The sequence below is a fragment of the Mus musculus genome, chromosome 7 (assembly GCF_000001635.26).
Source record: "Mus musculus strain C57BL/6J chromosome 7, GRCm38.p6 C57BL/6J".
Classification (NCBI taxonomy): Eukaryota; Metazoa; Chordata; class Mammalia; order Rodentia; family Muridae; genus Mus; species Mus musculus.
The window spans coordinates 92,856,283-92,978,471 of NC_000073.6; the positions used below are offsets into that span (position 1 = coordinate 92,856,283).

At 41.3% G+C, this 122,189-nt stretch overlaps 2 protein-coding genes and 1 long non-coding RNA gene across 6 annotated transcripts; 2 read left to right on the forward strand and 1 right to left on the reverse strand.

Annotated features, from left to right (window-relative positions):
* Positions 1 to 1,242: 1,242 nt before the first annotated feature.
* Ddias (DNA damage-induced apoptosis suppressor) lies at positions 1,243 to 18,635 on the reverse strand. 4 transcript variants are annotated; one of them, XM_030243024.1, is made up of 8 exons: positions 18,541 to 18,635; positions 17,859 to 18,447; positions 16,480 to 16,562; positions 11,830 to 11,916; positions 10,289 to 10,417; positions 6,043 to 6,204; positions 5,118 to 5,235; positions 1,243 to 4,030 (listed from the first exon to the last, which is right to left on the reverse strand). In XM_030243024.1, the coding sequence occupies exons 5-8, from the start codon at positions 10,399 to 10,401 to the stop codon at positions 1,724 to 1,726; spliced, it is 2,700 nt and encodes an 899-aa protein (XP_030098884.1). In that variant the 5' UTR covers positions 10,402 to 10,417; positions 11,830 to 11,916; positions 16,480 to 16,562; positions 17,859 to 18,447; positions 18,541 to 18,635; the 3' UTR covers positions 1,243 to 1,723. The 4 variants fall into 4 exon arrangements, with proteins under 4 accessions (XP_030098884.1, NP_001074464.1, NP_001355634.1 ...); NM_001080995.2 differs by lacking the exon at positions 18,541 to 18,635 and having other exon boundaries at positions 1,244 to 4,030; positions 11,830 to 11,908; positions 17,859 to 17,965; NM_001368705.1 differs by lacking the exon at positions 18,541 to 18,635 and having other exon boundaries at positions 1,244 to 4,030; positions 17,859 to 17,965.
* A 335-nt stretch (positions 18,636 to 18,970) lies between these two features.
* On the forward strand, positions 18,971 to 78,299 carry Prcp (prolylcarboxypeptidase (angiotensinase C)). Its single transcript, NM_028243.3, has 9 exons — positions 18,971 to 19,218; positions 44,877 to 45,017; positions 48,829 to 48,930; positions 53,853 to 54,034; positions 61,387 to 61,544; positions 62,720 to 62,889; positions 71,398 to 71,562; positions 72,323 to 72,510; positions 76,690 to 78,299. The coding sequence occupies exons 1-9, from the start codon at positions 19,057 to 19,059 to the stop codon at positions 76,895 to 76,897; spliced, it is 1,476 nt and encodes a 491-aa protein (NP_082519.1). The 5' UTR covers positions 18,971 to 19,056; the 3' UTR covers positions 76,898 to 78,299.
* Positions 21,106 to 33,712, forward strand: Gm40448. Its single transcript, XR_869796.3, has 2 exons — positions 21,106 to 30,520; positions 30,571 to 33,712. It is a non-coding gene; the product is annotated as a predicted gene, 40448 (long non-coding RNA).
* Positions 78,300 to 122,189: the final 43,890 nt, after the last annotated feature.

Sequence of the window (122,189 nt, forward strand, 5' to 3'; positions counted from 1 at the left end):
TTGTGGTACATGCGTGTGTGTGCAAAGGCTAGAAAAGGGCTGTGTGGTTACGGGAGCTGCAGGAAACCTGGCTTGTTATGTGGGTGATGAGATCTGAATTCTAATGCTCATAATTGTAGCACCAGTGATATTAGCCACGGTCATGTCTCTCCAGGGCCTTGAGTTTCACCAAAGACTGTTAGATGAGTTTTAGCTTTGAATTTGTATAGAATTTCCAACCATCTCTGAAATGATCCTAAAAATACCTGTCAGTTTATACTACACATTTATGCAAAGCAGCATTCTCATCATTAACAATTCTAAGATCAGAATATTAATTGTGAAAAACACTGAAAATGCTTAGTACTGTAGTAAAAATTAGGTTTTAATCTTCATGTAAAAGACATACATTTGTACCACTGCACTTCCTGTATAGTACTGACAGGCTGGTATCTGTCTTATCCATCAGACCCAAACACTTTAGGATTAATTACCTTTTAGCTAGCCTTATGTTACAACCTAAGCCTAGCAGTTGTGACCCCCACCCCCCACCCCCTTTTCTAAGACAGGTTTCTCTGTGTAGCTCTGGCTGTCCTGGATCTTGCTCTGTAAAACCAGGCTGCCCTTGAACTCAGAGATCCACCTGTGTCTGCCTCCTGAGTGCTGGGATTAAAGCCTCAAACCACCCCCACCCCACCCCCCACCCCACCCCCCGTGGCTGAGCGGCTATGTTCTTACTTAAAGGTATTTTGGTTTATGTGGAAGCCCATGCTCCATGCTCCTGAGGACTGTAAAGGACAGGAAGCTGCTTCTGTAGTGGCAGCAATGACTGCAGACTCAGTTGAGGAGGAGGAACATAAGGAGGCTTGGGTGAAAAACCACCCCATCCACCTACCCAAAAAACAGTAGCAGCTTAGACAGGAAACCATGGAAGAGTTCTCTTAAAAACTGTGATAAAGACGCTGAAGAGGAGCTCTCCGCAACTGAGGGCTTCTGACAGGGGTGTGAGCGGGGAAAGACCACGTTTGCCTTAAGTGGAAGATGACTGGGAGTGTAGACCATGCTTCAGTGACTATATAGGCAACACAAACTGGACTTGTATCTTTTTTTTCCTTCTTTTTTTGGGGGGAAAGGCCGGGGGCTGGGGGGGAAGGTGTTAGGTCACAAAGGTAGCAGGCAGACCTGAAAGGACTGGAAAGTGAGTGTGATCTGGGTATAAGGTGTGAAATTTTCAAATAGTAAAAAATTATAACAAAAAAGATATTTTGGATTATAAAGACTTTACTTCTGGATGTCTATATTTTAACAAATACTTTTAAATACAAAATCAACATATTTATACAGTCAATGTAAAGAGAAGTGCTCAGTTATCTTAATCACAGTATTCTGGAGAAAAAAAGAAAGCCATGGTGGAAACCTTGAAAGATCCAACAGCATTCAGTACAGTCCACTCCTATTAACGACTTCCTGTAAGTCTTCAAAACATAAAGACTGCTCTCTGTATCAGTGAAAGCAAACATTTCCAAACAGATCTGCCATCACTTAAAATTTCTGGGAACTGGGTTCATGTGACTTTATATGAAAATACCTTCAGTTACTAAGTGCTTTTTGTATCAGACACTAAAAGTATTATTCTGAAAAGCCATCCCCAACTGGGCTTTTCCTATTTTCAGCCTCATCATTTATAGTCATGCTTTGAGCACTTTTGGTTTTGCAACTATAGGTATAGTCTTTAACTTCTTAATTAAATGTTGGTTTTATGTGTGACTTTTATCAGTTTCTTCCTTGGTAACTCTTTTGGGTCAGGGGAATAATGGAGATCAAGGCATTTTCTTAAACCCATGACTCTGAATCCAAGAATATCTGAAATAAATACTTTCTTGGTGGTAGGGGGGACCCATTCATCCACATCATTTTCAAGGCTCTCAGCAGCAGGGCAGTGGTTGAAAACATTTGCTTGTGTCAAACTAGACACAAAAGGACTTTCGGGTTTCTGCCGAAATGCTTTTACATTCTTTGAGCAGGCTGAGGTGGCTTCATACTGGCCAGTTAGAGGAGAATTTTTTCTGTTTTTATAATTAGCATTAGGATTTGAATATATGGAAGGCAGTATTTTGGAAGCACCATTTAAGCCATGAATTCTTTGGTGGAAGCCTGCAACTGGAGTTGACTGTGAACATGGAACAAAGTCTTGGCTTTCTTCAAAATCACATTCTGAGTCTGACTGAGACCTTGGTCTTGAATACCTTGAGGGTGATATGCTTTGCAAGGATAATTTTTGTGAAGGCTGGCCACGGTTCTCATTTATAGGATAATTTTCTGTGCAAGGTACTTCCAGTGGTAACAAGTTATCCTGTGGTATTTTGGTAATTTCTGTTCCAATGTCCTTATCGTTAGCAATATAATCAAAAAGATCAGCAGAAGCATTGTAACTACCTTCATGATCACCAGAAGAACTTGGTGTTAAGTTATTATTGCTAGGCCTGCAAGGCATCTCTTTCGATGTATTTATACTTTCTGGGCTACTGCAAAGGGTCTCTAAAGGATATGTGAGTTTTCTGCATATTGTGAAATTGTCATCTTCCTTTTTTGGCCATCTATGCTTATTTTCTAATTTGTGAAGATCAGAAGCATCGCTGTATTTTTTAGAACAGTTTTGTATTGCCAATTTTCCTTTTGTTCCTGAATGTAATTTTTGTCCACATCCAGTAAAATATCTGCTCCTGAGATCAGAACAGTCACTTATTGAGGTACTGGGCCTGCATGAAATTTCATTCTTTTGTTGCAAGACCCCACTAGTCCTCTTTTGGGTAATGAAGGCTTCCCTATCTTTTGAAGATGTAAACAGTGCTGATGAGCAAGTATCTGGTAGAAAATCCTCAGAGATATCACTTCTACTACCGGCTATGGAGACAGCCGCTTCTGTCTTGTCTGCTTTCGATTCTTTCTGAATGTGAGGACTTGCATTAGACTTACAGTTGGAAAAGAGGGCCTCTTTCCCAGAGTCTTCTTTCATCATTGCTTGTGATGATCTTAAGCTGAAAGATGATGTATTTAAGGGTCTAGTATTTTTCCATGGAGTCAGTGATAATCTGCTGTAGTTTTTGTGACATTTATCAATGCTTTTATCCATACCCTGTTTTCTGTTCTTAGCATCTATCTCAGTTACAGCAACCTCACTTTCAACAACTGCTAGAAACTTGTTCAGACTTTCAGAGAGTGGTAGATCATCCCAAATCAAGGAGTCAGAGTTCTGGGAAGGATTCGCTGTTTCTTCGGGTTTCAGTGATGACAATGAAAATGCAGAAGACCTCTGTTGAAGGATGGGGGTAGTATTTACTTCATAATGCTGGTAACATGCGATATCATACTGGGAATAATCATCTTTTCCTGCTTTACTATAGCATTCTAAATTATGTTCCTCGAAGGGTTCTTGCATTTGTGAAGGGAAAAAATGAGAGTCAGACAATCTACTTTCATGGCAACTGTTGCAAACTGGACTCGGTAAGCCTAATTCTTCACCCAACTTTCCTGTTGTATTATTCTTGTCCATACAAGAATGAAGGCTCCATAAACTCTGAAGGGAATCATGGCAGTTCTTAGAACTAGTGACCTCGGAAACGGAGATGCAGTGTCTGTTTTGGTTAGGAGTACCACTGGCCATGATTTGTTTTGATGCTGGAAAGTCATCACTAGATGTTACTTGTGAGTCAGAAGAAGTCAGTTCAAGAGATGGCTCCCAGAATCTGAAAAAATCCTCTCCGACACTAGACTCTGAAAACCAGGATGTATTCCCAGAGCCCTGTATGTTGTTAAGATCACTGTCTGAGTCATCTGAAGTGAGTGACTGGCTGCTATGTTCCTGGGAGCCACAGTGAGGTTTCTTGTGTAAAAGCGGATGCAAATAGGCAATGACTGTAAATCCTTTAACATGTGGGCTAGGCAGAATAATCTGGGAAGCTACAAGTGTCCTGACTTCTCCTCTGAGCTTACAGCAAGGCTGCTGAAAGTTACTGGAATCTGAATCATGTCCACATACATCTCCAAAATTCTATAAAAGAAGCAAATGAATTTAAATGAAAACAAAGTAACTTTCTCTTAGCTCAAGGAGGAAATGGGAATTTAAAGATTAAGAAAGAGTAGCATATATCAAAACTATGAACTTAGGCAGAGACTTCAAATCCTTCTTTCAAAGTTACTAGGAACATTGGGGTCCTAGATATGTTTCCTAACTCCTCCATACCTTATTTGTCTCATTTATGAAATAAAGATTATTTGATTAACAATAATACAATCACACAAAACTTAGCAAACAGTAGTCATTCTGTTATAAATGATGGTACTAGTATATTTGTAAAAGAAAGCACAGAAAAGGGGAACTAAATTATGTAATATTTCAACAAAGTAAAGTTCCTTAGCTCTTGGTTTATCTTTGTCTTTGGGTTTTCCTTAGTGCTCATTTGGTAGTGCTATATTTACACCCCGTTTAGAGTATAATCTAATTTCCACTTGAACTTTTTAGTTTAGATCAGTTTGTTACTACTCCTTCAGAGTTAGTACATTTTAAAACTTTCTAATGTTATGTATTTAATTTAAGAACATTCTTCTGAATTTATTCTTTTTGACAGGCCCTTATTATGTAGCCCCGACTGGCCTAGAATTTGCTCTGTGGATTAGGCTGGCCTTGAACTTAGATCCAACCAGCTTTGCCTCCGGAGTGCTGGGAGTAAAAATGTGCATCACCACAGCAGGCTTTAATCTATTTTTAATGTTTTTAAACAACTTCAGATATTCACCTTTAAGGTTGTTTCTATCCTTTTATAGAAGACACAGATATTAGATAATTTGTATAGAATTTAGAGTAAAATAAAGTAATAATCTAAAATGAAATATCTAATAGTTTTTCTAATTCATAATAAATTCCCCCTTTTAAAGCTCTGAAAGCACTGAATTAAACTTCTTTGGCTTTTGAAATAGGGAGTTATAACCTGTAATGTTTAAATAGATCACATGTAAACTATTTTTACAGTTTTAAGTGCTTCTATAGGCTTTACTCTCTATGTAACATCTAAAAACAACGTAGGAAATTACAATCATTTCAGTACATAGGACATTCAAAAGAAAGATGCTTCAATTACCGTTACTCCAAATACAAAGCTTTGTCCAACAAAACACTTTTCTACTGCTGTGGTCAGTAGGCTCTGAGTTCTACCACTGTCCAGGGTTTCTAGGTTTTTAATAGAATCTTCAAGGTACCTTTGAAAGAAAATAAAGTGGTAAGCTTTGAAATTTTACCTTGCAGTAAAATCAGAAGACACCGCTATTTTCAAATATGTCATGAACCTTGTTAGTTACATGCAGAGAAAAAAAATAAAAGTATGACCATTGCAATTTGTTCCTACCAGGTTCCTGCAGCACAAAGGGAGAAAAATATTTAAGCCTCCTAAACCCAGTGCATCAAATGTGAACAGATGCCTGCAAAGTCTGGGGAGGAAGCTTAGTGTGGACGAGCACATGGGAAGTTTGCCTTTAGTCCCCCACGACCCCCCAAAGTAGATGCTTACTTATTTAATCTTCAGAGCCCACAATTATACTAAGGGAAAGTAAAAGCAACTGTGGTGGGAGTGGTCTTTGTGGTCCTTCCGCTGTCCCTTTCCTGCAGTTTGCCCTAATGTCCTAATGTCCAATGATATGAGCGAACAGTTCTTCTGGAAAATGAGCAGGTGAAGAGGGAAGAAGGTTGACAGTGAGAAACTATTTCAGTTGTCTGGATTCTTCAAGTGTCAAGGCTGTGATGAGGTCACACTAAGGGATGAATCTGCAGTGTCCCACCTGGATGAGAGTGTTTCATGTTTGAATTGCAGAATAGTTACTTCCAACTTAAAACGTGATTATATATTTTTGATTAAACTTTCTTTCCCAGTAGATATCTTTTAAGGAAACTGATGGCCTGAGATAAAGGGTTTCTTTTTAGTAAATGACAAATACCCTCAATACTTGTATTTTACTATTAGCATGATGGACAAGCAGTCAGGTTAAAAAAACACTTTTAAAGATTCTTACCTGTGTAAACCAGTGGCCGTAAGTCCAAAAAATGTATCTAAGCAGCTCCCAAATACAGTAATGAAAAATAGTTTGCTGGATTCTGCCACTTTCAAGGACAGTTTGTATCTGTAATTGGTACTTCCAGTGTCACCAGAAGAGCCACATTTGGGACAAGTAAACCTAGACAGTGGGAGAGAAAGCATAGAGTTGTCCAAATTTACAACAGTTTGTAAAAATATTCCTAGTTAAGTTCAATTCGTCAATTCTTTATAACTAACACTCTTCTTTCTCCCTCCTGAGATAGGGCGTTGTTTGCCATGCACGAAACCCACTATTACGGAGCCAGGGTCAGCTTGGAACTCTTGAGGTCCTTCACCCGCTCCCCCCAGGAGGATGGGGTACAGTCACGCACTACTAGACCTAGGTTAATGAACTTATTTACAGACTTACGTAATACCCAACTGGAAGAAACATACCAAACTGCTAAGAAGCGATGGGAAACAGTATAACAGAAGAATAACCTTGAAATAGTTGAACACCAAGAATTGATTTATATTTTTCTTAAAGTCGTGAAAAGAATTAAGTTTTGAAAAGATTTATTTTGCACTATGTGCATGTGCCTGTACCTGTATTGGGCATGTGAATACAGGTGCCCCTTGAAAGCAGAGGTATCAGATGTCCTGGGGCCAGAGTTATGACCTCTCCAACTCCCAAAAGTTACTCTAATTAATCAGGATATGTTAAGAATATTGGATGATAAAAAACTAGACTTCAAAAGCATATAATAAAACTTGTTTTCAAGATAACATCCAATTATAGCCAAAGGGTAGTTTAAAATACACATCAGGTGTAAATCTAATTTTTATACTGCTTGGTCTTGGAATCGTTACTAATGTCTAAAATCTTGAGGACCTTGCATGTAAAATCCAATACAGAGGTAAGTCAAAAATAGACAAAAAATTAAGTGAACACTAATGTGTTTGTCTCCCTCTTATTGCTGTAATTATTATAACTTCTACTTATTTGTATGCTAGGCTTCTTCACCACTGAGCTATAGGCCTAGGTGGTATTTTCCTACTTTAGTTTGCAACATCTTATAATTGTTACCTTTATTTTTTATGTTCTAGAACACTGGCCCTTTAAACACATGGTAATTGGAGTTATGAGGTGTACCCCCAGCTCTATTGTCTGGCCCACAGCTCTGCCTGCCTTCTTGAGGACTGCCAGGCCGCAGAAACATCTTCCTTGCCAATCCTATGGCTGTGGATGCTGTCCCCTGAGCTCTATCCTCCTGCCATCAGCTTTGCCTGCCTCCCAGGAGTATTGCTGGCAAGAGGAACATCTAGTCAACACCAGGGACAACCAGATGGCTAATGACCATTCGAAAAACACAAGCCAGGGCAATGTGGCACCACCAGAGCCCAGCTTTCTTACTACAAACCCTGGATATCCATACAGAGCCAAAACACAAGAAAATGACTTAAATCCAATCTTATAAAGATGATAGAGGCCTTTAAAGAGGAAATGAATAAATCCCTTAAAGAAATACAAGAAAATACAATCACACAGGTTAAGCAATGAATGAAACTGTCCAAGACCTGAAAATGGTAATGGTAGCAATAAAGAAAACACAAACTGAGGGAATCCTAGAGATGGAAAACCTAGGGAAGAGAACTACAGACACAACCCTCACCAATCGAACACAAGAGATCGAAGAGAATCTCAGGCATAGAATATTCAATTGAGGAAATTAATACATCAGCCAAAGAAAATGTTAAATCTAAAAATTTCATGACACAAAACATCCAAGAAATCTGAGATACTAGGAAAGATCACATGTAAAGAGAACAGGACCAGAAGAAGACTCGAGTTCCAAGGCTCAGAAAATATTTGTAACATAATCATATAATATTCCCAACCTAAAGAAAAATGCCTAGAATCAGACAAGAAGCTTACAGAACATCAAATAGATTGGACCAGAGAAAACACTTCTCCTGCCACATAGCAATTCAAACACTAACTGTACAAACAAAGAAAGATATTAAAAGCTGCAAGGGGAAAAAGCCAAGTAATACATAAAGGCAGACCCATCAGAATTACACCTGATTTCCCAACAGAGACTCTAAAAGCCAGAGGGCTTGGGCAGATGTCTTCAAGCCTCTAAGAGACCACAGATGTCAGCCTAGATTACTATACCCAAAAAATCTTTTAAACAATATCTATCCACAAATCCAGCCATACGAAGATACTAGAAGGAAATCTCTAGCCTAATGACACCTAAGAAAACAGAGGAAATAAATAACTCTATACCAGCAAAACCACACACCATCATTCTGCTGCATACAAGAAACACACCTCAGATAGACATTACCTCAGAGTAAAAGGCTGGGAAAAGGTTTTCCAAGCAAATGGACCTATCAAGCAAACTGGAGTGACCATTCTAATATGTAATAAAATAGTCTTTCAACCAAAATTAATCAAAAGAGATAGAAAAAGACACTTCATACTCAAAGGAAAAACTTCATACTCATCCACCAAGATGATGTCTGAATTTTGAACATCTATAACCCAAGGGCAAGGGCATCCACATTTGTAAAAGAAACATTACTAAAGGTTAAATCACACATGGAATCTCACACCTTAATAGTGAAAGACTTCAACATTCTACTTTTATCAATGGGCAGGTTATCCAGACAGAAAATAAACAGAAAAATGATACTCTAGCTCACTTGGAATATAGCAAGGTTTAAAGAATATTTTACATCTGCATATTACATCTATGTTACTGATATTACACAAATGTTCTGTGTATGTTATGTATATTAACCTCCCTGATCCAAATAAAAATTCCAAGAGGTAGATATTTTTGGTCCAGTTTTAGGTTCAAATTATGTAAGTGATTTGGGCATGCTTACATAGCTATACCTGAGATGGTTGTGGCTATGATGGCCAATGTTTATATTCTCCCTACTTGAGATGCTTAGATAGAAGGACTGCTACAAGTCTGAGGTTACCTTGGGATATACGGTGTCAGGCCAACCTAGGTCACTGAGTAAGACCTTATCTTACTTAATCTCTCACCATCCAAACAAAAGGGGTCAGGGGTCATATCAAACTCAAGCATTCTGGCTCCACTGAATAATGTTACCCATCATGACTTACTAAAAGAGGAAAAGTATACTTTTAAAAGATTTTCAGCAAAAATGGGTGCCATTTTAGAAGTCCTCATATATGTCATGTATTGTACTAGATTTCTGTATGTTTTTTCTATATAGTTATTCCATACTGTAGATATTATTATTCAACCTTACAAATATGTAATTATACTCACAGAATCTATAGCTCTTGCCCAGTGTCATACCATTAGTAGATGTTAGCAACTTAACTTTACTCTTATACAGCATGAACTCAAGACTTCCATAGTGTTTTTAAGAAAGGCTCCTGACTACTCCCTATGCCCCATTCAATTCTATCTGGACAAATAAATGACTAGTGAAAATTAATAGCTCACTACTTTTATTTAAATATTATTAGGCATTACTACCATCTTAATCTTATGTCCAGACACAAAGTTAACAAAGAACTCCAAACCTAACTTTTCACTTTTACTCTACAAAGATAGGTGGTATATATATGTTTTGTGTGTGTGTGTATTTGGCTCTCAATTGTATTTGGCTACAATGATTTTATCACGGTACAACAGATTACTAGAATTTGAACATATCTGATGTAAAATTCTGAATTTCAGAGTACTTGCAAAAGTTTCAGGAGCACTGACATGACTTAAAACGCTGTAGGCTTTGAAACCAGGGTTACCATACCAGAGCTGCAAATTCCAGAACAGCCTGAAATGCAGACAACCATTCACTAATGAACAAACATACATTCATTCTGCAGCATTTTTATTTCACGTTTAGATCTGGGATATTCAATAACCAACAAAGTCTATGCAAATATTCTTAAATCTCAAAGTTCTGGAGTTTGAAACATGTCTGGTTCCAAGCATTTTGTATATGTACTAATAAGCACGGTGACAGTGACTAAGTTTATACACACACACACACACACACACACACACACACACACACAAATACTCTTAAAACTTTCCTCTAGAAATTAAATTACTCCTCAATTCTATTCTAAGACTAACAGAAGACCCAACCTTGAAATTTTCCAAGAGAATCTGATATTCTGGTCTGGAGAATTTAGTGTGCATTTGCTCTGAGTCACAGAAAGTGTCTACTTAAACAATTTGTACTTTTACCTTTTGGACTCAAGGATTATCTTAGAGAAGCACCTTTGACATGATGGATATATAAAATTCCAATTCTGGACAGCAAGTACTGAGGCAAAAAGGAATTTCCGTCTTTTATTCATGTGTCTATACTTTGTCCTACAAGAGAAAACAAGCATGAGGTTCAATGCAAATGTTAAATCACACATGACTAGCATTCTCCCACGCCTCCTAGTGGACATTTTTAGTGTTTAAAAGATCATCAACTTCTCCTAACCTACAGCTGGAAGTTCATATTTCTGAATATAATTCTTATGAAAAGCAATCAGTCAATATTATCTTTTGTTTTGTTATCAGTGAAGGCAGTGTCAGAATACTGGCTTTTCTTTTCTGTACTGGGGATTAAATCAGGACACACACATGGTAATCAAGTACTGAAAAACCGAATGTTTATTTCTGAGCAACCAGTCTGTTCTAGTAATTTAGTAGAGAAATCACTTAGCTTGTTCCCATCCTTTTACAAAAGATACAGAAGTTGTGGTTACAATTTTAATGGGAAGGATTTTCCATGAACCAATTTCTTTCTTCCTCCCCGCTGTGATTTTGGGAGTTCTCCAAATTTTTTGTCCAGGTTGGCCTTGAACTCATGGGATCCTGAGGAGCTTAAAGTATTTGGGACAGTAACTGAAAACTGCTTTAGTAGATTTCACTGAGTAGAGTTTTACAGTTTGAAGAGAGAAAGAAGACATTTAGCAAATAAGAACGCTACCTAGTCTAAGAGGTCAGGGTGTTTTCTGTTGTTTTTGTTTGTTTTACAATCCTTGTTTATATAAGCATGTCAAAGATATAAAAGCAATACTCTTTATAATTTCATTTTTAATTCTTTAAATTGTACATTGACTTACCATTTTCCCCTCAACGATTAACTTATACACAGCATAAAATAAATGCTTTCAAAAAGAAGTTTATGTTTTTTCAGAGAGTTATATCAATTTGGAAAAATGTCTGATCTGTTTCTGAGACTGGAATCAGTAAATTCGGACAGAGTAAAATTCAGTTAGGCATAGCTTTTCAAGGATCATTAACAGAAATGTGTTAGCTGTAAAAGATTTCTACAAATCCCGTGTCAACACATACAGCAGAAGCCTGCCTGGTCATGTCTTAGTAGAGACAGTTGAGGCCCCGGGGAGTGTGAAGGGGTGGGGACATCCTCTTGGATTGGGGGCTGGGGTGGGTGGTGGGGGAGTAGGTGGGAATGGGATGAGGAACTGTGGGAGGGTGGACCAGGAAGGAGGTAACAACTGAAGTGAAAAAAAAAATTCCTGTGTCAAGACATAGTATTTCCACGAAAATAAGATTTTTCCCATCGCTTTTTCTAGTGATGTCTGGCTAGGTATATAAGCTACACTTAAGGGTAGATCCCATACCCAGCAATAGATAGTTAACACAACATGAAGTCAGTATTTTTGTCTCATATTGGTTTGTAAACCCTACACTAGAAGTCATAACATATAAACAAAGGGCCTCTGTACCCCTGTATATGCTTTCTTAGCCTCTGAGTTCACATGTACCTTGTGACTTGACCTTGTTGATTAGTCCTCCATCCCCTCTGCCTCTCACATTCTTTCTGCTTCCTCTTCCACCAGGTTCCTTGAGCCCTGCGGGGAGGGATTTGATGGCAACATCTGGCTGAGTATGGCTGAGTGTTCCTAGGTTTCTCATTCCCTGCATACCTATCTGGCTGTGGGGTTCTCTTCCCATCAGATACAGGAGGAAGCTTCTCTGGGGATAGTTGAACAAGGTACTGATCAGACAGTAGCAGAATGGCAACAGGAGTCATTTACTAGCTGTTGTTATTATCATTATTTAGAACAGTAGTATTTGGTTTTAGCCTAGGCCTCTGGGCTTGTTTGTTTTCTAAAGAGAGAAAAAGGTATGTTGGATGGGTGGAGAACACGGAAAAATCTGGGAGATGGAGGAGGGGAAACCATGATCAGACTACACTGTAAGAAAAAAAGTTTTCAATTAAAAAAAGTTCCCATCAAGGCTTAAAAATGAAAACTTGTTAATAGATATAAGTTAAACATATAGACCACCTATCTATATTCAGAAAGGGAGTATAGAAAACGCTAATCCAAGGCTCACGCCTTTAATCCCAACACTTGGGAGGCAGAGGCAGGCGAATTTCTGAGTTCGAGGCCAGCTTGGTTTATGCAGAGAAAGCCTGTCTTGGAAAAAAAAAAAGAAAGAAAGAAAACCCTAATCCTTTATTATTGTTTTGAGACCTTAGGTATACATGATTAAGTTACAAAGTTTTGCCAAACACATCCATATATTCTTAGACTTGCTTGCCACCTAGGAAAATGAAGTAGTTTAAAATATAATTTATAAGGAAAAGGGGTCCACCAAAAACCCATCATTCGTGCTAACAGCTCAGATTCAAGTCTTGTCTTGGCAACCATGTTGATGAGACTTCATGGAGGAAGCCTCTGATAGTTCAGCCATGTGGGTGCTAGGAACTGAACATGCATCCTCAGGAAAAGCAGTCAGCGCTCTAAACCACTGAGCCATTTCTCCAGACCCCTTTTCTCATTTGATTGCCTTTCCTTGGTATTTATGTCCTAGTAATTTACGGGAGCACAGGAAGGGATTGCTTCTTGCTTCTGCCTTACTAAATGCTTCACATTTGTTTGCTCCTTTCCACCGATTCCATATTTCTAATGTATAGCTCAGAACTGTCGATCCCAGCACTAGGGTTGCACACACGCATACAGCCATGCCCAGATTTTACTTAGCTGCTGTAGCTCTGCAGGTCCTCAGGCCTATACAACAAGCAGTGATACCCACTGAGCTGTCTCCCACGCCCACTAGGTTAGGTTGAACATTGTCATTATATTGTGGGCCAATATTTAGGGGGTTCAATACAGAATTCTATATTCTATGTGGACATCCAAAATTACTCTTGATGCACTGTGGGTTGTACCACCTCTTGGCAGGTAGGCCTCTGCTGTTTAAGAAAAGTAGCTGAGCACCAGGGAATGCGGGCACACAGCTTTAATCCAGGCTCTTGGGAGGTAGAGGCAGGTGGATCTCAGTGAGTTCATGACCAGCCTGGTCTACAGAGCAAGTTCTATGAATACTAGGGCTACAAAGAAAAACCTTGTCTTCAAACCAGAGGAAAGAACACAATACCACCACCACCACCACCACCACCACCACCACCACACACACACACACACACACACACACACACACACACCCCAAAATAAGGAAAAGAGAAGTATGAGTCTGAAGCCAAATAGTAAGCAGTGTTCCTCCATAGTCTCTATTTTAGTTCCTGCTTCTAGGTTCCTGCCTTAGCCTCCCTCTGTAATGAACAAGCCAAATAAACCTTTTCCTCTCCTCATCAAAAGATTATTTATAAATTTTATTACATAGATACTTAAGATGGGTTGATTTATAATTTAACTGAGACGCTGTGTTGTACATATGTTTTCCCTTCAAGTACTAGGGACTGAACCCTGGACCTCATCCTTACTAGGCAAGCATTTTACCACTGAGCTACAGTTTCAACCTTTTGAGATGTCTTCTAAGTTTCCCAAGGCTGGGCTGGAATTTGTGACCCTCCTAACTCAGCTTCCAAGTAGGTGGAATTACAGATCTGATTATATATATATATATCACCAATACAAGAAAAACTTAATATAAGCATGGTATTTTGGAATTAATTTTTAAATTAATAATAGCAATAACGAATTGCTACATTTTAAGATTGGTTGTTGTCTTTTATTTAAGGGTTTATTGCCCTCTAGTGGTTCAAGTCTGTATGTTAAAAAACAAAACAAAACACTGTAACTTACAGGTAAGTTACTTAAGAACCGAAATGAAAGAGGTCAGTTTATTATTTTTAATTGGTGTTTTACCTGGCTAACCTACATGGTAAAAAGACACTTCGTTCATTGAATGAAGGACAATAATATAGTAATCAGTCAGGAGTTTGTTCTTCTCTGTCTAATCATGCTTCCTTCATGATAAATGTAATATATATACATACATACACACACACACACACACACACACATATATACACACACACACTCACACATATATATATACACACACACATATACACACACTCAGATACATACACACATGGAATGGAGTGATTGTGTGTTTGACAGCTAAAAGTACCAGATCTGAGTAAGTACTAAAATTGGGAAAACATTATAGACCTGAGAACAACTTCACATTTGGCCTGCCTTGTAATTTTTGATTCTTTTTGTTTTGTTGGGAAGGATGATGGTATAGTATTATTGGCCAACAAAACGTGTTCCAACTTGATAAGCTCAATATATCTACATACTGTAATATATTACAGAGCTGCTAAATGGCAACTGTCGCTGTATATGAGTCAATGACAGGAAGACACAGTTCTGTCCTAGTCACTAGATTTATGTTCTAGTATAAGAGCTGACGTAACTGTAAACAGAAAGGTACTTAGTGATGGGCTATAGGGTCAATCAATGAATAAGTAGAGCATCATCTTCTCTCTGTCATTGAGGGCATTGAGGCAGGAAAGAAAGGAAAAACTGTGGGGACATGAGAAGGTGAAGAAGCCCCTCACCTTGGGATCTAGTTTGCCTTTTTTACTGAGTTCAGAAACTCCAAAGCAACTGATAAACCTAAGTTGACTATGTAAATATATGTTCTACAGACTTACTTCGAGCTAGGATTTTAGAGTTTTATCACGATTGCACCTTTTTTACACCCCCAAATCTAAGCAGTGCACCTCATAAGACCACCTTACAGTTGGAATTACAAAAGCCTCATAAATTACTTCCTTGGGCTAATGTAAATCAGCCACAGGGTCATGCAGAGCAAGACGCTGTAAACAGATCTCAACATCTCACGAAGCCCACACCATGTCTTGGAATTGTAGTTCTTTCCTTTTCCTAGATGACTCTATCTAAATACTTAGTAATCAACTTTGCTCAGTCTTTTCTTGAGGCATAGTCAAGGATCAGGGCTACCTGATGGAGGTCCCTAAGAAAGAGCTCTCAGGCTGCTGGGGGATATGCACGAAAGGCAGAAACAACATTGACAGCAGAGGGGAAATATTGTAGAACACTCCTGTTGAAACGTTAACTAGGAAAGCGTTGGCACACACAACAGCTTTTCCATGTTTGGTATCATTTCTGGGGTATTTCTGACAGACATGGAGAAGGGAGCATTTGAGGTAAAACAATAACAGACAAGCCAGGAAGTTAGTTGTGGTTCAGGCTGATAACGTGTTCTAGTCATCAATGTGTATCTATGAAACAATGCAAAGACTTCCATAATGTCACTTCTTACAGGAGAGTCAACTGTATTTAGAAGTCTCACAAATTCAAAGTTTAATAAGTAACAAAAATTGAATCCTGTTAAGTCCTTCTTGTCACAAAATCCTCTCAATTTTAGTAAGTCATACTATTTCTAACTAGCCATATGGCCAGATACCTAAAACTCTCCCTCCACACGCCATGTCATATCCAACATTTTTATCCCCCCATCCCCTCCCTTTTTTGAGATATCATCTTTCTATATAAAGTTCTGACTATCTTAGAACTCACTGTATGGGATGGTCTTGAACTCAGAGATCCACCTGCCTCTGCTTCCTGCCCAGCTTACTCCTTTTTAATATTTATTCTTCTAGAATTTCATACAATATATTTTATATTTCCCCCTCCCCATCTTCCTATGCACCCAACTTCCAGTTCTTTCTCAAAAATAAAAAAAAACAAAGCTGGAAATAGTGGTCTAAGCCTTTAATTCCACACTCAGGAGGCAGAGGCAGGATGATCTCTGTGAGTTTGAGGCCAGCCAAGGATACATAAAGAGACCCTGTCTCAAAAACCACACCAAAGCAACCCCATGGTGGCTAGATAACTGGGACTCCTCCCTCCCCTCCCTCCCTTTCCTAGCCAAGTCACAGTCACCAATTTAGTATCAACTCTTTACAGGGCACTTTCCTGATCCATGGCGATTTCTAGACCCATCTTTTTAAAGGTAAGATTTTCCTCTGTTGCCCTTAGGTCTCTTTGAATCTCAGGCTGGCTTCAAACTAGAGATTCTCATGACTTGGCCTCCCGAGTGCTAAGCTTATTCATACAGGTCTCCATACTCAACTTTGCTATTCGGTTTAATCCTATCCAAAAAAAAGGGGGTGGGGGTGGGGTACTTACCCTAGGACAGCAGTCTCTATTGTTAGTTGAAGTCATCCAAAACCTGGCCCTTCTTGGCATAATGGAGGCACTTAAAATTTTATCTGAGGAGCGAATAAAAAAATGACAGAGTGCTCAGTGATCCCATTTTTTGCAAGGTCAAGAAGCCAGCCTTGACATACCTATAAATCTAGCAATTGGGAAATAGAGGATGATAGAGGGAGTTCAAGGTCAGTTTTGGGTATAGAATCCTGTTATCTTGGAGCCGGGTGTGGTGGCACTCACCTTTAATCCCAGAACTCAGGAGGCAGAGGCAGGCAGATTTCTGAGTTCGAGGCCAGCCTGGTCTACAAAGTGAGTTCCAAGAGAGCCAGGGCTATACAGAAAAACCCTGTCTCAAAAAACAACAACAACAACAACAACAACAAAAAACCAAAACAAACAAAACAAAAAAACAACAAAAAAAAATCCTGTTATCTTAACTCACACACATAAAACATAAAGCAAAACAAACCAGAACGGCTTTACAAACTAAGCAATTACTAACGAGTCAGAACATGCCTTAGGTGTGGTGGGATAAAAAGAAGTTTGGGAGGTTGAGAGGGTGGTGCTTTTGAGGAACACACAAGGTAATCTGGGGTTCGGGATAATTCAGTATGTCATGAACAGAGTGTGTGTGTGATATCCTGGGTTTCACCTCCCACACTGAGAGGGTATATGTGTGTGTGTGTGTGTGTGTGTGTGGGGGGTATGACAGGGTCTAGAACTGAAGTTAGAGAGGCAAGCAAGGCCAAAGAGCTTTTAACCTAAGTTACAGATTTTGAACTTAAAAATATCGGGACAAACAGAAGCTTCTAAAACAAGTGGTGAGTATCTAGGTAAAGAATTTTTCACCCATCTGCCTGGTCTTGGAGGCTACTACTGTCACTGCATGCAGCTGTCACAGGTTAGATTATGGTAGTGGCAGTGTTCAGTGGGGAGTTGGATTTGGATCTCAGGTGTGGGTTCGTGAGAGCAGGGAAAATAGAAACCTTTCAATTTCTGGACTGCGTACATTACTCAGTAAAATACTTTCTCTGGGCAGTCAAAGTCATCTGAAAAAAATAAAACAAACCATCTTTGCCAGCACCTAGCACAGTAACCTGCTGACATAGTTTTATGCCCCCGTTGAAAGTCGAGCCCTTTCCTTTCTGGGTTTTTGGGGATCCGCAGCAACAGTAAAGTGCTGATAAACCTTCGCCAAGGAACATGAAAAGTATTGACTTTCCCGTTTAACCTCGTAGCCGGCGTTTACGGCCAGAAGTCCTGAAATCAATCCATACGGAGTGCAAGGTTACAGCGCCTCGTCAGGAGTCTCTCCACCTAGAGCCCCCCAAGAACTCCTTTTTTCAGCGTCTCACCTGAGGCAAAGGACACAGACAAGCCCGGGCAACCGCTCCGCCCTCCGGCCGCTCGGTCCGCCGCTCTCCAAACGCCAGCAATCGAATCTCCCGCGTCCTCTTCCGCCGGAAGGACCGTCTTGACGGACTTTCAGGAGAGCCAATCAGAAAACGCCCTGCAGGGCGTGTCCCCACCCCACCACCCACCCCCGGGCAAGCGACCCTTCTTGTAAAGCTAGGGGTAGCTGTGGGTTTCGAGGGTCGTTCTTCATCGACTGGTGGAGCGGTAGTTCTCTCGGCGAAGTGCGAGGGAAGCCGGGAAGGCTCGAGGCGTGGGAAGGAGTGGCTTCAGACGGACGCCGAGGGCGTGGGAGCGGATGAAAGTTGGCGCCGCGGGCTGGACAGGAGGGGGCGCTGTTGTAGAGGGAGTCGCCATCGCGGAGCATGGATGGATTACCGAGGCTTAGAGAAGGCTTAGTCTGCGCGCAACACCCAGCGGCCACAGGAGGGACGGGTCGTGCGGGCAATGCGGACGATGGGGGTGACCCGAGAACTGAACACCGGTGGGGCTGCTTAGGCGGGAACAACAGAGGCGAAGAGCCCGAACGGCCTACAAGGAAGGGGGCAGAGCGATCTGTGAACCTCGCTCCATTTCCTGCTACTTGAGGGGCCCAGCATCGAGTCCCTGTACTTGTTTCCTCACCTAAGTAGAGGGGAGAGTCCAACTCCGTCTGGAAGGTTGCTGTTCTGGTTGAGTGTGGGTCACGTGTGTGCCGTCATGCCTGGTGACAATAGACTCACTCTCCCTCCCTCCTCCTCCCGCCCCGTGCCATTATAAGGGATTTGCGGAGAGCTGGGGTGTTACGTGGGACTGAGGTTGCGGGGACAGTGTGATGGTGGCAATAAAGGCGGGGATATGGCATAACCTAGGGTAGCGATAGGGCTTGGGGAGCCATAGATAAGGATGGGGCAAAACCCTGCGTAGTAAAGGCCGACGTAGAGTGTGACCTCAGTGGAGGTGGGCGGGGAGAAGGAGGATGGCGAGTGGCAAGTGTGGAGGCAACGCCTTTGGGGCCAGGAGCTGCCTGGTTTTAGGTTTCCCGGGGGAGGAGCTGGTCTGCAGCGGGCGGAGCTACGAGCTGGGCCCGGCTTAGTCTTTGCGCTTCTGCTGGTGGCTCTCTTTCTTTAGTCGCCCACACTGTGGCTGCCATCCCCAGCCATGGGCTGCCGGGCTCTCCTGCTCCTGTCTTTCCTATTACTCGGGGCCGCCACAACCATCCCGCCTAGGCTAAAGACCCTCGGCAGCCCGCATTTGTCAGCCAGTCCCACACCCGACCCTGCTGTAGCCCGTAAATACTCAGTTCTTTACTTCGAACAGAAGGTAAGCAGAGGCTGGGGAGTAAGGGTTCTAGGTCCCACGTCCCAACCGCCCGCCCATACCTTGCTTGGCTGTTGGAGCACCGCCGCCCACTCCAAAATTCAGACTCTGATACTTAGGACTTGACTTGGTTTTAGTTCACATTTTCTGGAGGGTGGTCTTAAGCCTTAATTATTCGAGTGTTTCCCAACAGAGACCATGAGAAATTTATCCCTCCAGTTCTGGAGGTCCAGGATACATATTTTTAACTCTTCATTTTAGGAAATGCCTCAATCTAAACTCTTTGTTTACCTTGGCCAAAACCAGATTATGGAGACTAACCTTTGACCCCATACCTCTCACCTCAAATTCTTAGGTATGGAGGCTAACCTTCACCTTTAGGTCTCTCAACACAAATTCAGATGTACCCATTACATAAGAATGTATCGCTTCACTAAACTGCTTCTCTCAGCTGAAATGTTACCTTTAGAGGCTAAAAGGTCTGTATCCCCATCTGAAGTGAGTGCAAGGATCAGGTCTCTCTGGTCTTGAACTTGAGTTCACAGTTTTAAGACAGGCTTCTCCAATGCCTTTGTATTTGGTGGCAGCATGAGACCATAGGTCATTACCCTATAGGTCTGAATGAAAAGTACCTGTGTCCTCTGAAATGACAAGGCTATATAATTCTATAGTTCTAGGAGTCTCTGAGGCCTGAATGCACAAGGCACTGGGATTAGAAAGAGTACAGTCGTCTGATCTTGGCTTTAGAAGTCACATCAGGATTCTGGCCTCACTCTGTGATCTTGGACAAGTTACAGTTAGTTTCTGAGCCAAGTTTCTTGGCTTACTGCAGAAGGTTGCAGTGATGACTAACTGAAGCAGCTAAGAACCATAAGCCCTAGCAGAGTAGCTGCCCTGAATAGAAGGTTACCGATGGAGGCATGCTTATTGATGGGACGTTTGACTAGGTAGGAATTTGGGAAAGAGGGAAGACATGGGGTTGTAGAACAATTTAGTTTTGAAGTAAAAAAAAAAAAAAAAAGACCTAGAAATTTAAGTTTGGGTTTCAAAAAAAAAAGAAAAACGAAAAGAAAAGAAAGGAAGAAAGCAAGCAAACATTTTAATTTAGCTGAGGTAGCAGAAGTCTTTCTGGAACGGCCCCTTTAATTTCTACAGCGGCTTATTTGTAAGTTGAGAAGTTGGAGGCAGGACCATGGAGTTTTATGCTTTCCCTAGGAAAACCTTTCTGTGGAGCGAGCTATGGCTGTCTAGCTGAAGTGAAGGCTGTGTTAAGAACTCTAGGACTTCCTCTTTTCTGTAGCTCTGCTCTCCGCCCACACTGTAAAACAAAGCCGAACTCATGGCTTTTTCCTATGGAACGACTCTTAATCCTTGTACTGAAACCTCTTTTACACACATATAATTCTTCATAGCATCCAGTTATTAGCAGTAAAGTTAGAGGGGGAAGCTTTAGTACATACGGTCTCTAAAAATCTCCCTGGGAATACTGCTTCCAGAGAATGCAGGGGTAAAGGGTGGAATGATGCTAATTTATTTTCCTCTCTCCTCCCCCCCCCCCCCGCCGTGTGTGTGTGTGTGTGTGTGTGTGTGTGTGTGTGTGTGTGTGTGTTACTCACCAGTGCACATATGAAGGACAGGAGGATGTGAGGTGCCCTGTGCTATCACTCTCTGCCTTATTCCCTTGAATGAGAGACTGGAGAATGTTCTTATTGAACCTGGAAGCCTGGCCTTCACCCATGGCAAGTGTGGGGTTACAGGCAAGTGTGGAGCCATGACTGACTTTTCGTGTGGGTGCTAAGGTCTGAACTCGGGTTCTTAGGTTTGCATGACAGGTGCATTTCCCTCCCGGCCAATTTTCTTTTTCTTTCTTTCTTTCTTTCTTTCTTTCTTTCTTTCTTTTTTTTTTTTTTTTTTTTTTTGTATAGAATAGAGTTTATTTAGGGGTTTATTTATTTATTTATTAAAGGTGTGTGCCACCACCCTCAGCTTACAGAAACTCTGCTAAAGGCAAACATTTCATTGGGGCTGGCTTACAGTTTCAGAGGTTTAGTCCATTATCATCATGGCAGGAAGTATGACAGCCTGCAGGCAGACATGGTGCTGGAGGAGCCAAGAGTTCTACATCTTGATCAACAGGCAGCAGGAGACTATAAGTAGTTGGAGCATATATAACCTCAAAGCCCACCTCCACTGCCACACTTTCTTGAACAAGGCCACACCTCCAATAAGACCATATCTTATTATCTTATATAGTAGTGCCACTCCCTGTGGGCCAAGCATTTATACACATGAGTATATGGGGGCCATACCTGTTCAAATCATCACAGGTAGTATATTTGATTTTACTCAGCAAAACTTTATACTCTAGGATTGTACTGAGTTTATACTTTTAGACATTTTTACTGACATGTTTTATTAATGTGGTGCTGGGAATTAAACCCAGGGCTTTGTGTGTATTAGGCAAGCATCAACTGTGCTATATCTCCATCCTATTTGTATGTTTTTGTGTGTATTTATGTGGTATATGTATATATTTGTGTGGGTATCTGCATGTGTATACGGTTACATATATATGCATATATGTGTGGATAGAGAGTTTCTTCCTTAATTGCTTCTCAAGTAACTTTTTGAGATAGGAGGTCACACTGAATTTAGGCTAGCTGGCCAATGAGTTCTAGAGATTTTCCTGTCTCTGCGTGCTCAGGCCTAGGATTATAGACAAAGGGCATGCCCAGTATTTTAGAGAGTGTGCATATGAGGGAGATTCAGAACTCAGGCTCTTTACTGACTACACCATCTTCTAGGTCCTCACACATTCTTAATGAAAGTTTATTCTTAAATATATAACACAGCTCCAAGACAACATATCATCCCAGCCATAGGTGGCAAGAGGTGCAATTTGCCTTAGCAAGCAAGGCAGATGTTTAAATAGGAAGAGAACCAAGGGTCACCACAACCCCAAGCACAAGGAACAGCTTTGCTTTGCCAGCTTTCTTAATTCTACCTGTGTGCAGAGGGCTCTCTCCAACCTTTGCTTCTATCTCCCCGAGTTTCTTATCTCTTCTCGTTTCAGCTTGAATACGTCATCTGTTTAGTTGTCTGCATTATGCCTCTTTTGGAAACTGCTGGTCATTCGCACCCAGCTATTCCTCTTAACTTCTGCTCCGTGTTTCTGTTACTCTTTGTCTTGTTCCAGTGTGGACCTCATGGCTGTCAGCTCCTGCAGGCCTCCCTTCCCGCAGCTTCTCAGTTAGTTGTGGGTGAGCACAACAGTGGGCTGGGCAATTTGATGTATGTAGATCCTTTCAGTTCTGCTTTCGGTTCCTGTTTGGTGTTCCCCTTCCCAACTTTTGCCCCTGTGGCCTGTTGTCTACTAAAATGCAGCTGTAAGAAGCTGCTTGGAAGAAGACACTGATAACAATCTTTCCCTTCTTCCTTGTACTCCTCTTTCTCTATCACTGGCTTCTGCTGGTGACCTTCCCCTTAGGCCTGGAGTAAAACTCCTGTTGTATGTGTTTGATGAATAGAAACGTTTCTGGCAGGAGTCTTGGAGATCATGGAACTGGACTCTTAGGCATGCTGGATTGACTGTGATCTACGTTATAGAGGGTGGCTGATAATTAAGAACAGAGGTTCTAGAGAGACAGACTGGGTTGAGAATTAACTTTGTAACTAAATACAAATTAACTTCAGAATTTTAGCTGTTAGCACATTTTGTGCTTTATGAGATCTAGACACAAGACATTTCAGTAGGTATTCTAGATTCAGTCCTTCTTACAAATTAGTAAATTTGTGACATGATCTTGGCCAGTTGCTTAATCTCTCAATTATCCTGTACTAACATTTAGAATAACGTTGGCCATGCTCATCTCTGACTCACCTTTAATTCTTTTGTCACTAGAGCCTCTAGTCTGTAGTCCTCTGCAGGGGAGCAGCAGTGTGGCACAGGTTTGGGGTTTTACCATTGCACCACTTGTCCTTGGTGAGTTGATCCTGTGCAGTATTTCCGTCTTGACTTTGAACAAGATATAAGCAAAGTACATTCCAACTCAACAGTTGTCATTTCTACCACTGCATAGCTGTGGCTTTAGTTTATAGGCAGATTAGAGAGGAAAGAGTATCAGTAAGGAAGAGACCTGGTGCTATGTCTTAATTATCTTCACTTCTAATGCCTTACACAGTGCCATTACATGGTAGGTAGGGTTTTACTTCCCCTATACCCCTGACTCAGATGGAGTCTGCTGCACATCATGTACTGGCTTAGAATTTGAGATCCTCCTCCCTCAGACTCCTCTGCCAAGAGAGTGGAGTTTGGTTCTCAGCATCCATGTCAAGTTGCTCATAACTGCCTATGATGCCAGATCCAGGATGATCTGATACCTCTGGCTTACCTACACAGAGACACACACATACATAATTGCACATAAAGATAGTTCTACATCAATAATTTTTATTATTTATTTAGAAGATATATGTATGAAAGTGAATTGTAAAAATATTTTTGTTATGGCTCACAATATTTAAAAGTCCAGAACCCTTTTTTTTTTCCCCGATACAGGACTTCTCTGCATAGCACTGGCTGTCCTGGAACTCACTCTGTAGACCAGGCTGGCTTCGAGCTCAAGAAGTCTGCCTGCCTCTGCCTCCCAAGTGCTGGGATTAGAGGCATAGGCCACCACTGCTCAGCTGTATCTTTCTTTTTGACAGTGCTTTATCCATGCTAGGCAAGTGCTTAGTCTTTCATATCTAATTGAATATATTGCAACTCTTTCTTGAAATGTGGGTTTTAACTGAAGTTATAGAAATTGGCCTGATCAAGCTATTAAAGGATAATAATTGTGTCACTTTTTAATCTGTTGACTCAATATCTCTGGTCTTTCCTTGATATTATGATACCTATATGTTGTGGGTAGTAGTAAGAATCCCTGGTGAATGTGTTTATTTTCCACATTATTATTTAGCCTTTATAACAATCTTGTAAGATTGTTGCTCATTTTAGAAGTGAGACTATTGGGATTTAGAAAGATCAAAGGAAGACACATCTTGTTTATTCTATTTGTAAAATAACTAGTTTTTCAAGCTGAAACTGTAACTAATTTGTGGTGTACTTGTAAAGTGGGGTCTTGTTACTCTTAGAAATTATGGTCTTGAAGCACATATGATGGTGTAGGAAAATGCTCACGCATCAATGATAAAGGAAAACAGAGAAGTGAGTGCATTAATACATTTCCCGCTGCTCCAACCAAGCGTCTGAAGGTGAGGACTTTATAAATAACAGGACAGTGTTGAGTGTGACAGCTTAGGTAGCAGCAGGGCATTTCCGGTGGCTGTATCATATCACTGCTACATCTAATACAGGGACATATTATCTGATATGACAGGAAGCCAGAGAACACAGAGGAGGCAGCTCATTCTTTTACAACAAGTCTTAGGAAAACTCATTTCCTGAGTTAATTTCTTAGAGGAGAGTGACTCCAAATGACCTACTTAGCTCCCACTAGGCTCCACCTCTCACAGGTTTCACCACTTCCTAACATCTTTGCTCATGACCAAACTCTCAGCACGTGAATCTGTGGAGAGGACAAACTACATCCAAACCACTGCAAATATGTATTTAAGTTCATCTATTTATTGGCTGCTTGTTTTATTCTATGCACTATTCTGGTGACTAGGGGAAAGACTTTCTCTATAGTATTCTGGTGGAGGGGTGATCAAGTACAAACTCAAGAGATAGGTGTGTGTCTGGTGAGAACCATTCTAAGGCCAGTGTGGCTCGGGTACATGTGTCAGGAAAGGAGAGGTAGGGCACAAGTTAGTAAGGTAGAAAAAGGGGACAGATTACATGGGGACCTTGACTACTATAAAGAATAGTCTTCATTAAGAATTAGGTGAGAAGCCTTTTGAATATTAACAGCAGAAGAGTGGCATGTTCTGACTGATGTTTTAACAAATGTGATCTGGCTATTGTGATATGAATGGGCTGGGGAGGAGAACCAGCTGGAGCAGGAAGAGTAGGTTACTGCAAATAATAATTATAAATCAGATTACAGTGTTGGCTTGAATTAGTAGCATAATAGTGGAAGCATACTAAATGCTCAAGTTCAGGAATTTTTTGAAGATATAGTTTAGAAGCATAATTGATGACTTAGATGTGGGGTAAAAGGTAAATGGAAGTTGAGGATGGGTTCATGGTTTCTTGACCTGACAGATGAAATTGTCATGGACTAAGACGGGAAAGGCTTTGGGAGGAGTACATTTGGCCATGGGAGGAGATAAAGAACTTGTTCCTAGATGTGTTACTTGAGTCAGAAGTTCAGCAGAGGTAGAGCAGGAGGCATAGTTGAAGCTGTTTTAGGATGCCGATAAGCTGTGACGTCAAGGCTGGGAAAGCACAACAGAGGAGCTAGTGAAGATGTTTCCTTATAGATGGATGGACGTTCTTCTTGGCTGAGGCTGGTGAAGCATGTGTGCATTTTCTGTTACTCTGGAGGCAGAGGTAGGAGGATCACATGATCCTAGGCCAGCCCAGACAGCCAGGTGAGACATGGCCATTGAAACAACACTTCAAGGGTATGATTACAGCCATTGGCCACAGGATTTAAGCTGTGTAAGCAGGCGAGTGAGGCTAAGTGCAGTTAAGGGCAGTAGTGAGGCTGAAGGACTTAGGGACTCATGACAGAAGTAGTGAAGAGTGATGGCTGAAGAAAGCGGGAGTGCTTGACACTCACTGCAAGGCTTGTGTGACCAGGGATGACAAGATCGAGGATTTGAAGAAGTGGAAGATGGAACAAGACACTTAAGAACAATTCCACCTGTGTCATGTGGGGTGGTAGTAAGCAAGGGGGTGAACTACCATGGAAGAGGAGCCAGGACCTGGGTCACTGGTGACTGCACAAGGCAGCTGGCAGCGTTGTTTAGCTTGAGGGTGACATTTTAAGGCAGGAATTGAGGAGGAAGAATAGAGACTTAGAAGCAAGGAGTATACTCACCTCAACTGAGAGAAACAGAATCTGGGCATGTCTGAAAGGAAGTTAAAGTCACAGAAATCAGGCCAGAGTCGGCATTGGCTCTGACCCTTTGATCTCTCCCCATGTGTCTGCTTTTAGTCCCTTCTGGCTGTAGCGGGAAGACATTCGTACACTCACTTCCATGGTTCCCCCACAATTGCTTTTAAGCTGTTCTCAAATCCCTTCTTAGGTGGTCTCTTTGAACCCTTCCCTGCCTGTCTCCATTTGCTCCTTCCCAAGTCCATGCCTCTTTCCTCCCAGCCCCAAATAATTCCAATAGTAACCAATAGACGTCATCCGAGTTAGTACTGTGTGCCAGGCAGTGCTCCAAGCACTCTATGCGTATTAACTTATTGATTCTCAAAGTGATCCTAGCTGTGACATCTTGGTACTCAGGCCTCTAACTTATTCATGGGGAAACTGAACGGCAGAGTGTTACCTAGCTTAATCCCCCTTCCAGTCTGCCGCCTGATATTTCCCTGTTAAATTTCTTGTAGGTCTTACTCAGAACTAGTCTCATCTGGTTAGGTAATTTAGTCTGACATTCTCTCTGCAGGCCAATTATTACAAAACATTTAGTACATAAGTAGATATCACTCGTGGCTTTGGAGACCACAGATTGACTTCTCCTGCAGAGCTTATTTTCTACTTGGGCAATAAAAATATAACAAGCCAATAAATATTAAGATTACAGCTGAGGGACCGGAGCAGTGGCTCGGTGGTTAAGAGCCCCAGCACCCACATGGTTGCTCACAACCATCCAACCTCCAGTCTCAGGGGTCCAATGCCCTCTTCTAGCCTCCAAAGGTACTTCACACATGTGATGCACCGACATACATGAAGGCAGAAACACCTATACACACAAAATAATAATAACAAAAAAGATTGTAATAGTTATCTTGAAAGAAATAGTTAGGGGTGGTTGGGTGTGAGGCACGTGTGGATATGGAGTACAGCAGTTGGCAAAGCTAAGTACAACAGGGTTCTGTGTGCCTGTGTGTGAGGACAGCTTCTCTGAGGAAAGGACGTTGGATCTGAGCAGAAAGAAGACCTTAATGCCTGAGGTGTCCATTACTTTGGGCTCTTCTTTTTCTTGTGCTCTTTGTGCCTACAGTGCTTGAGTTGATTCCACCTTTAGTCTATTCTTTTCGTTTGTGTATCCCTCTTGTTGTAGTTCCATTGATGTGGCATCCTAACTTCTGGAAGAGGAGAGCAGTTGGTTGTTCCTGAAGATCCCTCTCTATTGTTCTTCTGTGGGCCTCATTAATTATGTAAATTAAGCCACTTTCAGGCTCAGAATGTGCCCTGACTCCTTCTGCAGAGCCTGTGTTGGTGACTAATGCCTATAATCCCAGCACTTGGGAGACTGAGGCTGGAGGGTTGTGAGTTCAAGTCAGCTTGGCCTGCAGAGTGAGACCCTGTGTTAGACCAATGGAGGGGTGGGGAGAACAGAATCCTGTAGCACAGGGTTTCACTCTGTGGCTGCAGCCCACTGTTAGGTTTCTAATCTGTTCTCCACACATGTTCGCTCCTTTCCTGGCTCTGTTCCGCAGCCCACATTGTTCCCTTCAGTTGGCTCTCTGTTAGCCTTTCCTGCCTTTATCATTCTCATCCATTCATCCATGTCTTAAGCTCTTTAGAAGACTCTGCCACAGCCAGGAGTCATTCAATATCTGGAGAGTATGGCTGGCCAGCTCTTTATACTTTTATGGTGGCAGGAATCTTTTTCCTTCCTTGTGTTATGGTATTTGTTTTGTATCCTTCTAGTCATGCCCCACCCCCTATCTTCTTTAGACATGTTCTCAGTAGATAGTACAGGCTAGCTTCAAACTGATCCATTTGTGTCTATATCCAAAGTGCGTGGATCACAGATATGTGCCACCATATCTGACTTCTTACTCGTTTAAAAAAAAAAAAAAAAAAAAAAACTAAACCATTGTCTTGAAAACATCCATGTTGTCCCATGGCATGCTGAGTATTAGTGTTCTTAGGATGCTGTCTTCACTGTTCTTCTTAATCTGTTTCATTTGCCTTCCCTGTTGTCCACTTCAACAGATATCAAAATAAGGAAGAGCTGCGTGTGTGGGGGACGGTGATAGTTATATAAGTTTATGTCCCAAGGGTCTGCCTCTTCCTCATGAGCACGCGAGAGCTCTTTTCATTCTGTTCATTTCAATAGTCTGCAAGCTGCAGCGAGAATTTTATTTTGATCCTTCTTCCAGCTTGCCTACAAAGAGATTCAGAAGGTAACAACTGAGATCTAGACTTTTCTTTGCTATATAGATGGTAGCTGTAGAAAGGGTAATCAAATGAAAACATTAGGGAAAATGTGGGCTGAGAAGATACCTCACGCAGTTAAGTGCTTGCCTTGGAAGTATGAGGACCAGAGTTTAATGAGTTCGGCGGCCTACATTTGTCATCTCCAGACCTGGGAAGGTGGAGGGGGCGGATCCCTTGCACTTGCTGGCTAGCTAGCCTTGCCTGGTTGCCGAACTCCAGGCCAGTGAAAGACCTTGTCTCAAACCAAGCTTGCATAGGATTTGAGGAGTTACATCTGGCTTCTACACGTGGGTGCACATGCATGTGTACATATACACACAATAAAAGGAAAAAAAGTCTTTTTAAAGGTCACTGTTGGTTGTAAGGGGTTGTAAACATGGGTTCCAGGAACCAAATTCCAGTCCTCATGTTTCCAAGGCAAGCACTTAACTGACTTGGGGTTAAGGGTGGGGCAAGAGCATGTGTGTGTGTGTGTTTAAAGAAAGTATTTGTGTGGTGGTTAATTGCCTCCCAATAAAACTTACTAGAGAGTTTAGAGAGTTAAAGGAAACATTTTGTTTTTTCATTTACAAACCAAGTCTAATTATCTATAGATCTTCATTTGCCCTGGCATGCATTACTAACTCAGGTTGCTGTGCAGTGCTACCATTGGTGAGAAGTTAGTTGTCTCCGGTTGTCCACGCCTCTGCCCAGCCCAAGACGCTCTTCCTGATCACATTTTATAGGCTGACACTTCACTTAGGTAAAACCAGGTTGTTAATGCCAGATTCTCTGGGGGCTTTCTCTGAACCGTGCTGCAATCTGGAGATGAGAAGAAAAACTTTCCTTTTGCTTTCTGAAGGTCATGTGCACGGATTGAATAGGAGAACATAGACTCACATGACTGTTAACATGCGCAGTTGCACAAGGAAATGTCACAGCAGTACGGCCTCTGATGATTCAATATGGTTCAGGTGCTTATTCTGAAAGGGTAAGAGAGAATGGAGACAATTTTGAAGGCTCCTAATTCTGGAGACAGAAATTAGTTTGTAAAATTAATCTCTTTGAATTGGAAAGGAGCCTATGGGACAGACATCATCATGTGGCAAAATTCATTCCTCAGCCCTCCTTTTGTTACAAATAATGAGACTTGACTGGGGCTTTGAAGTATGAAACAGTGGTGGAGGTTCCGTCCAGGCACAAGGTCTTTCATGTATTCAAGTCTACCTTAGAATTTCTTCCCACTATATTATAGAAAATTTGTGGTTTTGAGAGGAAGACAGTGCTCTTAAAATTTATCACTACGTTTGAATTAATATATTATTGATTCATATTTCTTCTCCAGCCATGTGGTGTGGTGTGTGTGTGTGTGTGTGTGTGTGTGTGTTTGTGTGTTTGAGCCTTGATTCAAGTGTCACTTTAGGAAAGTTTTCCATGAAAGTCCACATATGATAACAAAAAAGCATGCTATATTTCTCTAAGCACCACAAGTTTGGGCAATGACATTGTGATTTAATAACCCAATTTAAATAAGGAGCTAGAAGCCCTAATGGCTCTGACTCACCAGACAGGAAAGTAAGGAAGTACTAGTTATTGTTTGTCAATTTCTTTTCCTTTGCAGTTTGAAGCAGGGTCATGCTGCAGACACTGTCCTTTTCAACACTCGGAAGCCTCTGCCACTTCCTGCCACTGGGCACTTCTTCCCGTTAAGGGGCAGGTCCTGGGACACAGTATGGAAACGCAGGGTGACAGCTCTCTTATCCTTGGTGCTGATGGGCCTCCTATCCCTTGACCATTGTTTTTCCCGGATAATGAGATATTCAGGCTAAGAGGAGACTTCTGTCTGCCTGTGTTTGTGCTCTAATCGTTCAGGTAGGGCATGACCACTCTTTATAAGGCAAGAGTTCCTGTGAATTGAACCTCTTTTCTCATTGGACTGCACCTACCTCCATCTTGGTTGTCTGTGGCCCTGGAAGGTCTGCTCTAGTACAGTGGCTCAGCTTTCCTCTCACACGCCTCACAAGTGCAGGCAGCTCTAGGTGACAATGAGCTTTCCTCTCACACGCCTCACGAGTGCAGGCGGCTCTAGGTGACAATGAGCTTTCCTCTCACACGCCTCACAAGTGCAGGCGGCTCTAAGTGACAGTGAGCTTTCCATGGCTTGACTTGAAGTTCTAAATCATCTGACCTTGGCCCTCTAAGATGTCTCGTCTCTTTATCTCTGCTCAGCTCATGGAGAGCTGAGATATTATTACATGACTTTTAATCACACGCACACACACACACACAGATATATACTCCTTAATATATAATACATAAGACCTTGATGAAAATTGGCTTTGCCTTTTCAGGTTGAGCACCTTAACACTAAATGCTTATATTCCTTAGTGTCCTTCCCAGATATAAGTATTGCAGATTAGGAAAGATTATAGCAAAGATTAGTGTTCTGGCACTGCCTTCTATCCCTGCTCTACTATTTTTCATGTCTCTTAGGATTGGGTGATTTCATCATCTTCACATACATTCCCCAAATCGCGTCAACTGGAACCTTTCGGTTTATATAACTTTCTCCTAGTTTATAGCAACCTCATCAGCTCTATCCCTTCCTTTGTTCTAGTGCTGCCCAGTCAGTTTAGGACCTTACTGCATTCTAGGCGGGTGCTGTACCACTGAGCCACACCCCAGCCCCAGTCCATGCTGCTTCTTTACATTACTCGGGGTTACTGCCTGTTCTGTGTTATTCCAGGTTACAGTATCAGTTACTTTCATTCTCTCTGTTCTTTCAGCCCCAGACCTGCTACTTTTCTCTTCTAGTCCAGCCTTACTGGACCCTGCTTCAATCCTAATCCTCCTACAAGACTTTCTCCAACTGATCCCACCTGGTGTAAGAGCTATCCTTCCGCACAGTGCCCTGGAATTTACCATCTGTGGCATCCATTTTGTTAGATGTACTCTAATTTGTGAGACCACCCAAACTATACTTATTTCTTGGAATGTGATTTGACAGGTTCTTTATTGTTCTTTATAGAGAGCTATCCTCTTAGGGAGGTAATGGCTCAGGCTATTTTGACTTTCTATTAAGATAAAAATAATTTGAAAATCTGTGGGTTGGTTGCTTAGTGTTTAAAAACTCCTATGACCCACTAGATTGATTTTATAGTCCACTGATGGATCATAGCCTCCATTTTATAAAACACTGTCTAGCTGATACAAAGATTAATGCTTCTCGTGATGGAAACATAAAGGCTGGGTACAAATCTACTACAGGGTAAGCATAAGGTATTGGAAAAGAGACGTGTGAGCCTGGGAATTCAGAGGAGGCAAAATTCTACGGCGAAAACAACTTCCTTCCTTGAAGATGGTTCTGATTGAGGAAGAGACTTCCATATTTATCTTTTAAACAAGATCCACAAAGAAAATGAGGGGAGCCTCAGAAGCAAAAAGAGCCCTTCACTCTAGAGTCTGGATGAGCTTTCTCACCAGTGTTTTGTTGCAACTAACAAAGTTCATTGACAATAATTTTATAAAAGGATTTTAAATAAGGATATTAAGGTGTAAGTGGGAAGATGGTGACAGAGAGGGGAGAAGAAGATGGGATTGAGGGAGGCTTAGCCAAAGCTAAGATGCATGAAAAGCCAAAAGCAATCCTGATACCTGCTAGGTTCATTTAAAACTCAAAAAGTTGGAATTGAGGTATCCTGGGCAAGTGGATAATGCTTCTGCCAGATGCCACATTTCCTACGTGAAAAGCCCAGTGTCAAGAGTGGATTGTGTCTAGGAGTTGGTCAGGATGGCCCTTAAACTTTCAAAACATTGTAGGTAAATGTTGGTTGCACACCACGACTAGATTATATGACCCTGTAGCTGAAGAAGCCACATGTTCTGGTTACAGCCATAGAAAAAAACAAACTGGAAGTAGACGGAGGCTTCCTTCCTGCTAGCTCCCCTTCCTTGGGTCAGAGGTGCCATACAGGCTTGGGTGGATGGTCATCCGCAGGCTTTCGTAGCTGTGGACCCTGTGTACAGAGCTACCAGTTGGCCAGACCCATTAGTCCAGTAGTAGTTTGTTATGGGAGAAATCAACCTTTTTGATGGGGTTTCTTCCAAAGGAGAGAATCCATATCAGATTCTGTAAACCTCATGAAAAGCCCTTGGCTAGGGAGGTCGTATTCCCTAGCGGGGAAACTGCCCATGCTGTTTTGCTACATGGACATGATACACCTGTCAAATTACATCCTAAATAATTATGTTCATGCTTGTAGAATAATGCTGCCATCAGCTTTGCTCAGAGAAACGTCTTTCTGCAGTGGACAGCAATAACTGCAGAGTCTCATAATGCATCAAAGGGTTGAGAGTAAGTGTTTGTTGAATGCTTAGCCATAAATGAGATATCTATATTGCCTTCTCCTAGGCTCAGGGAAAATTGCAGAAGACAGGGTAAAGAGAATGTAAGCCTGAGGAAGGACTGGAGTCTTTTGGGCATGACATAGCAATTGGACTTCTGAACTCACAGAAACTGTTGATTACCTGCACAAGGCACAAGATGGCGGTCCATCTATTGCCTTTCATGGGGGAGCTTGAAGCTCATGAGACCCCCACCCTACTGAGGATCTGTAAGTAGTAATGGCTTGGAGAGGAAGGAGAAATGTAGTCTTTAGTGGTGTAGTTACAGATAAGGTGCCCATGTTCTTATAAGCAGCCCTAGTGGAAAACTGGATCATTACAAAGAAAATGGGTAAAGCACTTGTCACACAAACATGAAGATGTCAGTTTGAATTTCTCAACCTTACATACAGCTAAGTATGGTAATGCCTCTGTAGTCCCAGTGCATCTGTGGAGTCATAGGAGGTGGAAAGAGGAAAATCCCTGCAGAACTCAAGACCAGCAGCTAAGTCCACACGATGTTGAAAAACAGAGGCCCTATCTCAAGATGGAATGTGATGATTACCACCCACAGTTGCTGGTTGATTTCTGTATGAGCTGTGGTATGTACATGCCCCTCTTCAGAGATGTGACATCAAAGTAGAAGGGGATCAGTGGGAGTAAGAATGCAGTGGGAGCGATAACAGGTGAATATGATGCAGTGCATCATGTACTATATAAAAATCGTATGTATAGCTATTGGTAAGAACACAAGACTCTTTGAAAACCCACACCCTTCTTGGCTTTTCTCTTTTAATGTAAATTTCAGATACAACTTTTTTTTAAAAATAAACTCCAACCTTACTTCACACTGACTCTTTCTAAAATTACTTTCTATGGCAAAGTCATGAAGCCTAGCATCGCCAGTGTCGAGGTGGAGTATCTGTAAAGATCTGTTCAGGATGCTGAGTGGCACATAGTGTTGTGTCTCCTGTTCTGTGCTCCCGCCTACCTTAATCATTTACAGATTTCCTTCCTTGACATTTAATGCCTTTTGTTTTTAACAAGGGCAGGTGGGTATAATACACATTTGCATCTGTCTTTCCTTAGACTTTAGATCTGTCCTCCCTTGCTTCCCCTTAGTGTTCATGTGCTTCTGTACCTGTGGGGCTTGTCGAGGTTTTCTGACTTGCACAGCCTGTTCATTGGCAAGAGGAAAGCAGGATCTCATCTATTTTGGAGGTGACTAAAAGGGATCATTCCCAGATGGTGAGCTCTATGAGGTCAGAGGCCATGGGAGGAAAATGTCACTTGTGAATGGTGGTAATTACCTTCTCAGTGTGAATTGCCAGCATTGTAGTTTTGAAGGGAGAGGTCCCTTTACACAGTATAAATGGTAGAGTAATTATTGTACCTTAGTTAGGTTACCTCAGAATGTGACATTTTGTTTTCTCTACCTTGGAGTTTATAGTTGCATAGCAATCAGACATTCCTATTTTATTTTAGTAGGCACTGAAGATAAAACCTAGGGCTTTGTACATGCCAGGCTATTCCTTGTTTGACTGACTTCTGTGATGATCTGTCAAAATAAAACTGGTGTTCGTGCTTGTGTGTTTACTTTTCCTGTGATTTGTCACCAGACAGTAAGCACTGTGGTGACCACACTGACCATGTACATCTTGTTCATCTGTACATCTCTGCTAATTGCCCCACAGTGGTTAGTTAAGGAATGCTTGTCTGGTGAAATGCGTTTAGCTAGTGACGGCCATTTGTTTGTACATCCTATTAACTCTGGGCAGCTGTCATCAAAGATGTTGACGTAGTGCCAGAGCACCTGAAAGTAATCAAAGGAAGCCACTGGGTCCCTTTTGAACTTGCTGCTATTGTTCTGAGTTTTGGTTTGAGCTGAGGATGTCCTTTTTCCCTTCCTTTATCTTTTTTACAGTGCTCCAAACAATGAGTGGACTGTAGAGTGTGTTTTTAAGATGATGATAAGAAATCCCTGGAGGTCTTTTATAGTGAATCAGGATTGAATTTGGTGTTGGAGTTCCCCAGAAGGAAAAGAGCACAGGATTGCTTTCTTTAGTTGCTTCCTTTGGCAGCTCCTGTTCCTGTGGCGAGTTTGTAAATTTCATTTCCCCCTCTTGTCCTTTAAAAATCATGCATTTGTTCCGCGTAACAAAATAATGTGTTTTAGCACAATCGTCTACAAGGAGAGCATTGTAGGTTTTCTAAATTAGTGTCTGTCACAAGTGTGATTTAAAGAGGATTCTCTCCTGGTGAGGATGATTCATATTTTAGTGTTATGGCCTAATATTTTCTTGCATGTTCTTTTCTTAACACATGCAGTTTCTTGGTTGAGGATAAAGGTCACTGGTAGAACAATTTTCTGGCAAGCACTGTGCTTGCTGCCCAAACCCCATCTTTGTTTTGTCCATTACCATACCGAAATAAAGTTCATCACTGTCCTAGCCCCCATCCTGTCCCCATAGTGTTTCTCATTGTCATGCACATACGTTTATCCATTTATGTAGACATTTGGATCTAGATTCTGCATTCAAGAGAAAACAGGCAATATTTGTCTTTCTTTTTGTCCACATCACCTTCTCTTGTTCTCCAGTCTCTTTAGATCTCCCCCACCCTGCTGAATAATTCCTGTTTCAGTGTCTGTGTATGTATGTATATATGTATGAAATCTAGGTTGTGCATATGATAGAAAACCAGTAATATTTATCAGAGTCTGATATATATATATATTTCACCTAACCAAATGATCTCTATCATTCATTTCTCTGCAAAAATATAATTCTGTTCTTTATGATTGAATAAAATTTCCTGTGAATGTATACAACATTTTTATTATTCATCAGTTGATGGACATCTTAGCTGATTCCATGTCTTAGCTATCGTGACTAGAGCTACAGTTTTTAAAGGAAGGAACATGAATGACCAATAAATAAATAAAAATATGTTCAACTTCCTTAGTCATTATGAAAATGCAGATCAAAATAACATGAAGCCTGCATCTCAGAATGGCTGTCACCAAGAAAACACAAAATGCTGGCAAAGGTAGTGGCATTTTACACTACTGATGGTTATGAAAATTGGCTTTTGGAGCAAAGAACTATAAGCCCGGAAGTGAAAACAACTTTTCACTTCTGGAGGTTACAAGTCCAAACAAGATGTGGGCAGGATTAGGCCCTTGTTGGGGGCTATCTTAGTTACATTTCTATTTTTGTGATAAGACACAAAGACACAAAGTTCTTATAAAAGAAAGGGTTTCATTTGGGCTTATGGTTTCAGAGGCTGAGAGTCCTTGATGGTGGAACAAAGGCATGGTGGCAGGAACAGCATAGAACTCACATCTCGATTTGCAAGCAGGTAGAGAGAGATGCACATTGGTAATGACTCCAGTCTTTTGAAACATCAAACCCACCCTGGTAACACACCTCCTCCAAGGCTACACCATCCAATCTTCCCAAATAGTTCCACCAACTGGGGATCAAGTATTCAAACAGGAGCCTACAGGGACCATTTTCAATCAATTCACCTCAGGGGCTCAAAGGGAGAGGAGTTTTGTTTTTGTTTTGTTTTTTTTTTCCATGCCCCTCTTCTGGCTGCTGGGGTTCATTGGTAATCCTTGATATTTCATGGTTTGCAGCTGTTTGGCTCTGTTCCACTGCCATATAGCCATCTCCTTTTTGTCTACGTCGGCACACTGCATTCATTTTGTGCTTGTGTCCATTTCTTCTCTATAAGAGGCAAGTGGATTTCTGAGTTCAAGGCCATCCTGGTCTACAAAGTGAGTTCCAGGACAGCCAGGGCTATACAGAGAAACCGTGTCTCGAAAAACAAAACAAAACAGAACCAAAAAAAAAAAAATTTTTTTTTTTTACCCCATCAAGACCTCAGTCCCGCTACTTATATCTGCAGTGATCCAGTTTCCAAACAAGGTCCCGTAGAGGTCAAGGAAGATGTGCGTCTTTCAAGGGGATGGTACTTAATCCAGTCCAGCTTCCCTGATTCTCTTAAGTCAGTCTGTGTTAGTGAACTTATGTCTATAAGTATTTCCCTAGTTCTGTACTTTCAGTGAACAGTGAGCAAATGATTTGTCAAACTATATGCTATGTGAGCAATTTAGGCTTGGGTATTATATTTAAAGGGGGATATTAATTGAACTAGGGTGTAAACAGTTTAGATTATATGAGAAGTATAACTGGATTGTTTGGATGGAGATTTAGGAAGTGACTACAGCCCCAGGGCTGAAGGAATAGTAGAATGCAAGAGTGGATTGTAAGTTACATATGTCACCTCTGTGCAAAATGTGTGGTTGGTTTTCATGTTTTAGGATTTTGGGGTTGTCTTCATCTGCTTTCACTACAGTAGATTCTAGCCTCCAGTTCTGAAATGTGGCATGGCATAGAATTATAATAATGGTATCAGGAGAACATATATAGGAACATTTAGAACAAGAGATTATAAAGGTTTGATAGCTCAATCGTTAAGAATGCTGGCTGCTCTTCCAGAGATTCTGAGTCCAATTCCCAGCATCCACATGGTGGCTCACGACCATCTATAAAGGGATCTGAGGCCCTCTTGTGGCATGTAGATGTACATGCAGACAGAGCACTTCTGTATATTAAAAAATAAATAACTTTTAAAAACGAGATTATAAAGGAAGATGAACAGTAATATGTCATTTTATATTTAATAAAACAGGAAATATAAACTTCAATTCTTGCTTGGCATCATGTACTGTTTTGGGCTGCCTTTGAAATGCTTGTATGCTGTGTGTGTGGGCCCTGGAAAGAAATTTACCCTTCAGAATGGAATATCTTCCAATACAGGTTAAAATGCTGTGCAATAAATGGAGGAATTCATCTTCTACCCACTTACTGGTCATATATTGTTAAATTTATTGGTGACTTAGCACTGGGCAGACAAAAGTTCCTGTCTTGTTAAATCCCTGTTTCTAGCCCGTGAATAGTGCCTGCATTTGTATGTGGTGGTGAAGTCATGTATGTAGCTTGGGTATTTCCCACTGCATGGCACTCAGGAGTGATGATAGTAACGGTCTTGCCTACCATCCTCTATCATAGCCTCTTTATACAAAAGTCTTAACTACTGTGTCTAGCTTTAGACAATGCAGTAAAGCTGTCTGCACAAATTAGATCTTGAGAACTGTGCAGTCTGTTTCCATTGTTTTGGGTCATGTTCTATTTGGAGTTCGGTTGACTGTTTTCATATCAACTGCAGAATCAATCTCTCTCTCTCTCACACACACACAAATACAAATATTAAAAATAAAAATAATGCCCTCAGCATTTAAAAAACAAATAAAAGGAAAGCTCATAGTTTAATTTGTTCTTAAACAGAGTTGTACAGTTAGTAAAAGAACTTCATACTTAGACGCATGCTGAGCTATTGCTTTAGAAGTGCATCTTATTACTTATAAAGAACCTGCCTTGTACAATGGTATTGTGGTAGCTACTGCCATTCTGAGTTACCAAAGTGGTGTGGAAGCAAAATGCTCTCTAGTTCTTTCATCTTTCAAACTAACAGGTGAGCGAGCACAAAAACAGCATCGCACTTTGTAAAGGAGCACTCATGTTGTGGACCACTGTCTTTGTTTTCCTTTTCCTTGCTGTTTTTGTCTCACCATGATATTGTATTTCTATGAATCTCTTTTTTAAAAATAAATATACTATTTTTATAAAACATAGTATAGAAGGAAGGGACTTCGGTGTCTCTCCTGCTTAATATAGACAAAAATGTGTCAAGACTAAGGTGTTACTGCATTGCAGAGGTGGCTCAGTGGTTAAGAACACTACCTGCTCTTCTAGAGGACCCAAGTTCAAATCTCAGCACCCACAAGGTTACTCAGACTTCATGATCTAAACACTCCAGTCCTGAGGGGCTGCATCCCTAGACACTGTACTCACATTGTATACAGACATACATTCAGACAAACATACATACAATTAAGAAAAAAAATCCCTTGAAAAATAAATAGGGTGTCATTGCATAGAAAGGTGTTATATTTGAAGAATAGCTTAGGAAACGCCCACCATCTGTCCTGTAGACTTTCGGATGTAGCTTTGTTCATTTTGTTGTTGTTGTTTGTTTGTTGTGTTGTAGTAGTGTGTGCTAACCAAGCATAAAGTTTTAGGCTCAGTCCTGACACCAAAACAAAGGGTGCAAGCCAGACCTCGGTGATTGGCAGTAAAGTGGGGGGTGGGGGAGAGAATAATTCCTGTGTGTAAAATTCCTCTTCCTCTCATCAGCATTTCTCTGCTGTCACTACCTTGTCACCCAGAAAAAGCATTGCCTCTTAATTCTTTCAGTTAAATCCAGTCTCCTTTGCTCCCTGTCTTCCTTCTGTGGAGACAAATACATGCAGTGTTCAAGCAGGTTTTGAGCCGCTTTGATGCAATAAAGTGAAGATAAACAGGAAGTCACTCCCAATGGTTTGATCCATAAGACACACCATCATTACCTTCCATTCTTGTCCTAGCCCTGGGGCCACCAGAGCCTGTAGGTTAGAAGGACTGACTCCAGACACACAGGCTTCTCCCCTATGGCCACAGGACCCTCCTTACATTCCATGGCCATTCTCAATTTTAGCTCTTTTTTTTTTTTTTTTGGTTTTTTGAGACAGGGTTTCTCTGTATAGCCCTGGCTGTCCTGGAACTCACTCTGTAGACCAGGCTGGCCTTGAACTCAGAAATCCGCCTGCCTCTGCCTCCCGAGTGCTGGGATTAAAGGAGTGCGCCACTATGCCGGGCTCAATTTTAGCTCTTAATTTGAGAGCTTGTGTCCTTTTGATTTAGAGATGTCCTTTCCTTCAGGAATCAAATGTGCTTTGTCACATCCTATTTGAGAAGCTAACAGAATGCAGTACCATAATCTCTAAACACATCTGCAGCATGCACATCTGAGTAGAGCGAGAAGGTCTTCATGTTCCCATCTCTGGATTAGGGTTGCCACGAGAGCCTCCCTAAGGCATATTGACTCATTGGAAGTATGAGTCTGGTTTATCTCCTTCTCTCCCCCCACCCCCGCCCCCAGTCATGTTTATCTCCAAGGATGCCTTTTATATCCTTAACACAATTTCTGGCTTCAATTATTGTATAACTGAGTGCCTAAATAAGACTACCATATGGTGAGTTTCTAAAATGAAAGGCTGTTGAGAACGTGTGATTTTGCTTTTGTTTTTGTCTTAATCTGTTGACTTAATTGAGCTAAATGTGACGCTGTAGAAATGGCCATCAAGGTCAGCACAAGGACCAGCATTCCCTGGGTTTTGGAACGTGATTTAGTAAACGGCTTATGGTTGTACCCACAGATTTTAGAGGAAGATTCTTGAGTGGCCCCTGGTGAGGGGGAAAGCTTGTCACCCTATCCATAACTACCTGTATGCTATGAAAATAGCAGAGAGATAGTGCATGTCAGAAGCAGGGATGGGAAGCAGTGTTTATCACAGCATGTACAAAGAATTGTGTTTGATTTCTAACTGTTAGTCATGTTATTTGGGAAACTATGTGACTTCTCTGAGGGTCATCCTCCTATCAGAACACGTTATGAAAATATTGCAGGTGACTGGAGATGGCCGGGTGGTTGATAGCACGCAGCAGGAGCTCTGTATTCTTCCCCATCCTCATTGCCCCAAATTGCCACTCATTGTGCTTAATAGATTTTGTATTACTTCTGGATATATGCTTCATTCTGGAGCAGTTACAAAATGCAAGCATGTATCTTTGCCTCTCTGGAGTTTATTTAGAAGATGTCTTCTCTCTGTCTTTCCCTCCTTGCCCACAAATCCTTTCCATGTTTCCACTTGACGAATTGAAACAGGAAGCATCTTTTGAGTCTTCCTCACTCCATCCTTTCCTTCCTTCCTCTCTTTCTTTCTCTCTATTTTAGAAAGAACTGCTGTGCGTGATCAGAAATGTGCTTCCTTTTCCAGGTCATGCCTTTGAGGCCTTGGGGGCACTATCACCTACTTTGCTCTTTGCCCTTTGGAGCAAGCAGATAAGGTTGGCTTCTGCAGTCCCTTCTTTCATGCTGTGATTTCTAAAGTCCCCACTGGAGGCCTTGGAAATGTCTGTCTCAGTCTGGACAGCAGAGGGCACATTGATCCTGTGTGTGTAAGATCACCGGCTACTGAACACTCAGTTCTGTAGCTGCAGTTGATGTTCTGGATGATGGGAAAGTGCCAGGGGGATGCTGGAAATTTGTGTTGTGCAAAGGACATTTATTTCACAACATATTTCTGGCTTAAGGGTTAGGGAAGTCCTAAAAAATAAAATAAAATAAAAAGCCAGGCAGCCGAGCGTGGTGGCACACGCCTTTAATCCCAGCACTTGGGAGGCAGAGGCAGGCGGATTTCTGAGTTCAAGGCCAGCCTGGTCTACAAAGTGAGTGCCAGGACAGCCAGAGCTATACAGAGAAACCCTGTCTCGAAAAACAAACAAACAACAGCAAAAGCTGTTGACACTGTAATAATAATTCTTGAAAGTTAGACAGTGGTAGTGCACACCTCTAATCCCAGCACTTGGGAGGCAGAGGCAGAAGTAATTTTAATTGAAAAGCTTCTTTTCCCTCACAGGATCTAGTGTGCTCCAGACCCGGCATGTCACTCTTTATACTGTCCTTTCGAATCGCTGACGTCTCAGCCTTCACCATCCTAAAGGCTCCAGGGTAGTTCTCTCCTGAAGTTATGGGTGAATGTTACCACTGTAAGAGGTTTGATAGCTATATTTAAATGGTAGTTCACAATCTCAAAAGGTTAAAAGAAAAAGCCTTAAAAATATATCCAAACTTCTCCATGTTTAATTTATTCTTTTTTACTTTTGACATGGTTTGGCTATTTTGTAAAGTCCCAGCACTTTTTGTATGTTGTTGTTTTTTTTAGTGTAGATACAACTTCAATTCACATAAATTCACTTTGTTCATGTTAGAGTAATTCCAAGATGATAGTTAGCAGTATAGTCTGTCTCTTAAACTGTTCAGGGTACACTGGTAAAAAATGAAAACATTTTCTTATGTAGCCAGAAATAACATGGTTACTTCTAGAAAGTATTTAGCATCATTAAATTTCTTGTCCATATTAAAATTAACTCAATCACTTCAGTTTATCACTTGCAGCTTATTTGTTCAAACTGGGGTCAATCGTGGATTGCATTGTCTCTGGTTATTGTGTTCCTTAACACTTACCTAGTCTAAAGCAGTCCTCTGGCCATGTGTTGTCTTGTAACATGTCCCATCCTCGGATTTGTCCAGTTGTCTTATGGGGACTTCCCTTTACTCTGCTACCTTTGTATGTCCTCCTTTGGGGTAATCTAAAGTCAGGATTAAAATAAAAAATGGAACAATTTTGGCAAGAATGAATCATAGACTGTTGCAGATCCACTTAAATCCAACAGAACTCAAACACCAGGTCAAGGCAGATGACAACAATTTATTGTAATCAAGCTGCTACTGATTGATCAGGGCCACAGGACAGACTAGGGAGCTAAACTGCTACCCTGAAGGAACATTGCACAGCATATTTAAAGGATGAAACCATAGAGAGATGGGGAGCTGGGTGGGTGGTAGCATTGTTCCCATCATATTTTGACATAAGGGGTTGAGTAGGGAGTTTCCATCAATGGTGATAGGAGCTGGTTCCTGGCTTGGGAACATGAACTTAGTTTGATCCTTCCAGGAAGATAGAGAAGTTGTCTTTGAGATAGCTGGACTCACAACTGTCTCCTTACAAGTTGTCCCTGAGATGTGTTTACACAGACAACTGTTTACAATAGAAGCTGTTCAGCTATAGGCAAATCCCCAGCTGCCCTAGGGCCTGAGACCTTGAATTTAGTTTCTCTCTATCATTAAATGGAGTCTGAAAACGAAAAGGTAGGACTTAGAATAAGTTTCTTTTGCTTGTTCCAAACAAGGCGATATATGTTTTTTTTTGTGTGTTTTTTGTTTTTGTGTTTTTACATTGTATACCTGAGAGGGCATATGTGCCCTGCCTACTCGACCATTTGTAATAGTAGATTAAGGTAATGAGAGCCCACTGCTTTCCTGTAAAGCATGACATTAGAGACAATAGTGTAGGTTGTGATATCAAGATTTTTTTTATATTTTTTTCCTGGTGTTTTTAAATACCATTAATAACTCTTGTCAGAATCAGGGACTTTCAGAACTATCATTTTTCTAACGCAATCATCTTTCTGCGCTGACTGACTTTTAGTTAAGAGCTCTTCTTCATTTGGGGACCATTTGGTACTCTGCAAGATAGTATTATCAGAAATAGCTTTGCTATAGAATTTGTAACCATTAATTCCCAGTTTCAACATAAGGAATTAATTTATGGTGGCTCAATTGTGCAGAGCCTTTGCTCATTTTGTTGACATTTTAAATGGTGGCAATTGAACTTTTCCCTTGTTTGAAAATTTTCCTTATATATTAATGGCTTGCATGAATTGAATATTTCAGCCAATCAAACTATTTATTTCTATGGTCAGTTGGTTTTTTTTGCTAAGCTTATTAAAATGTGAGCTGATAACAGTTCCTTTGCCGCTGACTCCTTCCTTCATTGGCTGATGGAGCTCTGTTGTTTTTAAACATGCCTTTGCTCCCTTGTGTGGTAGGATGTACTGGCCTATCCTGTAATTTCTTTGTCCCAAATGTCATTCAGTCACTTTGGTAACAAGCCTTAGTTCCTCTATTGACTCTTTTTCTTAGAAATGGTTAGACATCAAAATCCCAACATTTGGAATGTCTGCTGGTATTGTAATCACACAGTTCATAGATCTTTTCAGTGGTCTAATTAGTTCTTGATTTTTATGTTAAAAATTTGAATAATGAAAATTCAGATAGTAAGGCATTTTGAGAACTAATGGGATGTGTTGACTATTTGACAAGTACCACGTGTTCTCACCACACTAGCAGTAAGTATGAGAGGGGATGGGGGATGCTTATGCCCAATTAGTCCACTCTGAAATATGTACATATTTTATCATTTATTGTAACATCATAAGTATATATAGTTTTTCTTTTTCCATAAAATTAATCAGATACAATTAAATCAAATTTTAAAATTTTAATTTGACATATTTTTCGGGTTTCTTTTTTTTAATTAGGTATTTTCTTCATTTACATTTCAAATGCTATCCCAAAAGACTCCCAGGTCCCCCCCCCCCAACACACACACTCTCCTATCCACCCACTCCCCCTTTTTGGCCCTGGCATTCCCCTGTACTGAGGCATATAAAGTTTGCAAGACCAAGGGGCCTCTCTTCCCAATGATGGCTGACTAGGCCATCTTCTGCTACATATGCAGCTAGAGACAAGAGCTCCAGGGGTACTGGTTAGTTCATATTGTTGTTCCACCTACAGGGTTGCAGTTCCCTTTAGCTCCTTGGGTGCTTTCTCTAGCTCCTCCATTGGGGGCCCTGTGATCCATCCAATAGCTGACTGTGAGCATCCACTTCTGTGTTTGCTAGGCCCTGGCATAGCTTCACAAGAGACAGCTATATCAGTGTCCTTTCAGCAAAATCTTGCTAGTGTATGCAATGGTGTCAGCGTTTGGAGGCTGATTATGGGATGGATCCCTGGGTATGGCAGTCTCTAGATGGATTTGACATGTTTTTAAGTAACTACTTGATTTTATAATTATATCTTTTCTTTTGCACTGAAAATCTTGACCACCATAAGAAATACTGCTTCATCTCAGTATATAAGCAAAATAATTTCAAAATGACACTAGTATTAATAAGACCAAATGAACTTTAACTTTTCTTTCTTTCTTCCTTTCTTTCTTTCTTTCTTTCTTTCTTTCTTTCTTTCTTTCTTCCTTTCTTTCTTTCTTTCTTTCTTTCTTTCTTTCTTTTTTTGGTTTTTTGAGTTTAACTTTTCTTTTGATTATTTTTATAGTATAGTTTGATTTCTGTGGAAGAATGTTAATGGTAATTTTATTTACTTAATGTTAATTTCAATTCCTTTTCCTTGAAATATGTCTTGTCTGTTTTGTTTTTATCACAGGTTGACCACTTTGGGTTTGCTGACATGAGAACTTTTAAACAGCGGTACCTAGTCGCTGATAAACACTGGCAGAGAAATGGTGGATCAATACTTTTCTACACTGGTAACGAAGGGGACATTGTCTGGTTTTGCAATAATACGGTATGTATACATTAGTGATCTGCTGAAATAGTATCTTTTATAGTGATAAACAGGAGAAATGCTTAGCAGTATAGATGACCAAGAATTACTGTTTTAATTATACTGTTCTTCAAAAATGATAGTGAGCTGGGCGGTGGTAGCGCACACCTTTAATCCCAGCACTTGAGAGGCAGAGGCAGGCAGATTTCTGAGTTCGAGGCTAGCCTGGTCTACAAAGTGAGTTCCAAGACAGCCAGGGCTACACAGAGAAACCCTATCTCGAAAAACCACAAAAAAAAAGATAGTGAACAAGGAAAGGAGAGTGAACAAGATGGCTCAGCTGGCAAAGGCTCGTGACCTGACTTCATCCCTGAGCCCTGCTTGATGGAAAACCAGCTCCTATATGTTCTTCTTTGCTGTCCTCAAGTGTGATGTGGCATGTGCTCTCCCCAAATGAGTACATAAATGTAATGAAAAATAAAATAAAAGAAACTCAATATTAATAGAAAGATGGCAAAAGTTCCTGAGAGAATGAAAAATGACGGTGCTAGGAATTCAGAGCCAGCCTGTGCTGTCACCTAGTTCAAGGTCAGGCTGAACTGTATGAAACCCTGTCTCAACGAAGACAGACAGACAGACAAGCAGACAAAATTACTTTGGGGGGAAAAATTTTGGTTTTTCCACACCAGTGGGCAGTATTGTGTATCCTTAGCCTGTAGAAGGTAAATGTAAGGCTAGGAATGTTTTGTGTTTAATACTGTATGTTTAAAGTGAAGATTTGTATTGTGTGTTTAGTAGATGATCAATAAATATTTACCGAATTAATAAGTAAGACTGAAATGAAACCAGTGCGAACAAAGAAAAATATACAAGTTTGACTGTCCAGTTGGAGGGGGGGGGGGTAAAGTAGCCACTGTTCCATCTAGTTTTCTGTTCTACCCGTTTTTAATTTGTTAGAATTAAAATAGTATAATCTATTAATTTGCTTTACTGACTTAATTTTCTATCACCATTTAACAATGCATCTATTGACAAAACAGTTTGGAAGGAACACAGACAGTGCTGTGACTAGATAATGTCAAATTTCTCCCAAGAAGCTAGGCTGTGAACTCCTGCCCTGTAGGGAGTAGTGCAGGGTTCAGTTCAGTGCCCCAGGGCACCATTCTCAGGGAATTATGAGAAATGTTTGCTGAACTGAATTCAGTTGACAGGAAAGGCATGACTCTAAGTATACAGTTACTGTCTTACTCACGTGTGATTACTTTCTTCAGATGACCAAGACCCAAATCCCACGGGCATGGGGGTGCACCCTCTCAGAAGGGTGGGGCCAGAAAACTGTAAATTTGAGTCTTTCCTGCTTGTATATTGACACCCAACCTTGCAAAGCCAAATAATCAAGAGAAAAACCAACGAACAAATAAAGAAAGAATTTAAATGTCAGGCCCTGGTGATATATGTCTTTAATCTCAGTCCTAGGGAGGCAGAGTGGTTTGAGATCAGTCTAGTCTAAAGACTGAGTTCCAGGACAGCCAGGGCTACATGGAGAAACTCTATCTGGAAAAACCAAAAAAGGAAATAAAATAAGATAATAATGATAAAATAAAAATAAAAAATTAATAATGAATAAATATGCTTTATATAGCTCCTGAGAAAAGACATTAGGTAAGTGTCCAGATTCCTGGGCTATTTGTATAAAACAGGTCTGCTTTGTCTCTTTCCTTTTTGATTTGCTTTTCATTTGCTTGAGACAGGGTCTCTCTATGTAACCCAGGCTGTCCTGGAAGTTGCTATATAGACTAGATTGACCTTGAACCCAGAGATCTGGCTGCTTCTGCCTCTGCTTCCTGAGTGTTGGGATTAAAGATGTATACTACACTGTACTCTTCCCTGTAGCTAATGTTCTCTGCGGAACCCACAAGCAACCTTTCCCGGCCAGTTCCTCTGTTTTATTTCAGGCAGAGAGATGTTCATTCGATCTGCAGCCCCCACTGAACCCTTTCTGGGTATCCATGTCCTCAGAGAGGTGAAGAAGAAAAACAGTTTTAAATAAGTGTCCAAAGCAGATCCTAGGAGGTTGGGTCCTAAGAGGGCAGATCCCAGATGTCCCCAGCCCTTGGCATCTTCCTATCAACTAAAGCATTTCAACTGGACGTTCACTTCTGGACATTTAAGTTTTTGAGAAGCAGTGAAGACAGATGCATGAGGCGTCCGTCCTGACTGTCAGTTTGCTATTTTAGTTGAGCAAGCCTTGGACTCCAGCCTTTTCTTCAGTGGGTATAGTAAGAAAGCCTAGCTCCCATATGTGTGAGGACTAAATAAGATTAAAGAACTTGCTGGTACAGCTTGTTAACAAATCAATGACATAGTCCTCTTTTGAGAGGTAAAATTACCCTCGAAATGGATGCAGACAAATAACCACTAATCACATCATTGTTTCCGGTCAAAGCCTGAGACCAACTCCACAGAGCTGGGCTCCTTCTCTTAAACCATTGCAGTCTGGTGGTGTAAGGCATGCATGTGAGTTCCTGCTGCAGCAGGTGCAGGAGCTCTTTGCTGCCCTCTGGTGTTGAGAGGAGATAGATGGCCAGCTCTGCTGGGCTGGGGCATGCAGGGGAGAGTGTGATTGAGCTGGGTGTGGCTGGATCTGTGATATGTGACAAGAGTGACCATCTATCTCCCTGAAAGAGAAGCGGGGGGGGGGGGTGTCCTCGAAAACCACAGGTATCAGGGTAACATACCCATTATCCCCTCAGGTAGCTCCTAGATCCTTATAGATTAGTGAAAATAACCAAAGCCATTTAAAGTTCCTTTGCCTCATTAGGAAATAGTACCATATTCAACATCTACAGCGAATGCTATGCTATGCTAAACTGTCCAATCTCAAGGCTCTCAGCCTTCCTAATGCTGCAGTCCTTTAATACAGCTTCCCAGTTTATTACCAGAAAATTTTGTTTGTTGCTACTTCATAACTGTAATTTTGCAACTGTTATGAATCATAGCGTAAACATCTGATATTTCCTGTGATCTTAGAAGACCCTAGAGAAAGGGCTGTTCGTTATCTCCCAGAGGTCACAACCCAGAGACAGAACCACTGATCTAATCAATTAAGGCTGTCCGCCTTGGATGCTTTCTTAGCATGGATTCAGAGGGCGCCGTCCAGTTAAAGGGAAAGAGGCAGTGAGTGATTAGTGAGGAGCCGGCAGTGTGCAGGAAGGAAGTCTAGGGGCCTTGGCGAATGCTCTGCATTACAGCCCGTGTGAACACTGAGCCTGTGTCTGTGTCCTTGCCTGTAAAACCACAGTGCCTGATTCTTGTTTATTGTGCTAATTAAGTGAATTATTACAGGTGTGGTTAGAGCAGTATCTGACACATTGCAAGCAGTAATTAATAACAGCTGCTGTTAGATACTGTTGATTTTCTGATAAATTAGATTAAAATCCCAAGGGGTTTTAATATGCTTATTTATTTCTTAATTTCTCTATGTTGTCTGTCTATGTCTTTGACACTTAGATATCTTTACCTCCTTCCTAGAATATTAACCACTGTGCAGTTTGAAGACTGAAATATAATATTGACTCAGGGTCAGAGAGTCAGGATAAGAAGAGATGAGGTGACTATTAGATGAACATACTGATCTTATTTTGTTTCTCTGTATTACACTGTGACACAGCTAGTGTAGATTCCCCCCACCCCCAGTAGAACACACATATATTACACAGTTTTTAGAGAGTTCTTTCTGGTCTGGTCTGACATCTGTTTCATACGGTTTGCAAAAGTTCATTGCGCTATTTCATGGCCCAATTTGACTTGTGAGTCTGTAAACTCTTCCTAGGGGTTCATGTGGGATGTGGCTGAGGAGCTGAAAGCTATGCTGGTGTTCGCTGAGCATCGATACTATGGGGAGTCCCTTCCCTTTGGTCAGGACTCCTTCAAGGTATGTACACATGTTTCTTTTAAGGTTAAAGATTTTCAGTATCCTTTGTGGTAGTTATTTGTTTAAGTTTAGAACATTTTATACTCAAACAGCGTGAGATCACTTTAGTTTGAAGTGCTGAAAACTTAATAATTTGTACTTTATCTTTCCTTTATATGTATAATTTGTACAAAATGAGAATCTTTCTTTCTTCCTTTCTTCCTTTCTTCCTTTCTTTCTTCCTTTCTTTCTTTCTTTCTTTCTTTCTTTCTTTCTTTCTTTCTTTCTTTCTTTCTTTCTTTCTTTCTGTGCTAAGGATCAAACGCAGGCAGTCACTTTAAAAAAGAAAATTCAGACCTATTCTACCTATATAACTGTTTTGCCTGCATGTGGCTATGCACCATGTGGGAGCCTGGTGCTTGAGAAGTTCAGAAGGGGACACTTCATCCCCTAGAACTCCAGTTATGGATAGTTGTGAGCCCAGTGTGCGTGTGTGTGTGTGTGTGTGTGTGTGTGTGCATGTGTGTGCTGGGAAGCAAACCCAGGTCCTTTGCAAGAGTAGCAAGTGCTCTGACTTGCTCAGCTTCCTCTCCAGGTCCCTATCAGTGGCTCCTGGTTTGGTTTTGTTTGTAGTTCTGGGGAACCGAGAAAGGCCTAACCTGTTCAAGTAATCCTTAAGTAACCCTTAAGTTACCTGTACAGCCCCTGCTAGTTACAGTTCAGTTCATCCTAGCTTCAGCCAGGTCAGTCTCACTCCATTGCTGCACACAGTGCTGGAGTTTTCATTTTTTCAACAGTGTCAGGAAGCGACTCTGCTCTGTAAAAGGTGACCTAAGTTATTTTTCTTACATCAGGAGTAAACGAGTATGCAAATATATGAGAAGGAGTTTCAGTAGCATATAACCAGCATATAAATGAGGTCATGTTAACCCTGGTGTTCTCATTAGCCTTTCCCTTCTTACAGGAGCCCCTGGCCTTGACCTTTGTCAGGCTTTGTCCTTAATGAGCCAGCATAGTTTTTCTTCCACTCAATGACTTGATTTTCCTCATGTCCATCTAGCTATAATAATTTCCCACATATCATGTTACTAATATTTCCCTTAGGGAACTCAATTTCTAAAAGTTTCCACTACTTTTATGTTTTTCTTTTTTTTAAGATTATTTTATTTATTGTATATGAGAACACTGTAGCTGTCTTCAGACACATCAGAAGAAGGCATTGGATCTCATTACAGATGGTTGTGAGTCACCATGTGGTTGCTGGGATTTGAACTCAGGATCTTCAGAAGAGCAGTCAGTGCTCTTAACCACTGAGCCATCTCACCAGCCCTACTTTTATGTTTTTCAAGTTGCTTTAAAATATGACAATAAATATTACATTAAAATATTTGTGCCATACCTAATGTCTTCTATCTTATTCAATTGAGTGTGATGCCATCCTTTTGTGAATTGTCACCTAAAATAATTTGAGAATAGTCATATTTTAGGCTGTTTTGAAAGGAGCTTTTTAAATTTTATATTTGGTTAACTGAGTTTATTATGTCATGATAAATGAAGTAATTAAAAATAAGTTTAAAACGTACATGTTCTATAAGTCAGTGGCAGAGTGGTTTGTTGTAATTTGTTGGATTGATTGGACAGTTTTGTCCTTTAGCTTACTATTGTACATACACATGTGACCAGTGGTCCTGAAACTATTGGGAAACAGTCAAATTGTTACACATTGCATCTTAACTTTCTGTAGGTTGCTGCAATCTACTATTATCTGTTATCTGTTAGCAAAGTGAAACCATACCTGTGTTTTTAAAATATGCTTCTTTCTCTTCCTGTGCACACAAAAGTTGTCAATAGCATAAGAGATGTTATACATATTATTTGAAAATTGGAAACAATTGCACCCAAGCATAAGAGATGTTATACATATTATTTGAAAATTGGAAGCAATTGCACCCAACTATATATAGAGTGCCATTTAAAATGGAAGAAAATTATGACAGCGAGAGACGAGGTGAGAAGTCAGTATATATGGATGAGGGTAAAGGTTGATGGAGTGGGGGATGCAGATAGGAGAAAAGGAATGGTAATGACTTTGTGGCACAGTAAGCATAAGCAAACACACTAGAATGCCAGAAAGCATTTACTATTATTTCATAATTCCTGTAAGGAATTAGGAAGAATTAGTTGGGTGTTTCTCCTTCAGCGGCCACTCTAGGCTACAATGTTGGACAAAGTCCTTGGATCATCTGAAGGCTTGAATCCACTCTTAGCAAGTCATCAGAGGAATTATAAACTGCTGTGGATATTATCAAGAGGCTGAAGGTCCTCATCTCCTACACTGTCCAAAGCATCTGTGCGAGGAGTCGGATGGTGTAGTAGCTAACTTCTCTCAACACTGCCAACCAAGGCGGAAGCTGAAGTGACTCTAATGACCTGACCTAGGCGGTCATATCATCACTTATGCCACTGTGTGGTTTTTAGAACTAAGTCACTAAGGGTAGCTCAGGCACAAAGGAGTGGACTAGGTTATATCTGAAAGAGAAGGACTGGGAAATTTTTATAGACACGTGTAAAGAGTACCAAAGAGTACCTGTCAGCCTTCTGTGTTCAGCAGAGCGAAATGGACCCACACAAGAGCTAAATCATCATGGAAATGGCTGAGTGTGTTTCCTTCCACTTGGGGATCTTTTTCTTCGATGATTGTATTGTTTCCCCTCCAATATATTCCAATTATAGCCGTCTGTGACTGGCAGCTGAGTTTGTTTTGACTGTTGAGTTTGTTGCTGTAGCAAATATACAATCTTTTAGTAAAGTGTGTGGGTGGGTGAGTTTCTTTTGACTGGGGATCCTTTTTTTTTCATTGTCTGTGGGATTTAGTTCATCTTTGACTAAATCTTGGACTGCTTAAATGTGTCAAGACTTGAAATTCTTCTCCGCTGCATATTAAGCTTACTTTCATAATCCATAATGTTTATTGTTGAATGTTATTTGGGGCTTGTTTCTATTACGTCTTCAACCTCAACAAGGCCTTCAGCAAATTGCATCTCCCGAGAATGACAGGCAAGATATATCGCAGGCTTGGGCAGAGAACATTGCTATCCTGTTGGAGGAACAAGCTTGCAAGCTGTGTCACAGTGTTTGAAATGGTGACATTTCCAGGATAGGCCAAGATGCATTGCCAGGGTGGTGGAAAGTTCGGTTTTTAAACTCCTTCAAGGAAACCAAGGGATGGGTTCCCTTCCCCGTGCCCAACTGTCCTGTTATAGGAGAAACTCTGGGGTAAAGGGGATGGAGGAGGGGAGGGGCTTACGTCTGTCAGTGACCCTATATTCTTCCCCCTCTGGCTCCCTGTGGCTTCCTTAGCTCTGGAGCTTGGATAAGGGGGATATGCCCACCCCTTTTTTCTTTTTGTAGTTGTGTTTGTGTTTAAAGTACTGAAGAAAAACAGGCTCTGTCCTGATAGAACTGGAGCTGTTTTCAGAGTCAGAGTCTTGGCAGCAAAGTTTTTTCTTTTTTATTCACTTTATATCCTGATCGCTGCTTCCCCACCTCCCCTCCACCGGTCCCTCTGCCCACTCCTTCTCTTCTAAGAGGGTGGGGCTCCCCCATCCCCTATATCCCTCCACCCTGGCACTTCAAGTCTCTAAAGGACTAAGTGCAACCTCTCCCACCAAGGCCAGACAAGGCAGCCCAGATAGAAGAAAGTATTCCACAGACAAGGCAACAGCTTTAGGGATCGCCCCAGCTTCCGTTGTATGAGACCCACGTGAAGACCAAGCTGCACATCTGCTACCTATGTGCAGGGAGGTCTAGGTCCAGCCCGTGTATGTTCTTTGCTTGGTGGTTCGGCCTCTGAAAGCCTCCAAGAGTCCAGCCTCAAGGTTCCTATCCCCTTCAGGGCCCTCAGTCATTTCCCCTCTTCCATAAGAGTCTCCAAGCTCCATTCATTGTTTGGTTGTGGATCTCTGTATCTGTCTGAGTCAGCTGCTGGGTGGTACCATGCTAGGCTCCTGTCGGCAAGCATATCAGAGTTTCATTAATAGTGTCAGGGATTGGTGCTAGCCCGTGAGATTGGTTTCTAGTTGGACTGGTTATTGGTTGGTCATTTCTTCAGTCTCTGTTCTACCCTCCCCCTCATCCCTGCATTTCTTGTAGACAGGATAAATTTTGGGTCGAAAGTTTTGTGGATGGATTGGTGTCCCTATACTGGGGTTCCTGCTTGGCTACAGGAGGTGGCCTCTTGGAGTTGCATATCCCCATGTAGTAAGTCACAGCTAAGGTCACCCCTATTGATTCTTGAGAGCCTCCTTATCCCAGGTCTATGGCCCGTCCTTCAGATGTGCCCCCCCCCCCCCGCCACCCAGCTTGCCAGCATACCATAGTGACAAATCTTGCTGCAGTTTCTTTTTATTCAGAAACAAAAATATCTCTCAAACCTCATAAGACCACTGACCTCTACCCATAAGACATGAGCTAAGGACTTAAGAAGCCCTGCCTTTACAGACTCTGTGTGTCTCCATAACTATGCACCATGCCTATAGTTGTTTAAATTTCTCAACAAAAAGCAGAGCTCTGGCAGAAGAATCCGCCTGGCTAAATGTTCAAGTAGGGCACAACAAGATCTCTCTTTGTTCTTTAAGGGAAGTATCTTGAATGTTTAAATATGGCTGGGTCTTGCTTCCTGTATTACATTTGAAAATGAGCTCTAAAAGCAATGACGTTACATTTGGCTGGAAAACATCTCATGTTCTTTCACAGACTTAAAATTGCTTTTCATAGATGGCTTCGATGTGGATGATGTGGGATTTTAGCTCAGTTGTCTGGAAATTTATTTCAAGTAATGAAAACTCTGTTCTGAACCTCTGCCGTGCCTCATCTGCTCTTATGTGTACATTTATACCTGTTTTCTTTTGTCTTTATTCTTAAATAAATATGCACATATATAGGATTCCCAACACTTGAATTTCCTGACATCAGAACAGGCTCTGGCTGATTTTGCAGAGTTAATCAGACACTTGGAAAAAACAATCCCAGGAGCTCAAGGTCAACCTGTCATCGCCATCGGGGGCTCTTATGGTGGCATGCTTGCAGCCTGGTTCAGGATGAAGTATCCTCACATTGTAGTTGGGTAAGTATGTTGATTCTTGACACAGTCCTTAACAATAAAGAGAAAACTAACTAGAGATTTGTTTTGGGTTACACATGCTCCGTGCTGTGTTATATGGACACCTTCCTCTCAGTAACAGCAGTATTATGAGCCAGGTAAAGTGGCACACACCTTTAACCTCAGTACTTGGAAGGCAGAGACAGACAGGTGGATCTTTGTGTGTTCAGTGCCAGCCTGGTCTCCATAGTGAGTTTCAAGACAGACAGGGATATGTAGAAAGACCATGTCTCAAACAACAACAACAACAAAAACAGTATCAACAACAAGAAACCCCAACAATGTTATGTTTCTAATCATCTTTTTTTTATTTTTTTTTATTTTTTTTTCTTTCCATTTTTTATTAGGTATTTAGCTCATTTACATTTCCAATGCTATACCAAAAGTCCCCCATACCCACCCACCCCCACTCCCCTACCCGCCCACTCCCCCTTTTTGGCCCTGGCGTTCCCCTGTTCTGGGGCATATAAAGTTTGTGTGTCCAATGGGCCTCTCTTTCCAGTGATGGCCGACTAGGCCATCTTTTGATACATATGCAGCTAGAGTCAAGAGCTCCGGGGTACTGGTTAGTTCATAATGTTGATCCACCCATAGGGTTGCAGATCCCTTCACCTCCTTGGGTACTTTCTCTAGCTCCTCCATTGGGAGCCCTGTGATCCATCCATTAGCTGACTGTGGGCATCCACTTCTGTGTTTGCTAGGCCCCGGCATAGTCTCACAAGAGACAGCTACATCTGGGTCCTTTCGATAAAATCTTGCTAGTGTATGCAATGGTGTCAGCGTTTGGATGCTGATTATGGGGTGGATCCCTGGATAAGGCAGTCTCTACATGGTCCATCCTTTCATCTCAGCTCCAAACTTTGTCTCTGTAACTCCTTCCAAGGGTGTTTTGTTCCCACTTCTAAGGAGGGGCATAGTGTCCACACTTCAGTCTTCATTTTTCTTGAGTTTCATGTGTTTAGGAAATTGTATCTTATATCTTGGGTATCCTAGGTTTTGGGCTAATATCCACTTATCCGTGAGTACATATTGTGTGAGTTCCTTTGTGAATGTGTTACCTCACTCAGGATGATGCCCTCCAGGTCCATCCATTTGGCTAGGAATTTCATAAATTCATTCTTTTTAATAGCTGAGTAGTACTCCATTGTGTAGATGTACCACATTTTCTGTATCCATTCCTCTGTTGAGGGGCATCTGGGTTCTTTCCAGCTTCTGGCTATTATAAATAAGGCTGCTATGAACATAGTGGAGCATGTGTCCTTCTTACCAGTTGGGGCATCTTCTGGATATATGCCCAGGAGAGGTATTGCTGGATCCTCCGGTAGTACTATGTCCAATTTTCTGAGGAACCGCCAGACGGATTTCCAGAGTGGTTGTACAAGCCTGCAATCCCACCAACAATGGAGGAGTGTTCCTCTTTCTCCACATCCTCGCCAGCATCTGCTGGCACCTGAATTTTTGATCTTAGCCATTCTGACTGGTGTGAGTTGGAATCTCAGGGTTGTTTTGATTTGCATTTCCCTGATGATTAAGGATGTTGAACATTTTTTCAGGTGCTTCTCTGCCATTCGGTATTCCTCAGGTGAGAATTCTTTGTTCAGTTCTGAGCCCCATTTTTTAATGGGGTTATTTGATTTTCTGAAGTCCACCTTCTTGAGTTCTTTATATATGTTGGATATTAGTCCCCTATCTGATTTAGGATAGGTAAAGATCCTTTCCCAATCTGTTGGTGGTCTCTTTGTCTTATTGACGGTGTCTTTTGCCTTGCAGAAACTTTGGAGTTTCATTAGGTCCCATTTGTCAATTCTCGATCTTACAGCACAAGCCATTGCTGTTCTGTTCAGGAATTTTTCCCCTGTGCCCATATCTTCAAGGCTTTTCCCCACTTTCTCCTCTATAAGTTTCAGTGTCTCTGGTTTTATGTGAAGTTCTTTGATCCATTTAGATTTGACCTTAGTACAAGGAGATAAGTATGGATCGATTCGCATTCTTCTACATGATAACAACCAGTTGTGCCAGCACCATTTGTTGAAAATGCTGTCTTTCTTCCACTGGATGGTTTTAGCTCCCTTGTCGAAGATCAAGTGACCATAGGTGTGTGGGTTCATTTCTGGGTCTTCAATTCTATTCCATTGGTCTACTTGTCTGTCTCTATACCAGTACCATGCAGTTTTTACCACAATTGCTCTGTAGTAAAGCTTTAGGTCAGGCATGGTGATTCCACCAGAGGTTCTTTTATCCTTGAGAAGAGTTTTTGCTATCCTAGGTTTTTTGTTATTCCAGATGAATTTGCAAATTGCTCCTTCTAATTCGTTGAAGAATTGAGTTGGAATTTTGATGGGGATTGCATTGAATCTGTAGATTGCTTTTGGCAAGATAGCCATTTTTACAATATTGATCCTGCCAATCCATGAGCATGGGAGATCTTTCCATCTTCTGAGATCTTCTTTAGTTTCTTTCTTCAGAGACTTGAAGTTTTTATCATACAGATCTTTCACTTCCTTAGTTAGAGTCACGCCGAGATATTTTATATTATTTGTGACTATTGAGAAGGGTGTTGTTTCCCTAATTTCTTTCTCAGCCTGTTTATTCTTTGTGTAGAGAAAGGCCATTGACTTGTTTGAGTTAATTTTATATCCAGCTACTTCACCGAAGCTGTTTATCAGGTTTAGGAGTTCTCTGGTAGAATTTTTAGGGTCACTTATATATACTATCACATCATCTGCAAAAAGTGATATTTTGACTTCCTCCTTTCCAATTTGTATCCCCTTGATCTCCTTTTGTTGTCTAATTGCTCTGGCTAATACTTCAAGTACTATGTTGAAAAGGTAGGGAGAAAGTGGGCAGCCTTGTCTAGTCCCTGATTTTAGTGGGATTGCTTCCAGCTTCTCTCCATTTACTTTGATGTTGGCTACTGGTTTGCTGTAGATTGCTTTTATCATGTTTAGGTATGGGCCTTGAATTCCTGATCTTTCCAGAACTTTTATCATGAATGGGTGTTGGATCTTGTCAAATGCTTTTTCTGCATCCAACGAGATGATCATGTGGTTTTTGTCTTTGAGTTTGTTTATATAGTGGATTACATTGATGGATTTTCGTATATTAAACCATTTCTGCATTCCTGGAATAAAACCTACTTGGTCAGGATGGATGATTGCTTTAATGTGTTCTTGGATTCGGTTAGCGAGAATTTTATTGAGGATTTTTGCATCGATATTCATAAGAGAAATTGGTCTGAAGTTCTCTATCTTTGTTGGATCTTTCTGTGGTTTAGGTATCAGAGTAATAGTGGCTTCATAAAATGAGTTGGGTAGAGTACTTTCTACTTCTATCTTGTGAAAAAGTTTGTGCAGAACTGGAATTAGATCTTCTTTGAAGGTCTGATAGAACTCTGCACTAAACCCGTCTGGTCCTGGGCTTTTTTTGGCTGGGAGACTATTTATAACTGCTTCTATTTCTTTAGGGGATATGGGACTGTTTAGAAGGTCAACTTGATCCTGATTCAACTTTGGTACCTGGTATCTGTCCAGAAATTTGTCCATTTCGTCCAGGTTTTCCAGTTTTGTTGAGTATAGCCTTTTGTAGAAGGATCTGATGGTGTTTTGGATTTCTTCAGGATCTGTTGTTATGTCTCCCTTTTCAGTTCTGATTTTGTTAATTAGGATTTTGTCTCTGTGCCCTCTAGTGAGTCTAGCTAAGGGTTTATCTATCTTGTTGATTTTCTCAAAGAACCAACTCCTCGTTTGGTTAATTCTTTGAATAGTTCTTCTTGTTTCCACTTGGTTGATTTCACCCCTGAGTTTGATTATTTCCTGCCGTCTACTCCTCTTGGGTGAATTTGCTTCCTTTTTTTCTAGAGCTTTTAGATGTGTTGTCAAGCTGCTAGTATGTGCTCTCTCCCGTTTCTTCATGGAGGCACTCAGAGCTATGAGTTTCCCTCTTAGAAATGCTTTCATTGTGTCCCAAAGGTTTGGGTACGTTGTGGCTTCATTTTCATTAAACTCTAAAAAGTCTTTAATTTCTTTCTTTATTCCTTCCTTGACCAAGGTATCATTGAGAAGAGTGTTGTTCAGTTTCCACGTGAGTGTTGGCTTTCTGTTATTTTTTTTGTTATTGAAGATCAGCCTTAGTGCATGGTGATCTGATAGGATACATGGGACAATTTCAATATTTTTGAATCTGTTGAGGCCTGTTTTGTGACCTATTATGTGGTCAATTTTGGAGAAGGTACCATGAGGTGCTGAGAAGAAGGTATATCCTTTTGTTTTAGGATAAAATGTTCTGTAGATATCTGTCAGATCCATTTGTTTCATCACTTCTGTTAGTTTCAGTGTGTCCCTGTTTAGTTTCTGTTTCCATGATCTGTCCATTGGTGAAAGTGGTGTGTTGAAGTCTCCCACTATTATTGTGTGAGGTGCAATGTGTGCTTTGAGCTTACTAAAGTTTCTTTAATGAATGTGGCTGCCCTTGTATTTGGAGCATAGATATTCAGAATTGAGAGTTCCTCTTGGAGGATTTTACCTTTTATGAGAACAAAGTGCCCCTCCTTGTCTTTTTTGATGACTTTGGGTTGGAAGTCAATCTTATCAGATATTAGGATGGCTACTCCAGCTTGTTTCTTCATACCATTTGCTTGGAAAATTGTTTTCCAGCCTTTTATTCTGAGGTAGTGTCTATCTTTTTCTCTGAGATGTGTCTCCTGTAAACAGCAAAATGTTGGGTCTTGTTTGTGTAGCCAGTTTGTTAGTCTATGTCTTTTTATTGGGGAGTTGAGACCATTTATGTTAAGAGATATTAAGGAAAAGTAATTGTTGCTTCCTGTTATTTTTGTTGTTAAAGTTGGCATTCTGTTCTTGTGGCTGTCTTCTTTTAGGTTTGTTGAGGGATTACCTTCTTGTTTTTTCTAGGGCATTGTTCCCGTTCTTGTATTGGTTTTTTTCTGTTATTAACCTTTGAAGGGCTGGATTCGTGGAGAGATAATGTGTGAATTTGGTTTTGTCGTGGAATACTTTGGTTTCTCCATCTATGGTAATTGAGAGTTTGGCTGGGTATAGTAGCCTGGGCTGGAATTTGTGTTCTCTTTGTGTCTGTATAACATCTGTCCAGGCTCTTCTGGCTTTCATAGTCTCTGGTGAAAAATCTGGTGTAATTCTGATAGGCTTGCCTTTGTATGTTACTTGACCTTTTTCCCTTACCGCTTTTAGTATTCTATCTTTATTTAGTGCATTTGTTGTTCTGATTATTATGTGTCGGGAGGAATTTCTTTTCTGGTTCAGTCTATTTGGAGTTCTGTTGGCTTCTTGTATGTTCATAGGTATCTCTTTCTTTATATTTGGGAAGTTTTCTTCAATAATTTTGTTGAAGATGTTTGCTGGTCCTTTGAGTTGAAAATCTTCATTCTCATCCACTCCTATTATCCGCAGGTTTGGTCTTCTCATTGTGTCCTGGATTTCCTGGATATTTTGAGTTAGGATCTTTTTGCATTTTCCATTTTCTTTGATTGTTGTGCCGATGTTCTCTATGGAATCTTCTGCACCTGAGATTCTCTCTTCCATCTCTTGTATTCTGTTGCTGATGCTCAAATCTATGGTTCCAGATTTCTTTCCTAGGGTTTCTATCTCCAGTGTTGCCTCACTTTGAGTTTTCTTTATTGTTTCTACTTCCCTTTTTAGGTCTAGTATGGTTTTGTTCATTTCCATCACCTGTTTTTATGTTTTTTCCTCTTTTTCTGTAAGGACTTCTACCTGTTTGTGTTTTCCTGTTTTTCTTTAAGGACTTGTAACTCTTTAGCAGTGTTCTCCTGTATTTCTTTAAGTGATTTATTAAAGTCCTTCTTGATGTCCTCTACCATCATCATGAGATATGCTTTTAAATCTAGGTCTAGGTTTTCGGGTGTGTTGGGGTGCCCTGGACTGGGCGAAGTGGGAGTGCTGGGTTCTGATGATGGTGAGTGGTCTTGGTTCCTGTTAGTAGGATTCCTACGTTTACCTTTCGCCATCTGGTAATCTCTGGAGTTAGTAGTTATAGTTGACTCTGTTTAGAGATTGTTCTTCTGGTGATTCTGTTACCGTCTCTCAGCAGACCTGGGAGACAGATTCACTCCTCTGAGTTTCAGTGCTCAGAGCACTCTCTGCTGGCAAGCTCTCTTACAGGGAAGGTGCGCGGATATCTTGTTTTTGGGCCTCCTCCTGGTCGAAGAAGAAGGCCCAAAACAGGGCCTCTCTCAGAAGCTGTGTTGCTTTGGTAGTTCCCAGAAGCTGTCAGCTTCTGTGGTGCAGACTCTCACCTGTGCAGACTAAAATCCTAAGTTCCAGGGAGTCCTGGAACCAAGATGGTGACCACTGCTCCTGAGGCTGAGGCCGCCTCCCGAGCCAGGCGGACACCTGTCCTCTGGTCCGGACGGTGGCCGGCTGTCTGCGGCCCGCTAAGTGTACTGCCTCAGCGGCTCTGTGCTTCCGCCCGTCCCAGAAGCTGTCCGGTTCTCTGGTGCACCCTCTAACCTGTTCAGACTAATTTCCTAGGTCCCACGGAGTCCTGAAACCCAGATGGCGACCACTGCTGCTGAGGCTGAGGCCACCTCCCAAGCCAGGCGGATACCTGTCCTCTGGTCCGGACGGTGGCCGGCTGTCTGCGGCCCGCCAAGGGTGCTGCCTCAGCGGCTCTGTGCTTCTGCCCGTCCCAGAAGCTGTCCGGTTCTCTGGCGCACCCTCTAACCTGTTCAGACTAATTTCCTAAGTTCTGCTGAGTCCCCTCTAATCATCTTTGTTTCATTTCAATTTCAATACTAAAAGTGAATTCGGTGGCTGAGAGATGTTTCAGTTTTAAGAGCGCTCACTGCTATTTCGGAGGACATGAGTTGGGTGCCTAGCACCTGTGTCAGGTGGCTCACAACTACCTACAATTCCAGATCCATGGAATCTGACCCCTTCTCTAGCCTCCATAGGAATTTGGACAGACAGACAGGCAAACAGGCACGCGCGCACGCGCGCGCACACACACACACACCCCATACATGTGGACACCCACATTTAAAAAAGCAAAACAGGGGCAGAAGAGATGGCTCAGAGGTTAAGAGCACTATCTGCTCTTCCAGAGGTCATGAGTTCAAGTCCCAGCAACCACTTGGTGGCTCACAACCATCTGTAATGAGGACTAGTGCCCTTTCCTGGCTTGCAAGCATAAATGCAGGCAGAACACTGTGTACTTAATATATATATGTATATATATAGCCCTCTAAAAAAGCAAAACAGACAAAAAGCATGACTAGACGAATCACATTTCTCTTTTTTCCTCCTCCCATTTCTCTGATCATTTAGAGCTCTTGCAGCTTCTGCCCCTATCTGGCAGCTTGATGGTATGGTTCCCTGTGGTGAGTTTATGAAGATTGTAACTAACGATTTCAGGAAAAGTGGTCCTTATTGTTCAGAAAGTATCCGCAAATCCTGGAATGTCATTGACAAACTCTCAGGTTCAGGTAAACTTTCATTAAGAGACAGAATTTGCCATGTGTTGATTTTTGTTTGTTTGTTTGATTTTTAACCTTTAACTCATTAAAAATAAATGCTGACACTTTTTGTAACTTTTGTAAATAATTATGTATATTTGTTGTTTGTATGTGTGTATATGTATGATGTATTGTATGAGTTTGTATTGGTTTTTATGTCTTATGTATGTGCCTGTTAGTATGGTATGTGATCGTTGTTGTGTATATGTAGTGGGCATGTGTGTCTGTAGGTCAGAGGTTGACATTTTAGGGTTCCTTTCTTCTACCATCCCCCCTTTTTTTCTTTTTGAACATAGTCTCTCAGTGAACCTTCAGCTCATTAATAGGATAGGCTAGTTTGCCAGTGACCTTCAGGGATCTGTTTATCTTTCCCCTTCCTGACCTAAACTGGAGTTATAGGTACACACTGCCACTTCTGGGTTTTTATATGGGTTAATGGGAATTCAAACTCAAGTCCTTATGTTTGCATAGCAGGTACTTTACCTACTGAGTGATATTTGTAACCTGACACTGCCACATATTAAACACACACAAACACACACACACACACACACACACACACACACACACACACGATAGATACATAGATACATATATGTATAGGGAATCATACCAATCAAAATGTATGAATGAATAAATTTTTACAAAGTAAATGCTTAGTATTGGTAATATACAGATCAAGAAAAGACAAAACCACCACCAACAAAGAAAGACAAAAAGACAAAAAATCTCATCAACCCGTTGCTGCTGACTACAGTACCTCACACCCACACAGCGACTTAGTACCTCACACCCATACAGCGACTCCCTGCTGAACCACAGGCTGACTTTCTGATTCTGGAATCTTAGTAATGACAGTTGCATACTGTGTGCGATTTCGGTTTTGGTCTGCTGTATTTTGTGCAGTATTCTAATTAAGTGTATCCCTTTGTTTTATTTAGTTGTAGTTTATGCATGTTTTTTAGTATTCTCGTTTATTTCAATAGTATCTTAAACTAGGAAATAATATTAATTTTGCTAAGTTCTATGGGTTTATCTAGTTGCCCTAAAATATTTTATTGAATGTTGGATGTTTTCCATAATACCAAATGATGAATAAATGGTTGGTTGACCTATAGATTAGTAGTGTGTCCTTTTATCTGCAGGCAGTGGTCTCCAGTCGCTCACGAACATTCTTCACCTATGTAGTCCCTTGACTTCTGAGAAAATCCCAACTTTAAAAGGATGGATAGCTGAGACCTGGGTGAACCTGGCCATGGTGAACTACCCTTACGCATGCAACTTTTTGCAGCCTTTGCCTGCTTGGCCCATCAAGGTAACAGAAATGTCATTGTTATTGTCGTCGCCATCGTCCTCCTCCTCTTCCTCCTCTTTTCCTTCTCCTTCTCTTTCTCCTTCGTCTTCTTTATAACATATTTTTCTCTTTTATCAAAAAAGGGAAAAATCCTTCTCTGATTTTCAACATCATAAAATAAAATCCCAGTTACATAGGGACTGAGTGAAATTAATGTTTATGGGATAGAATCCTGGGTCTACAGCTTTCTGATCATGTTAGCTATGTCTTTTCACCTCAGTTTTCTCATTTGAGAAATGAAGACAAATCTCATCAACTACAGCACTGTGAGAATAAGGAATAAGACCCATAGTTGGTGCTGATAGAATCACTACTATATGCCAAATTCTGGGCATACTTTGCATATGTACTAAATGCCATTTTGTGATATTTGTATCATGCCTAGGTCCATTTAATGCATTAACTAAGCTTAATAAATGGCAGCTTTTGTCATAGTACTGCGGTGCAGTGAGCTGTTAAAGGCAGCCTTAAAAGCTACACTCATCATGGGTGATCTCCATGACAAACAGCAGCATGCAAGACTATCTTTTCATGTGCTGTGGTAAGTGAGTGGCCTGCATCTACTGCTTAGACTCCATGCTCCTAAACAAGGGGACTTGGTCCCCAAAGCTCCCTGTCTTCTTCTGTACACAAAAGTAAATGCATAGACTTCCACTGAGAACCGTGCAAAATGTTAGATTTGAAGACACTTGAGAATCATACATTATGATAAATTTATGTTCTTTTTTTCTAGAGTGAAAACATATCACACTCATTTTCATTCTTTCATAATGCTAAAAGTTTTTGTTTTGTTTTGTTTTTGTTTTGTTTTTCACAGTGTTGCCTGTCTGTCATAGAAATAACTCTGTATTTCAAGGCTGGCCTCGAACTCACAGAGATCCACCTGCCTCTGCCTCCCGAGTGTTGGGACTACAGGCATGCGCCACCACTTCCCAGCTATGCTAATGTTCTTTTCATGGTAAAAGGGTTTATTACATATGTTCACCTTTAAACATTTCTTTGTTAAGAATGTCTCTCATAGTTTTAATAACCAAGTCTGGCAGAGTTGATGGTTAAGTTTTGAGGATATAATTGAAGGGATTTCTAGAGTGAGTATTGGAAATGAAACTAGAATTATGTGAAAGTAGGGTTTCAAAAGTACCAGTGCAGCCTCCCGTGGGACTGCCCTGCCTGCCGGATGACTGCCCTGCCTTGTGACTGCCCTCTCCCTCTCCATACCCTCTCACAAGTGGAGCTAAATCTCTTCTTGTCTTGAGACAGGATCTGGCCTTGAAGTCCTCCTGTTGTCTAGGCAGGCCTTCCAGCTAGCTGGGATTGCAAGGCCTGTCACTAGGTCTGCTTTACAAGTGCTTTTCATTTAGCAGTCCCTTTGTTAAGACGTTGTAGTTAATAATTAAATCTTTGAAGCATCCATTTTCTTTCTTTTTCTTTTTATTAATTCATTTTTTTACACTCCGTATTTTATTCCCTGCCCCATCCACCCTCTGACTGTTCCACATCTCATATCACCTCCCTACACGCCTGACTCCACGTGGATGCCCCACCCCCCACCCTGAAGCATCTATTTCCTATTGAAGTGACTTACTTTATGTTCAGTGTGTTCCACAAAGAAACAGCTACATTAAATTGTCATTTTTTTGTATGTCAGCTCAATTATCACCTTTTAATTTGCCTTTTGAGTTTAGCACATTTGCTTACATTGCCTACTATTAACAGAAGCTACGTGTGCATGGAGAAATAATTACAGGGTTGATATGTAAAACACAGGAAGAAGAGAGAGGGAAAATAGAAAACCCAACCCTCTGCCATTTGACTGTGCAGGATGCATGCAAGCCACCGAGCCTTTTCTCAGCTTTTAGACAACATTGTTGTTGGTTTTTCACAAGTGGTATGTGGGTACTTAAGTACCCATGTGGGTACTGAGAACTGCTGAGGCCTTGATCCAGCCCCTGAGGGTCATGTTAAGTATAATAAGTGAGATTCAGACAAATGCTGCATGTTCTCTTTCCCATATGGAACACAGATGTAAATCTCTCTGTCTCTCTCTGTATCTCTCTCTGTGTCTCTCTCTGTCTCTGTCTCTGTCTCTGTCTCTGTCTCTCTCTCTCTCTCTCTCTCTCTCTCTCTGTGTGTGTGTGTGTGTGTAAACCAAAAGAGGATCAGGAAAGGAGAGGACAAGACCTTACTAGCAAGGAGTGGAACTGTAGAAAGAGTCATAAAGTACATATGACATGAAAGCAGAAGTTACTATGAGCCGCAGGGGCTGCCACTCATAGCCACTCATAACTCTAGTTTCATTGAATCTGACACCGATGCCAGGTATGGGTATAGTACACAGGTATGCATGTAGGCAAAGACCTATATACATAAAATAAATTTAAATAAAAAAAATGACTCCTTGTTTCCAGTTTTCTGAAATGTCATGATTTTTTTCTTTACGGCTGAATAGAGCTGCATATTATTTGTAAATACCACATTATTTCCACCATTCCTCTGATGGTGGGCAGGTAAGCAGATTTAATTTTTTAGTTATGAATAGGGTAGCAATGAACAGGGATTTAGGTACATGCATCTTTGTGGTATGCTTGCTACCTTACTATCTCCTGGGTGTTTAGGCAGGAGTGGTTGAGCTGGGTCTGTTTTTGAGTAGCTTCCTTACTGATTTGCATGCATCTGTTTCATTGTATACTCTTGCCTGTGGTAACTAAGAGGTTGTCCTCTTTCCCCTTGTCCTCACCAGCGTTAGTTGACATTTGTTATCTTCATCATGGCCACACTGTCTGTCTCCGTGAAATGAAATCTCAAAGCAGTTTTGTTTTGCATTTTCTTGATGGCTAAGGACCAACACGTTTTCAAGTATTTATTGGACATTTGTCTTCCCTTCTGCCTTTCTTCCTTTAACCCCCTTCCTTCCTCCTCCCCCATTTGACCTTTCTCTGCGTTAGCATACACAAAGAGGTTTTCTTTTTTATTAGCTTAATTTGAAAGCTTTAAATCAATTGGGCAGTGGTGGCACACGCCTTTAATCCCAGCACTCAGGAGGCAGAGGAAGGCAGATTTCTGAGTTTGAGGCCAACCTGGTCTACAGAGTGAGTTCCAGGACAGCCAGGGCTACACAGAGAAACCCTGTCTCGAAAAACCAAAAAAAGAAAAAAAAAAGAAAAAAAAAAAAGCAAGCTTTAAATCTACAGATCATTGGCAAGAATAGTTTCATAAAAGAGGATATGCATTCATCAGGACTAAACATCTACTAGTATATTCCAGAATTATTATTACTATTTTGACTTTTGAGACTATCATTTTCCTCTTTCTCTTTTCTCCCTTAACTCCTCCATGTACCTCCCACCCCCTTTGCTCTCTCTCAAGTTCATGGCCACTTTTTCTTTAATTGTTGTTGTTGATGGTGGTGTTGGTGGTGGTGGTGGTGATGGTGGTGGTGGTGGTGGTGGTGTGTGTGAGTGTGTGTGTGTGTGTGTGTGTGTGTGTGTGTGTATTGCTAAATATATAAATACCGTGTGCTCAGCTCTTACAGTGATACTGTATGCCAATGTCTTCAGGACTGACCATTGGTATTGGACAATCCAGTTGGTGTGTTCTTCACTGGGGAAGAGTGTTCTCTGGCTCTCAGTAGTCTCTGTTTTTCCATCCTTCCTTGTGACCTATATACATGGATCATTTGCATTTCTTCTTTTGAAGTTGTGCTAGTTCTCTTATCGCGGTGCCTAAATACCTGACAAGAAGCACCTTAAGTGTAGAAGACTGTATCTCACCTTATCTTCAAGGGGATATATTTCATCAAGGAGAAACAGCAGCAGCTGGTCACAAGGTATCCCCCTCAGAAAGCAGTGTAGGCCCCCGCCTATGGGCTGGTGGGCTCATATTTAGGGTAGATCTTCCCTCTTCAGTGAAAGTGGATCTTCCCTCTTCAGTAAAACCTGTCTGGAAACACCTTCATATCCAGAGTCAGAGATGTGTTTCCATGGCCATTCTACATCTACTTCAGGTGACAGTGAAGGTAAACCACCACAAATGATTGCCTGGATTTCATTGGCACATGTGATAGCCTCCCGGTTTCAACTCCAGTTTTGCTAGTTAATTCCCCATGTCTTTTCTTTGCCTAGTTTGGCTAGGTGATTTGTCAATCTGGTTTATATTTATTTCCCTAAGAATAAACCCCTTGATTGATTCTGTGAGTTTTTCTTTTAGTCTCCATTTCATTTATTCCTGTCCTGATCTTTATTATTTCTTGCTATCTGCTGCTGCTTTTGGATTTGTAATATTCTCTTTTTTCTAATATCTTAAGGTGTATTATTTATTTGAGATATTTCTGATTTTTACATATAAGCACTCATAACTCTGACCATCTAGACCTGCCTTAGTTGTATCCTGAAGGTCTGGTTGGTTAAGTTGTGTTTTCTGTTTCATTTGATTTTAGAATTTTTACAACAATCCATCCCAATTTCCTTTAGAGCCACTAGCCATCCATAGTCTAATGCTCTCTCTCCATGTAGTCCTGAATCTTTTGCTTTTGATTTCTAGTCTTATTGCACTATGATCTGGTAACATGTAAGAAATTATTTTGAATAATATTTCATAGATTTGATATGAAGCCTAGAAAGTGGTGTTTTTAGAGGTTTCATGGGTAGTAAGAGTGCTATAATTCCAATGCTAGGAACACTGAGACAGGTGACACATCCTACCCCCAAGGCTTGATAGCCAATAGGCAACAAAAAGGGAAGGTTATCTCTATTTTTATCATAAAATGTTGATGCATAGTTATAGAAATAATCTATAAATTTATGTTAAGTCCAGCTAATCTATGGTGTAGTTGAACTCTGAGGTTTCTTTGGTACTGTTTAGCTTAGAGAACTTATCTGACGATAAGAAGGGGAGGGAGGCTGGCGAAATGGCTCGGTGGCTAAGGATGCACACTGCTACCTCACACCACTTAAGATGTCGAAGTACACTTTTGTCAGCAATGACAATAAAACTGAAAATGACAAGACAATTATAGAATGAGCTGCAACGTTGAAAATCCTTTAGAGTTAAGTGCAAAAATAATGAGTGAGATAAAGGAGAGAAAGAGAAAGGAAGAAATGTAGGGAAAGTAAAGTTGATTAAAAGAATGGAAGATGAAGGAATGCAGAAAATGTTTCGGTGGGAAGAGAAAAGAGCAGGATAGGTCAAACAAGGGGGAAAGGACAGTAAAAAGTTGCCCAATAACAAGAAAGTTAAAAAATAAAATTAAGTAAGTACAACAAGAAGAGAACTAAAATTAGAAAAATTAGATTTTTTTAAAATTAAGTAAAATTCAGAATATACTGAAAGTCGAGAGTATGGAAAGGAGGACCACAGGGCAAAAATGTAAAGAACCTAAAGAAAAGAAATCGTATTACCCAATAGTGAAATAAGGTAGATGGATACAAGAGAGGAATAGCAAACTATAAAAGTACAGTGAAGCAATAATTGCACTGAGAATGAACAGAAGGAAAAGCACGAAGGTAAAAACAACAGAAAAGGAAGGAGAAGGAAAATTCAAAATCAAAAACTAGGAAAAGAAGATCAAACATTGGATGTTATGTGATGAGATCCTGTTTTTCAAAAAGACAGTAAAGCAGTGTATGGTGGCTCATCTTTGCAATCCCAATCCAGGGATATGGAGGCAGGTGACCCCTGTGTCTTGATGGCCAACCAGCCTATCGTACTTGGTGAATCCCAGGCAAGGAAATGAAATGGATAACACCTAAAGAATGACACCCAAGGTTGCTCTCTGGCCTACACATACACACGTTGACCCAAATGCACGCACAAATATATACAAACAAAATTTCATAAATTTTGCATTCTTATGAAAATATAGACCTTCACTCAGCAAAGATTTAGTTATTAGAGGCTTTGCTAAGCACTGAGGAGATGTTCTGAAACCTGACGAGTGCAGGACAATAGTGCAGGGGCTGAGATAAAAATGGGAACACAGTGTAGTGAAGGGCCGCTAAGGGAGTGCTTTAGTTCTCCCAGGCTGGGAAACACACACAGGTGTAACATCAGAGAAGAGGGGATATTTGAGGTGTTATAATAGGTGAATTGATGAGCCATTTGTGGATTGAATGAGTGGGAAAAGGCATTGAGGAAAGAGGGAATGAGTGTGGCGTGGTAAGGAGTGATTTACCAGGCCACTGGAGCTAAGGCAGGGAAAAAGGAAATGGTATCAGTAGAGAGCGCTTTACATACCATGCAAAAGACTGACTTATTTCCCTACCCTCCAGAAAAAGTTAAAGGTTTTTCATTTGAGCGAGGAAATTATTCTTCAGAAATAGAACTTTTTAAATGCATTACAGTGTTTATCAGCATTTTATGATAAGAATCAAGATAACCTTTCCTCTTTGTTACTAAACCAATTTTCTTTCTTTTTTTTTTTTTTGAGTGTATCATTATCTTTATATACAAAAACAAAGGCCCAAAATATGGTTTGTTGAAGTAGTTATCAACAGGATGCCAGCTGATTTCACATTTGCTTTGGTTAACACAGCCTAGGATCACCAGTCCGGCCCCTCCTACTAACTGCACAGACGAACTGATGGGATTGCCTTCAAAACAGAAAAAAAAACACTCAGGAAAGATTAATTTAAGCTGAAACATTTTAACGATAAATAAAGAAAAAAATTTAAAGGTAGCCTCCCCTCCATCCTACAATCTCTGGCACAACATGGACACCGGTTTTAAAAATAAAAATTTTCTCACGACAGTAATAACAGATGTTAGTACAGCAGGCCATGTAACGAAATTACTTTAATGCATTTTTTTTTAAAAAGAAAACCTTAAGAACCAAACATGAGCTTTTAAAGTTGGCACCTTCTACAACTGTACACATCCTAAAACAACTGTCTACACTTTCCTACAGAACATAATTCAAACTCTGTGGGCATTTCAATATATCCTTAAGGAAATAGTCAAAGGAGCGTTTTAGTACACCCAATCTGAAACAAAGTTCATAATTCCGATTTATGGCTATGACAGGGCAATCAGCTTCTATTGAAAACTGCAACCAGTGATAAGACATATTTGGAAAACATAAACATTTGGTCTGATAGTCTTTAATATTGGTTAAAGGGGTCTGATATGTGTTGCCAATGAAAGGTACTTTAATCCACTGTATAAAAAAAATAAAAAGGAAAGAAAAAAAATGCAGCTGTCCCTTTTCTCAAAATACAAAAGACCAACACTACTATTTACACACGTAAAGGGTTTCAGACGTATTTAAGGAAGCATCTGCTCCAAGGGAAATTGAGTGCTGCAGAGATGCAGAGACCCCGAGGCCTGACCATCTGTAAACTACAAAAACGCATTTGAAGAAACATTGCTGCTGCTTGTCCTAATTTTGATCTTAAATACAAAACCATTTCTGAAATCAGTCACGATTTCAAGACCTAGGGGTTTTTTGTATCTGTGAAAACCTTGTGTCAGACTCTTCTCCTGTCGATGCTGGTCCATTGCACGGACACACACAGACAGCATGGCCACACTGAATGAAAGGGAAACTGAGTCCCAACACCACCAGCATCCTGGTGGTCTCACTCATCCTGAGGTATACATGACCTGCAGCATTTGGGGTGGGTACAGGGGCCATTGTAATGGATGAAGGAACACTTCAGCAAAGCAACCATTATTTGTCCAAGGAACAGTGAGAAACAATGATATATATGATATATATATAGAGAGAGAGATTTAAAAATCACAAACCAAATATAAAACTAAAACCATTCCATTTTTCCAAATTTGGTTTTGTACTTCTGCAGTGTTCTGGGTCAGCGCGTGCCAACATTTTCTGCATCCATATAAAGGTCTTGTATCCAGTTATTAAAACTGCTGTTTTGACATAAGTCACATATACTGGGACTAGGAAATCAATTTATTCCATGACTCTGTGCAGTGCACTCACCAGCTTGGCAAGAGTTGAGGAATTAAGAATGAAACAGAAGCCACTCATTTTAAACCAGACAAAGGAGATTTCAAATTAAAACCATAAAGAAGGGTAGGGGAGCTTACTGGGAATATGAATACTAGACAACACACACACATACACACACACACACACACACACACACACACACGCACGCACGCACGCACGCACGCACACAAACCAAAAGATAAAAAAAGCAAACTGTTTGGTCAGAACGTAGGAACATAACTGCCTTGAGAAATTTGAGAATCACCTAACCGGAGTGCGCACTGTCTTAGGTCCAGCCAGCACAACGCTGTAAATTGCCACAAAGCGGTCAAAGGTGTTCACTGACTACAGCCAATGCAATCTTAGCATCCACCTCCCAGGCCCAGTGTTCCTAACCCATCACCTCTAGCTACAGGCAATTGTCTCCAGCTGCTGCTCAGCCTCAGCGGCCATGGCTGCGGCCTGCAACTGCTAAACCAATTTTCTATTCATATCTGACTCTTCCCGTGTTTATCTCTCAGGAGGTGTGCCAATATTTGAAAAATCCTAATGTATCGGATACAGTGCTGCTGCAGAATATTTTCCAAGCTCTGAGTGTATATTATAACTATTCAGGCCAAGCAGCATGCCTGAATATTTCACAAACGACTACGAGCAGTCTGGGCTCCATGGGCTGGAGCTTTCAGGTGAGCACGCAGGATTTCCCCGAGTTCAGTGAGCCCTTTCCTGATAGTCTTGTACTGGAATACGTTGCCTGGCTTTTTCTACCTCACCTGCTCCAAGTCTGGCCAATGTAAAGTTGCTACATGGCCCTATCCCTCCTTCCTTCCTTCCTTCCTTCCTTCCTTCCTTCCTTCCTTCCTTCCTTCCTTCCCTCCCTCCTCTATTTAATCATCAGCAGATGTATAATGAATGGTTTTCATTGGTCATAATCTCTTATGTTTCAAAGATATAAAAATAAATAGTTTATATGACTATTACCATAAAATATAGCCTGTTGAGGGACATAGATTAACACTTTAATAGACCTTGACAAGTCCTGGAAAGGAAGCACAGAAAGACTCTCAGGGTTTTCTTGAGGGCTAAATATGGTCAAAGATATGAAAGAAGACTGCAAAAGAAAGGGAGGGAGGGAAGGAGGGAGGAAGGAAGAAAGGAAAAAGAAAACAGTACAAATGCTGGGACTTCTCAGCTGTGTCTTTCTAGGAGAAACAAGGGGTTAAGTGGCAGGGAAGTTGGAGGTGGTGTGGGGTAGGGGACTGCTCCATTGCAAGTGCAGTCCCTAGCTGAATGACCTTGACCCCGGCTAAATGACTTTGACCCTGGCTGAATGACCTTGGCTCTGGCTGAATGACCTTGAGCCTAGCTGAATGACCTTTCGTAATTTTAATTTTCTTCTTTTTTGCTTCATTTTCCCTTTGTTTCCTTTCCTGCTTTGCTTCTCAGGCCTGCACAGAAATGGTCATGCCCTTTTGTACTAATGGTATTGATGACATGTTTGAACCCTTTCTGTGGGACTTGGAGAAGTATTCCAATGACTGTTTTAACCAGTGGGGAGTGAAACCACGGCCTCATTGGATGACTACCATGTACGGTGGCAAAAACATCAGTTCACACTCAAACATCATTTTCAGGTGAGTTTGCTGGTTGATGGAGACACTTGCAGGATGGCTGAGAAAACAGAACTAGGAAGGTGGTAGGCACTAAAGTAACATTGAATACATTAGTGATGCTTTTCCACTGTGCTATTGAGTGCCAGGCACAGGGTAGTGCTCAGTAAACATTGATGAGGAGCCGGCCTTAGTAGATAATAAACAGCAGGGCTACCTTCCTACTTTGGTGATTCTTTTCATTGCATGGTGGTTTTCTTGGGAGGATTTGTATTTTCTAAAGCCTATAGATTACTTGACCAGTGGTGATTCTCCATTATTTATATAGAGATTTAGAAGGGACCCCATGAAGAACTAACATCATTTTTCAGGCTAATAATTATAGACAGTGATTAAACTAGGCTGGTTGTTAGGGATTTTACCCAGGTATCTGGAGTCTCTCAGGAAAACAGTATTTTATTTCATTTTTGGATTTCCCAATGACTGGCGTAGCCTTCGCCTGTCTGAACTTAGGATTTCAGGTCCAGGCGCACGCTAGGTCTCTCAGCAGCTCCACCACTGTGCTAAGTCAGCAGCGCTTCAGAAGCCCTTTTCAGTCAGGTGCGTTTGCTCCTCACGGGGCTGCAGGGACTTTGTTGTTTTGCAAATAATAGAGGGTTTCCTGTCTGAGTTGAGCTTATTAACTGGAATACAATCCATCTTCTGTGTGATTTCTATAAACATTTATCATGTAGAGGGAAATTAAAACTTCTATTTGGCATGAAATAAATACAAACAAGTAAAATACAAACAAACAAAAACCTTAATCCACATGTGAGCACCTTTAGGTCTGCATAGCAGTGAAAAGAACAGTGAACTAGGTCAGCAAATTCAAGTTCTATATCCTTACTACCTGCATATAACATAAATATTATTACATTATTATAATATAATATACAATATTATGTTAATAAACAAAACAATATCATATTATAGTATTGAATACATTATAGATATAAAATATAATAATTAATATATTTTGATTAATACAATACAATTATCTATAGTAGTGTATTAATTATAGCATAATGGATTAATTATTTGATACACATTGTGATATTATGTTATACATTATTTTATTATATATTATGTATATTATAATATTTTTATATATTATATATTATTTAACAAACAAAAACGGATAACAAAGACTCCTAGAGATAGGTTATATCGTGCTTTATTAACTTAAAATTTTTGAATGCTAATGAACATAAACCAATAGACTCTGAGAGACATTGGATTATGGAAAAAAAAAACCTGCTGAACTAAACCAGCCTGTAATGGAGGGAAGGGAATGTGTCATGTTGGGAGAGAGGTTTTGTCTTTGTTTCAACAGGAGAATTAAAAATGGATTCCTTCAAAATTAATAAAAATCAGAATTGACTGAAGGAGACTTCCTAAAAACCCTAACCCAATAAATGTTTACTTAGCATTTTCCTTGTTCTTAGTTCTAGTTCTGTGTTACTCGCAGTTTGAGTCTCACCCTCACTCACATTGTCTGTGTGTGTCCTCATAGCTGCTCTCTCATGGCAACCTCCCTTGATGACCTGCTCATCCCAAGTCCTCCTTGGCCCTCTGTCTCATGGCCACCTCTTCTCTTCCTTCCTTGTGGTCCTCCTCCTACCTCTCTGAGACCCTTGGCTGGGATTGGAAGTTCAGCCTTCCTATCTCCTCTGCCTAGTCATAGGCTGATCAGCTATTTATTGACCAATCAGAAGGTGATGGAGAAGAATGCTTACAAAACACTGAGACAGGTGATGCTTCATAAAAATATCAATACCGAAGTCCAGCCTAAACTCAACCCTTTGCCAGTATAGAAGTCAGCCAGCATAGAAGTCAGCGTTTGAATAATACAAAGACAACTCTTAGACAGTCTACAAAAGGATTATCCCTTCCAAGACCAATGCGAAGAATGAGTTGTTTACTTTGTAGTTGTTGGTGAGGTTCTCTTGAGCCCTTAAACATTACAGGCTGTTGCCATTACACTTGGCTATCCTCCAAAACATGATGAGAAGGTACCACAGCATTACTGAGTCATAGAGCATAGCAAAATCAAGCTGTGTGGACCTGGAAGCTTCATCCCTACTGGGTAGCTTTTATACTGACAGAAGGTGTTGAGCAAGCTACTAGAGGAAGAAACCACTCATCACCAGTCATCAATCATATCCAGCTATGACACCTGTGAGCCAAAATACTGGTCATACAAGATATGCCCAATGGTGCAATGGGGGCATAAACATTAAGGGAGTTACCCGCCACTCTCTCATTGGATTTACGACTAGCTCCACAAGGTGAAACCCATACCCAGCATCATTGTTGCCCGAGAACCTATCATAGACATGACATAGACCTTAGGGAAGAATAGATTAATTAATGTACCTCTCAATGCTTATCTAAATATTTTCCTTTTAATAGAAAGACTTTCTGTTCTTGTATTGGGAACGATAACACTCATTTTGTTTTTGGGGACAAGGTTTCATGTAGTTCAGGCTGACACTGAACTCATTATGTAGCTAAGGAAGACCCTGAATTACTGACCCTCTTTCCTTCACTTCTGCTGTGGTGGGATTGCAGGTGTGTGCAACAATGCCCAGCAACAGCACTTTTAAGGTAGTGTTTTGAAGAAGCTCTTTGAATCTCTCCACCATCTTACCTAATCACCACTCTCCCGAGCAGCCACCATAAGCCAGAGAGAAAAACACCCGCAGTGGTTTTATGTACACATATATTTTTCAGGGATAACCACAATGTGAAAGTTTTTAAGGTTATTTTTAGTACTTCTAGTACTTGGGGGATACATAGTACCTCTGAATCCTGCACAATTCAGAGGTCAGAGAGTATAGGCAAGTGGGGGGGGGGGGGGGGAAGAGAGAGAGAGAGAGAGAGAGAGAGAGAGAGAGAGATATGGGCTGATAGCTTTATTAGGACCATTATATTATCTAAATGAATGTTACATGGGGAGTTTTAATTGTGACTCTAAAGAAAATATGCATAAGTTCTAGGCTACAAATTGACAGGTAGTCACTGTGGCATAGACCCTTCTGGTGTGTGAGTCAGTAGGCCTCAGAGTGTGTGTGACTCTAGCTCTCCATAGATAAGCGGTAAGCAGTGAGTAGTTATAATTAGGCAGATGTCTGGATCGGCCACAATGAGGGCCTATCATAGTCAGCTGGGTTTTTGTGGTGGTGGTGGTTAGTTTGGTTTGGTTTACTATAGCTGACCCTCATGACCCTAGTCAACAAGAGCTGGGAGAAGAGGTGCTTTGGACACAGGAGGGTGGATGGTAAGACACATGAGACAAGAAAGCGAGGCGAATACTGTGAAGGATGGAAGGGTACAAGGCAGTGTTGAGAGCTGGGGAAGAAGAGCGGGCTGAAAATCAACACAGCCAAATTTTATTGAAAATAATACTCTATATGCTAATTAACAATTTTTAAATAAAAATAATAAATAGAAAGTTAAGTGTGGCCTTGAATTTGTGGTCCTCTTACATCAGTTTTCCAGTACTGAGATTATAGGTGTGCACTCCCATGCCTAGTGAGAATCAATTATTAAGCTTGAAAGCAAAAAGATGCACGATCCAGTTAAAGACAGATCAGAAGCCAGATATGTGGCTTTACCTGTGGATCCCAGCAGGAGGACTGCTCCAGGTTTGAGGCGAACATGGCTACATAGTGAGTTCCAGGCTGCCCCAGCCTACAATGAGACTGTCTCCATGCAACAAAAAACAAAGTGATAGTCTTAATAGAAAAAAATTCAAATACTATATCCAAGTGGTCTAATATATGAAAAGATGATAAGTATCAGCTGGGGGAGTATGCATGTGGAAATCAAGACCACAGTGAAAACTGACATAGCCCAGTGGTAAAGCACGCCTCTAATCTCACCGTCAAATCCACAATGGAAAAAGACCTAAATCCCATTTGGGAATGTGAGTGTAAGCTAGCAAAGCCACTTTGGAAAACAGTTTGGCAGTTCATTAAGAAATTAAGTGGTAGCACACGTCTCAGCAATGCTATTCCTAGGTCTACGTGGGAGAGGAAGATGCACACACACATGAGTGTATAGTGGAAGTGATAATGTTCAAATGAGTAGTGCTTGTGGGATCCACAAGGTGGCAACTATAAAAGTACATTCATTTTTCTTGCTTTCCCTCCCTTGCAGCAATGGTGAGTTAGACCCGTGGTCAGGAGGTGGAGTAACCAGAGACATCACAGACACCCTGGTGGCTATCAACATCCATGACGGGGCCCATCATTTAGATCTCCGAGCCCACAACGCCTTCGATCCTTCCTCTGTGCTGTTATCTCGATTATTGGAAGTTAAACACATGAAGAAATGGATTTTAGATTTCTATAGCAATATCCAATGAACAATTTTTTAAAATTAATTTTTTTTTGTTTTCTTTTATGTTCCCTCCACCCACATACCCATTCACTTTTATGTAATTCACTTATATGTAATTACTTTCTCTCATTTGTCATTATATTTGTTGAGCCAAGGCCAAGACACAAGAGAGTGACAGGGGTGGGCACAGACATCCCACCCAGGTGACTGCTCCGGCCTCACTGTCTTTGTGTCATCATGGCAGCTCACAGGCCATCAGAACTGGCATGGCTCCTCACTGCCTTTCACCAGAGGGAGAGCCCCTCTCCCAGCAGCAGGGAGGTCTCCTTGGTTCTGAGGCTGAAGTCTCTCTGGCCCATTGTAAGTCCCCACTCCTGCCACAAAAGGGAAAGCAGAAGCCGGGTTCAAAACGCTGCAGCTGCAGCTGATAGAATGTGGAATGCCAGTCCAGGAAACCGGGCTGCTTCCTGTGAGCTCACTCAGTGAGTGATTCTGAACTGGGCTGCCATAAAGAAGAAGGCAGAGACCTACCTGCCTGTTGCTTCTGTCTCCTTCCAGCTGTTGGGAGGTCAGTGTGCCTGGGCTGGCTGCTTTTGGAAAGTCCTTTCTTTATCTCTTTCCCACTTGGCAGCTCTCCTTACTTCTGGGACATTTGCCACTGTGGTACTGCCAGGAAGGAATCTGGCCTTGTCCTGCTCTCTTTGTTTCCAAGGCCAATTTTATGGTGGTCTGGCTACATTCTGCCAATTTAGGAAAAGTGCTATTTTTGTTTTTTGGTTTTTTTTTTTGTTTTGTTTTGTTTTTTTACTTTAAAACTGAACAAATTCTGTTAATAAAAATTCTTTAAAAATTGCAAACCATTTATTGAAAAAGTAGAATGTACTTCTGTTCATTTGGTAAAGAAATTTTATGTTCTAGTCATTGTTACCAGTATCATTATAGCCTTAGGTGTCTGGATTCCTAGCATCAGGTGTGTGGGGACTTTCCTGTGTGGCTTCTAGAAGACAAGCAGACTAATTCAAGCAGGCAGCATATTTGGCATTAATAGATGTCAGAGCCTTCCCATCTCCAAGGCTTGGAACTTGAAGCAGTTCTTACAGTGAGACCTTTTTTCTAAGGGACGTTTCCAGCCTAGGAAATAAGGTTGAATCCAAACCTCCGAGGGACACAGCCTAACAGGTTCTTCTCAACAGCAGCCCCCCAGTTTCTTTATTTCTTAGTCATGTTCTTACCATGGCTTGGAAACATTTCTCGCTTTTCAGAAACTATCCCTAGAGCCCTGATAAGATTTTATTTTATTATTGCTTTCTTGGTTTCGAGATTATAATATAATTACAATTACATTTCTGTTTTTCTCTTTCCTCCCTTTAAATTGTCCCATATACCCCACCTTGCTCTCTTTAAATACATGGCCTTTTTAAAAAATTAATGCATTTATATTAATTTATATAAAATTATTGCATACATATATGTATACACATATATTTTTCTAAATGCAACCTGCACAATCTATATAACGTTACTTTGGTGAATGTTCACAGGGTTGGCCCTTCAGTATTGAATAAGGACTTGATGTGCGCATCCTTGGGGAGGACTGTCTCTTCAGCTCTCAGCTCTCCGTAGTTGCCTCTAGTTCTTTGTGTAGGGTGGAGCTTTGGCGGACTCTCTCAACCACTTCGGTGTTGTTCTTGTTCAGCTCATGTTTAGGCTAAGGAAAGATTTGGTGGAGGACATTTTTACCTTTATTTTAGGATTTTAGGCTTTTTTCCACAACATCTTTTTTTATTTTTCTAATTTACTTTACATCCCAATCGCTGCTCCACCCAGTCACCCCCCCCCCCACACACACACAGTCCCTTTCTTTACGTCCCTTTCTTTACTCCCTCTTCTCTGAGAAGGTGGAGGACTCCTGCCCCCCCCCCCCCCCGCAAACCCCCAGTCCCCTGCATATCAAGTCTCTCTCTTCAGGACTAGGCATCCTCTCCCACTGAGACCAGACCAGGGAGCCTAGTTGGTGTAATGTATTCCATAGACAAGCAACAGCTTTAGAGACAGCCCTGCTCCAGTTGTTGTGGGATTTACATGAAGACCAAGCTGCACATCTAGGGAACTAAGTCTAGCTCGTGTGTATGCTCTTTGGTTGGTGGTTCCATTTCTGAGAGCCTCCAAGGGTCCAGGCTAGTTGACTCGTTGGTCTTCTTGTGGAGTTCCTATCCCTTTTGGGGCCCTCATTCATTCCCCCAACTTTTCCATAAGAGTCCCTGAGCTCCATCCAATATTTGGATGTGAGTATCTTTCAGACAGCTGCTGGGTGAAGCCTCTCAGAGAACAGTTATGCTCTTGTCTACAAGCATAACAGAGTATCATTAATAGTGTCAGGGTTTGGTGCTTGCCCGTGGGATGGGTCTCTAGTTGGGGCAGTTATTGGTTGGCCATTCCCTCATTCTCTACTCGATCCCTCGTCTCTGCACTTCTTCCATGAAATCTCTTTACTAATTTGGAAGATTTAAGATACTTTGACATTTCATGTTGAATTAACTATTAGGTGAAGTTGTATTTTTCTGAAGAAGTAAACTGCAAAAATGCAAGTGTAATTTTGACCTGCTTCTGTGCAATATATATATATATATGTATATATATATATATATTAGCCTTAATGGATATTAACTAACTTAAATGTTCTTCTGTTTAATTTTAACATGAAAGAGAATAAAAATACAGAATAAGCCCTATTAAATCTTATTAAGTCTATTCGTGGGCACGGTGGATCCATCTGCAACCCCTGGTACTCAAAAGGCTCCATCAGGAAGATAAATTTTGCTCAACAATTCAAAACTATTAAGGGCAATCAAGTGAGACCCCAAAGTAGAAACAAACATGAAAAAAATTTTAATAACTTTATAATTAATAAGGTGATTACTTTAATATACAGGTAATGGGAATCATACAGAATTGGAATAATTTTTTTAAAGAAATGTTTTGTTACCTTAACTACTGAGATTCCATTGCAATAAGTAAATTTAGAGAACTTCCTCTGATGTCTACAGAGCCACGAAATTATAACCTTGGCCTCAGAGCTTGTAAGTAGCAGTTGTATAATTCCAATGCTGAACTGTCTCACTTTTCCTTGGTCCCAAATGTAATTTTCTTGCAGCAGAAAGGCAATTGCCCCTGTTTCTGCCCACTCCTTGCTCTTCGGTCCCAGTCTCACCCCCCCACCCCCCTATTCCTTACCCTTGTCTCAGCCTCTGGATTGCCCTGTTTCCCCCAACTCCTTACTCTCTGTCTCAGTCTCTGGATTGCCCCTGTCTCCACCCATTCCTTCCCCTTCCATCCCAGCCTCTGGGTTTGTCCTGTCTACCCACTCCTTCCCCTTCCATTCCAGCCTCTGGGTTTGTCCTGTCTGCCCACTCCTTACCCTTACATCCCAGGCTCTTCATTGCCTTCTGCTTTTGCTGGCCTTCACACTGAGGGAGTTCTCAGTCTTCCCACCTCTGGCCACAGAGCAACTGGCTACATTTCTACCTTGATCTCTCTCCTTCCTCTTTTCAATCTCCCCTCTCCTCCTTCCCTGCTTTCCCTCTCTCTGAACAAGGGAGACATCTGAGAATACGAATCTCTTTTGTTTGTGTTGGTGCTTGATAAAATATGCACCCTCTCTGGGTGGCATAAGCCATTTAGTTACCTTCTCTAAAAGGAATCCTTTAATGCTAAAATTAATGTGATTATCTAAGTGTGAGAGGCGTATTCAAGGCTTAGAGAAAATGTTGGAATAGCTGAATGTATCTGCTTAATCCTCTCTCTAATGTGGCTGAACAATGCTCTGGGAGGCTATTGGTCCTTCTTTCTTCGAGAAAAAGCCTGTCTCCAGAGGGAAGGACTATTTGCAGTTTTTGATAGCTTTATGTTCCACTTTCTCAGCTGCACGAAAAGACAGGAAAAACCTGGAGATGCCCAAAGCACCGACAGATACCTACAGAACTCTCTTCTGTGCTCTGCCCATGGCATATGGTGGGCTTTTTTTTTCCCTGGGATTTCCTGGAAGTGAGGTCTGTGGTCACCACGAGGAATGGCATCTTGGAGAACACTATTGTCAGTGGTGGGTGACAGACATTTGTACACGTCAAGTTTCAATTTCATCTGGAAGAAAGGCTTAGCTACTTGCTGCCCGTTAGGGCAGATGAAGGGAAGGCTGAGAAGGAACAGGTGACAGAGAGGGGACATGTCAGGTTGCTCTGTGACTGGGTGTCAGCTCTCCCATTCATATGCTAGAGATAAAACCCATCACAGGAGTTACTTTTGAGAATGAAAATGGGGGACGAACAGGAAAATGTGGCAGCTAGTCTGCCTCATTCCCAGGTCACATGCCTGCTTTTGTCTTCATTTCATTTCATTTAATATTTCAAAACCTCATTCAAAAAATATATTTCCTTCCTAGATGTGTAACTTAATGCAACAATGCTTTTGTAAAGTACCTATAAGCTGGACAAAATGCACAGATCTGGCAAGTAGACTTGAATAACTGAAATTTAACAGGGTCACAGTCTTGTAAGGACATATAAATATGTATCTGAAAGAGTGCATATTGCAAGTGAACTGTATACTTTGGGTCATTAACAGTAATAGCTAATCCCCGGGATAGTGTTCACCATTTACCAGGAGTGGAACCTAATGCTTTACGTCAGATTTCTCATTTAACCCTCAGCCATGGCTGCTAGTAACTCTTGTCATCTCATTTCAGATGACGATGCTGAAACACAGTCACTTCCTAGTGTCATAGCTTAGTAAGTGGTCGGCCAATAGAATCTGTGACCTCACAGTCTAAATGTGCCCATTGTGCTTCCCAAGGTAAGAAAGAATTCCGAGAGGAGGTGACCATAGGTGGGTTCCAGGATAGAGTGGGAAGTGCACTGCGTCCTCTGAGGAAAGCATCCCAGGAAGGAGCAACCAGGTAAAAGTGCATTGTCGGAGAAGCACTTGTGTGGGAGCAACAAGGAACAGCTTAAGAGCGCCACCATCTGGCGCTAGGGAGTGATGCTTAGTAGGCACTGTCAACTTACTGGATTTAGAATCACCATGGAAAAGCAATTCTGCATGTGTTCATGAGGGTTTTCCCAGAAGGCATTAGCTGAAGAGGCAAGACACGTTTTGAATGTGACTGCCACCATCCCATGGGTTCTGAGACTGCATAAAAAACAAAACTTGAGCCGAGCATAGATACTTGTCTCTCTGCTTTCTGTCTGTGTAGGCAGTGGGACCAGCAGCCTCACTTACGCTGCTTGCTCTGACTTCCCACCCTGACAGGCTTCACCCTCCAACTGAACCACGGCAAACCCACCCTCCATTCCCTTTTCCCTCCTTTCCTCTGTTGCTTCTGTAAGGTGTCTTTTCATAGCAACCTAAAAAGTGACATGCACAAGTTCTAATCTGACTTTCGTGGGAAAGTAAGTAAAGTGTTTGATGAATCATCTGAGTATCAGCTTAGCTTTTAATAAAATGTATGTGTGCAGCAACATTGGAATGGTTGCCATCTTTGTGGTATAGAATCACATATGCTCTCAATTGTGAATTTCAAATTTGTGAGGATGGGAGCCTCTTAGGATAAGATGGACACATTTTTTTCAAAAGGAATTCATATTGAGTGCTTATGAATGTCCTCATCAAGGTTATAAAGGTGGTGTAACCAGCCAACCCAGGGATATTTGTTATTTTTAGACAAATGATAGAATTGATATGACATTTAAATGAGAATTATAGGATTATCCTGAGATGACTTTATAGAAATTATTGAGTTGAAAAGAGGGAGAGATACAACTGGCCATTCCAGGAAATGGGAATAAATGCTTTGCTCAAGCTCTGGGGACCAATCACATCCTATTTCTTAGTCAGTGGTGCTGGGTGTGTGTCTTAGCTGAAGCCAAACAAGAAATCAGGCTTGCCTAGCAGGTAGAATTTGGAGATATCTTTCCGCGTCTATTTCTTAGTTTCCATTGGCTATATTCTAAGTGGAGGCCGAGAAAGGATGTGGCTGGTTCTTGTTTCTATCAGGCTGACAATGTGAGGGGCAGGACAGAAAAGAGGAGGCGACTGGAACAGAGCTGGGATTAGCTGGTAACCGTGGACTGGATTCTGTGGTTGACCAGGAAAGATGAGAATGTTACTGAACTGGCCACACTTGTGGGCAGTGAAATCCAGTCGGCGTACCATACCAAAGACAAGGGTTTGACATTGCTCCCTTAACTCATTTCAGAGAGGTCTCAAAATAGTTCAGCCAGTTCCTAGGGAGGTCAGGGCAGAGGGTTTTTGTTGTTGTTGGTTTTTTTTTTTCTTTTTTTCTTTTCTTTTTTTTTTTTTTTTTTTTTGTGATTTTATACAAACTGATCAAACTCCAGGGCCTGGATTCTATTTTTTTCACACTTGGTACTCACCGTCCCCTGGGCACTCTCCATGGGGCTCATACCATGGCTGTGACAAGACCTGGAAACTGAAGCTGTTTTATTCTGCAGATGTGGCGATTCTCAGAGGGCCCTGACAGGGGCTTTCCCATTCTCTCAGAAGCCTGAGAAGTTGGTTTGCTTCCCTCTGCTCCCACCATTCCCCTCTGGTTCCTGCCATTATTAATAACGCAGAGGTGGCTTCACATCAGCATGGGGGCTGTGTGGGTAATTACAGCGGTTTAGGACTAACCAGTAAATTACTCCTCAGGCTGGGAATTCAACAGGTTACCAGTGTCACTCAGGCCAGCTCACTTTATTGCACTCCCCTCCTGTTGCCTGTCACACTGATATTCATGTGTCTGCTTTGCATTACAGCCTGGCTTTCCTGCTGCTGCTTTTCTTGGTACCTGTGGCTGCCACAGCTGTCAATCCAGCCCTCACTAACGTAACCTTGCAGTTCTTCCCCATATTCCACCCCGATGTGGCCAATAACTACTCAGTGTATTACTTCAGACAGAAGGTAATAAGGGTTGGAAGAGCAAGGTTCCAGATCCCAACCACTGGCTCGTCTATTCTCAGAGGCCAGATGCCGTAGGCCACCCCGAAACCCAGACTTCTTAATGCCTAGAAGCTGTTCAGCCTTCTACTCACAATCTACAGAACCCGAGCATTCACATTTCTCTTCCCCTCCCCCACCCATGGAAATGTGTTCTTTCACAGTTCTGGAGGTCAGGTTCCCAGTACTTCTGATGTTTGCTCATCTGTAGCTGCCTGGCCACCACTAACCCTGCTCCCAGCCGAGTGCCTCAATCCTAATTCACTTTACTTTCGCCAAATTAAAACTGCTGGGTGCCATCCCTGGCCCCTAGCTTGGGATGGCAATCATCCTTTGTTCTGTGGGATCCCCCCCCAAACATGAATTCTAATGCCTTTACTTTCGAGATAATGCAGAATGTGAATCAAATCTAGAGTGTCAGCCTGTTATCTCTGTAGCAGGGCAAAATTGACTTTTAACCATTTAATAAGTTTTTGACAGTACCTGTTTCCCCTGGGTTCCTAACGGGGGTTGTGCCCGGATCTGAGGATGTGAGATCAGGTAGGTCTCTGCCCTATAACCTGAGTTCAGACTTCCATGAGAAGCGTTATGGATACTTTGTGGCTGGCTTCAGGCGTGGAACATGACCCCTTAAGTCTGAATGGAAGAGGATCTCCGGTCCTCTGACAAGGGGTCCTAATAATGCCACATTTCTTGGAGTCTAACTAAAGATAGGCATGCATGTTGAAGATATTGGGATTAGAAAGAGTGCCTGGCTCTGATCACGAGAAGTCAGACTACGATCCCACTCTGCTAACTCTGTAATCTTGAACAGTTTACACTTAGTTCCCCAGCCTGGTTTCTTGATTTCCTCCACGTTGTGATGGTGATTAAAAAAGAGATATGTGTTTCTAAGCAGAAAAGCTTAGCTGTCTTAAATAGACATGTATCAATGAATGGTCACAGCCCTGTGTTGAGTTTGAGTAGGGATTTGGGATAGAGGCATGGCACGGCTTTCCAGAATGATTTATTGGAAACAATTCTTTGTGAAGATTTATTTTATGCATCACTACACTGTAGCTGTCTTCAGACTCGCCAGAAGAGGGCATCAGACTCCATTAAAGATGGTTGTGAGCCACCACGTGGTTGCTGGGAATTGAACGCAGGACTTCTGGAAGAGCCGTCAGTGCTCTTAAATGCTGAGCCATCCTCTCCAGCCCAGGGAAACAATTTTTAATCCAAAAATTTTGAAGAAGAGGAACTATTTTAATTTTTTTCCCCAGAAGGATATATTTTCTTTGCCCCAGAGGAAATATTTTAACAGTTGTTCAAGAAACAGAAGTTCTTTTCTGAGGCAACTGCTTCAACCCTTTAGGCAGGCATAGTTTCTGCCTTTGTAGAACACCAGTGTGTGTTTTCATTTCATACAGTATGGAGGAAATAAAGGACTTTGGAGGGAGCCAGCCCCATAGGAAGACAACTAGATGCATGGTGAATATTAGGAGACCCAGAACTCCTCTCTCCCTGATTTCCTTTCATCAGGAACCTTCTGCATTTATTCATTTTATTGGATGGAGTTGTCGAGTCGGTTCAGAATCAATCCTATCACTAAAAGCCAAACTGTGAAAACGGTCAGAATAGATAATTTAAAAATCCCTTTGAGAATGACGAGAAGTTATGAGAAGAAAATGAAAAGGGAGAATCCATTTCTACTTAGATTTCCTCATTGTAATTTCTTTTATCTGCCACTTGGCTCTTTAGAAATGTAATTTAAAACTACCAGTTTCTACTTCTGGTGGTTTGCAAAATCTGTTTAGCTCAACTCAGCAATCTTTACCCACTGGTTTTGGTTTAGTTTTTATTTCAGGCTATAGCTTCCATATGTCTATTTATTATCATGAGTGAGTTTTCTTAAATTAACTGTAATTGAGGTTTATTACATTTAAAAAAAAAAAACAACAACAAAAAAAAAAAAAACTCGGGCTGGTGAGATGGCTCAGTGGGTAAAAGCACCCGACTGCTCTTCCGAAGGTCCAGAGTTCAAATCCCAGCAACCACATGGTGGCTCACAACCATCTGTAACAAGATCTGACTCCCTCTTCTGGTGTGTCTGAAGACAGCTACAGTGTACTTACATATAATAATAGATAAATCTTTAAAAAAAAACTCATATATGTTTGTATTGTATACTCATAGTAATTGACTATTTCTAGTTTCTATTTTTAGATAGTACTCTTATGGGGTTAAACCCCATGTTAATTTTTTTAATAGAGCACATCAAATACATTTCATTTAATATCTCTTTATTTCATCTCCTTTTCAGGCAGTAGCGTAAATTATACTCAGGTTTTGTGATAGCTAGCTTTAATTGTCCAGTTGTCACAACTTGAAATCATCTGGGAAGAGAATCTCAATGAGGGATCGTCTATGGTTGGTCTGTGGGTGTGTCGGTGACATGGTATATTGTCTTAGCTAATTGATATGGAAAGACCCTGCCCACTGTGGGTGACAACATTCTCTAGGCAGAGAGGCCTGAACAATATATGATTTAAGAAGCTGAGCTCTTCAATTGTGATAAAAACTACACGGTACTGGTACAGTGACAAACAGATAGATCAATGGAATAGAACTGAAGACCCAGAAATGAACCTATACACCTTTGGTCACTTGATTTTTGACAAAGGAGCTAAAACCATCCAGTGGGGAAAAAAGACAGCATTTTCAGCAAATAGTGTAATAGTAGAAGAATTCGAATTGATCCATGCTTATCTCCTTGAACAAAGCTCAAGTCCAAGTGGATCAAGAACCTCCACATAAAACCAGATACACTGAAACTTAAAGAGGAGAAATTGGGTAAAAGCCTCGAACATATGGGCACAGGGGAAAAATTCCTGAACAGAGCACCAGTGACTTGTGCTGTAAGATCAAGAATTGACAAATGGTACCTCATAAAATTTCAAAGCTTCTGTAAGGCCAAGGACATTGTCAATAAGAGCATTTGTTGAAGATGCTTCCCCCCCACCCATTGTATGGTTTCCCCTTCGTTGTCAAAAATCAAGTGTCTGTAGGTATATGGGTTTGTTTCAGGGTCTCCAATTCTATTCCATTGGTTAACCTGTCTGTTTATATACCAATACCATGTAGTTTTTATTTTTTTTTAAAAAAGAATTATTTATTATATATATTTGAGTACACTGTAGCTGTCTTCAGACACACCAGAAGAGGGCATCATATCCCATTACAAATGATTGTGAGCCACCATGTGGTTGCTGGGAATTGAACTCAGGACCTCTGGAAGAGCAGCAGTGCTCTTAATTGCTGAGCCATCTCTCCTATGCCATGTAGTTTTTATAACTATTGCTCTGTAGCACAGCTTGAGATCAGGGATGGTGATACCTCCAGAAGTTATTTTATTGTTTAGGATTGTTTTAGCTATTTTCTTTTTTTCATTTGAAGTTGACGATTGCTCTTTCAAATTCTGTAAAGAATTGTGTTGGAATTTTGATGGGTATTGCATTCAATCTTTAGATTGCTTTTGAAAAGATGGCCATTTTTACTATGTTAATATTATCAATCTACGAGAATGGGAGAGATCTTTCCATATTCTGATATCTTCTTCAGTTTTCTTCAGAGACTTGAAGTTCTCATAAAATCTTTCACTTCCTTGGTTAGATTTACACCAAGATATTTTATATTATTTGTGGCTATTGAAAAAGGTGTTGTCTCTCTAATTTCTTTCTCTGCCTTTTTAGTGTTTGTATAGAGGAGGACCACTGATTTATTTGAGTTAATTTTATATCTAGCCACTTTGCTCAAGCTCTTTGTCAGCGGAAGGAATTCTCTGGTAATATTTTAAGATCACTTATGTATAAAATCATATCATCCTTGAATAGAGATATTTAACTTTTTTCTTTTTATTAATTTTTTATTAGATATTTTCTTCATTTACATTTCAAATGCTATCCCTATCCCAAAAGTCCCCTATACCTTTCCCCTGCTCTGCTCCCCTACTCACTCACTCCCACTTCTTGGCCCTGGCGTTCCCCTGTACTGGGGCATATAAAGTTTGTAAGACCAAGGGGCCTCTCTTCCCAATGATGGCTGACTAGGCCATCTTCTGCTACATATGCAGCTAGAGACACGAGCTCTGGGGGTATTGGTTAGTTCATATTGTTGTTACACCTATAGGGTTGCAGACTCTTTCAGCTCCTTGGGTACTTTCTCTAGCTCCTCTATTGGGGGACCTGTGTTCCATCCTATAAATAACTGTGGGCATCTACTTCTGTATTTGCCAGGCACTGGCATGGCCTCACAGGAGACAGCTACATCAGGGTCCTTTCAGCAATATCTTGCTGGCATATGCAATAATGTCTGCGTTTGGTGGCTAATTATGGGATAGATCCCGGGTGGGGCAGCCTCTGGATGGTCCATCCTTTTGTCTTAGCTCCAAACTTTGTCTCTGTAACTCCTTCCATGGGTATTTTGTTCCCTATTCTAGGGAGGAATGAAGTATCCACATGTTGGTCTTTCTTCTTCTTGATTTTCTTGTGTTTTGCAAATTGTATTTTCAATTTGCATTCCCTTGAGCTCCTTTAGTAGCCATATTGCTCTGGCTAGAACTTCAAGCACTATGTTGAATAGATAGAAAGAGAGTGGGAAACCTTATCTTGTCTCTGGTTTTAGTGAAATTACTTTAAGTTTCTCTCCATTTAATTTGATATTGGCTATTATCTTAATGATTATTGCTTTTATTATGTTTAGGTATGTGCCTTGTATCCCCGATCTCTTCAAGACTTTTAACATGAAGGGGTGTTGGATTTTGTAACAGGCATTTTCAGCATCTAATGAGATGATCATGTGGTTTTTCTTTCAGTTTGTTTATATGGAGGATTACATTGATGGATTTTCATATAGTGAACCATCCCTGCATCCCTTGACCCCTACTTGATCCTGATGGATGATGGTTTGATATGTTTTTGGATTCGGACTTTCAATATTTCATTGAGTATTTTTGCATCAGTTTTCATAAGAAAACAGTATGAAATTCTCTTTTTTATTGAGTGTTTGTGTGTTTTAGGTATCAGTGTGACTATGGCCTCATAGAACGAGTTTGTCAGTGTTCCTTCTGTTTCTATTTTGTGGAATAATTTGTGGAGTATTGGAATTAGCTATTCTTTTGAAAGTCTAGTAGAAATCTGTGCTAAAACTATCTGCCCCTGGGCTCTTTTGGTTGGGAGATTTTAACAACTACTTCTATTTTTTAGAGCTGTTTCAATGGTTAAATCTGATCTTGATTTAACTTTGATAAGTGGTGTTTGTGTAGAAAAATCATCCATTTCATTTAGATTTTCTAATTTTGTGGAGTATAGGCTTTTGAAGTAAGATATAATAATTCTTTGAATTTCTGCAGTGCCCATTGTTAAGTCTCCCTTTTCATTTCTAAGTTTGTTAATTTGAGTAGTCTATCTGCCTCTTGGTTAGTTTGGCTAAGGGTTTGTCTATCTTGTTGAGTTTTTCAAAGAACCAGCTCTTGGTTTTATTGATTTTTTGTACTGTTCTCTTTGTTTCTAATTGATTGATTCAGCTTTGATTTTGATTACTTCATGCCATCTACTCATCTCGGCTGTGTTTGCTTCTTTTTCTCTTGGGCTTTCAGATGTACTTTAAGTTACTGGTATGAGAACTTTCTAATTTCTTTATGGAGTCACTTAGTGCTATGAACTTTCCCCTTAGCACTGTTTTCATTGGGTATGGTGTGCCTTCATTCTCACTGGATTCTAGAAAGCCTTTAATTTCTTTCTTTCTTTCTTCCCAGGCCCAGATATCATTGAACAGAGAGTTGTTCAGTTTCTATGAATGTGTATAGGATTTCTGGTGTTTCTGTTTCTGTTGAAGTCCAGCTTTAATCCATGCTGGTCTGATAAGATAGAACTTGTTATTTCAATTTTCTTGTATTTCTTTAGGCTTGCTTTATGACTGACTATATATACGGTCAGCCTTGGAGAAGGTTCTGTGAGGGGCTGAGAAGAAGATATATTCATTTGTGTTTGAGTGAAATATTCTGTAGATATCTGTTAGGTCAATTTGATTCATAATGTTGGTTAGTTTCATTATTTCTCTATTTAGTTTTTGTCTGGTTGATCTGTCAATTGGTGAGAGTGAGGTTTGGTTTGAGATTTAAGCTATAACAATGTCTCTTTTGCAAGTGCGGGTGCCATTGCATTTGGGGCATAGATGTTTAGAATCGAGAAGTCATCTTGGTAGACTTTTCCTTTGATGAGTGTCTTTTTTGATTAATTCTGGTTGAAAGTCTCTTTTACTAGATATTAAAATGGTTCTTGGGTCTGTTTGCTTGGAATACTTTTTTCCAACCCTTTACTCTGAGGTAATGTCTATCTTTATTGCTGAGGTGTTTCTAGTTCACAGCAGAATGATGCAAACAAGATCTTGTTTTTGCATCCCTTCTGTTAGCCTGTGTCTTTTTTGGGGAGTGGTGGGGGTGAGATTGAGTCCCTTAAGGTTGAGAGATATTAATGACCACTGATTGTTAATTCCTGTTATTTTGATGATGGTGGTGATGGTGGTGGTGGTGGTGGTGGTTGTGGTGTGTGTGTTTCCCTTGTTTTATTTTTGCTGGTATGGAATTACTTGTCTTTTCTTAGGTGTAGTTATCCTCCTTGAGTTTTCTAGTATTTTTTTGTAGGGCAGGATTTGTGGATAGATATTGCTTAAAGTTGGTTTTTGTATTGAAATATTTTGTTTTCTCCATCTATGATGATTGAAAGTTTTGCTGGGTGTAGTAATCTAGGTTGACATCTGTGGTTTTTTAGAGACTGAGATATCTGTCCAGGACCTTCTAGTTTTTAAGAGTCTCTGTTGAGATGCTGGACATAATTCTGATAGGTCGTCCTTTGTGTGCTACATGACATTTTCCCCTTGTAGCATTTAATATTCTTTCTTTCCTTCATAGATGTAGTGTTTTGATTATTATGTAGTGAGAGGATTTTCTTTCCTTGTCCAATCTAATTGGTGTTCTATAAGCTTCTTGTATGTTTATAGGTATCTTTAGGTTGGGAAGGTTTTCTTCCATGATTTCATTGAAAATGTTTTCTGGTCCTGGATGCTGAGACTCACTTTCTTGTATTCCTATTATTCCAAGGTTAGTTCTTTTCATTTCTTAGGTTAGGTCATTTGCTGGATGTTTTGTGTTAGGAATTTTTTAGATTTGACATTTTCTTTAACTGATGTATCAAAATTTTCTATTGTTTCCTATGACTGAGATTCTTTCTTCCATCTCTTGTATTCTATTCCTTACATTTGTGTCTGTTGTTCTTGTTCTCTTCCCTAGGTTTTCCATCTCCAGGATTGTTTCAGTTTGTATTTTCTTTATTGCTTCTATTTACATTTTCAGGCCCTAAGTAGTATTACTTATTTCCTTCACCTGTTTAATTGTATTTTCCATATGTCTTTAAGGGGTTTATTTGTTTCTTCTTTAAAGGCCTTGTTATGGTTTGAATATGTTTGGCCCATAGGGGGTGGTATCATTAGGAAGCGTGGCCTTGTTGGAAGTAGCGTATCACAGTGTGGGGTGGGCTTTGGAGGTCTCCTTCTCTGCTCAGGCTATTCCCCATTGCCGAAGAGAGATTTCACCTAACTGCCTAAGGATGCCAGTCTCTCCTGGTTGCCTTTGAATCAAGATGCAGAAATCTCAGGTCCTTATCCAACACTATGTCTGCCTGTATGATGGCTTGGCTATGATGATAACTGACTAAACCTCTGAAAATGTAAGCCAGCCCTAACTAAATGTTTGCCTTTATAAGAGTTGTCTTCGCCATGTGTAGCCGCCTGCAGCCACATGAACTGGGTTTCTGAGTGGGAGGCTGTAGCTGTAAAGAAGGGAACAGCGAGAGAAGAAAGGAGACCAAGAGAGATTTCTGATCAAGGCCCAATAATTACTAAGAGTCTGTGCTTATAAAGGAGGGAGGCCCATCCCCTGCCACGCCAGGCTTCTTGATGCTTTGTTGCTAAGTTGTTAGCACTAGTCTGCCAGAGCTGTTAGCATTAGGTCACCAATTCCACAGGTTGTCAACTATCTCAGGAATATCTCAGGAAGACAAGTTCAGCCTCTCAGCAGGTAGCTGTATCTTGGAGAAGAGCAGCGCAGGTGACAGAGCAATATAACCATCTAGTTCTAGTTCAAAAGGCTCCACCCTAGGTTGTCTCATTCACAGTGGCAGCAAGGTCTGAATCAGCCTGCTCAAGGCTGGGGGAAGGCTACAGTCATGGTGTCTCTTTATAGTAATGAAACCCTAACTAAGAAGTTGGTACCAGAATGGGTTATTGCTATGATAGGCCTGACCATGATTTTGTTTGGAGGAAATATATTTTGGAGTTTGGACTTGGAAAGCATGTCCAAAATTTTAAGTGGGGCTTAGTGGGCCATTCTAGTAGGAACATGAAAGACACTGGTGTTGAGGGTGATTGGAGATTGTTGTTATGATGTTTTGTTGAAGAATGTGGTTGCTTTTTGCCCTTGTCTGAATAGTCTACCTGAAGATGCCAGTCTTCTGGTCACCTTCAGAAGAAGATGTAGAACTCTCAGTTCCTCCAGCACCATGCCTGCAGGCTGACATGCTTCCCACCATGATGTCAGTGGACACCATGAACCTTAATCCAGCTCCAATTAAATGTTTTTCTTTATAAGACTTCCTTTGGTCATGGTGTCTCTTCATAGCAATGGAAATCCTAAGACAGGCCTCTACCTGTTAGATTGTACTTTCCTGTATTTCTTTAAGGGATTTAATTAGATCCTTTTAAAGGCCTCTATCATCTTTGTGAGATTGAATTTAAGGTAATTTTCTTTTGCTTTGATTGTGTTAAGATACCCAGGGCTTGCTGTAGTAGGATGGCTGTGTTCTGAAGGTGTTATATAGCCTTGGCTTTTGTTAATAGTGTTTTTAGACTGGCCTTTGGCCATCTGGTTGTCCCTAGATGTTCCTGTTGTAGCAGGTATTGGGAGGGGGCCTAACCTTGATGATGCTGGTGTGGCAAGCCTCTGGTGGGTATCCTTGGGCTATACAATGGAACTCAGGGGGCAGTACAAGTCTCCCGCAGTTGGGTGTGCCCTGGGGACACATCTGTAAGGGGATGGGGTGCAATGGAGCTCCAAGGGACAGTACATGGCTCTGGGCAGCTGGGCATGCCTCAGAAGACTTAGTGGGCAGGGGAATGGGTATATATGGAGGGAATCTAACCTGTATGATTCTGGATCAGCAGGTCTGCTGAAGGTTGGCAGAGAGGTGGCCAGACAGTGGAGGTTGGGGCTGGGGGTGGGGGTGGTGCAGCAGGCCGCTCCATAAAATTCATCTTAATTTTGCAATTTATGCTACTACTCAAAGATCTATAATTTGTACAATGAGGATCATGTCATAGGGTATATTTTTACATTGTAAGACTCTGGTGAGCCTTAACTTACCAGAGACTCCTGAGTGAACAATGCAGAGACAGGAATCAGTGCAAAAGCAAGAGGAATTTTATGGATCCAGCATGCTGGGGTCACCCTGCACATGGAGAGAGAGACCGATCCCGTGCAGCCCATCCAGGGAGCCCGTATACAGTTTTCAAAACAGCAGTCATTAGGCACAATGTGATTGACAGAACAGTGTGACTTTTAAACTGATTGGTCTTTAGGGAGTGAAGTAGGTGGCCAATGGTCTTGGAATGTGTCTACAAGCTCTGAGCCTCCCCTACCTGCAGGTGGTCGGTGGTCATCCCTCCTCTCTGTGGTCTGAGGAATGCAATTAGACCCTCTCTTCTGGAGAGAAGGGGTGCCTATGTGCTCTATGACCTTTCTCTTCCAGGAGGGGAGGGGTCTGGTGGAATTTTTCAAAGTTCCTGAGCTGACCTCTTCAACATGCCAGGGCTGATGACTAATTGCTAGACTGAAAGCAAAAAGAAAAAGCAGATCAAATAATAAGTTACATCATAGTATGTAAGAGGCTCTTACTTGTTACCAAGATACTCCTTTATCAATGGAAGTCACCTCCCAAATAGCTGCATTTGGTTTTAATTTGAAGGTTCATGTTTTCAAAGTGAACAGTCAGCACTGTTAAAGTTTTACATTATAACTTCTTGCTCTTGAGTTAGAAATTGGACACTAACAATCTCTGTGTGTGTCTGTGCTCATGCTTGCCAATTGTTTCAGACCTAGAAAGTTCATGTCACTAATACTTTACAAAATATGCTACTATTCCATGAAGATCCTCCTTCCTACAGACTCTTGCTAAGCCTCTGCACACATATATTACTGACTTAGCCATCATAAGACCCCTCACTCATCATTTACAAGACCTCAACTCATCACAAAGCTGTTATTTTTATCAAGAACATGAGAAAACAAGCCTAAAAGACATGAAATAACTTGTTCAAATTCAAACAGCTAATACATGGTAGAGTTGACAAGAAGGATCAGGTTGGTTTTCTAAATCTTTACTCTTTCCACTATTATCACAGAATATTTGTGGTCCTGACAATCAAAAATGTCAAAGATCAGAACATTAAATTTTAGTTAAAAATCACTTTAACTGATGTTTCCCTCCACCCCCTTCCTTTCTTTGTGTGTGTGTGTATGTGTGCGCGCACGCATGCTTGTGTATGTTTGAGCCTTGATTTAAGTGTTATTTTAGAGATGCTTTCCGTAGGAGTCCACACATGATGAGAAGAATGCTATATTTGTCCACACCCTGTAAGTTTGGCCAACTACATTGTGATTTAACAACCCAATTTAACTGGAGCTACAAGCCAGACAATTGTTCTGACTCATCAGACAGGAAAGTAAGGAAGTACTACTTATTCTTTGGCAATCTTTTTCCTTTGCAGTTTGAAGCAGGGTCATGCTGCAGACACTGTCCTTTTCAACACTCGGAAGCCTCTGCCACTTCCTGAGGCTGATGGCTTCTTCCCATGAAGACGTAGATCATTGGACACAGTATGGAAAAGCAGGGGTGACAGCTCTCTTGTCCTCAGTGCTGATGGCTTCCTTTCCCCTTGAGCAATTGGCCTTGAAAGATACTAAGCTGTGCAGATATGCAACAGAGACCAAAGATATTTGTTTGCTTTGTATGTGTGTGTGTTCTAATGTTTAAAATATATCTGCTCTTTAAAAAGGCAGAAATTCATGTTTCCTGGGTACCTCTCTGTGATTGTGCATATATGTGTGTGTTTGTGCATGAGTGTGTGTGTGTCTCATATATGCACAAAACTCAATGTACTCAGACAGTTATTTGCCAACTGGTAAAATATTGAAGCCTTTTAATATTTTAAGACTCTGATGAGGAATGGTTTTGTTTTTCTCAGGTAGTCAGCACTTTAAAGGTAGGGTATTGCCTATGTTCCCACATATTATTTATGTTCTTTAATGTTCCTTCTATATAGATGCTCTCATTAGTTTTTATTTTCAACTTGACACAACTTAGAGTCACCTGCAAAGATGGAATCTCAATTCAAGGGGTGCTCAGGTTAATTCGGCCTGCATTCATGCCTTTGAAGAATTGTCTTGATTGCTGATTGATGTGGGAGTGCCTAGCCCACTGCGGGTGGCACTATGCCTAGGCTCTATAAGAAAGCTTAGTAAGCACAAACCTAGTAGTGAGACAGAGAGTGAACCAGGAAGCAGCATTTCCCCCATGGTCTCTGCTTCAAACTTCTTATCGTTAAGTTCCTGCCTTGATCTCCTGCCCCAATTTTTTTCCTGCTCTAATTGCTTTTAGTAGTGATGTTTATTGCAGTAACAGAAAAGGAAACCCGAGCAGTGGGTATCCAGAACAGGTTACAATGCTAACATGCTATCACAGAACCTTTCTCGCTAAGACTGCTGAGAGGTTTTTGTTTTGTTTTTCTTTTTTCTTTTTCATTTTGTTTTTGCATTATAGTTATTGGCACAAATTTCCTGCTTATATCACTTTGGAAATGTTGGAATTGTCTGATTCATCTTCTCACATCCCCACCCAAATCTCGTCATTCACAGCCCAGTTACGTCACAGTTTATGTCCTTTTTTTACACTTCTCAGATTTACCACCTTGTAACTATATCATTCCAACCAAAATTATTGCAATGGCCTCTTCAGTCTCTGTTCTTTTAGCGTCAGCCCTGGCCCCCTTTGAGCTTTCTTCTAGTCCAGGCTTCCTGGCCCCCTTTGAGCTTTCTTCTAGACCAGGCTTCCTGGTCTCTACTTTAAATGTCCTTTTAATCACAGGGACTTTTGTCAACTGGCCTGAAATAATACAGATGTCCTTCCCCTCCCTCCTGTAGTTTACTGTCTGCAGTGTTCAATGAGCTGTTAACTGCAATGCTTTCTGAGGCTGCCTCAACTCTTACTATATCTTGGACTATCATTTGACCGGATGTTATTCTCCTAGCAGAATTATTGCCCTCACAGCAGAGTAATTCCTCAAGCCACTTTGATTTCATTTTGATAGAAATAGTTTCAGATTCTTTTAGCATGTTCACTCAGTCATAAGTAGTTTTGTTTGAAATAAAAGCGCCAAGGTTCAGGTAACATGTGGGGGCAGGCATGTAGTTAGTATATTGGGTGGCTTAGGCAGCACTGTGACTGGTTTGAAGGCAGCCTGGGTTCTGTAATGAGTTCCAGGCTATCCTGAGCTATGTAGTGAGGCAGTATCATAAGAGAGAGAGAGACAGACAGAGAGAGAGAGAGAGAGAGAGAGAGAGACACACAGAGAGAGAGAGACAGAGAGAGAGAGAGAGAGACAGACAGACAGACAGACAGACACAGACAGAGAGGCAGACAGAGAGAGACAAACAGAGAGGAGAAAAAGTGTTTCAACTTTATATAACTCATGGTTGAATCACAATTTCCGTTTTATCAAACACCTAAGGCATACAGACCTTACAAAGATGAGTGTGTTTTTCTTGTGTTAGCAAGGAAAAGCCTAGAGGAAGTCTTTATTAAAGGGTGAGTATAGCTGGTTGTGGTGGTGAGATTTGCTGAAGGAGTCAGAGACAAGAAGGCTGTGAATTCAACGCCAGAGTGGGCTACACATCCCCCCCCATCTCCTCTGCCTTATTAAAAAAGAAAGCAAAGGGGGGCAGGCAGTGTGAAGCACCTGAAAGGAGGTGTATAGTATAGCATGAGAGTTAAGAATGGGAACTTCCACAGTGCAAAGAACTCCTGACAGAAGGAAGAAGGCTCCTGGCTATCCTTAAATGGTTTGCAGATTTTTCCCTTGATAACTAAATCACTCCTCATAGAGGACTGTTTTCCACCAGGGCAGATGGGTAAAAATACACATTTATTTCTCCTCTAGCTTTCCTCGGGCGTTATTTTACGATTTTGCTTTCCCGTCATGTGCTTGCATAACTGCAGGGCTTGTTGAGGTTTTCTTACTAACAAGATGTTTCTAAACATTACCTATAGAGAAGCAGGGGCTGGGAAGAAGGCTCAATGGGAGAAACACTGCTTGCCAGCATGAGAACCTGAGCTCTGCTTTTAGCATTCACTGAAAAAGCTGAGCAGGACATAGCACACCGCCAGTGCTTGTAAGGGGGTGTGTGGCAGAAATAGGTGGATCTCCAGAGCTTGCTGGCTTCTGTAGCTCTAGGTTCAGTGGGAGACTTTTCTCAAGGGACTAAGAGAGAAATACTGAGCAGACCAATCGAAATCTTTCTCTAGCCTCTGTGTGTGCACAAGCACATGCATCTACATACACACAAGTGTACCATTTCCCCCAGGCCCTAAACTCCACATAAACAGCGACACGGGATGCAACAAGGGGCACATCTCAGGTTTACTTCTCATCCAGTTTGTGCATGTTATGGGTGACTAAAACATTCCAAAATGGTGAGCTCTGAGGTCTGAAGGCCATAGGAGGAAAATGTCACCACTTGCAAAGGGTTGTAATTATCTTCTCATTGTGGGTTTCTAGGACTGTAGTTTTAAGGGGAGGAGATGCTCTGTAATAAGTAGAAATGGAACACTAATTATAGCCCCTGAGTCAGTTTGCCTCAAATGTGCCACTTTGTTTTCCATTGCCGTATTATGTAAATGGAGTAGCCTTTATGGTAAAGGTCTTCTTGTTTGTATTATTTAGATCAATTCTTTTCCCTTGTAGGAGCTCCCTTATTTAATGGCTCCAACGTACCACTTAATTGCTTTAATGAGAGCAGACTTGTACCTCTGGGAAATCTATCATCAAGCTGCTTTTAAGGCTTCCCAGGGTCACATATCAAAAGTAAACAAAGACATATTAGTTGTGATATATTTTTGTGTGTTTTATTAATATCTCAGTATAGGCTTTCCAATGGCTATTATCATCACAGCTATATGCTGTGATTTGATGTTCTCTGAGCCTTTGCTGTTGGCAGGGACTGGTAAGTACAATGGCTTTAGTTTTGCAATCCTGTAGGGAAGATTTTTGTGCTCCTTTACGGATGGGGCAGCCCAGATTAAGAGATGTGACAAAGCTTGGTGGAAGTTATTTGTTAATAGCAAGAATGTGGCACAGTTAGCATTTCAGTCAGGGGTGTGCTACAAACCTTTGCAAGTTTTGCAGGTCTCTGAACCACATCCAAACAGTGGCAGGGCTGTGCTGTGAACTCTGTGCTAAGAACTGTGATAGGACCAGAGAAGGAGCAAGCCTTCGGGCCTGGCCTGTCTTAGAAGGTTGTGTGCAGGAGAGAACGTTTGAGGGATTGCTTGGACGATGGGGCAGGTGGTTTCTGCAATGACTGAGGGAGAAAACCATTCCAGCCATAGGCAGTTTGTGTACAGAAGACTAGAGACTTGAGCAATATGTTGTTGCAGAGGAGTTCTGAAATACGTAGTGAGAGAGGCAAGCTATAGGAGGTGAGGATGAGGAGGGGTGGAAAGGATTCAAGTTAGGCATTACCAGACTCCTCCAAACTCATTTTCCCTGCAGCCTCTTAGACAGCAGTTGGCAGAACACACATCTCCTCTTTGCTGATCCTACCCACATCCGTCATCCATGATCCTCTTAGAGAAGAAGTTCCTGCATTGGCTTCTCTCCCCCTTCCCTCTCCCACCCAGATCTACTCTGCCTTCTTCTTCCTCCTATGATTGTTTTCTTCTCTCTTCTAAGTGGGATTGATACATTCTCACTTGGCCTTTACTTCTTGTTAAACTTCATATGATCAGCGGGTTGTATCATGGGTAGTCTATACTTTTTGGCTAATAGCCACTTAGTGAGTATGAAGGAAAGGCCACTCAGTCGCCAGCCTTGCATGGCTGTCCTCTGAGAGACTCTACCAGCAATTGACTGAGACAGATGCAGATACTTACAGCCAAGCATTGGACTGAGTTCGGGAACCCCTGTGGAAGAGTTAGGGGAAGGATTGAAGGAACTGAAGGGGATGGCAATCCCATAGGAAGATCAACAGTATCAACTAACCTGGACCTCTTAGAGTTCCCAGAGACCAAAGAGCATACATGGTCCTGGTGCAGTCTCAGTGGGAGAGGATGCGCCTAGTCCTGTAGAGACTTGATGCCCCAGGGAAGGCAGATGATGATGGGGGAGGGTGATGGGTGAAGGGGGTTGGGAATGTTGAGGAGGGGGATGGAGTGGGGAGCACCCTCTCAAAGGCAAAGGGAGGAGGATTGTGTGAAGAACTCTTGGAAGAGGGATGGGGAAGGAGGGCAATATTTGGAATGTAAATAAATAAAACAATTAATAATAATAATAAAAGGTCCTGCATTAGTTTCCCTTTGTAGACTGTGGCTAGGTACATGCAAGCCAAATAAATCCTTTCCTCTCTAAGTTGCTTTTGGTCACTTTAGTGCCAAGGTTAGAATTACTCTGTGTAGCCTAAGTCCAGCCAGCATCGCTTAGCCTTCTGGTGTCCTGCCATGAGTCCTACTGTTTTGATCTGGTCCTCCCTAACCTCTTACCCATCTTTCTGACCCTCTCCCACAAAGGTCCTTGAGCCTTGTCAGTGGCCTGGTCTAGGTATTCCATTTGGTTGGGCTTTCCACTGTCACTCATTCTTTGGACCTTGACTAGTTGTTTCTGTGCTAATCATTATCCATGCATGATGAAACTTCTTTGATGATCCGTAGGAGCTGTACTAAAATACGGGCCTAGGGATTCAGACTTAGAGGGACACTTGATGCTATGTTAGTTCAGAAAAATCATAGCAACTCATCCTTAGGGGCTGTGAGCTCCCCAACCACAGGTTTTTGTTCAGGTTTACATCACCAGGTATGTGTTTCTTTCTGGGGAACAGGCCTTAAATCCAAACAGAAGCATTTGGTTGCCTTTCTAACATTTATGCTACTGTAGTACTCCAGAGCATGTGTTCACATGTTGGTCACTATTGTAGTTCACATGGTTTGGCTCACAGCTGGGTAAGACTGTTGGATTTTCTTTTCCAGTTAGCATACATGACACCTTTCAGTACTGTGAAAGTTAATCATCAGGAAGAAGCTTTCTGGTCAATTCCAAGGTGATTTCTCCATGTTTGGCCAAACTGGATGGTGTCTTCAGAAAAATGATCCTACTGTCAAGCTCTGGTGGATAACCAAGACCAATGTCAATAGCCTGGTGTGTGTGTGTGTGTGTGTGTGTGTGTCTGTCTGTCTGTCTGTCTGTCTGTCAGTCTGTTTGTCTGTCAGTCTTAGAATTTTTATTGCTATGATATAACACCATGACCAGAAGCATCTTGAGGAGGAAAGGGTTTATTTTAGCTTTCACTTCTAGGTAACAGTCTATCACTGAGGGAAGTCAAGATAGGAACTCAAGAGGGCAGGAATATGGAAGCAGGCACTGATGCAGAAGCCATGGAGGAGTGCTGCTTACTGGCCTGCTTCTCATGGTTCACTCAGCTGGCATTTTTTTTTAATAGAACCCAGGACCACCTCCCTATGTGTGGTGCCACCCATAGTGGGTGGGGCTCTTAAACTTTAAAAATTAATCAAGAAAATGCCCTATAGGCGTGCCTATAGGCCAATCTTGTGAAGGCATATTTTTCCAATTAATATTCCCTCTTCCCTTAGAATACCCAAGATACAAGATACAATTTGCAAAACACATGAAACTCAAGAAGAATGAAGACCAAAGTGGACACTTTGCCCCTTCTTAGAATTGGGAACAAAACACCCATGGAAGGAGTTACAGAGACAAAGTTTGGAGCTGAGATGAAAGGATGGACCATCTAGAGACTTTCCATCCCATAATCAGCCTCCAAATGCTGACACTATTGCATACACCAGCAAGATTTTGCTGAAAGGACCCAGATATAGCTGTCTCCTGTGAGACGATGCCGGGGCCTAGCAAATACAGAAGTGGATGCTCACAGTCAGCTATTGGATGGATTACAGGGCTCCCAATGGAGGAGCTAGAGAAAGTACCCAAGGAGCTAAAGGGGTCTGTAACCCTATAGGTGGAACAACAATATGAACTAACCAGTACCCCCGGAGCTCATGTCTCTAGCTGCATATGTATCAGAAGATGGCCTAGTTGGCCATCATTGGGAAGAGAGGCCCCTTAGTCTTGCAAACTTTATATGCCTTAGTACAGGGGAACGCCAGGGTCAAGAAATGGGAGTGGGTGGGTAGGGGAGGGGGGGCAGGGTATGGGGAACTTTTGGAATAGCATTTGAAATGTAAATGAAGAAAATACCTAATTAAAAAAAAAAAGATTCCCTCTTCCCAGATATGACTAAGTTTGTCAAATTGACAAAAGCCAAGCAGTACAGGCTCCTGAAACATCTATTACCAACAACACGGGGAGAAATTGAACTTTTTGCTTTATGTTTGATAATCTATGGATTCTGGGATTAATATTACCCCCCTTTGTTCAGAAACTCCAATTAAACATCCTTCTCTGTTCTCTTACACACATACACACACACACACACACACACACACACACACACACTAAAACACACACACACACACACACACACACACACACACTCAAAGACAGACACACATGCGTACTCTCACACATTAAACTTACAAAATAGATTTCCAATCATCTTTAGTGTTAGTTTTTCATCCTACCCCCCTCTTTGCCCTATGTTCCCATCCCCTTCCCCACCTACACTTCACTTACCATTATTCTCTCTTTCCTCTTTATATCAACCTAGTTTTTCTATCCCTGCTCCCTTATAGTCTTTCTCTCCCCTCCCCCCATGAATGGTCCTTTTCTAGATCCCTGGTTTTAGTGGTACTACAAGTTAAATGCACACATCTAAGGGTTCAACACTAAGATCTACATATGAGTGAGAACATGGATGTTTATCTTTCTGTGTTTGTGTTATCTCACTGGGTACAATGTTTTTCACCCCTATCCATTTACCTGCAAATTTTGTTTTTCTTTATAGCTGAATATAGTTCCATTACGTAGGCACCATGCTTTCACAATCCATTCATCAAGTCATTGACATCTAGACTGTTTCCGTGTCCTATATATTGTGACTAGAGCAGCTATGAACATGATTGATCATGTTGTCTCTGTTGTAGGAAATAAAACTCTTTGGGTATATATCCAGGAGTAGTATAGCTGGGTCATATGGCAGATCTGTTTCTAGTTATCCTAGGAACTGCAACACTGATTGCCATATTGACTGTACCAATTGCAGTCCCATTAATTACACAAGATCTTAAAACTCCACAAAGAAACTCCTAGAGCTGATAAAGTAGGAGGATACTAAATTAACATACAACAAAATTAACAAATTAATTAACAAAATCTGTAGCCTTCCTATGTACTAAAGACAGTCAGTCTGAGTGGGGCAGAGGAAGAAACCAGAACAACAATCCCATTTACAATAGCCTAAAAAAATACTATTGATTTCAATAAACTTAATCAAGGAAGTGAGGGACCTGTACAACAAAAATTTTAAAATGCTGAAGAAAGAAATTGAAGCTGACACTACAAGCTGTGGAGATCTCCCATGCACATGGATCAGTAGAGTTAATATTGTCAAAATGACCATCCTACCAAAAGCAATCTACAGATTCAGTGTATGCAATTTCCATCAAAATTCCGAGAAATTCTTCCAGGAAATTGAAAAAAAAGTCTAAAAATTCATATGGAAGCAGAAAATAAATGGATCCACAGATTTTTAGACTTATATAAGGTTCTTTCGGTCTCAGATTTGATAACAGGTTAGCTGATACAAGACGTGTATATGTAGATAGATACAGTGCGAAAATACAAACAAACAGCTCTGCAGTGGAACAGAGATCGACATTGGAGCACAAAGAATGCAGAAATGCTTCACATAGAAAAGAGGCCCCTTGGTATTGCAAACTTTATATGCTCCAGTACAAGGGAATGCCAGGCCAAGAAAGTGGGAGTGGGTGGGTAGGGGAGCAGGGTGGGGGGAAGGGTATAGGGAACTTTAGGGATAGCATTTGAAATGTATATAAAGAAAATATCTAATAAGAAAAAGAAGAAAAAAGAAAGTGATACTGAGTGGTGGAGGGGAAACTGTGGTCAATATATAGTGTATAAAAGTTTAGTTTTCTATTGCTTCCTCTAAGAAAAATCTCTTCTGCAACCATACTATCAAAATTAGTGCTGCTCCTGTAACCCCACCAGAATGAAACCCAGACAACAGTAATTTGGTGTCTTTGTTTATTGTCTGTTTTATGTGTTCTGTCACTATATCCCTAGGCCTGCAAAAGCCTTATGCATGTAGCTTGCTCATTCTTGCACTTTTACCACTGGTCTCATGGTGGTTACTCATGAAATGTATATCCAGTGAAGCCACGTGACCACTGGCTGTTATTTGTGTGTGCATCCTATTAGCTTCAGGTGGTTCTTATCCGAGATGTTGATGTGGTGCCAAAAGCAACTAAAGACAATCCAAGGAAACCACTTGGCTGCTTGTTTGAACTTATTGTTATTGTTCTGTTTTGGTTTCAGCTGAGGCTGTCCTTTCCCTTACTAAAGTGCTTAATGTACAATGTTTTAAACAATGAGCTGTCTGTAGATTTTAAGATAATAATATGAAATCCCTGGGGCCACTTTACACGGAACTCAGTATGGAAAATTTGATGCTGGAGTTCCTAAGGGGGACAACTTAGACTTTACTTTCCTCAGTGGCTTCCTATTTTGGATTATGCTCATGTGGGCACTCCGTAAAGTGTACTTTTTATAGGCAGGATGTTTAAAAATTGTTCTTCAATGCAATAAAACCAATGCAATGTCTAAGAGATATGTATACGTGTCTATTTGTATGAGAAGGAATACATCCATAGAGGTCAGAGGACAGTGCTTGCATGCAGGAGCCTATGGAGGCAAGAAAGACATGTTGGATCCCCTGGAAATGGACTTATAGGTGGTTGTGAGCCCCCATGTGTGTGCTAGGAACAGAACCAGGGCTCTTTGTAAGAGTAGTAGGTGCTCGTAATTCTGGAGTCATCCCATGGAATCAGTATGTGGACTATGTGAATGCATTTTGTCCTTGGCTCTTCTCTGGGGAAGACTGTTTATCATTGCCTTTTCAATGTCATTGCTTGTGATGGATCTGCTTAGGTTGTTTATATTCCTGATTTAATTTTGGTAGGTCACTTGTGCCTAACTTTACTCACTCCTTCTAGAGTATCCTCCTAATCATCTTCATACATCACTTTTAAAATCTTAAATATTATTAATGTGGGTATTTTTTGCCCTTTATTTTGGTTAGTTTGGCTAGAGATTGCTAGTTTTTATTGTTTTCAAGTAGTCAAATTTTTATTTAATTAATTCTATACATTTTTCTCTATTGCATAAATTTCAGACCTGGTATTTTTTATATCTTGCTACATGTTATTTTGTATTTGACTTGTTTTTGTTTTCTTAAGAGCTTGAGATACATGCAGTCTTTAAAGACTTACAGCTATACAATTACCTTGTAAAACTGCATTAGTTGAATCTCAGATGGTCTGAGAAACTCTAATTTTGATTTTTCAGTTGATTCTAGGAATTTTTAATTTGCTCCCAACTTTTGTATTGGCCCACTTTGAGAGTGTGTTGTTCCCGGGTGTGATGTCACATGCCTATACAACCCCTGCGCTTAAGAGATAGAAGAAGATCAGCATGAGGTCACTCTCAGCTACAGAACAAGCCTGAAGCCAGCCTCTTGAGCTGTTGGTCTTAAAAAATAAAAGTGTTTTTTCCAGTCTCCAAGTATTTGTGTACTTTCTCTAGCTGTTGGTTCTCTGTTTTATTTCATTATTACCTGATAGGAATTTATTTTAGGTCTTTTTTGTACTTACTTGTTAAGGCTTGTTGTAGAGGCTTTATTTTTGGGTGTTTTAGAGATAGTTCCATGGGCTGCTGAGAAGAATGTACATTCTTTATAAGTTGGGTAAGATATTCTGTAGATATCTGTTATGTCCAATTTATCCATGGTGTTATTTAACTTTGAAATCTCTGTTGAGTTTTAGTTTGGAGGTCTTATATGGAAATGAAGAGCATTATTCAAGTCACTTACTATTATGTATCATAACCTAAATATTATATGCTCATTGGTGTTTGTTTTATGAAGTTGACAACTTCAATATTTTGTGCATATATTTTCAATTGTTCAATATGTTCTTGATGAGTTACTCCCTTTATTAATATGCCATGACTCTTCTTTATCTCTTCTAGTTTTTGTTTGAAATCCCATCTGTTAGGCGACAATAGCTTTGCCATCTCCAGCTCAGCTGTCGATTCATTGTTTTTTTGTTCCTGCTCTCTGCTTCTCTTCTCTAAAAAAAAGGTGGTGAGGATCATAGCCAAGTCCAAGAGAAGGGAAATATATTTTAAGAAGACCTACATAAGACAGAACAGTCAAATAGGGGAGGGGAAAACTGTAGGGGGCAGTGCTGATATTAAGGTCCTATTCCCTAATTGGTTCTTGATCTGTCAAAAAAGAAAGCCTTGGGCCAATTGCTGGGCAGAAGGTACAGGCAGGACTTCCGGGTCCTGGGAGGAAGTCAGGGAGACACAAAGGAGGAGAGGAGAGTATGCTATGCCTTGGAGAGAGGAGAACTGGGCAACTATGTGAGACATCAAAACAGAGGGGCTGCACAGGCCACTCTTACAGGTGGGTATTCAGGGCAGTAGAGCAACTGAAGAATAGGGCAGGTAGGAGAGATGGAGATAAGATATTAGTAAGGGCATACTTTTCTAGGCAGGAGATAGTAGCACCCAGCAATTGTGCCAAGAAGGCAAATTGAAATTGAACAACAGCATGTTTGTGTCTTTTATCTGGGGATTCAAGGGGAGCTGGGAGTGGGCTGGTTGTGAGATCACCTTCTGGAGTACAGGTGGGTAGAGTGCAAAACTACATGCAAAACCCCAGAAAGCCCCTGAAAGACATTTAACACTCGCAAAAATCACAAGTTAGAAACAAAACAACAACAACAACAAGAAAATATGAAGAAGGAGGCCAATAGGACACCTCCAAAAGCTCACAACTTCTGAATATTCAAAACAAAACAAAACAAAAGTCAAAGAATTAAAAATTTTATAATGGTCCACAACTTTGCAGAGGACTTATGCTGCTGAATGAAATAAGAAAATTCCCCACCAAAGTTAAGTCAGAATGGATGACAAAGTCAGCAACATAGGTGAGATATTAAAGAACATGTCATAAAATTCTTCAAGGGATTAGGATTCTGGAATAAATGAATGAGTGAATAAACAGGGATTAAAAATTAAAAAGAAACCACAATGGAATGCATCACCAATAGACCAGGTCAAACATAAGAAAGGGTTATCAGAATGCAAATCAAGGTTGAGAGGAAATATTACATTCATGCAGCAATAAGAACTGCCACACCAACCCCAGTAGAATCTGTGTGACAAGTTCCACAGACTGAGGTGAAAACTTCAAAAGAAAGAGGCCTCCTGGAACCAGTTGTGGAGCTCTTAGCCAGAACAAAATATTGAGCCATAGTTCTCATGGCGATTTATCTGTTTTACTTTCTTTTATTCCTTTTCTTATTTACATGTTCCTGATAGCCTAGGATAAGATCTTAATCGAGAGAAATAGATAAGAAATCATCCCTTGAGAATGGGTCACTAGCCATGACCTCATCTCCAGGAAACCAGTGTTTTACTTCATAAATCATTTACAAAATTGCATAATAGTATTATGGTAGACAAAAACTTTCCCAACAACATAATTCCATATGGCTTCAAGTGTGTCATCAGAAGTAGGCTTTGGTATATGGTAAAGAAAGCCTTAAATAAAAATAATTAAAATAGTTTAAATTAATGCTTTGAAGATTTACAAAAAAAAATCAGGCATTAGATGTTAAACAATAAGTGACCATAAATATCTACTAACCTGTTCTTGGAAATATGCCCCACATTTTGGATGACTGCCCCAGTGCATACATCTTCTCAGAGTTGTAATATTTGGATGAGTTTTGTGCTTTACTGTACCAAATGACAATGATGATATTCATGATTGCTTTACTGGACACATCTTCTAAGAGTTTTAATACTTTTTTTTTAATGTATAAAAACCCTTGCTTGAGAGCTGCAAAATACACTCAGATTCAAACTGCCTTTGTGTTTGTTTCTGTTTGTCACCGCCGAATCCTTACCCACTCAGCCTTTCAGGACCCTCGTCCCAGGGACCCTCATACCCGGTTGAGATGGTTTGTGGCAAAAACAACAACAAAAACAAAACAAAAAACAAAACAAAACCAAAAAACCAAAAAACCAACAACCAAGGGTCTTAGTCTCTGGGAAATGTAACTGATAACCACACTTAGATTCCATCTCATTCCAACAGGACTGCTACTGCCAAGAAAACAAATGAGCATCAGCCGCCATTCACAAGGATTAGGGTGGGGCTATCCAATTCTGAGAGGCGTGTGAATTACTACAGTTACTATGGAAAATATATAGAGGCCCCTAGAGTAACTAAATAAGGAGCTACTCTATGATCTAGACATACTAGGAACACACCCAAAGTGTGCATGCTACAGAGATTCCTGTATAACCTGCTCATTGTAGCAGTGCTCAGAACAGCTAAGGTATGCAATCAGTCTACTTGGCTATCAACAGATAAATGGATGAGGAAAATGTGTTATCCATCCAAAGTGGAGCTTTTATTCAGGCATAAAGAAGTACAAAACTGGGCTCTGCCACCCTATAGGTGGAACAACAATATGAACTAACCAGTACTCCCCGGAGCTCGTGTCTCTAGCTGCATATGTATCAGAAGATGGCCTAGTCGGCCATCATTGGAAAAAGAGGCCCATTGGTCTTGCAAGCTTTATATGCCCCAGTACAGGGGAACGCCAGGGCCAAGAAATGGGAGTGGGTGGGTAGGGGAGTGGGGGAGAGGGTATTGGGGGACTTTTGGGATAGCATTGGAAATGTAAATACAGAAAATACCTAATAAATAAAATTTAAAAAAAAAAGAAGAAGAAGTACGAAACTATGCCATTTTCTGGAAAGTGGATGGAACTGGATGGAACTCACCATGTTAAGTGAAATAAATCGGACCGAGAAAGACAGAAACTTTTACAGGTTTCCCCATTATGTAGAGCCTAGATGTAGATGATACATACAGGAGAGTGGGATTACTTAGGGAAAGGAACAGGAGGAACAGGCGAGCAGGAGGAGGTGGTGGGAAGGTGTGAGTATAGTCAGTGTTACGTGAGATCAACCTGTCTTGGTTTACTTTCCATAACTGCAATATGGACCATGACCAAAAGAAACTCGAGGCGGAATGGGTTTACTTGGTTTGCTATTCCAGATAACCATCCATAAAGGAAGCCAAGGAAGAAACCTGGAGGCAGAAACCATGGAAGAAAAATGCTTACTATCCTGCCCTCCATTGCTTGCTCTCTCTGCCTGCTTTCTTATACCACCCAGGACTGATTGCCCAGGAGTGGCACAATGTGGTGGGCTCTCTTACATCAATCATTAATCAAGAAAATGGCTGACACATTTGCCTACAGGCAATCTGATGGAGTATTTTCTCAATCAAAATTTCTTTTCCCAGCCAACTCTCTAGGTTGTATCTACTCCTCTGTCTCTGTCTGTCTCTCTTTCAGATACCATCAGTTTATATAATGTATGTATGCTAATAAAAATTTAAAGCATAAAGTATATTGGAAAATTTTATGATTCATAAATTAAAAGCAAAGCAGACTACATGTTCTCACTTCACAGTTTATACAACAGTGCCCTCTGGTGGTATAAAAATTGTTGCCATTTATGTATTTGCTCATAGCCAAGCTACTTGAGAGGTACAGTGGTTCAACCTTCTTGAAGCCATGGGAATTCAATTGATTACCAGAGTTATTTAGCAAACTGAGACTCTAGAATCTTTTTCAGATGGAACTGTTAACTTCTGTGTGACTGAACACACAATTTTTGGCTGTTGCAATGTTTTAGGTGTTCCAAGGATGGGCAACTCTGTTTTATTAGCAGAGAATAATTTGCCTTCACAAAATTTTGTCAACTTCGAATGAAATTCTTCCTCGGTGTCCCAGTCTTTTGCCATAGGAGATTTCTGTGCACTTCAGTAACCTGAGAGTAATAGAAAAGTGTTCAAATCCACTACCCACCAGACAGTGTTTTCTCAAGTGTGCTACTATTGAGTTCACAACCACATCTCCAATTTTCTCAATCTCTAATTGCTAAATTACAGCGTATTTATGAACATATGAGAAATATAATATTAATGACGATCATATCCTCAGAAAAATGAAGGAAACAGTCTTGTTGGACTGTATTCATTTTATGTTTATTAATACAATATTTGTCTTATATGGGCACTGTGGTAGCTCTTTTCATCTTGCCTTTCAAGCTAACTATTCATTATATAGGAGGATGTAAGCCACCATATAGTTGCTGCGAATTGTACTCAGGACCTCAGCAAGAGCAGCCAGTGCTCTTAACCGCTGAGCCAACTCACCAATCCTTTCCTCCTCCTCCTCCTCCTCCTCCCCCTCCTCCTCCTCCTCCTCCCCTTCTTCTTTCTCCTCCTCCCCCTCTTCTTCCTCCTCCTCCTCTTTCCCTTCCTTCCTTCCTTCCTTCCTTCCTTCCTTCCTTCCTTCCTTCCTTCCTTCCTTCCTTCCTTATCCTCCTCCTCCTTCTTTCTCTTCCCTTCTTCTTCTCCTTCTTCTCCTTCTTCTTCTTTTCCGAGACAGGGTTAATCTGTGTAGCCCTGGCTGTCCTGGAACTCACTCTGTAGACCAGGCTGGCCTCAAACCCAGAAATCCACCTGCCTCTTCTTCCCACGTGCTGGGATTAAAGGTGTGCGCCACCACTGCCCAGCCCCTTTCCTATTCTTATACTTATATTCTTCTTTCCTCTTTTTGTCAATTTCTCTTTCACAAATGCTTCTTTGTGTCTCCTCAAGATTAGGACAGAAGAGCGTACTAGTCTGTATCCTGATGAGTCAAGGGAAAAGGATGTGTGAAAAATAAGGCATCATTACATAGAGGGATGATTTCAGTTGCAGGGTAACTGAGGAATCTCCACCTTCCTTGTCAAAGTAGACAAGGGTGTGCAACTTATTGGAGAGCTTAGGCTAATCATGTTTGAGGCCTCAAGATTACTTCTCAAAATGCAAACACAATGAAACAAGCAAGGAAGCAGAAGAAACTAGATCTCTGGGGTTGCTGGTGAAGAGAAGGGAAGGGTGGTTCCAGCTTCTTGGAGTCATTTTCCTTATGGACAGTTTTGTTATTCCCCATCACTGCCACATGATCATCTGGGGGTATTGATTCCTCTGTGGCTGTTTGATCCCTAAAGTTCTCACATCCTTTATTTATTTATTTATTTATTTATTTATTTATTTATGTACGGGAGAATGAAGGGAAAGTAACAAAGCAAGTCCTTAAAAGGCCTTACAGTGGAAATAAATGAGAAGCTATGTGTTCTCTGGCCCTCTTTTAGCTTTGGGGACACCAAAGCACCAATTCTGACTAGAGATGGCCAGGTGGTTGAGAGCACTGAGCAGTTTCTCTGTGTTCCTTCTCATCTTCAAAGCCCCAAATTGTCACCCACTATGCTTAATAGATATCATATTATTTCTGGATGTATACTTCATTCTTGATCAGGAAGAAAATGCAAACATGTATCTTTGCCATTGTAGATTTTATTTGCAGATTGTCCCTGCTCCTTCCTGTACTTCCCACCCGTAGTCCTTTCCACATTTCCATATCGTGAAGCAGGAAGCATCTTTTGAATCTCTCTCTCTCCGTATTTTAGAAAGAACTGTTGTGCATGCCCAGAGTGTACTTCTTTTCCCAGGCCATGCCTGTGAGGATTTGACAATATCATAACCAACTTTTCTTATTTCATTAAGTCAAATGATTAGAAGTTTCTCCTCTGTCGACCTTGGCCAAAGCCTTAGAACAAGCAGATCAGAGAGGTGGCTTCTGTAGCCCTTTCCCTGCTGTGATTTCTACAGTTGCCCAGAGGCCTTGGAAAGTGAAGTGTGTGTCTTAGTCTAGACAGCAGAGGGCACACTGTCACCTGTGTGTCTGAGCACTGGGTACTGAAAACTCAGTTCTGTATGGGAAGGACCCAAGAGGATGCTGGAAATTCATGTGGTGCAAAGGATATTCCACAGCGTATCTCTAGTTCTTTAGTACCCAGGTGCTTTAGAGTGTAGGAGCCTTTGACGCTGTAAGAACAACTCCCAAATTTCTCTGAAGAGCTTTACATCTCTCGCACATCTTGGGTACCCGCTCCTGGTGTGGAGAGAACGCACATTTATTGGACGCTTAACATAACCAGGAACTTGATGCTTTCAGCTCACTTTCTCTGTCCTCCAGCGATTCTCTGCATGATATGCTACCATCCTGACTCTATATAGAAGGCTCTGGACTTAGAGGTTAAGGGACGCGCCTGGCCTTACAGCCAGCAGAGATTCAAGTTCATGCCTGTCAATTCCCTCACTGGCTTTCCTTCTAGCAAAGGCACATTTCTTTCTCTTTCCTCTCAAAGTCTCAACAGTTCAGGCTGATGGTCAGGAGCTGGAGAGCCTGGGTGTGTCTGTCTACCTCTGCTCCCTAAGTTCCAGAAGCCTGTGGGATTCTAGGTGGGAGATTTTCCTCTGGCTTTTCCTGACTTGTATTTACTGTGGCATATAACAGCCCCTGCTTTCACGTTTGAAGCCTTTAGACTGGGTGTATTAGTCAGGGTTCTCTAGAGTCACAGAACTTATGGATAGTCTCTAGATAATAAAGGAATTTATTGATGACTTACAGTCGGCAGCCCAATTCCCAACAATGGTTCAGTCGCAGCTGTGAATGGAAGTCCAAGGATCTAGCAGTTACTCAGTCTCACGCAGCAAGCAGGCGAAGGAGCAAGAGCAAGAGCTAGACTCCCTTCTTCCAATGTCCTTATATTGTCTCCAGCAAAAGGTGTAGCCCAGATTAAAGGTGTGTTCCACCACACCTTTAATCCCAGATGAAAGGAGTAGCCCAGATTAAAGGTGTGTTCCTTAAACTCGGAGATTCAATCTTCTGGAATCCATAGCCACTATGGCTCAAGATCTTCAAACCAAGATCCAGATAAGGATCTCCAAGCCTCCAGATAAGGGTCACTGGTGAGCCTTCCAATTCCGAATTGTAGTTCATTCCAAATATTGTCAAGTTGACAACCAGGAATAGCCACTACAATCCACCCCTTGTCAACTTGACACAAATAATATCTCATGTTCACATGAAACAATAACAAGGTTGTAAATACGCCTAACATGATATAACTATCCCTCGTACAATCGCAAACGCATTAGTAAATTTACAATGGGCATTCATATTACTTTATAATCCTCGTTTCTGCAACTGGTTACGTGGCCTTAATTGGTATTTATAACTACCTTCCTCTACTACCCATTCTGTATTTCCTTCACCTTCAGCCAGCACCTCAGCAGGTCTTGGCTCTTTTCCTGGAGGATTGACCCATACCTTCATTCCTGATGGGTCTGCGTCCTTTGTCATCCTGCTTGGATTAGGCTGTTGTAGTTTCCCATTGACTTTAATCACAGGACATGGTAGTACTAAGAGACGCCCTAAGGGATCTCCTGCACTCCAGACATAATCTTGCTTACCACCATTGTGAAGAGGTAATCCAATTTCCCCATGGTAATCTGGATCTATCACCCCTCCTAACACTGTTATTCCTTTTTTAGCCTGTTGGTTTAAGGGCATTAGAAGCCCAAAATGACCAGGGGGAAGTCTGAGCTTCCAGTTCAATGAAATGTTTGTTGTAGCTCCTGGTAGGAGCACTCCCCTCTCTGGAGCCAAAACTTCTAAGCCAGCAGAACCTAGAGTTATGGGGACAGGAAGCAAAAATTTTCCTAGAGGGTCACTAGGAGTGATAGTAAGTGGAACTATTCCGTTTTCCACCCCTTGATTCCTGGACCCATGAATCCTGGCTATGGGTGAAACTGTACCATATATCGAGCGCTGATTCAAAGCATATACTGCCTTCTGAAGAACTCTGCCCCAGCCTTCCAAGCTGTTACCACCTAATTGGCGCTGTAACTGCGTCTTCAAAAGGCCATTCCATCTTTCTATCAGCCCAGCTGCTTCAGGATGATGGGGAATGTGGTAAGACCAGTGAATTCCATGATCGTGAGCCCACTGTCGTACTTCTCTGGCTGTGAAATGAGTTCCTTGGTCAGAAGCAATACTGTGTGGAATACCATGACGATAGATGAGGCATTCTGTCAGTCCGTGAATGGTGGTTTTAGCAGAGGCATTACGTGCAGGAAAGGCAAATCCATAACCAGAATAAGTATCTACTCCAGTAAGAACAAAACGCTGTCCTTTCCACGAAGGAAGTGGTCCAATGTAGTCAACCTGCCACCAGGTTGCTGGCTGGTCACCTCGAGGAATGGTGCCATATCTGGGGCTCAGTGTTGGTTTCTGCTGTTGGCAGATCTGGCAATCAGCAGCAGCTGTAGCCAGGTCAGCCTTGGTGAGTGGAAGCCCATGTTGCTGAGCCCAAGCATAACCTCCATCTCGACCACCATGGCCACTTTGTTCATGTGCCCATTGAGCAATGACAGGGATGGCTGGGGAGAGAGGCTGATTGTCCACAGAACGGGTCATCTTATCCACTTGATTATTGAACTCCTCCTCAGCTGAAGTCACCTTTTGGTGAGCATTTACATGGGACACAAATATCTTCACATCCTTTGCCCATTTGGAGAGATCTATCCACATACTTCTTCCCCAGATGTCTTTCTCACCAATTTTCCAATTGTGATCTTTCCAAGTCCCTGACCATCCAGCCAATCCATTGGCTACAGCCCATGAGTCAGTGTATAATCGTACATCTGGCCATTTCTTCTTGCAAACAAACTGTAATACCATGTGTACTGCCCGAAGTTCTGCCCACTGTGAAGATTTCCCTTCACCTGTGTCTTTCAAGGTTGTCCCAGAAAGGGGTTGTAATGCTGCAGCTGTCCACTTCTGGGTGGTGCCTGCATAACGTGCAGAGCCATCAGTAAACCAGGCTCTAGTCTTCTCCTCTTCGGTCAGTTGATCATAGGGAACACCCCATGAGGCTATAGGTGCATGCTTGGCAGCAGATGGCATTGTAACAGGAGTAGAAACCATAGGCATTTGAGCAACTTCTTCATGTAACTTGCTTGTGCCTTCAGGACCTGCTCTGGCCCGATCACGTATATACCACTTCCATTTGATAATAGACTGCTGCTGTGCACGTCCCACTTTATGACTTGCAGGGTCTGATAGTACCCAGCTCATGATGGGTAGTTCAGGTCGCATAGTGACTTGGTGTCCTATTGTCAGACGTTCAGTTTCCACTAAGGCCCAATAGCAGGCCAAGAGCTGTTTTTCAAAGGGAGAATAGTTGTCTGCAGATGATGGTAGAGCTTTGCTCCAAAATCCCAAAGGCCTTTTCTGTGATTCACCTACAGGGGCCTGCCAGAGGCTCCAAACAGCATCTCTATCAGCCACAGACACCTCAAGTACCATCGGATCTGCTGGGTCATATGGTCCAAGTGGTAGAGCAGCCTGCACAGCAGCCTGGACCTGTTGAAGGGCCTTCTCCTGTTCCAGGCCCCACACAAAGCTAGCAGCTTTCCGAGTCACTTGGTAAATAGGCCTAAGTAACACACCCAAGTGAGGGATGTGTTGTCTCCAGAATCCAAATAGACCCACTAAACGTTGTGCTTCTTTCTTGGTTGTAGGAGGGGCCAGGTGCAATAACTTATCTTTCACCTTAGAAGGAATATCTCTGCATGCCCCACACCACTGGACTCCTAAGAATTTCACTGAGGTAGATGGTCCTTGAATTTTGGTTGGATTTATTTCCCATCCTCTGATACGCATATGTGTTACCAATGAGTCCAAAGTGGTTGCTACTTCCTGCTCACTTGGTCCAATCAGCATAATGTCATCAATATAGTGCACCAATGTGATATTTTGTGGAAGATCCAAACGATCAAGATCCCTTCTAACTAAATTATGACACAGGGCAGGAGAGTTAATATATCCTTGAGGCAAAACTGTGAAGGTATACTGTTGGCCTTGCCAACTGAAAGCAAATTGCTTCTGGTGGTCCTTATGGACAGGTACCGAGAAGAAGGCATTTGCCAGATCAATAGCCGCATACCAGGTGCCAGGAGATGTGTTAATTTGCTCAAGTAAGGAAACTACATCTGGTACAGCAGCTGCAATTGGAGTTACTACCTGATTTAGTTTTCGGTAATCAACTGTCATTCTCCATGATCCATCTGTTTTCTGCACTGGCCAGATAGGAGAGTTAAATGGAGATGTGGTGGGAACCACCACCCCTGCATCTTTCAAGTCCTTGATAGTGGCAGTAATTTCTGCAATTCCTCCAGGAATACGATACTGTTTTTGATTCACTATTTTCTTTGGCAGAGGCAACTCTAAAGGCTTCCATTTGGCCTTTCCAACCATAATAGCCCTCACTCTACAGTTCAGGGAACCAATATGAGAATTCTGCCAATTTCTGAGTATATCTATCCCAATTATACATTCTGGAACTGGGGAAATCACCACAGGATGTGTCCGGGGACCTACTGGACCTACCGTGAGTCGGACATCAGTCAAAACTCCATTAATCACCTGCCCTCCATAAGCCCCTACTTTAACTGGAGGGCCACAATGTTTCTTGGGATCCCCTGGGATCAGTGTCAACTCAGAACCAGTATCCAGCAGACCCCGAAAAGTCTGATTATTTCCTTTTCCCCAGTGTACAGTTACCCTTGTAAAAGGCCGTAGGTCCCTCTGGGGAAGAACTGGAGAAAGGGTAACAGCAAAACCTTTGAGTGTCTTATCAAGATCCTTCCTCAGAGGAACCTGGCCACCCCTTCATTCAAGGGGTTCCGGATCTGCAAACTGTCTCAAGTCTGGAAATTGATTCACTGGCCGAGATTGCTGTTTACCACGATCTAATGTAGCCTTTCTTTCATTTGGCTGTTTACCACGATCTAATGTAGCCTTTCTTTCATTTGTTTGAGAATTTTTCTGCTTATACAGATCAAACAAATATGCAGTAGGCTTCCTATGTATTTCATTCCTGGAAACACCATGATTGGTTAGCCAGTACCAAAGGTCCAACCGAGTCATGCCATTATAAATTTCACCTCTCCTGTGCTGACCATTACTGGGTATGTTATTATAAACATTCTTTTGTCTATGCTGTCCATTATAATAACTAGAATCACCTTGTCTCGGGCGATTCAATGCTGCCACCTGGCCCTTGTTACCTCGGAATCCAACTAAACCCAGTGAATTTAATTCATCTAATTGAGCAGAAGCATCTCCAATGCTAAGATCTGGCACAAGGAAAAGGGAAAGAACAAAACCCTTCAAATGTGCTGGTGCCCCTCTCACCAATTTGCGTCTTATAGAGCTGGTGAAAGGCATATCTTCTGGACCTTCCCATTGTGGACAATTATGCTTTACACAATATATCCACTCTAGCATTGCAATTTCCCTAAGTCTTAAAATCCCTTCATCAACACTAAGCCATGGAATATCAGGCATCTCCAAGTCATTTCCAGTAGGCCATCTTTTGATAAACACCTCAGCCAACCATTCAAACAAACTTTTGACACCTTTTTTAACTATGCGAGCTTCCGTATTAAACCTAGAATCTCTACTCAGAGGACCCATGTCAATAAACTCAGCCTGCTCTAGTTTTATGTTCCTTCCACCCTTATCCCACACCCTTAAAATCCATTCCCACACATATTCACCAGGTTTCTGCTTGAATGAATTAGCAAACTCATTAAGCTCCTTAGTAGTGTAGCGAATTTCCTCATGGACTACACTTTCTACCTCCCCTCTAGGAGCCTGTTTTGCTTTGAGTCTGGTTACAGGTCTAGAAGAAACTATTGGTGGGCCGTGAGCAGACTCTGCAAAATTAATTTCCTCATGTGGGGAAGGCATTATTTCAAGAGGTGGGGCTGAGGGTACTACTTCCTCAGGTGGGGCAAACCCTTGAGAATCTGAGGATTCAAAATTCTCAGCTTCAACATGGTCTTCCCACACATCCCCATCCCATGTTGTAGGATCCCATTCTTTGCCAATTAGAGCCCTTACTTTAACTGTCGACACACTCTGAGGCTGAGACTTGAATTTTCGCTGTAGTTCAGCCAACCTTACAATGAGAGTTTCTGTTTGATTTTCTGCAACTTGAGCTCTATTGCTACAAGAGAGAAGATTCTCCTCAAGGACACACTTAGCAACTTTTAGATCGTTTACTTGTGTCTGGAGCCTTTCGATTTTATCACACAACTCCTTCCTTTCATTCATCATTTTTTCCACAGATACTAAGAGCAGCCAGCCAGTAAAATCATTTTTCGATTTTTTCCCCATCTTGTAGAAAGCTTTGTGCACTGAATCACCTAATTCATTAAGAAAATCAAGGGCATTAGCTTCTTTAAGTTCGGAATATAGTTTCAACCATGGGTCTTCAAAATTCTCTGAGCTCCCAGGAGGGAGAGAATCTGGAGAGGTTTCAATAGTTGAAAGTGCTGGTGGATCAACAAGCCAATTCCAGAATTTTAAAAGATTCATCCTTGTACTTCTGTTACTCTAGAACCACTCCTGGTACCAACTTCTGTATTAGTCAGGGTTCTCTAGAGTCACAGAACTTATGGATAGTCTCTAGATAATAAAGGAATTTATTGATGACTTACAGTCGGCAGCCCAATTCCCAACAATGGTTCAGTCGCAGCTGTGAATGGAAGTCCAAGGATCTAGCAGTTACTCAGTCTCACGCAGCAAGCAGGCGAAGGAGCAAGAGCAAGAGCTAGACTCCCTTCTTCCAATGTCCTTATATTGTCTCCAGCAAAAGGTGTAGCCCAGATTAAAGGTGTGTTCCACCACACCTTTAATCCCAGATGAAAGGAGTAGCCCAGATTAAAGGTGTGTTCCTTAAACTCGGAGATTCAATCTTCTGGAATCCATAGCCACTATGGCTCAAGATCTTCAAACCAAGATCCAGATAAGGATCTCCAAGCCTCCAGATAAGGGTCACTGGTGAGCCTTCCAATTCCGAATTGTAGTTCATTCCAAATATTGTCAAGTTGACAACCAGGAATAGCCACTACACTGGGTATTGAAATGTTATTCATTGTGAGCTGTTTTAAAAGGATAAGATGAATATCTATCTCATAAGAAGGCTAGCTCTGAAAGTCAGTGGGAGAGGTAAAAATCTCTATGGTAAAATAACCTTTGAGAATCCTATAGAAGTCTCATGGGCTTCCTCTCTTTATCCCTGACACAGCCTGTTTATCCACCCTACTTAAAAGAGATGTGGCTGTTGGTGATCTTCAAATGACAGAGGTGGCTTGCTTTAGGAACTCTTTGGGGTGGGGGGGGGTAAGTCAAATAATTTAATACCAGAGGTTCATATAGCACAAGGTGCTTACATCTGAGATCTGGCTCAATAGAAGAAATAGAACACTCAACTCCCCTTCTGGTGCTTATTCTAGTTCAGTGGCTTTTTAAACTTTAGCTGCATCGGAATCACCCGAAGACTACAGATCACTTGGCTGTGTCCTGGAGTTTCAGATTTAGTTGGTCTGGGATTCAACCAGAGGCAATACATTCCTACCAAGTCAGTGCAGATGGTACTGGAGACCCACTGCACTGAAGGAAAGCAGGTGGAGTCTCTGTTTCTCTTGATCTCTTTATTTTTTATTTGTTATATTTGTTTAAAAATCTTACATTAACTTTTTAACAAAAAAGCTCAGCACTTGGCCTAGATGGCTGACTACACGTGTGTTGAATGAGTGGTTGGGTATATTAACACACACAATGGGAAGGATATCTGTATAGACATGGATATCTTTATTATATGCTTAGTTCCTGTAAACTTTTATTCTTCTGAGAAGTAGGTAGTTGTTTTCAGATTGCATAAAGGTCATGGAGAAATCAGGAAGTACATATCCAGTTTGGTGAGAACTAGGGATGTTCATGTTTTGTGTACATGTGTGTGCAGGCATAGAGTCACACTGATCAGTCTGTTTGGAACGACCTAAAGAAGTACTGTTTGGTCTAGTTTAGACCCTGGGTGGTTTAAGTAGCAATGCTGGCCTTCTGGAGTGCTTGACTTTCAGATATGTGCCACTATGTGGGACTTTAAAGCCTTTTCTTATGCAGCCAAAATACCATATGTGCTTACTGACCTCTAATACGTTGTCCATACTAACATTATCTCAACCCTCTCCCATCTGTTACTTATATCTTAACTGTTCAAATGAGGGGGCCAGACCAACAGCATGCATTGCATATGATCAATGTGTTTCTTAAAACTTACCCAATCTAAAGCAACCCTTCCCCTATAATACAACTTTGTCCTTGCTTCGTAAGATAACCAAATTTCAGAGTGCATTCAACTCATCCTATATTCCTGTATTTCTGGAGTCTTGCATTAGTTTTAAAGTCCGGATAAGTTAAAAAAACAAACAAACAAAAAAAAAAACAAAACAAAACAACAACAACAACAACAAAGAAAAACCAATTTTTTTGTATTATTAAACTTTTTCATATATTATATATACTGACCACAGTTTTGCCTCCCTCCACCACTCCCAATCCCTTTCCCCCAGATCCACACCTCCTCCACTTCCCTTTAGAAACCTTGAGGTGTGTGGTCTGACTAAGCTACTCAGGCCTGCTGTGAACTTACTGTAATCCAGGTAGTACATGAATTTGCAGTCTTCTTCCCTCAGCCCCACAAGTAGCTGGGATGATAGGCCTGCACTACCAGGTCACAGTTATAGTTATAAAGCTATTAAATAGAAAATAGAAAGATAATCTCACTAATAACTCAAAAACTAACAAATTGACACGAACAGACAAGTCTGCAAAGAATAAGTTTAGATATTCCAGGTGACGCTGTATTCAACTTAATGGAATTATAAGTCAAAAGAACAAAATTCTATTTTCAGGAAACTGAATTTTAGGTTGAAAAAAATCTTGATTTATTTCTAGAGTTAGAAAAAATCAAAGGGAATCAGGTATGGGAATGTTATTGCATATAGAGGTTTTTGTAGAGGGGACTTAAGACACGGTCTCTCTACATAGCCCGGGATGCCCTGGAACTCAGTATTTAGAACAGTATGACCTAGAATGCACAGAGATCCACCTGCCTCTGCCTCTTGAGTGCTGGGATGAAAGGCATGCACCACCATGCTCAGTACAAAACATTGTATGTTTTGATTATGAACTCTCCTAGGTAAATATGAGGGCAGGACTTATCACAAGCTTTTTCAGCATCGTGTGTGGGAACTTTGTATTATACTAAGCACATAGTAGGTGTCCAACATCTATTTGTTAAATGAATGAATGAAACAAAAGCAAAAGCAATGTAAATGAATGTAAGAAACTACGACTTTCACTGTTGCGTATGGAGGAGCAGAGGTGAAGCTGCAGGCATGCTTTAGTTACTCTTCCTGTTTTGTCTCTTCTCTTACACTCATAGGTATTAATGTAGTAAGACCCGTAGCTTGCTTCCCTGCCTGTGTTTCCTGTCACCTTTTATTGTACTTAAAGTTTGCCGGGCGTGATGGCGCACGCCTTTAATCCCAGCACTTGGGAGGCAGAGGCAGGCGGATTTCTGAGTTCGAGGCCAGCCTGGTCTACAGAGTGAGTTCCAGGACAGCCAGAGCTACACAGAGAAACCCTGTCTTGAAAAAAACCAAACCAAACCAAACCAACCAACCAACCAAACCAAAAAAAAAAAAAAAAAGTTAGTGCACGTGGAAAGATGATATTCTTCTTGGTGTGTCAGGACTGTAAGTAGAAAATGTCAAATTTTTATAAAAAATGCAGACTGAATTTTGGTGAAGTAGAGAATATCATATTATTTAAAATGTGAATGTCTGCCACCGTGCTAGGTACTCAGGAAAATTCTTTCTCAGTAGAAATTAGAGATGTGAATTCACTTATAGTTCCTGAATTTCCCATTGGTGGTTTCTTTTCCTCTTTAGAACTGTTAAGAGTCTAAATATGTAGAAAGTAAAAGAAAGGAGACGCTGGGCGTGGTTCAGTGTCAAGTGGGCTCAAGACTCACTTTCCACAGATTCCTGCTGTTACTCTGTGAGAAATCTGAACTGCTATGTCTCTTTTCTTTTCTTTAGATGTGACTTCCCCTTTGTTCAGGAGCCCCAGGGTAACTTCTCTGGCCTACCTCCTGCTCTTTAATATAGGCAGAGGGTCCCTCCTGCCTCCAGCAGATCCTGCCCCTCTTAGGGCTCTGCAGTGGGAATAAAGGCTTGCAGGGCCGACTCTGTGCTTAGAAGGGCAGAAGTGGAAAGATAATGTGGGGACAGGTCCCAGAGAGCTGACCAGAAGGAGAGGCTGGAAGGGCAGATCCTCGCCCTCTCTGGTTCTAGACAGCTTCCTTTGCAAACTAAAATATCATGATTGCGTGTTCACCTGTGTGTAGATTTCCTGGGAGATGGATGGTTTAGTAGGGAAGATTTTAGCCAGATGCAGGTGGATTCAGTTCTTACGTTTGTTACTTGGATGTTTAGAACTGAGAAAGCTTTTAACTCTACACTTTAGACTTCTCATCTGTCAAATGGGTATAATGAAAACATCTGTTTCCTAGTGTTTTGAAGACTACATACAATCAAGAAACTTGTAGAAATGTAATGTTAATAGATGTTGACACATTACTTAGTCCTCTTTTGAAAGATAAAATTACCCTCGAAATGGATGCAGGCTAATAATCGCCAGTGGAATCATTTATCACTTCAGTTAAGCTGCTTCCGGTCAAAGCCTGAGGTCAACTCCACAGAGCTCGGCTCCTTCTCTTAAGACATTGCAGTCTGGTGGTGTAAGGCATGCATGTGAGTTCCTGCTGCAGCAGGTGCAGGAGCTCTTTGC

Excerpts from the sequence above, each read along its gene's own strand:
- Ddias (XM_030243024.1), bottom strand. The coding sequence starts at position 10,401 with ATGAATAAAAGACGGAAATTCCTTTTTGCCTCAGTACTTGCTGTCCAG. Across the intron at positions 6,205-10,288 it reads ATAATCCTTGAGTCCAAAAG|GTTTACTTGTCCCAAATGTG; the intron begins GTAAAAGTACAA and ends CCCACTGTCTAG. Across the intron at positions 4,031-5,117 it reads GCTTTGTATTTGGAGTAACG|AATTTTGGAGATGTATGTGG; the intron begins GTAATTGAAGCA and ends CTTCTTTTATAG.
- Prcp (NM_028243.3), top strand. The coding sequence starts at position 19,057 with ATGGGCTGCCGGGCTCTCCTGCTCCTGTCTTTCCTATTACTCGGGGCC. Across the intron at positions 62,890-71,397 it reads TGCCTGCTTGGCCCATCAAG|GAGGTGTGCCAATATTTGAA; the intron begins GTAACAGAAATG and ends TTTATCTCTCAG. Across the intron at positions 71,563-72,322 it reads CCATGGGCTGGAGCTTTCAG|GCCTGCACAGAAATGGTCAT; the intron begins GTGAGCACGCAG and ends TTTGCTTCTCAG.